General features: G+C 46.0%; 3 protein-coding genes across 7 annotated transcripts; 1 reads left to right on the top strand and 2 right to left on the bottom strand.

Annotated features, from left to right (window-relative positions):
- Positions 1-13438: 13438 nt before the first annotated feature.
- On the bottom strand, positions 13439-22624 carry Thoc3 (THO complex 3). The gene is made up of 6 exons (XM_032884909.1): positions 22318-22624; positions 21612-21768; positions 20050-20254; positions 17739-17900; positions 17547-17647; positions 13439-14619 (listed from the first exon to the last, which is right to left on the bottom strand). Exons 1-6 carry the CDS (start codon positions 22582-22584, stop codon positions 14456-14458), a joined length of 1056 nt encoding a protein of 351 aa, XP_032740800.1. The 5' UTR covers positions 22585-22624; the 3' UTR covers positions 13439-14455.
- A 30498-nt stretch (positions 22625-53122) lies between these two features.
- On the top strand, positions 53123-99438 carry Simc1 (SUMO interacting motifs containing 1). Its single transcript, XM_032919577.1, has 11 exons — positions 53123-53357; positions 72909-74092; positions 74139-75465; positions 77918-78150; positions 78849-78918; positions 86969-87123; positions 88587-88739; positions 90334-90462; positions 94403-94559; positions 94682-94766; positions 98530-99438. Exons 1-11 carry the CDS (start codon positions 53229-53231, stop codon positions 98778-98780), a joined length of 3873 nt encoding a protein of 1290 aa, XP_032775468.1. The 5' UTR covers positions 53123-53228; the 3' UTR covers positions 98781-99438.
- Kiaa1191 (KIAA1191 ortholog) lies at positions 99371-111706 on the bottom strand. Of its 5 annotated transcripts, XM_032919571.1 has the most exons (9): positions 111528-111706; positions 110849-110955; positions 110536-110631; positions 107511-107689; positions 106603-106729; positions 104061-104185; positions 101094-101200; positions 100801-100940; positions 99371-100718 (listed from the first exon to the last, which is right to left on the bottom strand). In XM_032919571.1, the coding sequence occupies exons 3-9, from the start codon at positions 110564-110566 to the stop codon at positions 100513-100515; spliced, it is 915 nt and encodes a 304-aa protein (XP_032775462.1). In that variant the 5' UTR covers positions 110567-110631; positions 110849-110955; positions 111528-111706; the 3' UTR covers positions 99371-100512. The 5 variants fall into 5 exon arrangements, with proteins under 5 accessions (XP_032775462.1, XP_032775464.1, XP_032775463.1 ...); XM_032919573.1 differs by lacking the exon at positions 110536-110631 and having other exon boundaries at positions 111528-111639; XM_032919572.1 differs by lacking the exons at positions 110849-110955; positions 111528-111706 and adding an exon at positions 110800-110817 and having other exon boundaries at positions 110536-110633.
- Between the last annotated feature and the right edge of the window lie 7201 nt (positions 111707-118907).

The following is a 118907-nucleotide window of genomic DNA, read 5'->3' on the forward strand; positions in this document are numbered from 1 at the left end:
TTCTGTTCCTCAGCAGCCGTGGTAGACAGCTACAGAAAACCAAGACATCCACTGCTTCCACCTCTAGTAACAGATCTGAACTTTCTCTGGGTGAACTACATTGCTCTTGCCCTACTCTGTGCTCCTTCAAGCTCAGGTGTGAGGGGCTTGCCCTGACCATGGCGAATGAATGCATGAGCAGCGACTTCTGTCTTAGGGGTTTTGTTGTTGTAACAAAACCCCATGGCCAAAAAAGCAAGTTGGGGAGGAAAGGGTTTATTTAGCTTACATCTCCACAGCACTGTTCATCAACAAAGGAGGTCAGGACAGGAACTCAAACAAGGCAGGAACCTGGAGGCAGGAGCTGATGTAGAGGCCATGGCGGGGGGTGCTGCTTACTGACTTGCTCCCCATGGCTTGCTCAGCTTGCTTTATTACAGAACCCAGGACCACAGCCCAGGGATGGGACCAGCCACAATGGGCTCGCCCACCATCAATCACTGATGAAGAAAATGCCCACAGCCAGATCTTACAGAGGCATTTCCTCAAGTGAGGTTCCCTCAATAAGTCTAGTTTATGTGCTAGTCCGGTTGACACAAGACCAGCCAGCACAACACCCAGTGAGTCTCAACGTCACGATAGCAGAGGAAATTCATGTGGAGGATTACAACTTTCCTGTTGGGATGACTGAAATGTTACTATGGAATCCAGGAGCTGCATGATACCTGTGCCTCCACCAAGGGGTGGCTTGACAAAGAGTAAAACCAACAGAAAGAAATCAGAAAATCAGAGACAAAGAGCTGACTCTCCTAAGGATGCATGCTGAGAGCCTGGGTCCAGCCTCAGTCCAGTATGTCCGACATACGTGAGCCATTGACTTTCTTTTCTACTCAAGTCTGACTTGATTCCTTCGAATCACAGGTTATTGTCACTTGTTTCCCTGGGTGCTGTGTCATGAAACCCAGGGCACTTGAGGGCAAGGACTAAGTCAAAACCCACCTTTATGTCTCAGTGACCGGCTTCATGGATAAAGACCCAACTTGTTTCAACAGTGAAGTTGGAGGCACATTAAGTCAAGGAACACTTAATTCCAGCCATCCTGGCCATCCTTCTTCTTTCTTCTTCTTCTTCTTCTTCTTCTTCTTCTTTCTTCTTCTTCTTCTTCTTCTTCTTCTTCTTCTTCTTCTTTCTTTTTCTTCTTCTTCCTCCTCCTCCTCTTCCTCTTCCTCTTCTTCTTCTTCTCTTCTTCTTCTTCTTCTTCTTCCTTCTTCTTCTCCTCCTCCTCCTCCTCCTCTTCCTCTCCTTCCTTCTTCTTCTTCTTTCTTCTTCTTCTTCTTCTCCATTTATCCAAATTCCACCAGGCCTGAAACCACCCAGAGCTCTCACCCCAATCTTAACCACATGCCTTAGTTAACTTTCCATTGTGGTGATAGAACACCATGACCGAAAGCAACTTGGAGAGAAAAGAGTTGATTTCAGCATACACGGCTTATAGTCTATCATGAAGGGAGGTCAGAACAGAAGCTCCAATAGGAGCCTGAAAAAATGAACTGAAGCAGATGCCATGGAGGGGTGCTGCTTACTGGCTTGCTCCCTGTGGCTTCCTCAACCTGCTTTCTTATACAACTCAGAATCCTCTGCCCAGGAATAGCCACTGATCACTGTAGACTGGACCCAACCAAAATGCCATTGGTCAAGAAGATGCCCCACAGACTTGCCTATAGGCCAACCCGATGGAGAAGGCTTTTCCTCAGCTGAGATTTCCTCTTCTCAGAAGGAGATCACTGGGCATGCTTTTGGAAGCTATACCAGGTCACGGGGCCATTCCAGGTCACCTGGAGGTGAATGACTCAGCCTGTCCCCTTCTGCTGTGGTGGTCTGTCTCACCTCAGGCCCAGAAATGGAATCACCATGACTGTGGACAGAAACCACAGAAGCCACCGGCCAAAGTAATCTTCCCTCCTTGAAACTGGTTCTCATATTTGACCCAGATGTGAAAACTGACCACTGTTTAGTCCCGAGGACAGGGACTGAAGGAAGGTCGTGGAAGGTCCTCCATGTGTCAAGCACCCTCCAGCAGGAGCTAAGGCTCGAATCAAAATGTCTGCCATGTCCTCACAGAGACGGCTGTGTGGGCACCATGGCTGGAGCATGAGGTAACTGGTCACAGTTGGTCACAGACAAGAGCAGAGGGGATGAGTGCTGGCACTCGAGGGTTTTCTCTTCCACCCGTGGAGTCAGTGGTGGGACCTCAACCCACTGTATTGTGCTACCTGCATTAAAAGTGGTTCTTCCCAGGCTGGAGAGATGGCTCCCTGTCTCTGCCTCCAGAGCACTAAACGACAATCACACTGGGCTTCTTTACATGTGTTCTGAAGATCAAACTGGAGTCTGTGTTTGCATGGCAAAAAAAAAAAAAAAGCACTTTATCCACTGAGCTATCCCCCCAGTCTACTTCTTATGGATGCTTATGGGATAAATCAATGCAAAGGGCTTGGCGTGAGGTACAGCCCCAAAGACTATGAAGGTCATTCTAGTTGTCTTTCTAGTTAGGAGCACTGACTGCTCTTCCAGAGGTCCTGAGTTCAATCCCCAGCAACCACACGATGCCCTCTTCTGGTGTGTCTGAAGACAGCTACAGTGTACTCATTTACAAGAAAGAAAGAAAGAAAGAAAGAAAGAAAGAAAGGAAGGAAGGAAGAAAAGGAAAGAAAAGAAAGATCAGTCTGAGTCTTATAAAAGAACCTTATCTTGTTGGTGGTATGACCTCAAAAAGGATTTGGGGTCCTGGCCCTTTCTTTAAGAGGGGGGTCTTCCCTTCTCTGTTAAACCTCTTTATACACAGAGAGAGAGAGAGAGAGAGAGAGAGAGAGAGAGAGAGAGAGAGAGAGAGAGGAGTGAAGAGTGTCTCTGGTGGGTGACCCAGGAGTCAATCCCAGGCAGTCCAACTCTGAATCTGTGCTTTTACCTGACAAGCAAGCTGGAGCATCCAGAATTCCTGGGGTGATTTGTTATAGCTCTGGCTTTCTCCTTCCTAATGGTTAACATCTGTACACTCACACTGGAAAGAGACCGGGTAAAAGTGAAATGGACCGTTCCCGAAACTTTAAAAAGGAAAAGGCTTGGGCTGTGGCGTCAGGCACACCCGGTTGGAATAGCTGATAGGACCGTCTTTGAGCCTTATAGCCTACGGTCAGCCTTGACTGTGAACCTGACTACATCTAGAATCACCAAGAAGCCAGTCTCTGGCTTGTGTTTTCCAGACAGGTTTAACTGAGATGGTGACATGCATCTCGAATGTGGATGCACCATCCCATGGGTTGGGGGGTCACACACTGACATCTCCCCCTGCTGTGGATGTGCCCAGCGGCCACATACTGCAACCACCATAGACCATACCTGCACAGCCATAGACCATACCTGCACAGCCATAGACCATACCTGCGCAGCCATAGACCATACCCAAGCCATGAGCCAAAACAAACCTGCGGGGCTGGGAAAAAAAGGAAAAAGAGAAAAAAAAAACCTGCAAAAAAGTCTCTAAATTCTCTCTCTCTCTCTCTCTCTCTCTCTCTCTCTCTCTCTCTCTCTCTCTCCTGGGCATTCGGTTTCAGCAACGAGAAAATTAACTAACATACTTCCCTTGAGCAGCCCTTCTTTGGGATTAAAGTGGGCAGCTGGAGAAAGATAATGTGTAAAGCTCACAGGGCATGGTGTTTTCAGGGTACGTTGAGCTCACATCTCTGTGGTGGGGTGTATAATTAAGTGTTCGTGGTATGAGGTATAGAAGCCAACCCCCTGTATGGTTCCTTGGGAGCTGTCTACTTTGTTTTTCTAGAATTTGCAAACTTAGCTAAGGCTAACTGGGCAGTAAACCCAGGGATCCACCTGTCTCTGCCTCCAGGGCGCTAAACTACAACCACACTGGGCTTCTTTACCTGTGTTCTGGGGATCGAACTGGAGTCTGTGTTTGCATAGCAAAACAAGCACTAACACTGAGCTATCCCCACAGCCTACTTCTTATGGATGCTTATGGGATAAATCAATGCACGGGGCTGGCATGAGGTACAGCCCCAAAGGCTATGAAGAAGTGATTCCATGACCTTGGAAGGAAAACCTCCCTCCCGTCTCTAAAGCGATCCAGCCAGTGCTGTTTAGTGGGCCCGTGGAAACTATGCTCCCGGCCAGCCTTCAAAATGGATTAAGGATTTGAGGCTCAGTTTAATACTCTACACACAAGATCAAAGAATGCAGGAAAGAGCTGACAAGCAGAGAGGGTGCGAGATGGAGCGGACCCCAAGCAACTGGCAGAGCTGCAGGGAGCGGCCCCACGGTCTGCTACAGTCTGTGTCTTCAGAAATTAAAACGCACACTTCTCCTGACCCCAGACACAAGGCAAGCAGGAACACGAAGAAACCTCGGGTGTTTTTTTTTTCAAAAACATCAGCATGTGCCCAGCGGAAGAAAAGAGGGATTGTTCAAGGCAGAGACGCAGTCCAGCTCCACAAGAGGGATTTAAAGACTGAAGGCAGATAGCCGCACTGCATCCTGGAGCAGGTTTCCGCCCGCGGCTTTGCCTCTGCTGCCCTCTAGTGGCCACACAGGGAGTGGTCCACGAGTCTTTACTGAGCTTCGAACCTGAAAACCACCTCCGCCACTCTCCCTCTGTCAGTCGCTAGCCTGGGGCCCTTGCCCTCTGGACTCTGCTACAGCCTCCCTAATGGTACCAATAAGATAACAAACAGCCGCCTCCTCCTGCGGGATGCTGTCCGCAAGAACCATGCCGAGCAGTCACCCAGAATTCTTACAACTCCCTTTGGAATCAGGTAGAATCTTGTCTGCAGGAGAGGAAACTGAGGCTCACAAAGGTAGCAAAGGCCATATACGTGTGTGTGTGTGTGTGTGTGTGTGTGGATGACCTGCAGTTTAATCCGTCTACATGTTGGAGCCGTGTCCTTGTACCTAAGGATTTCAAACGCAGCTGTGTCTCCTGGAGAGTATTGGGCATTAAACTTGGAGGCTTGACTACTAGATGATGGAGCGATTAGACAGTGCATCCCTTAAAGAGGATATTTCTATCTCCTGTTCTCTATTTCTCTCTGTCTATCTCTGTCTCTCTGCCTATCTCTGTCTGTCTCTGTCTCCCTCCCTCCTTCCCTGCCTTCCTCCCTCTCTCTCTCCGCTGAAATAAACATTTCCTTTTAAGTTCCAGTATTCTGTTATAGCGATGCCCAGCCAACACAAGAGCTAAAACTCGGGGGCCAGACCTAACAGCGGGAGTTTACGCTGATTCTGCGGCTTTTCTGAGCTGGTGCTATGCAGCCGCCTCCAGCATTGCTCCCTTCTGATCTGCAAGGCTCCACACTGCCCCAGGTGGCCTTTCTAAAACAGAACTTCCAACTGCTTAAAGACCGGCAAGGCACTTAAGCTGACCCCCTTGGCTCACCTGCTGGCCCCTTCACAGCCAGCCCCAAAGTGCTTCCCCACCACCCCTCCTCCCTTCCGCGAGAAAGAAGCCGGGCTCTCTGAAACTCTCTCCGAGCGAGCGAGCGCGCGCGCTGCACCTAACTGATCGGTGCTGCGTGAGAGCCCCCTCAGAGAGGAGCGAGCACACAGGAAGACACTGGTTCCTCACCTGTGGAAATGCCCCTACTTGGGGAGACTGGAGTTTGGAAAGATCCGCTTGCATGCAGCCAAAGGCCTGAGGCTAGATGACGTTGCTGTCCAGGACTTCCAACCGCCCCCCCTCAAAAAAAAGCCATATTGATTAGAAGCGAAGTCAGGGATGCTGAGATGCCAATGAGCACAGGCTTCCCAATATAGATAGGCTCTGGTATCCCACTGATCTATTTCATCAAAGGGTCTCAATGCAGACATCTCATTCTGGACCTCCTGATCCCACATAAGGAGATTTGGGGCTGCGAGAGCCCAAAGTCCGAGGAGGAGCAGGAGGTCAGGAGAAGGATGAGACCGGGGCTTCTTATATGTTTTATGATCTCTTTGGGCCAGAAAATTCTTACAGAACCATGGGCATGTAAGTACATGAAACAGGAATATGAATCAAGCACTTACTATAAACAAAACATAAATTTTGTTATTTCGAGATTTCATTTACATTTTATCATGTAGCTCTAACTGGCCTTGAACTCTGGGGGATCTGCCAGCCTCTACATCCCAAACACTGGGGTTAAAGGTGTGACTCATGACACCCAGCTAGAAAGTTTTTTTTTTTAAACATTTATTTATTTATTATGTATACGTCATACAGCTTTCTGCCTGCATGTATGCCTGCAGGCCAGAAGAGGGCACCAGACCTGATTATAGATGGTTGTGAGCCACCATGTGGTTGCTGGGAATTGAACTCAGGACCTCTGGAAGAGCAGACAGTGCTCTTAACCTCTGAGCCATCTCTCCAGACCAAAAGTTTTTGTTTTTGTTTTTGTTTTTAATTCTTTGTTGTATATATTACTATTTATTAAAAACTAAAGCAAGTTTTCATACCATAGCACTGTGTCTGTTTTGGTGTAAAGAATAAAATATGAACAGAATATTTGCAAGTGTGGGATAGGTTCCGTGTCTTTCAGAATTGGTAAGTATTTTGATTTAAAATGGTCAATAATGAGAACGCCATTTCACATGCACAGTTAGAAATGACAGAAGTGGATTTAGGCCCCTCCAGAAGGACTGTTCTAAGTCAAAGTTAAAATTCACTCAATGGGGGTTGGGGATTTAGCTCAGTGGTAGAGCGCTTGCCTAGCAAGCGCAAGGCCCTGGGTTCGGTCCCCAGCTCCGGGGGAAAAAAAAAAAATTCACTCAATGATTTTTTTAAAATGAAACTCACAATCCAACAGCAACCTCTAAAATCAAACATCCTAGCCAAATATAACCCAAAGATAGATTAATTTGGTACTTACGTGCTGAGACATGTTGAGAAACACTTAAGTCTTTGTTTTCTATAACCACACCGTTTTGTGTAAGAGCATAAAGCTTAGCATGTACCCTAAAAACACTGCGATCCAAAATGGACGGAAGTCTCGAGCCAGAACTGAGGTGTTTGTGGACCATTCATCATCGCTGCCTGTCATGACAGCACACAGCGCAAAGTGCACAGTCACGTGTCAGGAACCAGGGCTGCAGTAAACACAGTCAGTACCCCTCAGACTGTGGACTTGATTTCTGACTTCATTTCCAGTCACAGTGCACTCTGAAACCTTGTATTATTACCAGGTTTTCTTGGGAGTTGTGACTATAATCACAGGGGGCCCATGATTAAACATGAAAGTAGTAGATCAATGATTGTGTCAAACAAGGTCCCCAGTACATGTGGCAGGTTAGAGAGACAGTCACAAAACAAGCCAACAAATGAGCAGCTCCGAATGGTGACAAGTACTGTACTCAGGACTGGAACTCAAGCATGGCAAGAAGCAGGAGCTGATGGCAGAGGCCATGGAGGGTTTCCTCCTGGCTTGCTTGAGTTCCTGACTTCCTTTGGTGATGAACAGCAATGTGGAAGTTTAAGCTGAATAAACCATTTCCTCCCCAATTTGCTTCTTGGTCATAATGTTTGTGCAGGAGTAGATACCCTAAAACAAACTGGTACCAGAAGTGGGGTATTCCTGCAATAGCATGACCATGTTTGGGGAGGACTGTGGAAGGACTTTGAAACTTTGAGCTAAAAGGGTCATTGGGATGTTAAGAGCTCTGTGGGATGTTCTGTAGGAGCTTGGAAATTTCAGAGGAAAGATTAAAGGCTCTTATCGGGGCTGTTGGTATTTTGAGTGTGACAATTCTGTGGTTTTTTGGTTAGCTGGGGCTGAAGAATCAGCTGTGGTTGACAAGATACCAGAACTGCTAAAGCGAAACCTTTGCATTACTGGGACTATTGATGCTGGTCAGCTGAAGCTAAGAAATTAGTGGTGATTAAAAACAGATGAGCATCATTGTGGTGAAATCTTCTGGGAAGTGTTTTTTGAGAGCTGTGTTCCAGAGATAGCTAAGGTTGTACCTCATGCTGTGGCTGGACTTGGTAATGGGTAAGAGTCTCCCAGGTGGTACTGGTTTTGAAGGCATGAAGGGCTCATGAAGAGCCGCCGAGGCTGGGCACTGTGAGAGGCCATGGAGCACCATTGGTGAATGTGCAGCCTCAGTTGCAACTGATGGTTCAGGACTGAAGTGGTCATGCAAAGGAGTTGAGGTTTGGCACCATGAAGAGAGCCTAGGAGAGGCTGTTGGTGAAGCCTAGTTGCAATGGAAAACCCCAGTGTATTAGCGATACCAGTACCATGGGATGACCACCAAGAACAGCAGTAGCAGTGGAGTACAGGCATCTGGAGCCTAGAAGACAAGGTGTGTCTATGAAGGGCAGAGTTGGAGAGGTGACCCAAGCCCTTGAAGACCGTGGATGGATCCCAGACATTGTATGATTAGAGTTTGACTTTGATTTTGATTGTGACTGTGCTCTGATATTTTTTCCCTCTTGGAGGAAGAAAGTATTTTAGTGGAGCCCCCAGTTAAGAGATTTTTGAATAGTAAAAAGACTTGGAATTTTAAAAGAGATTGGATATTTTTAAAGGGATTGAAATTTTAATATGTAAGAATCTGTAAAGACTGTGTTATTTAGATCTTGGGGATGAATTAGAAACTAAGGGTTGAGGCTTAATAGTGATGTGTTTGTGTGTCAAGTTGACAAGGGGTCAATTTTACTAGCTAGTTTTATGTGTCAACTTGATACAAGCTGAAGTTATCACAGAGAAAGGAGCCTCAGTTAAGGAAATGCCTCCATGAGACCCAGCTGTAAGGCATTTTCTCAATTAGTGATCAAGGGGGAGGACCCAGCCCATTGTGGGTGGAGCCATCCCTGGGCTGGTGGTTCTGGGTTCTACAAGACAGCAAGCTGAGCAAGCCAGGGGAAGCAAGCCAGGAAGTAACATCCCTCCATGGCCTCTGCATCAGCTCCTGCTTCCTGACCTGCTTGAGTTCCTGTCCTGACTTCCTTTGGTGATGAACAGCAATGTGGAAGTGTGAGCTGAATAAACCCTTTCCTCCCCAACTTGCTTCTTGGTCATGATGTTTTATGCAGGAATAGAAACCCTGACTAAGACACAGGGTGTGGTCCAAGTAGTCCAACAATGGCTGTATCCTGATGCAAAAGCCAAGAACAGGAAAGTTAGTCGCTCAGTCCAGGAGACCAAGTGTTTCCGCAGTGCTAATGTGGTGCTGGAGGAATTCCTAAAGAGATGCTGTCTTCACTCTAGTCTGGAGATCACAAAGAAGTAGGCTCTAAAACCACCGAAGGGATGCTTCAGCAACAGGATGGATGAACTTGACAATGAGAGTAAGAGCAAGCAGGCAAGAAGTAAAGGTTGTTTCTCCCAAGTCCTTTTATGTGAGGCTGCAAACAGAATGTGTGGGTATTCCTAGCTCGAATGATCCAATAGGCAAAATCCCTCAGAGGTGTGCCCAGCTGCTTGGGTTTTAATGGATTCCAGACATAGTCAAGCTGACAAGGGTCAGCCATCATGACGGCTCCCACACTGAAGTGTAACCATGTCTGCATCAGCCCGGGTGCTCCTGGGGCAGAGACGATGGACCTGTGTATCTGAGTCCTCAGCGCTGCTCTCAGGGGCTCCACAGACGGTATCAAAGCTGAATGGACTCTCCTGACTTCATCTGTCAGCTGCCTCCTGCTCACTTTTCTCTGAATACACCATGAGCACATTGGCACCTGTCCCACACAGAACCACAGGAATCCCAACATGGACGGTAAAGCCCCTACCGTCCTGGGCTTTTATATATGTGCCACCGTGAAGTCTCCTCTACTTGAAGCTAGCTTTGTGACCCAACCAGAGTCATAACACAGTGGAAGGGACATGGGCTTCAAACCAATGCACTGGCCCCGGATCCTGGCGAATAAATACAGCAGAAGATCCATCCATTCTTTCCCCGTACAAGCCCAGCAGAGGGACCTCAGGAACTTTCCAGTTAACCCAGTGAAGACAGTGAGGATGTTCAGGTGCCAATCTGGAGCCACAGTCCATCATAAACGTTCAGGAAAGAACTGCTCCAAACAGAGTCACAGTCCTCATCACCTTCAACACAAAACTTCACAGGGACATCTCAGTCCAGGAGGAAAACTTCCAGGTTGGCTTCAATCCCCATTCTGGTTCAACTGAGACCGTGTTCTGGTATCACTGGGTGTTCTGACTCTTGGCTCTGCCTGCCCGGACTCCTTGACCAGAGTCATTAACAGCAGAGTTGGGGAAAGTAGGGACTGACCATTCCACTCATGACGGCCTCTGAGTGAGTGGTGACCGAGTATACACAGGTTACTATGGCATTGTTATTTGAGTGACATGTCGCACCCAGTCCTCTTTCCCTAACATATAAAAGGATGTTAGATGTCTTTAAACTCACAAACTTGGGGATGGGGGCGTAGCCCAGTTGCAGAGCACTTCCCTATCATGTGTGAGGTCCTGGATTGAAGACCCAACATCCCCAAAATACAAAAGTCAAGCATTATAGCTCCATTTGGCAATAATTTCAAACATAAACAGCCAAAGGTAAATCGTAATCACCAACTAAACAATTTCCAGTATACTGTGGATTCGGTGAAAATGTCCCCCAGAGGCTCCTGTATTTGAAAACTCGGTCCCCACTGGGTGGCGCTGTTTGCTGGAGGAAGCACATCACCAGGGATGAGTTTTGAGTAGGCAGGTTTTTAGCCTGGCCAGTATCCAGCCTGCCCTCCCTCTGCTTTGCACTGTCCTTGAATATAGGATGAGTCAGCGGTGTGCTCTGCCCGCCATTCCTCCCCCAGTCGTTATGGATTCTCCCGGTGTAACCATCAACAAAAATAAAACACTCCCCAAAGTTGCTTTTGGTGATGGTATTTTTTCTTTCTTTCTTTTTTTTTTTTTCCGGAGCTGAGAACCGAACCCAGGGCCTTGCACTTACTAGGCAAGCGCTCTACCACTGAGCTAAATCCCCAACCCCTGGTGATGGTATTTTATCAGAGCTTTGAAAGGTAACGAATACAGACCTAAGGCTGTGTGAGGAGATACTGAGAAGCATTAAACGTCCATTTGCAAATCCCGACCATCCCACCTTTATGAAAGCCTACCTAGACCACTTTGCACCTCCCCTTTGGTCAGAAGGTGACAGGCCCAGAGCACGGCGAAAGCCCTTCCTACAGCAGAGTGCACACAGCGGTCAGCACACCACCCGCACGGCAAAGAGAGCTTTTAAAACAGGAGTCATGTGCCAGGCACCTGCCAGCAAGCTCGACCCTAAGCCACTCTGTTGTTACGCACATTTTAAAGAGAACCACTCGGCTGAGTGGAAGAGCAGTTGCCCAGTGTGTGAGAGGCTCTGGGTTTGATCCCCAGCCAGAAAACAAAATTCAAGAAAATGTTTAAAAGAAAGAAAAATCATAAGGGTGCAGAAGCTTACCCAGATTCTTCCAGAGAGGGAATTCAATCCTAAGTCCTCCATCTCCTCCGACCCACCTGTCGGTCTACCTTGTGTGCTCACCCCCACATAGGTATTGAGTCTCCTGTCCTCAGTCCTCACGCTCCACTGACCATCTTCTCCACCCAAGGACCTTGCTGTGCTGCCAGCTGCTGCTTTCTCCCTCGCGTGGCCTCTGCTGCACACGGAACACACAGTACTCAAGACCTGCACAGAAACATCCTCATCCTCCTCTTCCCCCTCATCCCTCTCCCCTTTCCCCTCCTTTACTCCTCTTCCCCCTCCTTGCCCTCCTCCCCTCCCTCCTCTTTCTCCTCCCACTCCTCCCCCTCCCCTCCTTTTCTAAAACACTGTGCAAAGACTGCCACTAGGGGGAGCCCTTCCCCAGGGGACTCATGTACAGCTGTAGACCTCCACCAGGTGACAGCAGATTTCTAGATCAGAAGTGTGCACCTCTTTTCCGAAGCTGAGGGAACCGAAGGGGAGAAATTCCACACAGATGAGAACGGAATCCAACTGAGTTTGAAACCAATCCTCCCACACTAAGGGGAACAGATAGATTAAAAAAACAGAAACAGTGTATCCAAGAACAGGGCTGTGACATGAACACCATTGGACTACAAGGAAAGTCTACAATGATGACGGGTGTTAGAGAGCCAGGAGAAAGACTCCTGAGCCCAAGACTGAGATCAACAGATCACCTCACTCACCAGGGGCCCATGGACTTCTTCCTTGGAAAGGCAACCCGGAGAGACACACAAGGTTAAGGCTCATCTCCGCCCTCCCAGCAAACCTGGATCTGAACATGATCACACAACTAACAGTGTTACCCATAATCCCCAAAATCGTAAAACCAAAAATACCCTCCACACTGCAAGACCCTGACTCGAAGCAGCAAAAATTTTTTTCAAACTTTTAAAGACCCACTACGCGCTCCTAATACATCCAACAAGGTGGTGTTTGGCAACGTCTGATTTCTTCATGGGAATGGCATGGGAAGGCCAGAGGACAGCACTGTAGAGCTGGTGCACTCCTTCCACCACATGGACCCTGGGAACTGAACACAGTTGTCAGGGTTGGATTCAGATGTCTCTACCCACTGAGCCGTCTCACCAGCCCCTGCCGAGCGGCTCCCTTAGGCAGCAAGGCTTGGTAGAACAGGCCACTTATTCGATGCTCGTTTATTGGCTTGCTTAGTGATGTGCTTGAAGCACTGCTGGTCCTATTTGCCAAGCATGACTTCATTGATGCCTGGAACAGAATGACCTGCAGAAAGAGCTCAATCCTCGCCGTTGCCCTTAACAACCTGCGGGTATGCTTCTGTGAAATCTTGATTGCTTCTTCAAGCCACCATGTGGTTTCAAAATTATAGAGAATGCAGACAGGACAGGCGTGGGCCTGAGGCCTTTCAGCCGCCCTGGTCTGTCCACCGTGACCCCTCTCTGGTGTCAGAGTGCTTATTCCAGAAAGATTCCAACAACAATGGTGGCCTATAATGGAAGCATTCAGAGAGGAGGCAGGAAGACAGTGAGCACAGGTCAACTTGGGCTACATTAACAAGTCCCAGGCTGTGTAACACGCTGAGAGCTGTGTCAGACAGTTGGCAAACTGACTTCCCTCCATCTTCAGTTTGCTGTGGAAGCTCGCTCGTGTTAGTCAGATCATCCATGATGGCCTCACTCCTCACACACTCCTCCTCCACTTCCTCAGCCCTGACTTCCTATTCATTTATCTGTCTGATTTTGTATTTATTTCTGTTTTACAGTGTTTCTGTTTTCCCTTAGTTTGCTCTATATAAAACCAGGTAGGAGGAGGCCAGATGTACACCCGCTTGTGTACACAGATGACTTTGCAATACCACAGCAGCCCAGCACTGCAGTTCAGGGTCTTGGTTAGTGTTAGATGGGATCATAAACTCTCAGATTTAAAACCAAAACAGAATTTAAACCTGCAGTATCTTCCAGGAATAAAAACAGTAACTTTAGACACCTCATAACGAAAGCCGGCTTTAATGAATGCTCAGTTCTCAAAGCTGTTTTTAAAAATCCCATCCCTGTGCTGCCCTCCCTCTAAGTAGGTACTGCCTAAGCAACAAACTGCCATATTAAAACCCAGAACACAGGGCACTCCCAAAGGGCATGCCACGCTGGGCATGTGGTGGGCAATCTTGGCTGTCAACTTGACTGCAGCGTCTGGAAATCACTGAAACCCAACCAGCAGGGCACACCTGAGAGAAATCTTGATCATCTGAGGTAGGAAGAGCCACCGGAAACCTGGGACACATGCTGGTGGCAGTGTATAAAAAGTCACAGAAAAGGCTTTGGCTTTCCGCCTGTTTGCCCTCACTCTCACTGCCTGGTCCATCCACCCTGCTGCTCAGGGAGTCCTTCCCTGGTAACCACAGAGCCCGCTTCTTCAGGATTCCAACACTGACCGACGATCAGCAGCTCTCTAGGATTCCCCAGGACTCCGCATCAGATGAGTCTCAACGGCTACTGATCCTTGGCCTTTCCGTCAGGAGACCGCAGCATCATTGGAATGACAACCCAGACCACGGCCTGTCAGCCACTCTGAGAAAATCCCATGTATGGACACACAGAGACAAGAGAGAGACAGACAGACATTCTACCAGTTCTCTTCCTTTAGAGAAACCTCAACAACAGATTATGACCCATACTTGCAGAGTCCTTATTAGCTAACTGCCTAACACAAAATACACCAAAAAAAACAAAAAACAAAAAAAAAAACCCAGGCAGTGGGGCGGGGCTGGGGCTGAGTGGGCCACTTGCTCACCACGTGCAAGGCTGGTTCAATCCTGCGGTACCACAGCCTGACCAAAGGGTCTTTGTAATGTGTGCCATTTACAAACATTTAGGATGCCCAAAGCCCAAAGACCACACGGAACTATACAAAAGGAAGGTTTGCGCCCAGCCCCCTCTCCCCGTCAGGTCCAGTCATTAGGAAGCCCGAACAGTCCGCCCGGCATCCTCTTCCTCGTGGCTGTGTCCTCTCAGGAGTCATTGGGAAGCCCAAAGAGCTTCACGGTCCCGGCCTCCCGGCTGCTGTCGTACTTGCCATCTTTGTCGTCGCAGGCAAAAGCCAGCAGAGGCCTCTTGGGGTGCCAAGCCACGGTGAAAGTCGGGGACTCACACTGCACCTCCCACAGCTTGTCTCCTACAGAAGCGACAGACAGAACATTAGTAAGTACTTGGCATTTAGAGATGTCACACACGAGCAGGTGACAGGAAGGTTAACTTGAGTCTAGGCCTCTAATCTATACTCCCAGGAAAACAATTACCAGCTATGGTTCGCTGAGCACCCTACAGATGGCCTGTCCTTACCGCATGCCAGTGGCAGGCCTGGGAGAGGCTGTGGCGCCTTAACAAAGTGACACCTAAGGAGAATGAAGGCAGTTTGTCTCAGAGCCACACACCTCATACACCACAAAGCCTTGCAAATAACTTCTCCCCAGACGTTTCCTTCTAAGTTGTTGAAATCAGACATGGTTTCTTTCAGGTCTGCTCCACGTTTTCTCCCTTTGAGTTAAGGCTTACAATGTGGGAGCGGAGAGTTGGATCAGCAGCTAAGAGCCCTGGCTGTTCTTCTAAAGGACCCAGATTCAAATCCCAGCACCTACATGGCAGCTCACAGCCATCTGTTTAGCTCCAACCCAATGGGACCCAGCACCTAGGGACCCAGCTCCCTCTTCTGGCCTCTATGAGCAAGAGGCACTGTACGGCACAGACACACATGCAGGCAAAACAGCCACAAACCGCTCTTTACAATTTTTACAGAAGACTTACAGTGTGGCACCACTATAAAGATGCTGGGTGTGAGAACGGTTGGTAGACATCTCAGAGGTCAACTATACGGTCTACAAATTATACCCTGCACTACTAGAACACATCCATGTACACACATAAGTACACATTTCTGTTATATATGTGAAGTGTTTACAGTAATCCTGTCGGGGACAGCCATCTCCAGCTTGTCTGAATTACTGCTAGGCCACGGACACACCCGTGCTTTCTGGTGTCACTACCACAGGACTCTCACTTTTCTTTAGGTGTTTAATTTGTATCTTTTGCTATGGATTTGGTTAAGATAAAAATTTACACAACTAAAGAAAACCAAAGCAACCACGAAAACCCCTGAGATGTTCCCCAGGTAAGCACACGGCTTTACAGGCTGAGTGCTGTGGCCAGCAGGCTGTGTCAGCGTAACAGCTAGTCACTGGCATGGAGGGAGCGTCACCTGAGAAAATGCCTCCACAGAGTGCACTGTGGGCAAGCCTGTAGGGCATTTTCATAATTGGTGATTGATGGGGAGGGCACAACCCACTATGTGTGGTGCCATCCCTGGGCTGGTGGTCCCGGGTGTAAGAAAGCAGGCTGAGCAAGCCATGGGGAGCAAGCCAGTAAGCAGCACCCTCCACGGCCTCTGCATCAGCCCCTGACTCCAGGCTCCCGCCCTGTCTGAGTTCCTGTCCTGACTTCCTCTGACGATGAAGCGTAGTAAGTGTGAGCCTCTCTTCCCCAGGTCGCTTCGGTCGTGTTGTTCTCACAGCACTAGCAACACTAACTAGGATAAGAACCCTGATAACTGACTGCAAAGCTAATCCCTAAATGACGTACAGCGCTGACTGTGTGAGGCAGATACCACCGTCCCAGGCAACCAGTTCAGACCGACCACTGCAGACTGTGTGGTGTGTCTGAAAACTGAAATAACTGTTAAAATGGAGTTCTAGTCTATCAGAATCAGAAATAAAATCAAAATTCACTCTTACCTTCTTTCAGACTTAACTACCAAAAATATTCAGGAATTATACCTAATGTTATTTACTCCAATAAAAAAATGCATAGACAGAAAGATTGAAAAGAAACATACGAAAAGTTCTACCTCTAAAGAATGGACAGAAAGAGGCAAGGCTGGCAAAGGAGTTCACTCGCCAAGCAAACCTGACCTGACCCAGCCCCCACACTGGCTGTCAAGGTACGGTGGTCACACCAGCTCCGTGACACAGCCACGGCCGGATGAAACTCCTCAGACAGCTGTGCCTGAGCCCCGTGGGTCGGAAGTGGAGGGAGTTAAGAAGCCTCCGCTCCCTAAGGGCCCCACACTGCTGAATGGCTGGCAATGCTCGCCCAAGATCAATAACCAGCCCTCGAGACGTATTCTGCATGCTGCAGGTGTTCAACCAAGCCTGCGTTGGTCACAGTCTGCTAAGGGCATTCCGGTGAGCCTCTGTCTAGATCGGCCATGCTGTCTAGATCGGCTCCTTGAGGTGGGAAGACCCTCGGAGCATGGGTCTCAGGGGTCCCTGGACTGAAAGGAGAAGGGCAGCTGAGCACAAACACTTATTCATGGCTCTCTGCTCATGCTCTGTCCAGCACGACATGAGCTGTAACCTAAGTGTGAGCCGAAGAAGCCCCTCCCCCGTGAAGCTGCTGTCATAGGGCATTTACCACAGCTACGGAGACACAAGACAAAGGCTATCAGAACTCGGAGATAATCACACAAAATTCACCAGAAAGACAAATATTCCATGTGTGCTCTCATGTGGGGGTCCTAATTTTACAGATACATAAAATCATGTATTTATAAACAACTTCAAAAAAGCAGCAAAACCCAGGACACAGAAACCCGACAGGTGTCAGGAAGGAGGCAGTGGCTTTGGGAGGAGAACCCATAAATGACGTCCTGCTCTAACCCCCGCTCAGAAAGCAGGAGCAGATGCTCTGTAAATTCAAAGACAGTCTCATCTACATCAGGAGTTCCAGGCCAGTCAGGGCTACAAAGTGAGACCCTTCTCAAAAAAACAAAACAAACAAAAATCCCCACCTTTTTTTTAAAATGTATTTTTAGATAACAGAAGAAATAATGCAAACGCAGTGTTTTCCTACAGTGCTTCTCTTCAGACCTGGCACTCTGTTCCTGCCCTTCTGCCCCACCATTACACGAAGCTGACAGTCCTATCAACAAATATCTCAACAAAACAAACCCATCTGACACCACTGGTGACGTAGCAGTGCACACAGCTAAAACGTGCCCAGAGAAGGCCTGAGGCCAAGCATCAGCACGAAGGAGTCCAATTAAGATACCTGTCTCTACTTCAGCTATGTCAATGAAATGGTCCTCCGAAGCCGACGCCAGCATTTTCCCATCATGGCTAAAGCTGAGGGTCCTCACAGGCCAATCTAGTCTATGACAGGATGGAGAGAAACATCAGTTAGTTACCCCCAAAGGGGGAGGAAAGGTTGATTTCCCACAAGAAAAGCCTGTTAGCTACATACCTGGAAAAGCACCGCACGCACACTAGCTCGTCAACGTCCCAGAGGCTGACCAAGGCATCCGCACTTCCTGTGGCAAAGTATTTCCCCATGGGGTCAAACTTGATACAGATGCAGTTAGAAGGGTGGGCATTGATGGACTGCACAGGCTTCAGTTCTGGGTAGCTGAGAGACAAGACAGCCATCAGTGTGCAGAAGAGGGCCGGGGCACTAAGGCACCAAGGGGAAAACACTAACAAAAACATCCCTAAAGGAAGAAACAAAAGGTTTGCCCAAGTACAAGAGCACAGGACCGAGACCACCAACACCTAGATGAACCAGTGAGGCTACTGGACCTCACAGAAAATTAGACCATCTCTAGGCTTCCTGAGAGCATCACTCTGGAGGAAAAGAAAGTAAGAGTGTCACGCCTAAGGCATAGAAGAAGCAAACACAGGACTGTGATACCTAGCTATACTATCCAATACACAAACAGTAAAGCCCAGTACAGTACCCAGGTCTATGAATATATAACTCCTTCAATAGCCCTGCCAATGTGATTTTTGTCTTGTTTCGTTTAACTTGGGGTTCTGAAGTGGAAACTTAAGGGTTCTTTGGAAAGTCAGTTGTGTCAGATGGTGTTTTGCTGGGGCAAACACATGACGGAGTTTTTTCCTGAAGCAGACACAGATGAATCCATCTGTGCTGAGGCGGACTCATGAAGGAACATTTTGCTGAAGCAGACATGAGAAAGGACGCGCTGTATTGGTTGAGGTCCATAGAGAAGCACACCAAAAAACTTCTGGTGGTATGCTGCCGCTTCCAAGGCCTCCGGCCCTTTGGCAGAGGATGTCAGTTGATAGAGACTCACACAGAGGTTTGCTAAGACAGACTCATGTGCTGAGGCAACACGGGATGAGAAAAGACCCATGGAGCACACTTGATATTTGAAAAGAGCAGGAATAGGGAAGAGAGGGGCTTGCAGAGCTAGCTGTACAATTCTCATGTCTTTGCCAACCTCCGTTTCGTTGAAAAAGAACTCCTGGCATCCCTACTTGTCCTGGTTCCTCCTGCTGACTCATGCCAATTCAGGTGGCCTGGCTGTGTCTGCTATGCCGTGCCACCGCTGCTGATTCATGCTCCTGTCCTGACTGTACCGAACTGGACCACTGATGTATTCATGAAGTATTTCCTAGTGGATCGAGCTGCCGCTGTTGACCCGTGAACTGAACTGCTGACCTCCTGACAACTCGGATGGGATTTGCTCCAAAGAATAACTTCTAAAAAGGTCCGCTTCCCCCATATCTTTTCCACTACCTCTGGTGGGTAGTGAGCTAAAAGGGAGGGTTAAAAGCATTTAAGAACCATCATTAAAAGTAGGCTTTGAAAAGTTAAAAGCTACAGGACTCACAGCAAACTTCATCCTCTCAACCAAAGAAACTACGGCCATCTGTCTCGCATTCCTCCCTGGCACTGCAATAGCACGGCCTCAGGGCCCTGAATCTTTATTTCACATTTTCTTTTACTTATACAATAAATACTTACTGAGATCCTACTATTAAGACCTACCTAGGTCTTAATAATTGCGTTAGCAATTCAATGGAAAACATAAACACAGTCCTCTCCACTATGAAACTGCTAGTGCAATGAGAAATAGAGATAAAGTATACATTATCATACAGAATTAAGAAATGCTTCCTGGGGCTGGAGAGATGGCTCAGCGGTTAAGAGCACTTGGCTGCTTTTCCAGAGGACCCAGGTTCAATTCCCAGCAACCACATGGCAGCTCCCAACTGTCTATAATTCTAGTTCCAGAGGATTCAACACCCTCAAACAGACATACATGCAGGCAAAACACCAAAGAACATACACAAACAAGAAAGAGAGAAAGAGAGAAAGAGAGAAAGAGAGAAAGAGAGAGAGAGAGAGAGAGACAGAGAGAAAGAGAGAAAGAGAGAAAGAAGAAGGGCATAAGACACACTAAAATGCTCTAATCTTAGCGAGGATAGGATGAAGTGACTTTGCTAGAGGGAAAATGGTATTTAAGCTGAAACTTTACAAGAGTGACTTAGCCACAGTTTCAGGTGCATCAAGCCCCTGGGCGGTCTGTCTGATAACTGAACCTTCACATGCTTTAGTTCCCTCTCGATCAACAGGAAAATGTAATCAGTATCAGTATGAACTCACAAAATCCAGAATGCCTAAAAGAAGGTAAATTTTTTTTTAATATTCTATCCTCTCAAGTCTTTTGGGCTAGGTTCACAGCTAACTCATCTCTGCCATTGACAGGGCAGCCAGGGCAGCGGTCTGACAATCCCCCAGACCAGAGCCTCACCTGAGGATGTTGATACAGCCGTTGCCGTTGGTCAGGAAGAACATGTTGTTGTCGTTGTTCCACGAGATCTCATTGACCTCAAACTTGAACTGCTCCTCCGCTTTGGAACGGTGCGTCTTGGCGTCAATAAAGGTCACGACATCGTCCTTGTTGCCCACTGCAATGGTCTGCCCGTCGGGACTCCAGCAGATGTTAATGTTCTCCCCTAGGAACCCAGATATAATCCGTCAGCAAGCTCACCTTTGCCCGTCCGCCTCCACAGCTTATTCTGCCTGGAAAGAAGACCAGAGCGACCGTCAGCACTAAGTCATCACCAAGTCAATGGAAGGAAGCTCCCGCTGACAGAGGAGGCCACTGTGAGTCTGAACGTTTGTCAAAAACACCACCCCATTCTACACCCTGGCACTGGTCCCACCATCAAAGTCAGGAATGTCCACGCTGAACACAGAAGTTAAACTTTTCAACATCATTAAATCGAAATGTTAATTTTTTTTTAAACATTTCACTCTCTCTAGTGCAGTTTAGAATCTATCAGAGAGTGTATCAAGAATTCTGTTGTGGGAGCTTGATGGTGATACACGCCTTCAAACCCAGCACTTGGGAGGCAGAGGCAGGTGGATCTCGGAGTTCACGAGTCTAGCCTGGTCTACAGAGTAAGTTCTAGGATAGCCAGGGCTACGCAAAGAAACCTTGTATCCCCCTCAAAACCTTTTTTTTTCTTTTTTTTCTTTTTTTTTTTGCTGTGGGGCTAAAGAGCACTTGGATTTTTCCCCAAGAGACCCAAGTTCAATTCCTAGCACCCACAATTCAGAATCATCTATAAGTTCATCTATAGAGTATAAGACACCTTCTTCTGGCGCCTATACACACATAATACATGTACACGTACATGCACACACATACACGCACACCAACGCACACGAAAATTAAAAAAAAAAAATCTAAAAATCAACAAAACTGCCTGTCTTAGTAGGTTTTACTGCTGTGAGCAGACACCACAACCAAGGCAACTCTTATAAAGGACAGCATTTAACTGGGGCTGGCTTACAGGTTCAGAGGTTTAGTCCATTAACATCAAGGCAGGAGCATCCAGGCAGATGTGGGGCTGGACAAGTTGAGAGTTCTATATCTTAATCCAAAGGCGAACAGGAGAATACTGGCTTCCAGGCAGCTAGGATGAGGGTCTCAAAGCCCCCTACAGACACACTTCCTCTAACAAGGTCACATTTTCTAATGATGCCACTCCCTGGGCCAAGCATACTTAAATTACTACACCGCTTTGAACACTGCCTTTAAATATAATGCACAATTTTCCGGATCACCCATTGTACCCTGCTATTTCTCAGCCATTGTAACCTGCCAGGATCTCCCAATTCTCCATGCCTCTGCACACACTACTCCTGGGATGGCTTCCACTGCTCATCTATGTATCTATGGCCTGTCAGGAAAGCGCTCAAATTCTGTTCTGGTCTTCTCCAGGCAGATATATACATCCTGATAAACTGCACTAGCTACAAAGAACACAGTACATGGCTGCTGAAGACCCCTCTCTCTGAAGTTACCTTTCGTGTTCACAGTGGCGATGCATTTTGTAGTCCTCACATCCCAGATGCGAATGGTTTTATCTCCAGATGCGGTGACAAAAAGGTCAGGGTTGCTTGGATGCCAGCAGAGCTGGTCCACGCTATCCCCATGTCCACGGTAGTTGTTTTCCTTGACCTTAAAAGAACAGAATTCAGATGCCACTTTTATCCGAGCAGTGGTTCCTTGAAACCAGCAAAGATCTGGATATGCAAAAAAGAAATCCAGCTCTTTTCCCAAAACTTCAACTCACACGAACCTCTCTGAGCTTCGACATCTGCCCTTCCTGGGCTCCTTTCTTCTTTTACCACATAACCACCCCAACCCATCTGCCCACTCCCAAAGGATGCACTATCATTTTCAAATAAAACCCTCGTCTCCTCCCTAGGGACTCTACCACCTCATCAGTCCCTAGCCATTCCTCACCGAGTATTCCTATCCTGGGCTCTTGTAGACCCTCATTACTCTCGGCCACAAAACTTCAACGTTCCCTGGCCCGCAGCCACGTCGCCACACCTCTTTACTTGCCACTAAGTTCGTTCTCTGCTCTCCGCCAGGCAGCCTCAGCCCATTCGTCACTCCAACTCTTCCAGCCCCTCAAACCCTTTCCTCCTTACCGCCAACGATAGGCCCTCTCCCTCCACACACAGCCCCCTTCCCGGCCATGCCCGTGCCCTACAAGCTCACCAGCCGGTCCTTCTCCAGCAAGAACACGCTGGCAGTCTTGTCGAAAGATCCCGAGGCCAAGCGACGACCGTCGCAGCTCCAGGCCACCGAGTGCACCTTGGCACTGTGCGCCGGGAACTCACGAGTCTTGCTGTGGCCTCGGAACAACTCCTGCATCCCGAGCACATAACGAGACGGGCCACTGCTCACGGAGCACCAGGGCGCCATCGACCCGGGGCCGCTCTGGCTGAGGGCAGAGGGCCCCAGGACAGCGGCGGGAACCGCCATGGCCCTCTCCGCAAGGACCGCGCGCCGGAAGCTGGAGACTCTGAGCCTGGCGCCGTCGCCGCGCGCATGCGCCGATAAAAGCGCCTTGTCGCTCCGCGCAGGCGCCTCTCGCCCGCCCCGGACTACAAATCCCGGCATGCAGCGCGCGTCCACCTTTACCTTTTGGAATAGGGATGATTTCTCCTTAAATTCGCGTCTTTTTCGAAGACTTCAATTTTTTTAATGGTCTTCTCACCTGTTTCTTGGTAGTCTGGTTTATTCGAAAAAGAGGACCAAGGTAAAGCCTCCAATTTACCTACAAGTAAAATATCTTTTTGTTCTAGAGTTGCTTTTCACTGCAAGGTCCTCATCCTGCCCTTAAAGCAAAAGGCCATAGCAAAATTCTCGCTCCAGGAGAAAGATTAGATGTTTGTGGAATGAAGGAATTGATAAGTGTGGGTTTGTCGGTTGAAGTTGGGAAAAGTTGGTTGATTTGAAATTTGGTTTGTTTGGGGTTTTGGTTTTGGTTTTTGTTTTTGTTTTTTAGTTTTTGAAGACACGGTTACTCTGTGCAGTCCTGTCTGTCCTGGACCACCACCATCCGATTGCTCCTTGATTGGTTGTTTTTTCTTGGATTTTGGTTTTTCGAGACAGAGTCTCTCGGTGTATCCCTAGCTGTCCTGGAACACAGAGAGATCCGCCTCCCAAGACGTTTTGTCTTTTGATCGTGGTTGTTAAAAGATATTGCATATGCACAACAGTAAACTAGAAGAAAATAGTGGAAAGTAAAGTGACCATTTGGTTGTGCCACGCACACATCTCAGATCCTCCCACTTATGTCTCTCTTAAACCAAAAGATACCCGGATGGATTTAAAAAAAAAAAAAAGGTGCACTGCCAGGATGGCACTAAGCACTGGAGAAGAGCTGTGTAGAGATGGGGGCATCGGAGGAACCAGCTGTGGTGTCGCAGGCTTATGGGACAGGCAGATCTCTAGGACTCACTGGCCAGCTGTCTTAACTTCCTTGGCAAGTCCCAGGTAAATGAGCGACCCTGTCTCAAAACAAAACAACGAATGATGCTTACAGAAAAGGGGTCTTGCAAGGTAGCTCAGTTAGAGAGGTATAATAGTTTATTCAGTTGTTTCCTACTATTGTCCTCTGGTCCCACACATGCGTACAGGTAAACTCATTTAAATGACTCTATCCCTGAATACTATGTTCTCTACTCGGCCTGACTGGAATTCCCTTGTACTTTTCCTGAGTATTCTTGTCTGTTACTTTCATTAATAGCTATCTCCCTACCTGAATATAATTTCGTGAGATCAGTTTTTATGGTCCAGCAGTCTTGGCCCCCTTCACTGTTATTTTGCACATGGTAGGCACCTGGTATTTACTAAATAAAATGGGAAAAGTGAAAGAAAGAAATCCTTATATAACAGTACCATACACGATGAATAGTCACAAGAAAAATTTAATTTTTAAAAAAATTTATTTATTTTATTTATATGAGTACATTGTGGCTGTTTTCAGACACACCAGAAGAGGGCATCAGATCCCATTACAGATGGTTGTGAGCCACCATGTGGTTGCTGGGAATTGAACTCAGGACCTCTGGAAGAGCAGTTGGTGCTCTTAACAGCTGAGCCATCTCTCCAGCCCCAAAATTTAATTTTTTGATGGGGGAGGGGAGCTTATGACAGGAATTTTCTGTGTATCCCTGTGGACCAGGTTGGCCTCGACCTTGAAGAGTGCTCCACTATGCCTGGCTAGCTAATAGCATTTTTAATTAATTTTTTAAGGAACATAGAATCGATAGAGAGATGGCTCTCCGTTTAAGAACACTTGCTGCCCTAGCAAAGGACGACTGTTCCCTCCCCAGGCACCTACAAAGTGGCCCACAACTCTTGGTAACTCTGGTTCCAGGAGGTCTGGCACCTTCCTCTGACCTTCCAGGCCCCCATGCAAAAACCCTCATTCACATAAAATAAAATAGAAAATAGAAAAATAATTTAAAAAGTGTGGCCTTGCAAAGGCACTGTGAGCGTCTGAGCAGGGTTTATGGCATGATGGAGTCTTCCTTACATAATTTTCTCTCTCTCTCTCTCTCTTTTTTTTTTTGAATATCCCTATTTAAATTCACTGTGCACTGTGCACCTTATTTGGGTAATATTAGCCTGTCAGTCTTTTTGTTTTTTGTTTTTGTTTTGTTTTTTTTATTTAATAAGGCAGTAGCCAAGGAGGGATAGTGTAAACCTTTAGCTGTGTTACAGGCCCTCCAGGTAAACTGAGCATCGGTGCACACAGCCATTGCAGAGAACGTGATGGCCACAGCCTCAGGTTTTGAGGAGAGGGCTATGGGAATGTAATTGTAAGTGTATTGTTTAAAAGTGAAGAAACATCCTTCAGGCAAAGGAATGTGGCCTCTCCCGTTGAGAATGCCCTTGCTGTGAGAACAGTTTACTTGTCCCTTGGTGTGCGAGCCTTTCTGGGTGCAGCTTTGTATCTTAGCATATCATTAAGATGTGCTATAACATAGGGGGTGTGGGGTTATCTAGTGCTTGGTCATCAGAAGTCCATCACCAGTTGTAAGACTCTTACAACTCTGATAGACTTAGGGATACGTGTCTAACTTAGGGTTTCTAAGACTGCAGTGATACACCATGACCAAAAATCAAGTTGTGGAGGAAAGGTTTACACTTACATATCACTATTTATCACCAAAGGAAGTCAGGACAGAAGCTCAGAGCAAAAACATGGAGGCAGGAGCTGATGCTGAGGCCATGAAGGGGAGCTGCTTACTGGCTTGTTCAACTGGCTTTCGCACAGAACCCAAGACCACAAGCCCAGGGAAGGCATCAGATACAATCAACTAATTAGGAAAATGCCCTACAGGGCCTTGTCTACAGCTTGATCTTATGGGGGCATTTTAAGGCGTTCCCTCCTCTCAGATGACTTTATGTTGTGTCAAATTGACACAAAACGAGCCAAGACAGTAGTCAATGCAGAAAGGAAAAGAGGAACCAAGTTTGATAGTACCTGGGAATGTTTTATCTGAAAGTTGTGGGCCTGGGTGCACCTCTGCAGTCCTGCCAGGTGAATTTAACCTTCAAGGGGTCCTCTGAATGAGAGATGGTCAGGAGTGTCTCTTCCCTGCTAGAACTGGGTATGATGAATACAGGGAGTGATCCCAGCAACCTTATTAGCAATTGATGTGATAAGAACCACAGGATATGGTCCAGCAAGGCTCAGGTGTCTTTAGATGATATCTTTTTTTTAAAGATTTATTTATTGATTTAATGTATATAAATACACTGTCAACCTCTTCAGACACACCAGAAGAGGGCACCAGATCCCATTACAGATGGTTGTGAGCCACCATGTTGTTGTTGGGAATTGAACTCAGGACCTCTGGAAGAGCAGTCAGTGCTCTTAATCACTGTCTCTCCAGACCCTAGGTGACGTCTCTCAACCCAGACATCAGAAGCATCATTGGCTTGGTAAGGATGGGGAGTCAGGTCAGAGTCTCTTGGCTGGGTCTCACAGTTTGGGGGACATGTTGAAGAACCTTTTGGGGGACTGGACAAGTGAATGGTTAGGAATTTCAGCTGAGTGTACATTTTATACTCTAGGTAGAAGAAGAGGAGGTCAGCCAAAACCAATTTCAAATGGAGAAGATCCTCCTCTATAAGAAGTACACGGCAGAAAAAAAATTAAGACGAGCCAGGTTGTGGTGGCACATGCCTTTAATCCCAACACTCAGGAGGCAGAGGTGGGCAGAGCTCTGTGAGTTCGATACCAGCCTGGCCTATAGAGCTGGTTCCAGGACAGCCTGAGCAACACAGAGAGAAAAAGTGCACTGGGCCCATAAGAAGACAAAGGGGAAAAGACCCACCAAACCTTCGCTGGTCTCTATTGCTAATTTTGTTAGCATTTCCTTCAGGGTGCGAGTCATCCTTTCTACCTGTGCCAAGCCCAGAGCTCTGTAGGCAAGTTACTCCTAAGGTGTTAGCCAGTAATTGAGAGATTTGAGCTATGAAAGCCTGGACACTGTTAGACCTCGTTGCCAATAGGATGACAAACCAGGGAACTACTTCCTGTACTGGCCTCTTTACAGTAACCTGCACCCTTTGCAAGCTGCTACGAAAAGCCTCTACCCACCTGATAAGGGATCTACAAATATCAGGAGGTACCTTAACCCATTTTGGCCTGGTTTTACCTCAGTGAAGTCTACCTCCCGAGGTTCTCCAGGAATCTCACCTTGCTTCCTGACTCCTATGGGCGCCTCGGATGGTGGCTCGGTGGGTGTTTGGCTACAAGTTGTACACCGCCTGATGATGTCCCACATCCTCTTCTCTAACATGGCATGAAAAACTTAATGGCTTTCTACTTCCCAAGTGGGTTCTAGTGGTGGAGTTGGTGACAGGTTAATGCCCAAAGTTTTGAGAAAGAAAAAAGGATCCATCTGGTAGGTGCTTTTGCCTGGTCTCATCTTCAGTGGCCTGGTGCAAGGGAGCTAGCTCTTGTTCCTCCTCCGTGTACGTAGGCCAAGGCGGTAAACCAGGCTGAGGCATGGGCACAAGTATTTGCAGAGGCCCTGCTTCTAGGGGAAGCCTCCTTGGCTGCCTAATCAGCAAAACTGCTCCCTATAACCTTAGAAGAAGCATCCTTTTAATGTCCTTTATAGTGTATTATGGCCACTTTGTGTGTGTGTGTCTCTAATAGTAGTTCTGGGATTTCTAGGATGTTTTTATTTTCCCCCTGATTCACTGTGTAAAAGTTGTCTTTGTGTTATTCAAATGCTGATTTCTGTACCAGAAGAAATTTGAGTACAAGCCTGTACTGGCTGGTTGTGTGTCAACTCGACACAAGCTGGAATTATCACAGAGAAAGGAGCCTCCTTTGAGGAAATGCCTCCATGAGATCCAGCTGTAAGTCATTTTCTCAACGAGTGATCAAGGTGGGAGGGCCCAGCCCATTGTAGGTGGTGCAGTCACTGGGCTGGTGGACCTGGGTTCTATAAGAGAGCAAGCTGAGCAAGCCAGGGGAAGCAAGCCAGTAAGTAACATCCCTCCATGGCCTCTGCATCAGCTCCTGCTTCCTGACCTGCTTGAGTACCAGTCCTGACTTCCTTTGGTGATGAACAGCAACGTGAAAGTGTAAGCTGAATAAACCCTTTCCTCCCCAACTTGCTTCTTGGTCATGATGTTTGTTCAGGAATAGAAACTCTGACTAAGACAAAGCCAGCCTTTGGAATTATTTTTCTGAAGCATCACCAGTCTCAGTGTTTTGTAAACATCTTCTCCCTCCACCTTCTGATTGCTGAATGGCCTGTGGGAAGGCAAGAGAGGATAGGCAGAGCCTCTGGGCAGAGAGAGATAGGAACTCAGGGAAAGAGCTAGAGGTGGGAGATTTGCCAGCCAGACAATGAGAAAGAGGCAGGTGCAGAGGCTGAAGGAAAGGTAACCGGGCCTCATGGCAGGACGTAGATTAGAATAAGTAGTTAATTAGGTTATACAAGCTTAGTTGGGAAATAGCCAAAGCTAGGGCCTGAGCAATAATAAATAATAATTATCTGTGTCGTTGTTCAGGAGCTGTTGGTCAGAGACAGTCTGGTAATACTGGTGGGAGGGGTTGGTCTCTCTTTATAGATATTTCCACGAACATGGCCTGTGACGAAGGCATAACAGCTGTCCATATAGGTATTTGCACTGGTCCAGCCAGTAGGAAGTTCGAATAGTCCTGTGAGGGCCAGCGAGGGTGATTATAGAACAAAGATGCAATGGCCAAGCCACAGGGTCTTGAGGGAGGGAGGATTAAAGAAGGACAATTAGACATTATAGTATGCCCCCAGCTAATGCTGACACAGGTTTGTTTCCAGTCTGTAATTCAGCCAGGTATGAGGTGGATCCCAGCTACACCAGGGATGGCTCAGACAGTAACTGGTATTCTCTCACAATTAGACAATTCACTAGTGAGGAATTTATAGTTGAATTCTGCCTTGTCTTCCTTAAAGGTGGCCTGTAGTTTGTATTCTAGGTCTCAGCTCAGTAGGGGATAGAGGCAGGCTGGCATAATCAGGAACATGTGGGTGACTGTGCCCCTTCCTCAGGAACATGTGGGTGACCGTACCCCTTCCTAAGTCCAGAACCCAATCAGTTGTCCAGGAGCAGTCACCGGCTTTCCCCATTGCATCTTGGACTTTAATCTTTTTGCCAGGGGTCTATCAGGGCAACTGAAGAAGTTGCCCCAGTGTCTACCAGGAAACTGACTGGCCTGCCTACCACTTTCAGGGTTGACTTGGGCCTAATGGAATCCAGCCCTGGTCCTGTCAGGCAGTTTGAGTTTCTAATTGGAGGACTTTTACCTTAGGGATTGCAACCTGCTAATTGGGACATCATTTTTCCAGTGTCTTTTTTTTATAATGTGCACATCCATCTTGGGCTAGAGGGGGTCTGAGTGGTCTCGGTACATACCTTGGTCACCTCTGGAGGCTTCGTCCATTACCTTCTGGTGGATCTTCCGTTTCTGCTCCTCCGGGTGTTAGCACAGTTGCCATTCCAAGCTTTCTCTATTTCTCTATTATTATTTTGTGTTTGTATGTTTTCTCAAGACAGGGTGTCTCTATGTATAGCCTTGGCTATCATGAAACTCTTGGTAGACCAGGCTGGCCTTGGACTCAGAGATCCAGCTGCCTCTGCCTCCTGAGCGCTTAACGGCGTGCACTACCACCTGGATAAACCTCTGTTATTACAGACTCTGAGCTACTTCTGAGGACTCTGACACCTTTCCCTCAAAGCCTTCTAGCTTCTAGAAATTCTAATATCCAGGGCTGACTGGTGACAGAGGCTATGCTAACCACCTGTCTGTTCTCTGGGGCTTCCAGCTCAGTGGGTTATAGGTCTGGTAGGTGTCTACCAGCCTTTCCGGAAATGTAGCAGGAGTTCCAACTGATCCCTGCACTGGTTCTCCAGCCTTAGACAAATCTGCAGCCTGCCACACAGCACTGCAGAACAGAGACTGTTCCTCAGCCAGGAGAGAGGTATCAAGAGCTCCCTCTTCTGGTTCAGTGTGGGGGTCTCACAGAAGTCTGATAAAAGGAAAGATAGTTCCAGGACGTTAGGGGGTTCCTTAGAGACTGTAGTCTTCCTTGATTCCCACCCTTTCCCTCTCCCTTCTGAGGTGAGGGGAGTTTGTGGGAGCTGTTGGCAGGCCTCACAGGTAGGCTGGTGAGTGAGTAAAAAAAATCACTCTGGAGAAGAGACGTTAAACCTTGATGTTTGTCTTGAGAAGGAAGGTTTGACTTTTCTGCTGGTGGAAACAGGAACAGGTAGACCGTAAATGGAGCTGTAGGAAGAATGTCATCATTCATCATTGCCTGGGGCTTTCTTTGGGGAAGGTGACCAAGGACCTGAAAGGGTAACTGGTCTGGAGGTCAGGCTATACAAGGGTCCTGTTAGGACAGGTCAGCAAGGAGGAAGCCTTGTATACAACTGAGAGCAGGAGGTGGGGCAGAGAAGGCTCCACTGGGGTGTGGGGAAGACTAAGGATAGAGTCAGGAGCAGCAGGCTCAGGAGTCAGGGTGGCAGCAGGAACTAGGGTCACGGTTTTTCTGGGGGTGTGGGAGGTTCGTTCTCCCACAGTGCTAAGACCTTCTGGAGTCTTAGCAACGGTCGTGATGCCCCAGCAGCCAGGAAGAATGTGTTCTCAGGATTGGAAAACCGATCCAGGCATCAAGAACAATGGACTGAATCCTGGCAGCAACGTTGACGTTAAGTAAACAAGTATGAGGCCAACACACACTGAAAGCTGGCCTATGGCGTTCCCTTGGAGACATGGACTACAAATTAGAGTGCCCGTGCTTCGAAGGCTGATTTAAAATTTTGTAACATGCTGTGTGTGTGTGTCTGTCTGTCTTTGTGCGTGTGTGTGTGTGCACGTGTGCGTGTGTGTGTGTGTGTGTGTGTGTGTGTGTGTGTGTGTGTGAAAGCATTGATGAGGTTCAGTTCCCCATGTCTGCCATAACTGGAAAAGATTAATGGGGGTCACAGAAACACAGGTAAGGGCCTAGAGAAAAGTGAAACCAATAGACACAACACAAATCAGTGTCCGAAAGACAAATCACATCCTCAGGGTGTGTCCAGCATAAAAAAAAACTCGTGTTTTTTCATGAGTTTCCCCCGATTGGCAGCCCAGACTGGCCAGAAACCAGAAGCACAGGTTTTTCTTACCTCCAGAGGTCTCAGATACAGGTACACAGGTAGATCCTTCAAAAAGTTTTAGGGACAGGTTGGTGAGGGATAGTCGATTCCTGGGGTGAGGAATGTCCTCACAGTGGCCTCCCCTAGGGCCAACAACCCTTACCCTGGCCTAGGAGGAGCTCCACCTCTGGGGTCTCAGAGGGACCTCCAGATGTTATGGGATACCTGGAGAGGGCACAGGAGACAAGCCTTAGTCAGGTAACGCAGAGCCTTCATTCTCCACCACCAGCAGGGCTGTCTCAGTCAGGGCAACGGGGAGCAGCCCCGACCTCCAAATTATGTGACCGCAGTTGTGTCACATATTCATGGCTGTGGACATCCGCAGGAAGCAAGCAAGCGCTGTTTACAGAAGCAGAAAGAGAGCAGCGGAGGGTCGGGCTGTTCTTAATCTTGAGGTCAGGGACGCATTGTATGGAAATTTATGGCCAATGACAGTTTACCCAAGATAATGTTGGCATTTGCAGTTTTCTTAAGAATGCTTTCGTGAGATGGTCTGTATAGTTCAGCAGCCCACCACAGTTGTGAGGGCGAAGCCTGGTTCTCTTGGAGATGGGAAGATGTTAGAGATGGGAAGATGTTAGAGATGCCAGAGCTGCGGGCTATGTGCCAAGAAAAGCTTCAGACAGGTGGGGTCAGCCCAAGGGAGAGAAGTGCATTGCAGTCAGCTGAGCCCCCGGACGTCAGTGCTATAGAAGCTGGAGTTTGCCCTGCTGAGTTTTGGCCTAACTATGCTCCCTTCCCGACATTTTGAAAAGCAATGTATAGTCTGTTCTGTTGTATAGCAAAGTATCTAACTTAATATTTGCCTTTACAGGGGTCACAGTTGCCAGGTCCAGCCTGCATGGCCTTGGTGGAGATAGGCTGACATGGTTTTTACCCCAGGGATAGGACCAGCAGAAGTGGACCTCCAGGAGTGTGGCTGGCTGCCGTGGGCATGAGGCTTGTTTGTATAGTAAGGTACATTTTCACATTCCTCCGAGCAATGTCCTCCCTGTTAACATTAATGACTCCATGATAATCTGAGACAGCATGAGACCTGGAGAAGGTGTGGCTAATGACTCCAAGAAATGGTAAAAGCTGGGACCGAGCTGGAGAGGTGGCTCAGCGGTTAAGAGCACTGACTGCTCTTCCAGAGGTCCTGAGTTCAATTCCCAGCAACCACAAGGCAGCTCGCAACTGTAGGTAACTCCAAGATTGATACCCTCACACTCAGACATACATGCAGGCAAAACACCAGTGCACATGAAATAAAAATGAATATAATTTTAAAAAAGAATTCTAAAAACATGGGTTCAAAAATATATAATTTCTCAACTATGCAAGATATAAGGATGCACTATGAATTATGAGAGGCTTCTCGAATCTAGAGGAACAGAGGAAGCTAAAACTGTGAGCCAGCCAGTCAGAAAAATACAAAAGCAGACTGATACAAATGCAGGCAGATTCCTGGGTTCAAGGTCAGCCTTGGACTGCAGGTGGTCCAGGCCCACTTGTGGCAGAAATGATAATTTCAGGACAGGGCCCCACCCTTAACGGGGAAGCAGGCAGATCTCTGAATTCTGTTGCAGTGTTTAAAAAGAAATGTGAATGCTGGTTCGTAGGATAATCAGAGAGAGCCCGGAACGAATAACTGAATCGATGTGTAAGTAGGAAGCTGGGCTTGTGCTCTGCCTGAGCTGAACTAGCAGAAAGCCATAGCAGTTCTTCAGAATTTTCTCTAGCGAGAGCTGAGATCTCTGGAGAACAAACACAGCTCTTCAAGAATTTCCTCCCAACAGGATTCCTAATCTTAGTCAGAAAATTCGGGGAGAAATAGCACAGCTCTTAAAATGTTTCATACCTCTTTTAAAAATTTTTTCTAACAGGATTTCTGATCTTACAATTCCTAAGAGTTACTTAGAGAGCTGGCATAGTTCTTTTAGGATTGGCTTTCTGATTTAGATCAGGGAAACCGGAAAATCACTAAATGACTTTTAGGATTTTCCTAACGAGATTTCTGACTTAGCTGGAAGATCCAATAATTGTTTTTTTTATAGCAGCTTTTCTGACTTTGGTCAGAAAAAAAACTTTAAGCTACCCAGACAGCTTTTAAACTTTTTACTAGCAGAGAGAGCTGTCTCAACCAGAGAGTTTTTTAAATAGAAAAAGAAAAATGCTGTCTAGAGCAGAGAGAGAGAGAGAGAGAGAGAGAGAGAGAGAGAGAGAGAGAGAGAGAGAGGAGAATATGAATGAGAACAGGAACGCAGTCTGGAAAGCCATCTGCGCAGAACCTAGGCCGCCAGCTTGGACCCACAATTTGACTTGGAGTCATTTCTTTTCTCCATTCCCAACATCCCTCCTCACAGGAACTGCTCTCCAAGCCAAGGCTGGTCAGCACACAATTAAAGAGACTGCCTTGAGGCTCAGAAGGGACTTGGGGCATTTCAGCAGTGCTGAGGCTATGATAGACTACGTGGACTTTTGAAGTTGGACTGAGTGTATTTTTTACATTGTGATGTAGCTATAAGCCCATAGGGGCCAAGGAATGTTGTGGGTTTTAATGAGAATGGCCTCACAGGTTTATATATTTGAGTTTTTGGTTCCCTGTTAGTGGACTGTTTAGAAAGGATTAGGTGGTGTCCTGGCTGGTTCAGTGTGTCAACTTGACACAAGTTAGACTCGTCAGAAATGAAAGAGCCTCAGTAGAGAAAACGTCCCCATGAGATCTGGCTGTAAGCATCCACTCGATTAGTGATTGGAGGCGAGCCCGGCTCACGGTGGGGGAGGGGGTGCCGTCCCTGGGCTGGCGGTCCTGGGTTCTATAAGAGAACAAGCTGAGCAAGCCATGAGGAGCAAGCCAGTAAGCAGCACCCCTCCACGGCCTCTGCATCAGCTCCTGCCTCCAGGTTTCAGCCTTGCTTGCGTTCCGGCAGTGATGGAAGTGTAGGGCAGATAAACCCTTTCCGCCAAGTTGCCTTTGATCATGGTATCTGACAGGGACAAAAGAAACCCTGACTAAGACAAATGGTGTGGCCTTATTGGAGGAAGTGTCACTGAGAGTGGACCCATGTCTCACTGGTCTCTGTCTCTGTCTCTGTCTCTGTCTCTGTCTCTCTCTCTCTCTCTCTCTCTCTCTCTCTCTCTCTCTCCCCTCAAACCAGGGTGTTAGCTCTTAGCTATTGCCCCAGCTCATACCTCCCTATCTGCTGTCATGTTTTCAACCATGATGAAGACTTGCATGGATACAACCTCTTCCTCCTCCTCCTCATCCTCCTCCCCCCCCTCCTCCCTCCCCCCCAACTCCTCCCTCTCCCCCCCTCCCCCCTCCCTTTTCTCCTCCCCCTCCTCCCCCCTCTTTTCTCCCCTCCCCCCTCCCCCCTCTTGGTGCCTCAGCTACCTGGAGCCCTCCTTCCCTCCCTCCATGCAGTTCTAAGTTACACTCTCCTTGTTCATCACACACAAACCCATCACAGATCCAAACAGGATGTGAGCAAAAGGTCCCTCAAACGGTTCTCCGTGCCACCTGCTGTGTGTGCCTTCTCCATGGCACCTCCCCCGCAGTGATGAGTGTGGCTCCTTCCTCCACGGGGTGGGGAGTGGGAGGACCGCCAGCAAGGGAGAGGGACAAGGGACGGGCCTCTGCAGCCAGCCCCTGTGCTCTCCCTGCAGTTGTCCCACCTCTCCCCAGGGAAGGGATTTACTAAGCATCACTCCTGTGCCAGGCACAGGCACAGGCACAGTAAGACCCTTTCCTTTCCTCATGACCCATGGGAGCTTACTGACCAGAGAGCGGGTCCGGCGTGTCACTATGGTGGTTCAGAGTTAGAGCTGGGCTGGAGAGATGGCTCAGAGGTTAAGGGCACTCGCTGCTCTTCCAGGAGTCCTGAGTTCAAATCCCAGAAACCACATGGTGGCTCACCACCATCTGTAATGGGATCCGATGCCCTCTTATGGTGTGTCTGAAGACAGCTACAGTGTACTCACATAATAAATAAATAAATCTTTAAAAAAAAAAAAAAAAGAGTTAGAGCTGTCACCTGGACTGTGACAGTGTCGGGGGGAGAAAAGGCGACAGCTCCCCCTGCAGGTAGGTACCGAGTCTGCAGTGCGCTCCAGTGGGTGGCGTCTCTGCTCCCTACTCTTAGGGATGACCTTTCAACTCTGTGTGGGCCATTTCCTCCACTGGCCGCTCTTCCGGAGGTCCTGGGTTCAGTTCTTAGCAACCACAGTGGCTCACAACCATCTAATCTATGAAGGGATCTGATACCCTCTTTCTGGCATGCAGGCAGCACAGCACTCATACATAAAATTAATTAAATTAACTAATTAATCTGCTGATGGCAATAGACTTTCCAGACGGTAAAGCAGCAAGGTTAAAGGACAATGCTACCACTTTTTAAATTGATGTTATTAGGGTTTTTTGGTTTTTGAGTGTTTTTGAAACAGGGTTTCTCTATAGAGTCCTGGCTGTCCCGGAACTCACTTTATAGACCAGTCTGGCTCAGAGAGCCACCTGCCTCTGCCTCCCAGTGCTGGGACTAAAGGCGTGGCCACCACTGCCTGACTCCAACCACTGTTTGAACTGTGTCCATTCCCACATCACGCTTCTCCCATCTCTTAAGCGCTCTACATGAGCTAAATCCCAGCCCCTCCCATCTCTTAATAGACTCCCACGTACCTACCTTCTGGAGTTGGCCTTCCTCTTCCTGTGCCACCCCTCAGCCTGTAAAGAGAGCTGCACCTCCACAGAGCCCGAATCCACCTACCCGTTTTCAGGACATCCTCCTGCACACTCCTGTTCCCCAACGCAGCATCCCTAGCTGAGGGTCACAGCTTTATTAGCACAAAGGCTGGGGACCGTAAGGCCACCATAAGGCACACATCCACCTCACACAAGCTTACCTCCCACTGTGTTTCACAGACGACAGAGGCACTTAGGTCCCCGCCACAGATCAAAACAACAGCGACAGGGACCGGCTCACACCAGAGGCATGTTGTTCTTTGGACCGCACCGAGGTCTTAACTGTTTTTCAGAATGGTTTGTGCTTGGTTTGGGTATTATTTCCCAGTTTGTGTGTTGAAAAGTTGGTGCCCAAACCAAAAAGAAGAGGAGGGGGAGAAGAGAGGAGGAGAGAAGAAAGCTTGGTGCCCACGTGGCAGTGTTAAGATGGGGTTGACACAGCTCAAGCCTATAGCCCCAGCCTTGGTGAGATAGAAGCAGGAGAGTCAGAAATTCTGGGTCATCCTGTGCTACACAGAATGTTTGAGGCCAACCTGGGATATACGTCTCGATGTCTTTCCCAAAAAAGTAAATAGTGGGGCCGTTAAGCTAGGCAGTAGCCAGAATAAACCCTGCTCTCAGGAGGCCACAAAAAGGAAGGGTGTGAGTTAGAGGCTACCCTAGGCTGCAGAGGCGGGGAAGCAAAAAATAAACGGAATGTGGGGCGCGGTCGAAGGGCACTGGGGGCAGCCCTCTCAGAGGAAGCTGATGTAGCACCATCAGACCCTGGTTGGTTCTTCCAAGACTCAAAAAGCCTCACCATATGGTCCTGCGTGCAGTCGCTCCCATCCTGTTGCCTCTGCAATGGTGCGATGCATCCTTGCCGCGGGAGCCAGTGCCCCAATGCTGTCGCGGGAGCCAGTGCCCTGCAGCTTGGGCTCTCCGCCTCCCAGGGTGCGAGCTGAAGGCTCTCTTCTTTATGAGTTAGTCCGTGAGTCAGATATTTCATCGTAGTCACGGAACGATGTGCTCATAGAGATCTTACTCTGATGCACCTTGGTGCAACTTGGCACCGTCTGGGCTTCGGCCATTCCAGCTCGGTTACTGGCCCGTAACTGACCTCACCACGCTGCCTTGCTTATCACAAGTTAGGAAGAACAACGTGCTGATGCGTCAGCCCTGACAAATTAATAATTGACCGAGCTGTCTCAATCACTTCCCTGGGATAGCTTTGGAGCTCATTTTCCTGGCCGTTTCCCAGCACTTCCCAATGGTCCTTGCTTCTTAGTTCTTGCTCCCCAGCTCAGGTCCCAGGCCTGGCCATGCTCAGCTTCCATGTGGGTCGTAGGGATCCAAACGGTCCTTAGGCCTAGGCAGCAAGCACTCTTGCCGGCTGAGCTAATCCCCCAGCCTGTGTTTATCTTTTCAAGAATTAGCTGACCTGTGCCCATCTATACTCTACCACTGAGAGGGGCTTCAGTTTAAGCATTGAATTGAGCCTTACATCCTGCAAATGTCTCTTCACTCCCTTTTCTGGTTCCAGTTTTGTGTCTCCATTCAAGTTCCTATCTGTCTGACCTTGATCTTGTCTTGCTTATGTATATCTATTTTTCCGCAGTATTTGATCCCCGCATTTCACAGAGCTCTTGATTACTACGTGGGTGGTAGAATTATAGTCTTTAAACTACACTGCTGAGATTTTTTCCCCTGTGTGAAACTACAATATCTCCTTGTAATTAGATAGATAGATAGATAGATAGATAGATAGATGATAGATAGATGATAGATAGATGATTGATTGATAGATAGATGATAGATTGATAGATAGATAGATAGATAGATAGATAGATAGATAGATAGATAGATAGATAAAATTATGTAGCTTTGGGTGAGATGTGCACATTTAATATCAGCTTTCTTTCTGGGATGGCACCAATAGCACCAAAAATAACTTATTCCAGGTCCTCTTGATGAGTAAAGTGAACTTATTAGGTATACTTATGGATGCTGGACAACTATAGCCACTTGCATTTTCCCAAAGTCACCAACCTTCAGCCTACCTACCAAGCTGTTTTTGTTTTTTTTTTTGGAGCTGGGGACTGAACCCAGGGCCTTGCGGTTGCTAGGCAAGCGCTCTACCACTGAGCTAAATGCCCAACCCCTACCAAGCTGTTTTTTTAACATTGTATTAGTCAGGGCTCTCTAGAGGAATAAAACTTACTGTGTGTGTGTGTGTGTGTGTGTGTGTGTGTGTGTGTGTGTGGTGTGTGTGTGCCTGTGTTTACATATGTAGGCCGACAATGGCTGTCTACTAACAGAAAGTTCCAGACTCCAGTAGCTTTGTTCAATTCACAAGGCTGGATGTCTCGGCTGGTCTTCAGTATACTCTACAATCCTGAAGAAGTAGGCTCTAATGCCAGTGAAGGGATGGATTTTCTAGTAAAACAAGAGCCTGCAGGCAAAGACAAAACAAGCTTCCCTCTTCTATGTCCTTTATATAGGTCGTCAGCAGAAGGTGTAGTCCAGATTAAAGATGGATCCTCCTACCTCAAAAGTTTGGGATTAAAGGTCTAACTTCCCACCCCAAAGGTCCAGATTAGAAGTGGGTCTTCCCACTTCAAATTATTTAATTAAAACAAACAAACAAATAAACCCCTCACAGGTGTGTTCAATCATTTGGGTTTTAGTTAATTCCAGATGTAGTCAAGTTGACAACCAAAAGTAGCCATCACAGTTTACTCGGAGGCATTGAGTGGGAAGGTAAATGACTCAAGAGAACTGCAGGAAGTCCCTGAAACTGACCAGATTCACTAGGACCCTCCCTGCCAGAGTAAGCGGAGAAGCTGAATGCCTCTCAGGAGAGCAGAGCTGAGCTGCAAAGAAGACTCAGAGACTAGACCAACACAGGCTGGAAGAAATGGAAGCCAGCCATTCGGCCTGGAAAGGGTTTAGACCAGAATCACTTAGAAAACATACTCCCCAGTGTGCTGAGCTCTTGCAGGCTGTTCAGTGTGCTCTAGCTTTTCCAGCTTTGTGAGTTGTCACCCATGCTAGAGTGGGTCTTGGTTATACAACTGCCTTTGAGTCATTTCTGCTCCTGTGAATAACTCCTCACCCATACTCCAGTAACACTCATTGCTTCACCAAGTGGGACTTTGGTGGTATCTGTGCTTTGGTCTGTTGAGGGATCCCTGTCTGAGGTGAGTAGGCGTGTGTGTTGGGTCTCCCCAGAAAAAGCTTTGTCACATAGCACAAGCTCCTACCTGTCCTCGCCAGGGTCTCAAGTTGCCCCTGTCACTGGGTGGGTGGGTGGGGGGGAATAGTCTGACTGTATCAGCCCTGTCCTTTTCCCCTGGCCAGCTGCATCTTGGGTAGCACCTAGCCCTACCTACCCAGCCCTCTCTGCTGTTACCTGCCATGCCTCGCCCCTCTCTTTCCTGGCTACTTAAGGTCAGGAAGAAAAAAAGGGGACCTCTGTTTCTTCGGCTGTGGAACCTTGAGGTGACCAGAAAGTAGGACATGTGCAGTCCCACCTGCATCCAGTGTGGCTCTCTCCATGGAGACTTGCTGTTCTTCTGCCCTGGACATTTGGGGAGCTCTCTCTTCCATCCCCACTTGTCCATCCTGACCCTTCCTTACCCCAATTTCAGAGTCGAATCAGCTCTGGGCCTAGGACAGTGCTGGCTCTCTGAGAGCAATTAGGCCTTTTGTCCTGGTATCTGCAGCAGTGCCCTTGGACGGGGCATTAAGGCTGACCCTGAAGGAGTGGTGCTGCCAGGCCTGTCCTGGCTTTCTGGGGTGTACTGGGAGGATCACCAAGACCCCCTTTTCTCGTGCCCTCTTGAATCCAAGTGTCTATGTAGCTTTGGAGACTGAGGGTCTGTGAATAAAGGTGGGTGGCACTGAAGGAAAAAAAAAGACTTTTAGGGACATCTCCGGTGACAAAAGTGATAAGCCCCAAAGCCCCCAGAAGGATAACAGTAGCATCTAAGGGTAAGGAGCCATTAGGGCACACAATATGGTTGAGCCCCTTCTGTAGCCTGACCCAGGGAGAAGCCTCAGCCCCCAAAGCCAAGACTGCCTCCTTTGTGTTCTGAGTCTGCTACAGTAATCTCGAGGCAAAGAATGATTCAGAGCTTTGTTCTGGCCTTGCTGGCAAGTTAACAAGTCCTCTCCCTAATGCCACAGAGCTGGTATGACGCAGTGAATGGGAGCTCCTGCTCCTGTATCCCTGACCCAGAAGCAGACAGAGAAACCATCTCAAAAAAAGAAAAGAAAAGAAAAGAAAAGAAAGGAAAGAAGGAAGAAAGAAAGAAAGAAAGAAAGAAAGAAAGAAAGAAAGAAAGAAAGAAAGAGTTGTCAACTCAAGCAGTTAAATGTTGGGATATTTCTGCGGTTTTAACCTAGCAAGAGGATTTCAGCAAGCCTAAAATTGTCATTGGTAAAAGATCAGTGTCACCCAAACAGCCGTCCCAAGTGGAGATGGTTTTATTTGGTGGCTCCTTCTTCCTGGTCGGGACTGCACAGTGTTGACATCCAAACATCTGTAAGCTTCCCGTCTGCTCTGTATGAAGCACCTCTGCCTGGCTGTCACACAGGAAGCCCTAGCGTTCTCGACAGTGGACTTCAAATGACAACGAGAATGCTTCTTTTAAACATCGGGTTGGTGAAAATTAAGAGCCAGAGTGATGGCGTGCCCCTTAATGCCTGCACTCAGCAGGCAGAGGCAGGCAGATCTCTGTGAGTCTGAGGCTGCCTGGGGCCTACGGAACGAGTCCCAGGATAACTACGGCAAACGGTGAGACCCTGCCTCAAAAAGGGAGGAGGAGCAGAAAGAGCCCCGGCTAAGGGAGATGTAATGGAACAACAGGTCCTCAAGTACACCAAGGACGCGGGGCAACTTGCAGTAGCTTCTTAAATAGATCGTCACGAGCGTTAGTATAGCAACACTCACCTACACCCTCAGCTATCTGCAAGGCCGAGACAGGACACGGCCACTTCAAAGAAGAAAGGGGATTTCGAGAATAAAGACAGTTGAATAACAGATCCCATCATAGCAACTCCGGCCACTGTCAGCTCTTAACCACAGGACTCGTCCATGCTTCTAGCCACGTCTCTCCCTCCAGTACTTGTCTCTATCAAAAGATGTATTTATTATTTTTATTTTATGTGTATGTACCACACACGTCCTGGTGCCTGGGGAGCCCGGAAGAGGGGGCCTGATCTCCGTAAATAGTTACAAAGGGCTGCGAGCCATCCCCTGGGTACTAGGAACTGAGCTCTGGGTCCTCTGCAAGACTAGCAAATATTGTAACCATTGAGCCATCTTGCCAGGTCCCCAAACCAAAAGGTTTGCCTGTTAAATATAAGTTCGTCAGTACTGAGAAGTCAAGTCACGTCTGTAGAAAATGTAGACAGAGCTGTTGGCTGCCCTGACCGATTAAATTAAATGAGAAAGGGCATTGCTGGAGGACAAAGGAATGTGTGTGTGTGTGTGTGTGTGTGTGTGTGTGTGCATGCATATACGTGCATAAAATGTATATATGATGTGTGTATATGTATGTGTATATATATATATATTCCCTTCTGTAAAAGCAAATGACAAATTCATAATATATCGTGTATCTGTTTATTCCCATGTGCGAGAACATGCATATCTTTCTTAATGTTTACTTGATTATGGGGAAGGTTGTGTGAGTTTCTAGCATTGAGCAAATGACCTGGCTTACGTGGTGGTGGTGGTGGTCCAGGAAGAATGTATAAGTGAGAGCATAGTGGGGAATAAAAATAAAAACAGATAAGCTAAATAGGAAATACCACTATCTGTAAAGTGTGATGAATGTGAAGGGATCGAACATCTAGCTGTTCCGTTACTGCGAATCTGCCAAGCTGATACGCACACATCGGGGGCAGAGAACCCCATCATCCGGATGGTAGAGCCTTTTTTTTCTTTTTTAATGTTCCAAAGGTTGGTTTTATTGGCATTTGAACCAAAGTCCTGCCCATGGACAAAGGCAAAACCCTGAAGAGAGGTGGGACATCAGCATCTTACTCTCCGGATACAGCCTCTGAGAATCCGCCCAGACACTCCCACTTCGCCAGTGGTCAGAGAAAGGGAGGTGACTTAAGGCCGGATGTGCTGCTTTCACGGGAGTCTGCTGATCCTGAGACGGAGGGCAGGGAGTCTTTGGGGTCCCACCTGTTTAGTTCCGCAAGAAAACAAGGACAGAAGTAGAGAACAAGGCGCTATGGCCTGCACTTAACTCGGTCTTTATTGCTGTGTCTCTGGATTTGTAGGTCACTCGTCGACTTTTCAGGTCCCACACAATTCCTTGGGGCAGACGACCAGTGACTGACACGGCATATACAACTTGGAGGCCCAGCTGTCCTCTGGACGCACCACCGCCGTGATCCCATCAAATGAAGAGCTGGTGCAGTCATATACCATCTCTCTGTTGCCCTTCATGTATGCATGGCAGCTGTCACACCCGTCACATTCCAACTGGTCTGTGGTCCTGACTAACGAGTACGCAAACAAGCTCACAGATGCTGCGGGTCCTTCCACGCAGTCTCCGGGCCATTCCCGATACGATGATACAGGCTCCACAGCCGCAGGGAATAAACAGATCATTACCCAGAATGCCATCGTCCATATGGTAGATTCTTGTTCCAACAAATCAATTGACACTTTAGGTGTATTTACAGCAAACCAGTTGCTGATTGTTTCTCTACTTCATTTTGCCTGTCAGTGATGCAGATGCAGGAACCGCCTATTTGGGGGGTTATGTTTGCGAGATGATGCCAATAACTTCAATTCTCGGTTAACTCAAGGCACAACTCATGCCTGGTGCAAACTGGCCCACGCGAGTCTTTGGAATGCAGTGACATTCTCAATGAATCATGTCAGGTAAAGAGGCTGGCTTCACGGCCATTAATGCAACCAACCCTGGACTGTCATGGCAATTCAGTTACCACTGAGATGAGAAATGCAGAACTATTTCACTGTGTATTTCCTCCTGGACTTACTGGTACGGACAGGTTGTAAGATACAGAGAAGTGTGTGCAGTTCAGCCTGCTCCAAATGGGGTCCTCTGCGCTTTTCGTTTAATTTACTGTTTTTATGTACTGGTTCTTCAGAGCTGGGCTCTCGACTTGAGTCCAGTAGTGCATTTGCCAAAAGGAATCCTTCTCATTTCTAGCAAAGGGACGTATGGCTTTCTCATCCACACGTGCCTGTGGTGGGGCCTATCTGCATATCAAGGTCCATGCCAGACGACAGGCTCCCTCAATCCCTACTCACAGATCCGTGTTATGCACTTCAAAGCCCCCAGGGCACCTCCCAGGAACCCTTTCCCTAACAACACAGCGATTTACCCCCTGTTGCTTTCCTAAGAGAGGGCCTTGGCTGTGTGGGATAAATGGTTCCCTTTCCATTCACAGAGTGTTTGGTACTTTACTGCCTCCCTCACATTCAGTCTCAAAACAAACAAATGAACAGACAAACAGCCTGTTCTTGAAACGTTATTGGTAATAGGAAAAGGTATACAAGTAAACCAACAAAAACATAGAAATATGCTAAGTACTTACCACAGGGAGCTGCTTAAATAAACGGAGATATATCCTTTATCAGTAACCTTTGAATGTTGTCATTAAAAAAAGGACAGATAACCCAATTTAAACATTACACAATAAATAATATGAATATGTACACTGTTTAGAGAGAGAGAGAGAGAGAGAGAGAGAGAAGAGAGAGAGAAAGAGAGAGAGAGAGAGAACCCTGAAGACAATGTATGGAAGCTGATTCCCTCTCTCGTTGTGTATGTTCAAGGGGGATGGGGAGGTGGAATTGACCTCAGGTCACCAGGCAGCAAATGTCTTTACCCATTTGACCCCTCCTTGCCAACCAAATATTTACAACTTTTAACTATCAGTCTTCCAATTTTGTAACTGTGTGAAGCAATCTTTTCTGGTCTTATAAACATGTTCTTTTTTAGTTCAAATGCCATCACGTGACCATTCCTGAAAGCCATGAATACACGCCACTTCATACCAGGAACGGAACCAATAGAAAAAAACAGTTCCACCAAGTCCAGCTTTGGGTGAACAGTGAGGACCACTGGGGCCACTTACGAGACTGTGGGCAACTGAAGAGTGGCTACATCCCTGAAAAGTCTCCCCTAGCGATTGTTAAGGGCTTAACTACTCTGAGGAGAGGTGTACTGGCTGGTTCTGTGTGTCTACTTGACACAAGCTGGAGTCATGGAGAAAGGAGCCTCCCTTGAGGAAATGCCTCCATAAGATTCAGCTCATGAGTGAGGCATTTTCTCAATTAGTGATCGAGGGAGAGGGTCCAGCCCATTGTGGGTGGTGCCGTTCCTGGGCTGATGGTCCTGGGTTCTATAAGAAAGCAGGCTGAGCAAGCCAAGAGAAGCAAGCCAGTTAGCAGCACCCCTCCATGGCCTCTGCATCAGCTCCTACCTCCAAGTTCCTGGCCTGCGTGAGTTCCTGTCCTGACTTCCTCTGGTGATGAACAGCAACGTGGAAGTGTAAGCTGAATAAACCCTTTCCTCCCCAACTTGCTTCTTGGTCATGATATTTTATTCAGGAATACAAACCCTGACGAAGACAAATCAACATAGTGGGGTATTCCTGTGACAACCAGACCATGTTTGAAGGAAGACTTTGGAACTTTGAGCTAGAAGAGCCATTGGGTGTTCAGAGCTCTGTGGATGTTCTGTAGGAGCTTGGAAGATAATGTTGAGTACTGTGTAAATGATGGAGGCCTGGTTTGTGAAATTTCACAGGGAAGATTAAAGACTCTTATCAGGGCCATTGCTGTTTTGATTGTGAAGATTCTGTGGTTTTGGTTAGCTGGGGCTGAGGAATCGGCTGTGATTAACAAGATACCAGAACTGCTAAGGCGAAATCTTTGCATTATTGGGACTACTGATGCTGGTCAGCTGGAGCTAAGAAATTAGTGGTGATTAAGAAGAGACCAGCATCATTGTGGTGAAATCTTCTGGGAAGTGTTTCCTGAGAGCACAGAGAAGCTGTGTTCCAGAGGCAGCCATGGTTGTACCTTGTGTTGGTAGCCAGACTTGGTAATGTGTAAGAGTCACCCAGGTGGGACTGGTTTTGAAGGCAGGAAGGGGTCATGAAGAGCAGCTGAGGATTGGCACTGTGAGAGGCCAGGAGAGGCCCCTGGTGAAGGTGCAGCCTCAGAGGCAGTTCAGGCCCAGGACTGAAGGGGTCGTGCAGAGACGCTGAGGCTTAGCACCATGAAAAGATCGTGAGAGGCTGTTTGTGAAAGTGCAGCCCAGTTGCAGCAGAAGACAGCAGTGTTTTGGAGATGCCAGTGCCATGAGATGACCACCAAGAACAGCAGCAGCAGTGGAGCACAGGCAGCTGGAGCCTAGAAGACAAGGTGTGTGCTACAAAGGGCAGAGCTGGAAAAGTGACCCAAGCCTTTGGAGGAACCCAGAAGATTGTGAGTGGATCCCAAACATTGAATGGTTAGACTTTGCTTTTGCTTTTGACTGTGACTGTGCCCTGATATTTTTCCCTCTTGAAAGAAGAAAGTATTTTAGTGGAGCCCACAGTTAAGAGACTTTGAATAGTAAAAAGATTTTGAAAAAGAGATTGGATATTTTAAAGAGGTTGAAATTTTAATATGGAAGAATTTATAAGGATCACTGGATTTTTAAAGTTATTTAGATCTTGAGGATGAATAAGAAAGTCAGGGTTGAGGCTTAATAGTGATGTTTGTGTGTCAAGTTGACAAGGGGTCAGTTGTGCTGGCTGCTTTTATGTGCCAACTTGACACAAGCTGGAGTTGTCGCAGAGAAAGATGCCTTCCTTGAGGAAATGCCTCCATGAGGCCCAGCTGTAAGGCATTTTCTCAATTAGTGATCAAGGAGGGAGGACCCAGCCCATTGTGGGTGGTGCCATCCCTGGGCTGGTGGTCTTGGGTTCTATAAGAAAGCAAACTGAGCAAGCCAGGGGAAGCAAGCCAGTAAGTAACATCCCTCCATGGCCTCTGCATCAGCTCCTGCTTCCTGACCTGCTTGAGTTCCAGTCCTGACTTCCTTTGGTGATGAACAGCAATGCGGAAGTGTGAGCTGAATAAACCCTTTCCTCCCCAACTTGTTTCTTGGTCATGATGTTTTGTGCAGGAACACAAACCCTGACTAAGACAAGGGGCAAGGCGTCTGCGTGGCTTTGGTAGCACACCCATCCCCATGTTCCGCGAGGGAATGTTAGTGGGCCAGTCTTGTGAGGAGTCTAATGTCAACAATCAGCAGCCATGTCAGTCATGTCAAGGCCAGACAACAGAGTTCCACAACACTGTTCCCCTTCAGATACAGAGGATGACAGGATATACTCTTTTTATGTGGCTTATTTTGCTTAGCACAATGACCTCAGTGTCCATTCATGCTGTCGCATACATCAGAATATTTTTGTGGCTGGATTATCAAACCAAATAAAAATCTTAAAGGGTATGAAGTAGTACTTAATTGTGGCTTCGCTTTGGATTTTATAGTTTTTTTGTTCCTCCAAGTTTAATTTTTTACTTAAGATAGATGTAGGATGATGTCATTATGCAGCAAGGCGGGTCCAGGATAAGGCGTAGCCTATCATTGGATGAGAAGGAAGGGTAGGCGGGGAAAAAGTCTAGGAAGGAGGGAGGAGGAGGAGCGAGGGAAATCAAGATGGAGACCACAGAGCAGGATGATGCAGATCGAGGTGGACTGGGTTGATTTTGTCTTGTCTAGGTGGGCGGTTTAAATCTTTATTAATTGGCAGTGAATTTATTGTGTGGATGTATTGTGGATTGGGAATTTAACATGTAAATCTGATTGTTGGGTTACAGTTTGTTGAGTCTTGATTTTACCGGGTGGGTGGCTGGAACCAGCGCGTTCCCGGCTGGCAAGGGCTGGCCAGGGCGATTAGCATTGGGAGCAGAGATACCCTGGGGCTAGACAATAGCTAGGCTAACATGGCGTGGTGCCACACTGAAGCCAGCCGCCACTGAGATAAACTAAGGTTAGTTCTGCATGGCCCTAAGGTGCCAGAACTAACATCAGGGAGCAAACGCCTGGATCTGAGAGTACCAGGGAGGGGCCCAGCGTGGAGCGGTGACCTCAGGAACCAGTTGTGCCCTTTTTTAATCTTACCACAACAGATCTATCCATCTATCTATCTATCTATCTATCTATCTATCTATCTATCTATCTAGTTTTTTCCAAGATAGTTTCTCTGTGTAGCCCTGGCTGTCCTGGGACTTGCTCTGTAGACCAGGCTAGCCTCAAACCCACAGAAACTCCCCTGCCTCTGCATCCCAAGTGCTGGGATTAAAAGTGTGCACCACCACACCTGGCTTATTATATAAAGCACAGGAGTGGAACTGTTTTCTTCACAAACCAGGGACAGCTCCTCAGCTGCAATGCTGCTTTTTGTTTTGTTTTAAGATTTATTTTTATTTTATGTATGTGAGTACACTGTCGCTGTCGCTGTCTGCAGACACACCAGAAGAGGGCACCAAACCCTACTACAGATGGTTGTGAGCCACCGTGTGGTTGCTGGGAATCAAACTGAGGACCTCTGAAAGAACAGTTGGTGCTCTTAATCGCTGAGCAGTCTCTCCAGCCCAGCCTCGGTGCTTTGATGTTTCCATTTGTTTGTTTGTTTGTTTGTTTGTTTGTTTGTTTGAGGAGATGTCACTTTGTAGCACTGACTGGCTTGGTACTTGCTAAAGAATAAATTTTCTTACTAAGTACAAAAGACTCCACTGGTATATGATTTAACCATTTAAGGGGAGTAAATCTATTTAGAAGTGACACTTCGCAGACTATTTACAAGTGCACACAGAAAAACATAAAAGATGCATCATTTTTGAAGTCTTAGGTTATACAAGTTGTTTCGGGACAAACCCAGGATGCCTAGCAAACTGTGATGTGACGTCCAGTCAAGGAAAATAACTTCAGGTTCCATAGTCCTCCTACCTTGTTGGAAAGGTGCTCTTCAGAAATTCCTGTAGGATGCAGTTAGGGACTCTGTGCTTCCCAAGGTTTAGGCAGGGTCACTGAGAAGAACAATATACACACTCAGAACGCCACGGGGTCTCTATGGTTCTCTCACTGTCTTCATGCTGGAAAATCATTTATTAATATTAGTCATCTCATTGTAAACTCTTTAGCAAAACAGCGGGCCTTTGAAATCTTCCATTAGTTGATATATCTGTGGGTGACAAGCCATTACTCTCACCCAGCTCAAGGAAATGGGGACTGCCCTGCCCTTTCCATTCACTTCCCACAGAGCAAAGGTTAAAGTTTTTTTTTTTTTTTCGGAGCTGGGGACTGAACCCAGGGCCTTGTGCTTGCTAGGCAAGCGCTCTACCACTGAGCTAAATCCCCAACCCGCAGAGGTTAAAGTATTCCTCACTCTTTTCCCCCAGCGAAGAGTTTGACTGAATTTATCGACCCATTGACTCGGGTGAGTCTCTGACACCCACGGGAGTTAAGGACTGGCAATAAAGAGAGGCACTGAGACGGGAGCTTCCTGGTGTCGCTGCTGTGCCTTCCTCCTTGAATTACGTTTGGTTCACCACGTTTGGGAGTCCCCTGTACAGCTCAGGAGGTGGCTGGCATTTCTCGAGAAGTTCCTCTGGATTCCTCAACAATGGAAGATTGTTAGATGTCCCTGGAAGACACTGGTGGGAGTATCCAGGAGAAAGAGGCCGAGCCTGTAATCTCTCAACTCAGGAGCCCCGGAAAGCAACAATGTGTACACATCGAAGGTGAAAGAGTCACATAAACACACGAGCTCTGTTGCTGGGGAAAGCAGGGTGACCACAGCTGTGTCTTCAAGGACAGCCTGGCAGAGAACACTCTTTCTCCTTTGTTTTCTGAGCTTGATTAAAGTGGGGAGGAGGGGAAGAGACATCGCCCACCTTTCCCCTGAGAGCAGTCGTCCACGCAAACTCACCTGTACTAAGAGAACAGGGAGAGCTATGGAGTAAACAGGCGATGTGGTATTTTAGTGGGTCATGCTGAAGCATTAATACCTGGAACCACATGAGATAAAACCACACGTTTTAGTACCTGAAACCACATGAATGACTCTTTGAATGTGGCTAGAGTGGGCTGTCCTCGGGGAAATCCTTACCCAGAAAGCAAGAGGATTTCTAGAGAGAGTGGTAGTGGCTATTGGATGAGAAAAATAAAACTGTTCTATATTTATGCCTCACAGGTTGATACCTCTCACCCTGACTGCAGATGACCAGGGCTTTCTAGTCTACTCCCCTTAAAGTATAAGCGTATAGAGTCCAGGACGGAGGCAATTACCTCCGTGGGCATTGCCCTTCAGTGAGTAAAGACATTTATTCTCTATCTAGATATAGACGTATCTAAATATGTATAAGATCCAAAAGCACATAGTAAGATATGTCTGTCTTGGGTGCTGGAGAGATGGCTCAGTGGTTAAGAGCATTGACTGCTCTTCCAGAGGTCCTGAGTTCAATCCCAGCAACCACATGGTGGCTCACAACCATCTGTAATGAGATCTGATGCCCTCTTCCGGTGTGTCTGAAGACAGCTACAGTGTACTTATATATAATAAATAATTTTTTTAAAAAAGATACGTCTGTCTTTATATTTAATTCACAGCGTGATTGGGGACCAAAAGTTTGCATTCCCCTCAAACGTATACCCAGAACCCTTAACCTTCAATGTGCCAGTCTTTGGAGATGGAGCCCCTGGGAGGTAGCCTAGCTTGCTTTCTGCTGCTTTGGTAAATACCATGACCCGAAGCAACCCAGTGGAGGAAAGGGTTTATTTTACCTTATAACCCCCAGCTAACAGTGCATCACTGAGGGAGTTCAAGGAAGCAACCTGGAGGCAGGGACTGAAGGATGGCCATGAGGAGTGCTTCTCTGATAGGCTTGCTTGCTCTCCCTGGGCTCTCCCAGCTTGCTCTCCCTGGCTTGCTCAACCTACTTTTCTATATAGCCCAGGACCAGCACTATCCACAGTGAGCTGGGCCTTCCCACAGCAATCAAGCAATAAGAAATGTCCCCGTAGGTGTGCCTGCAGTAGAGACTACTCCTCTGCTGAGGTTCCCTCTTCCTTGGTGACTCTAGTTTGTATCGTGTCAAAAGGAAGCAGCCGGGAGGTCCAAGTTAACTGAATGAATGGGATTGGTGGCTTTGTAAGAGGAAGAAGTGGAGCTCTTTCCTGTCTCAGGTGGCCCAAATAGGCCATGTGAGGACATAGCCCTAAGGTGGCCATGTGTAGCACAAGAGAGAAAATCCTCACCAGGAACCAAGTGGACCAGCACCCAACCTTCCCACCAAGAACCAAACAGACAAGCATCCACCCTTCCTCTAAGACTTGGAGAAGAAATGAATGTCTGTTGTTTGAACCCCACAGTCGGCAGTGTTTTATTCCGGCAGATGCAGCTGACGATGACAAAGTTAAGAGGCCTAAGGAAAAAGGATGAAGACATACTGTTTGTTTGAGACAGGGTCTGGCTGCAGGGCCTAAACTGTCCTTAAAATCTGGATTCTCCTGTCTCCACTTCCCTAGTGCTGGAACGTCAAGAATGTGTTACCAGCTGCGACCACAATACTTTCTTGAAGACCAGCTTTGGCTAGTGAACAAAGGAGTAGAGGACAAGTTTCAGAAGATCAGGCCAGAGGTGACAGTAGCTTAGCTAGAATCATGACGCCAGAAGCCAAAAGAAGTGAATGATAGTTGGGAGGTAAAAGAAGACTTGAAACAGAAAGCAATTAGGTTGCTCATTTGAATAATTGCTGGCCGATGACATCTACGTTCACAAACACTAGGAGATACTAAAAGAGAGCAGCCTGGTTTCCGCTTCTGTTTTTTTAAAGAGAAGGTAGTTTTTGGTGGGGAGAACAGAGGTGACTTCAGTTGTAGATAGACGCCTAGAAACATCAGTATCATTGGGAGATGTGTAAATGGAGATTTAAGGCCAAGGCTGGGCTCGGCTAGGCTGGAGATAAACATATTGGGTGAAGAGAGCATGAAAGATGGTCTCGGGGCTGGAGAGACGGCTCAGTGGTTAAGAGCACCGACTGCTCTTCCAGAGGTCCTGAGTTCAAATGCTAGCAACCACATGGCGGCTCACAACCATCTGTAATGGGATCTGATGCCCTCTTCTGGTTAGTCTGAAGACAGTGACAGTGAACTTGTATATAATAAATAAATAAATCTTTTAAAAAAAGATGGTCTTTTTTTTTTTTTTTTTTTTTTTGGTTCTTTTTTTCGGAGCTGGGGACCGAACCCAGGGCCTTGCGCTTCCTAGGTAAGTGCTCTACCACTGAGCTAAATCCCCAGCCCCAAAAGATGGTCTTTTTAAAGATGGTCTCTACAGCCTCAGAATAGTTGAGATTATATGAAGGGAGAGTAAAGTGTGGAATCAGCCCATGCTGAAACACTGAGGACTGGGAGCTGGAGAAATGGCTCAGTGGTTAGGAAAACTCGTTGTTCTTCCAAGGCCCTAGATTCAGTTCCCAGCACCCATGTGGCTCACACCCATCTATAACTTCAATTTTAGGGGATTCAATGCCCTCTTTCTGAACTCTGAAGGTACCAGGCATCCGTGTAGTACACATCCATCTACGCAAGTAAAACACTCAATCATATGTTATTTATAAATCCAATAAAAGCTTTTAAAAAACAAAGGACTAAAAATAAATAAAAATAAAGATTTAAGGACTGAGTAGAGGAACAGGAGTCAGCTAGAGGCTAGAAAGAACTGATTAGAGAAATGCCTAGGAGGTACACGGTTTCAAAAAGAAAGCTCTGGAGTTTGGGCCAGAGAGCCAGGGATATAGCTTAGCCAGCATGGAGTCCTAGATTCAACCCCCCCACCCGTGTGTGTGTGTGTGTGTGTGTGTGTGTGTGTGTGTGTGTGTGTGTGTTTATGTGTGTGAGCATAGGTGTGTGTGAGCATGCATGTGTGTTCATGTGTGAGGATGCATGTGTGTGAGCATGCATGTGTGTGTTTGTGTGTGTGTGTATGTGTGCATGTGTGCGTGCATGTGTGTGTGTTGTGTGTGAGCATAGGTGTGTGTGAGCATGCATGTGTGTGTGAGCATGCATGTGTGTGTTCATGTGTGTGTGTTGTATGTGTGTGAGCCCAGGTGTGTGTGAGCATGCATGTGTGAGTGTGAGCATGCATGTGTGTGTTCATGTGTGTGTGTGTTGTATGTGTGTGAGCATAGGTATATGTGCGAGCATGCATGTGTGTGTTCATGTGTGTGTGAGCATGCATGTGTGTGTGTGTGTGTGTGGTGTGTGTCTGTGTGTATCTGTGTTGAAATGAATGCTTGATAGTATTATAGGAAATTCACCTTTCTGTGTCCCTTTATAACAATTCACCCATTGAACCAAAACATTTGAAACCTGTAGCCATAAGCTTCTTGCCCAACAGGCCAGTGATCTCTCTCCTTCCCTCCCTTCCCCTTCCCCTCCCCCACCTTCCTCTCCTTTTCTCTCACCCTAGCTGACCTTAGCCTTTCCAGAGCTAGGATTCAAGGCAGGCACCACAGATGCCTAGCTCAGACCAGTGAGCCTTAACATATGTTTACCAGACTTTAAGCAATGTCAATATCACCCAGGAACCTGAGAGAAATACCAATTTCAGGGCTCACTGCCAAAGCTCAGCTTCTCAGTCAGAAACACTGGTGTGTGGTTCTGCAATCTCTATTATTCACCCTCTGTTGGAGATATAATTTTATCCTTATAACTTCTGCTTCTTCACAGCACTGGAGTATACAGGTACTCTGGGATCTCGTAGCTGTGTGCCGTTTCCGGCGGTTTCTGTCAACTAGGAACTCAACAAACTCTTGCATTTGACAGTTTAAATTCCTGCGACACATATTGTTGGTGAAACTGCAAATTGGTACAACTTAGGATAATTTGGTACCATTTGCCAAAATAACAATAAAAACATAGATTTGATCCAATAATTCTGCCGCTGGGAATTTATCCTACAGATCTGCCTGCACACATAAGAGTGAGTATCTCTCCCTTATCTCAGCCAGAAGCCCCAGTCACTCAAACACTAGTTTCAGGTTACCCTTCTCAACCCCTCAGGGCTTCTTAAACCTAAAGGAATCATGCTTCTTCTGCCAGTTGCAGGCCTCACTACCGGGTCAATTAAATGCTCTATCAGAGGCTCCATCAGCCCATTCCAGTGACCCCTCTCCCTGTGAAGCAAGCTGGCTGGCTAATCACACCTCCTCACACCTGCAGCCAGGGGCTAGCCACCCGCACAGCCCTCTGTGGTCAGTTGAGAGCAGCGGTAGAGAACCTCTCAAACTCAGCGTTGTTCAAGCCGGCCGGCGGGCCGACCACGAGGCCCAGCCTCTCAGTTCTATCCCTCCCTTCCCTCTCTTCCCTCTCTCTCCTTCTCTGAGCGGAAGGGAGCTGGGCTCCTCCAGGGTTCGGTGACACCGGCCTGCCCCGGGCGCGCGGTTTCCCCGCGGTGGGCGGGGCTCGGGGCGGGACGGGTCCTCTGGAGGCGGGGAGGTGGGGGCGGAGCAATGGAGGGGGCGGGGCGGGCGGGATACTAACCCCGGTGTCGGCGACGCGGTCGCTGCAGTCGCTTCAGCAGCTGGACCCCGAGTCGCAGTCGCTGGGGCCGCTCGCCGCTCGCGCGGGGCTCAGCCGGGCCCGTAGCCATGGAGGACTTTATCGTGATCTCCGACGACAGTGGCTCCGAGAGCTCGGCCGGGACCCGCTCGGGCAGGGCGCGGAGGCTGCGCCGGGCCCTGTCCCGGACCCCCGGCGCGCTGCCCCGCCGAACCGTGGTGAGTGAATCCACTGCCGCTCGCCCACGCCCGACGAGAGCGGAGCGTCGCCCCCTCGGGGCCTCGGCGTTGCGACCGTGGTTCCCCGCCGCCGTGTCTTCCCGCCTTTGGCGGCCTCGGGCCTCGAGGAGCGCGGCGGCGCTGCTGGAAAGGCAGGCCTCGGGCTGGCCAGTGCTGAGCCCTACAGGGCTGTGCGGAGGAGCCGGCCGAGCACATGGGCGACACATTGAGCACCAATGAGAGCTGCCAGGCGGTGGCCAGCTGTGGCCTCCGGCCCGAGCTGGCACCCAGCTTTGGCAGCCGGAGAAGTGGGGGGTCCTGGCCAGGCCGCAGCCGCTACCCGGACCTCGAGGCGGGCGCGCGGGAGCGCGTAATTGTTTGGCTTGTGATGGGCACAGATATGTGCAAGGAGGTAACAGGAGCCCGGCTGCGAGCGAGGGAAGCGCCGCCCTTGGCACGGTGGCGGCTGCGCTGCAGGGCCTAGTTCCCGAGCCAAGGGCCCGATTTTTGAGTTGTGGAGAAGGACGGTTTATTTTGCTTTGCAGATGCGAATCACATACAAAGCTCGGGGGCGGGGCACTCGCACCTTTGTTTTTCCTCCAGGTTCTCTTTATCCTTGCTCCTGAAGTGGTGGAATAAAAATATCTGTGGTCTCCGCCTTTCTAGAACTCTCCACAGAAATTTAGTGAGCCCCTACCATGATCCAGATGCTGTGGCTTCGATTAGTCCAGGGATCGGTCTCTGATCTTCCTAATATATGACCTAAATCAAGGTCAGCTACTCCATAAGCATGCAAATCACTTTTTGAGTGCTCATTCCTTTTAGGTTGCCTTTGGGAAGTTGCAGGGTCCTCCTACACCAAAGGTAGGTGTTTTAGGATTACTATTGCTGTGATGAAACGCCATGACCCAAAGCAACTTGGAGAAGAAATGGTTTATTTAGCTTACAGTTCGATGTTCATACTATAGAAGTCAGAACAAGAACTCAAGCAGGGCAGGAACTTGGAGGCAGAGGCTGTGCAGAGGCCGTGGATAAGTGATGCTTACTGTCTTGCTACCTCTGGCTTGCTCATCCTGCTTTCTCACAGAAACCAGGACCACTAGCCTGGGGTGGCCCCACCCACAGTAGGCTGGGCCTTCCCACAGCAGTCGCTAGTTAAGGAAATGCCCTACAGGCGTGTTTACAGCTGGATCTTAGGACATAGATTCTCAATTAAGGTTCATTTCTCTCAGATCGCTGTAGCTTGTTACAATTTGATGTAAAACTAGCAGGCGCTAGTTCCTCTTTTAAGTTTCCTCTTAGGAGAGGAACCTAATTTTGCCTTTTTGTACTATCTAGCTTGTAAATATACCTTTATGCTAGTTTGTCTTTTAACAGTACCTTTACTGTGGTATAATTCATCCATCCTACAACCACCATAGCTAATCAATCGTTTACTTCACTCCGAAAGGAAACCATGTTCTTCTTCAGGTCCACAAACATCTTTGGAAAAGTGACCTTTCACCACCTTGGATTATGAATGTAATTTTAAATAGAGATAAAGAAAATTTAGGGTAATAAGCAATAACTTTCCCATTTCCACTGTCTGGAGAGCTACAGTGTGTGTGTATGTGTGTATTACTATAGAAAAATATCTATATATATTTTCTAATGGGGTTGTACTAGCTTTTTTTTTTTTTTTTTTTTTTTGGGCCGGGTCTTCTGTAGTTCAGGCTAGCCTCAGATTTGCTATGTAGCTAAGGATGACCTTGATTCTGATTCCGCTTTCACCTTCCGGGTATTGAGACAACTGTACGGGGTGCTGGGGATCAAATGTAGGGTCTCAAGTCTTAGACAGGCATTATATACAAACTGAGACGTATCCCCAACTATGAGATTAGAATCTTATAAAAATCTCTTAATAATTTAGGTGTTTAAATTAAACACCTCTAGCATATTTAGATTATAGACTACCTTATTGATATTGGTGTTCCATTTATATATTAAGTATCCTGGCACGTGGTAACTTATCAATTTCATGTTCTGACATTAAAAAAAATTATTCAGCTGTGCCAGTTTGTTCTTGCTATTGAAGACTGATGGGACTGTCTGCAAAGTAAGGTCATTACAATGGAGTATGTGCTACCCCAGATTTTAATTGGGTTGTTTCTTTCTTTCTTTTAAAAATATTTTTTAAAAAATGTAATTATTTTATGTATGCATACACTGTAGCTGTCTTCAGATACACCAGAAGAGGGCATCAATTCCATTACAGATGGTTGTGAGCCATGTGGATGCTGGGACTTGAACTCAGGACCTTTGGAAGATCCATCAGTGCTCTTAACCACTGAGATATCTCTCCAGCCCCTGGGTTGTTTTCTTGATAGTTTTTTGGTTGGTTGGTTGGTTTTTGGTTTTTCAGGGTTTTTTTTGTTTTGTTTTGTTTTTTAGTATTTTTGTTTAATATATTGTGGATAGTAGACTTCTATCAGATATGTAGTTGTTAAAAAATCTTCTCCTGCCAGGAGGTGGTGGCGCACACCTTTTATTCCAGTGATTGGAAGCAGAGGCAGTCGGCTCTCTAAGTTCAAGGCCAGCCTGTTGTACAGAAAGAGTTCCAGGACAGCCAGGAATACACAGAGAAACCCTGTCTCAAAAAAAAAAAAAAAACAACAACTTTTTTTTCCTGAATGACTGAGTCCTTTGCCATGAAGAAGCCTCTTGGTTCTAATTTATTAATTATTGATCATAGTGCCTGCACTAACAGTGTTCTGTTCAAAAAGTCTTGTCCTGTGCCAAGAAATTCAAGGCTGTTCCCCCACTTTCTCTTCTATCAAATTCAGTACATCTGGTTTTTATGTTGAGATCTTTGATCCATTTGGAGTTGACTTTTGTGCAAGCTGATAAATGGGAATAGATCTATTTGCATTCTTCTATATGTTAGTCTCTACATGTAGTCGTCCCTGCATTCTTTTACATGTAGTTGTCCAGTTTGACAGCACCATGTGTTGAAGATGTCTTTTTTCTAGTATGTACTTCTAGATTCTTTATCAAAATTCAGGTGTCCTTAGGAGCATGGACTTACGTCTGGGTCTTCAGTTCCATTCCATTGACCACCCTGTGTCTATTTTTGTGCCTGTGCACTGTGGTTCTTAGTACTATAGCTCTATAGCACAAGTTGAAATTGGGAGGAGTGAGACCTCCAGCAGTCCTTTAATTGTTTGGGATTATTTTAGCTATCCTGGGTTGTTTTGGGGTTTTTTTCCATACAAAGTTGAGGATCGGCCTTTCAAGAATTGTGTTAGGTTTTGGTGGGAACTGTGCTGAATCTGTAGATTATGTTTGGTGTTAATCCTACTGACCCATGAGCATGGGAGATGGTTCCACCCTCTAATATCTTCTAATATCTGCCAGAGTTGGGGACTGCTTCCCTGGGTGGAGATGGCTACAGGTTTCCAGGGAATGCCTGCTAGAGGTGGGGGCTTGGGTAAAGCACAGAATGGTGGGAGGGAAATCTGTGATCCACAGGGGATGGGGAATGGGGCAGAGCACGCACATCAGGTACAATTATCTCATCTGGGCATGAGGCTGGAGGACTGGATTCGGAGGAGAGGTGAAGATATGCCAGTAACTAAATTGTGTGGTGTTTGTTTGTTTTTGAGTCAGGGTTTCTCTGTATAACAGTCCTGGCTGTTCTGGAACTCCCTTGTAGACCAGGCTAGCCTGAAACTCACAGAAATCCTCCTGCCTCTGCCTCCTGAGTGCCTGAATTAAAGGTGTGCACCCCTACCACCTGACTCCACAATTTATTTTTCCTGGTCTTTTCGTTTTTTTTTCAATATACCAAATGAGCTCATCAGAAAATTGGAAAACAGTGACAGAGCAAACAAAACAGATCAATATAAGTCACCAAGTCACAATCAGTGGGCAGGGAGATTAAGTAAAACTCAGTAACTACATAATTATATAGGGTACTATGAAGCAATCCAAAGTATTTAAAATGGAGTCTTAAAAGAACAGGAATAGGGGCTGCACTGACTGCTCTTCCAGAAATCCTGAGTTCAATTCCCAGCACCCACACGGTGGCTCACAACCATCTCTAATGGGATCCGGTACCCTCTTCTGGTGTGTCTGAAGACAGCTACAGTGTACTTATATATAATAAATAAATGAATCTTTAAAAAACTAAATAAAAATAAACTGAACTTTCCCTAGTACTCCTGCACTACAAGATACAAGGCTGGAAAGAAACAACATCAAGGAGAAATATATATTTCCACAAAGAAATGAAGGGCACCAGAAATTCTAAATATATGCTTAAATGCTAACACTTTAAGAAATAGGGGCTGGAGAAAAGGCTCTGTAATTAAGAGCACTGTTTTTCCAGTGGACCTGAGTTCAATTTCTATCACACACATGGCAGCTCACTACCATCTGTAACCCCAATTCTAGGGAATCTGAGGGCACCAGGACACACATGCTGACAAAACACCCATACACATGAAAAAAATACACACACACACACATACACACACACGTGTGTGTGTGTATGTGTGTGTGTATATGTGTGTGTGTATATATATATATATAAATATATATATATATATAGGTGACAGTGCCCCTTTAAAATATATACATATATATGTATATCTATATATACACATATATTTTTTTTAAGAAGAAGAAGAAAAGGACTAGAGAAAAGGCTCAACAGTTAAGAGCACTGACTGCTTTTCCAGAAGACCCAGGTTCAATTCCCAGCATCCACATGGCAGCTCACAACTGTCTGTAATTTTAGTTCCAGGGGATTTGACACCCTCACATGGACATGAATGCAGGCAAAACATCAATACACATTAGAAAGAAAGAAGAGAAAAGAAATAGTTTCTTTAACAATAACTTGCTTGAAAAATGTAGTAATAAATATCTATTTATTGCAGAGGAGTGAAACAGGATTGCCACAAACTTGAGGCTAGCTTTGGCTATAAAACCTGCCTCAAAAAAACAAACAAACAAAAAAAAATGAACAGAAGTAGGGTAATGGGGGCCTCAGTGACCTTCATGGGTAGCAGAGTGACAAGCTGTGGGGGGCAAGAAGTCAGTTCACTGTAACATGACTCAGTAGCCAGTGTTGACTCAAACTTCAGAGTCTGACCCCACGTGGTTTATTTAAGCACAGCACAGTCTGGTGAAAACCATTCTTGTGATGACTATCTGAATCCTGAGTGCACAACCAAGCATTTCTGATTCTCTTTGAGGAACAAAGTAAACTAAATAGAGATCAGACAGACACATGTGGTACCTCCCATAGAGATAGACTCTGTAGATTGACTGAGAAATGGCTTGTGTTCATGAGAAGGATCTGGAGGAAGGTCCAGTAGTGGAAAGTCCTTGGCCACATAGATCGTGTAAAGGTGACCAGGCTAGAAAGCTCATCCACTCCAGCCTTCCCGGCGGAAAGCAGGTTTGCCTTCCTTCCTGTGAAGGAACTGTCTTCTGTGCTTAACAGTCCAGATTCCCTGCTGCATCCATGAGCACAAGGACCTCCACGCCAACTACAGAGTGAAAAACCGAGGAGCTCACGCTTATACGGGTTTAAATTAGTTTATCAGTGTTTATAACTCACAAAAAATGGGTGAGGAACAAGGTAAACAGTATTTTTTTAAGGTTCCTATATTTTTATACTAAGTAATCCTTTTTTTTTCCTAAGCATAGTAGCACATACTGAATTTCTAGACTATAATCCCAAGATCAGCCACTGAAAATGTAATTAAAATATCTGTGCCTAGAAAAGCAAGAGGAATTCAAAAGAGAAAGTTAGAAAATCAAAAGGCGATTATAATCAACTGCAGGTAAAAGAGCAGAAGCAGGGGTTGGGGATCTAGCTCGGTGGTAGAGCCATCTTGCCTAGATCTGCGCAAAGGCCCTGGGTTCAGTCCCAGCTCCGAAAAAAAAAACCAAAAAAAAAAAAAAAAAAAAAAGAGCAGAAGCAGACATAAAAAGGTCTCAAGAACCTTGGCACCGTGTAGGGATAGACAGGCCAGTGAGTAGTACCAGGCTCCTGATGAAGAACTCCATGATTCCTGGTACGGCATTTGACCTTAATCCTGGCACTTGTGTCAAGCTGATGATGGTTGAAATTGGAGGTTGGAATGGTAATGTGTATGTGCGTTTATGTGTATCAGGGGGTGGGGGGGATTGAACCCACGGCCTTTTGCAAGCTAGGCAATTACTCTTACCACTTAGCTATGCCCTCAACCTGGTAACGTTGTGTTTTAGCAGTTGGCTGTGTGAGAGGAGTTAAATCAAGTGCGGAAGTAGACTTTGAGCTCTGCATGTTCACCTGGCTGTTGAGTATCCTCAAAGGCACTGATATTGTCTGTCTCCTCCCTAGAAACTGAGGCTTCCAACTTTGCCAAACAGTTCCTACCCTAGAACTAAGTGTACATACCAGATTTTCACTTGACCCATTCAGAACTCCACATATTTGAATCTGTTGACAGTGGTGACCTTGACATCTATTAAGAGAAACAGCACAAAAGCAGAAGGGACTATTTAGAAGGAAGAAGGGTTACCAATGAGGAACAGGGAGGATGAAGAAAGCAGTTCATGACCACCAAGGCAAACCAGAACAAAGTAGAAGGCTATGTACAAAAGTCTAGCAAAACACTTATCATGCTAAATAAAGACCAGTCATACAGTTTAAAAGAGAGAGAACTAGCATGCTGGTTATGGTGCGACACCACTTCCAGACCGCAATGTGCCAGTAGTGCTGGTACCCAGGCAGGTGAGAAGACACACTGAGACCACCACAGTGTTATTCCAGGCTCACGGCACAAAGGTTGGTGACAGTGCCCCTGGATGACATCATCAAGCTTTCCTGTTTGACCAACCTGCTGAGGAATGAGAACAAGAATTAGTGGTTTCCATTAGTTCAAACTCAGACTGTTGTTTCTCTACCCCTTATTGTCTTAAGGCCTACATGGAATGTTAAGCCATAGGTGAAATATTAAGGCCTGTGTAACTGTTACCTGTGTAGCCTGCCATTTTGTGCGGTTACTACTAATATAATAAGGAACATTTCTCATATACTGTTACTGCTATTAGGTTGTTCTGTGCTTTGGTGTTCTTGGAAGGCAATCACAACAGAAGTCAGAGCAGCTTTCTATAGAGAGCCACAATAAGCTTGGACCTGAGCCAACCCATCCAGCAAATGGTATTTGCCTTTATAAGTTGCCCCTGGGATGGACTGCGACATAAGTGACACCTGCACCTATTTAAAATAGTGGTCAAGTAACGTTTAAGTTCCCAAGACCTCCCTGGGAACTATTATGAGAAAGAGACATATAATTGACATCCTTGTAGACAATTAAGACATAAATGTGTCAAGTCTCCTACCACAGTTGAATACCCCAACCGGTGGGAGCAGGAAAAGTGTACAACAAGGACATGTTCCTAAGGAGGTCCTCTATCCCTAAATCCTGATTGGTGAAATAACTTGGCACCAAACTCATTATCACAGTTTGATTGGTGAAATAACTTGGCACCAAACTCATTATCACAGTTCAGCTCCCAAGTCTGGTTGATCAGTCCTGGGGCAAATGCTCAATAAATTATCCCTGTCTACCGAGATCAGTGTTCATATAGTTTGTGAGGTGACTCCTGGACTCCAACATTGTTATAGCATCAATCTTTTTTTAAGGCTGATTATATCCAGGTGTAGTGGTGCATGCCTATAATCTCTGAATTCAGGAGACAGAGTCAAAACTTGGATCACAGTGTGATCCCTGAGAGTGTATTATTTACTAGGGAAAAAAAACCTGTTTCTGGTTATGATATGGCTCAACTCTAGCTCGCACCTTTAATCCAAGAGCTTTTGGTTTATTGTAAACAAGATTAAATAAAGTCAACTCTGGCCAAGCAGCCAGCTGTCAGAGAGTGAACATAGGAAAAAAATAGGAAAAATAAAAGGAAGTCAGGAGGACAGATAAAAAGAATAAAAAGATTCACAAGAAGTAGAAGGGAGGGATATTCAATTTGAGGATTTTTGAGAGGGCATGAAGAAGGAGAGCTTTGTTTTGGGACATCGGTTATGGAGGAAGGTCATCTGGATGCTCTCTCTACCTCTCTGAGCTAGCAGGCCTCCACCTCAGCATCTGACTCCCGAGTCTTCATTGGGAAAATCAAATGATTGAGATTTTGTTAAAAACATTTGGCACTCCAATGCATGGCACGACCATAAGGACAAAGAAATCACACCAGCTGCAGACAAGCTGAGAAGCCATCAGATTTGGTAAGTCACCTGGGAAGTCCTCAAGGAGAGAATTAAGGCTGGGAAATAATACAAGGTGCTAGGACCCTGTATAGTAGACTTTAGATGCTTAAAAATAGAGCAGAAAATGGAATATAAATGACTGAACTGAGATTGACAAATGCTGAGTATAATTACTATTGTGTGGTCAGCAGTCTACCCTGAATAGCCATAGTTTTTATGTTAAATATGAAAAGTGGACTGATAAAATTCAAGCCTGAGAAAGTCTTATAAATGACAATAAGAAAAACACTCATGCACAGACAGAGGAATCTAGACAAGGACCTACCATGTCGCCACATTAAAACTAAAGAGGGGTAACCCAAGGTTGTTAAAAACCCAACCTTAGGGGCTGGGGATTTAAGCTCAGTGGTAGAGCGCTTACCAGGGAAAGCACAAGGCCCGGGTTCGGCCCCCCAGCTCAGAAAAAAAAAACAAAAAAAAAAAAAAAACCTTAGTTTATCCAGTAACTATACAAGACCTACCAGGAGACAATAGGCACCCCCAAAGTTATGAAGAAGTTAAATGGATTCCTATAGACAATCTATTCAAACAAGATTTAAGGAAGCAGTAGTTTCATATGGTATGCATTTACCCCATGTGAGGCAGATGTTCTATTCATGGCCCACTCAGAACAGAATTGGTCCTCAGTTAAAATGGCAAACCTGGTAAAAAGAGAAAGCTAGGACCACAGAACAACAAGATAGGGCTCGAGGTACTAATTTTTCCCAAGACCAGTTGCTCGGTGAAGGTTAGCATGCTGAGTTACAAAGGCAGCTTGAATTTGATAACCGCACCCTGGCACTATGTCCTGTGGCAGTTCTAAATGCTTGGGGCAAGGTCGAAAAGTCAGAAAGAGATCTGAGTTATTTATTAATATATAAGACTCCAAAGAAGCCTGTACTGAGTTTTTAGGAAGACTGACTGCAACTGTAAATAGAATGGTATCAGATTCAGAGGCCAGGCAAATATTAATTAAATGTTTTGCTTTTGAAAATGCTAATTCGGAATGCAAAAGGGTGATTAGACCTTTAAAGGCAAGGTCAGCACCAATAGATTAACAGACTAGAAATATGGCTGATATTGGATCTCACATTTATGATGCTACTCTGATAGGAGAAGTAATTTCTAAAAGTGTTAAGAAACATCAAAATGTCAGATGTCTTAATTGTGTCTCAAAGGTCATTTGAAGAGGGATTGTAGCCAAAGCATTTCTAGAAACAATGTTTTTTTCTAGAGCTAATACAAAAAGAAGGCCCCAGCCTTCTGGAGTATGCGAAAGGTATGGCCAAGGCTGGCATTGGACTAATGAATGCAGATCAACAAGGAAAAGGCAAGGTAATCCGTTGTCACTGTATGGAGTCTGCAAACCCAATATCGAATTGGATTCAATCATTCCCCGTCAGCATTGGAGAAACTCATCCATAGAGCAATTAAAACATTTAATGCTTGTTGCTAAAAACTACACTTCTCTGGTCTAGTCAAGGACAGAACAGCTTCAGGCAATAAAACAAAAAATTCTGGAGAGAGCAGAAAACTAATTAACTAATTAACTAATTTACAAACTACTATAAATGATCAGAGACCAAAGCTAAAAATACAAACAAATGACATTGAAATAGAAGGTTTAGTAGACACAAAAGCAGATGTAACAATAATTTGACCAAAATTTTGGCATCTAGATTGGCCTTTTCAGGAGGTAAATATTCAGCTTCTAGAGATTAGAACTTTATCTTAGGTAAAACAAAGTACAAGATGAGTCAAATTTATAGGGCCAGAACGACAAATAGGAAATTTAAAGCTAATATAGTCATGAATCTATGGGGACCTGATTTGTTGCAGCAATGCAAAGCACAGATTAGCATTCCCCCAATCTCAGAAACAAGCCATAAAGTAAAGAACGCTTCTGAGAAAAATATTAAGAGGTATTATCAAGAACAGTCATAGACTCTCCAGGTGTTCATAAACAGGACATGACAAGTATTGGTCTTTCAAAGGTACCAACTGCCCTACCTATAAAAAGGCTAAACGTGTGTGGGTGGGATATTGGCATTTGACGTGAAAAAAATTACAGGTACTAGAACAACTGGTACAGGAGCAGCTGAGTGCTCAACATACGAAGAATCTACCAGCCATGGAATCCCCCTGCATTTATTATAAAAAAAGAAATCAGGAAAATGGAGGATATTAAGATAATTATGATGATTCAGCCAATGGGCTCTTTACAACCTGGAATTCCATTGCCTTCTGTGTCTATGGCCTTTGATAATAATTGATTTAAAAGATTACTTTTTCATAATCCCTTTGCATGAGCATGATAGGGAAAGGCTGCTTTCTCAGTACCAACTTATAATAGTTGTCTATTAAAGAGAAGTGCAAAGTCTTACCACAAGGAATCTTAAACAGTCCTACCTTGTGCCAATATTTTGTACAGCAGCCATTAGAAATAAGTAGTAAACAGTCTCCTCAATCTAAAATTTACTATTATATGGATGATATCTTACTGGCTGATTCAGCTGCAGATACTTAGGAAAAAAAATTGATGAAGTAACGAGTATTTTGTGGGCTGGAGAGATGGCTCAGTGGTTAAGAGCACTGACTGCTCTTCCAGAGGTCCTAAGTTCAGTTCCCAGCAACCACATGATGACTCACAACCATCTGTAATGGGATCTGATGTCTTCTTCTGGTGTGTCTGAAGATAGTAACAGTGTTCTCACATACATAAAATAAATAAATCTTTTTTTTTTTTAAAGAATCTGAGGTCATTTTTTAAAGAGTATTTTGCTTTGCTGGGGATTACAAATTGCTTCTCAAAAAAGGAGATTCTGTTAATTATCTAGGATGTGAGATAGGTTTCAGAAAATTCAACTGCAGGAAGTAAAAATCAGGAGTGATCAATTTCAAACTCTTAATGATTTTCAAAAATTGCTGGGAGATATTAACTGTTATGACCCATGATTGGATTAACTACTCAAGAGCTAAGTAAATTTATTTCAAACCTTAGAACATGATAAGGACTTTTAGGGAGAAATCACCTTACAAACCACATGAACACCAATCTCAGTCAGATAGAGATAGTTTATTGATCATATGCCCCTGGTCAAATCAGTCCAGGGACATGGTCTAGATTCAAGACTCAAATTAGGATCCTACAGGATTTTTAAACCCAAAATTCACAAACATCTGTGCCAAGTTGTTCCCACCAATCAGGATTTAGGGATAGGGGATTTCCTTAGGAACATGTCTTTGTTGAACACTTATCCTGTTTCCATTGGTTGGGGTATTCAACTATGGCAGGACTTGCCTTGCCTTAACTTGTCTACCAGGAGGGACTTGTTTTGCCTAACATTCATGTCTTAACTTTTCAACCAGGATATTTGTTCTAGGGAGGTCTTGGGAACTTAAACTTTATTTGACCACAACTCAAAATGGAAGTCTTATTTCAAATTGTCTCTTATATTGGTGCAGGTGTTTCTCTTATGTTGATGTCCATCCCAGGGGCAGCTTATACCGTAAAAGCTTATACACAGGTGAAAAAAGTGTGGTGGGTGGTTGGTTCATGTCCAAGCTTATTGTGAGTAACTATACAAAAGAGTTCTACTGACTTCTATCATGATTGGTTTCCAAGGGCATACATAACAGAATATGTAATCGATCTTGGCATTAGAAAATTTCTTAGTAATAGCAGAAACACATGAGAAAGTTTCCTTATCATGGCAGGCTAGCCAGGTAACTGTTACCTAGGCCTTAACATTCTACCTAAACCTTAATAGTTTACCTAGGTACTAACAGACTTAAATAGTCCAAGAAAATTATCAGCTGAGGCTAAGTGAGAATTGGCTTTGGAGGAAAAGAAATTATAGAATGCACATGTGTACTGTTTTAATCCAAAGCTGGATTGTATTTTGGTTATTTCGCCCTCTACTCATCCTTTTACAGGAAGTTTTATCTTATGTAGAAAGAAGATAGTATTTTAGAATGGGTATTTTTAGCACACAAACAGTGAAAAATTAAAGAAAAGGTTTTTGTGTAGAAAAGGTTTCTGAATTGATTCTGAAAGGAAAAATGAGACTTTCTCAATTATGAGCTATAGACCCAGCAGAAATTATAGTACCTTTTACTGATGCTGAAATGACTTCACTATGGGCAGAAAATGAGCATTGGTAAAGAGCTTGCAGTGACTTTTAGAAGAGATTAACAACAAATATCCCCCAAACAGGAGACTTCAGTTTATAAAAAGAATGTATTGGGTTCTCCCTCATATAGTAAAAGGGACACAAATTTCTGGAGCCCCTACCATCTATACTGATGCGAATAAATCAGGAATGGTAGGTTATAAGTCAGGAAAAATACATAAATTGTCTCAGGGCCCTTATGATTCAGTTAAAAAAAATCAGAGCTATGCCATTCTTGTGATATTATTAGGTTTTCCTGACTCTTAATATAATTACTGACTCTGAGTATGCAGAAAGAGTTTGTTTTACATATTGAAACCACTAAACATGTTCCAGATAATTCAGAATTAACTTCGATATTTATTCAACTATAAGTAATCAGAAATAGAACCATCCATTGTATATATCACATATCAGATCCCATTCAAATCTAAGTCTTCTAGCACAAGGTAATGAAGAAATTGATCCACTATTAATAGGAAATGTGCTAAAAGCCTCAGACTTTCATAAGAAACACTATTTTAACAGCAAAGGTTTAAATAAAGATTTTTCTGTCACTTTGGCAACAAGTCAAGGAAATTATACTTGTTCTTTGTATAACCAAACTCCATTACCTGCAGGAAGTAACCCAAAAGATCACAAAGAAATGAAATTTGGCAAATGGATGTGTTTTATTTGGCAGACTTTGGAAAATTAAAGTATGTGCACCATGCCATGCAGACATGTTCAGGATTTCAGTGGACAACTGCTTTACATTCTGAAAAGGCTGGTTCTGTAATTACACATTTATTAGAAGTTATGAGCATTATGGGAATACCTTACAAGTTAGGATGGGGAATGCTCCAGCATATGTCTCTAGTAAAATGAAATGGCTTTTGGTTTTGTATATTACAACATAAAGCATATTACAAGCATTCCATATGATCCTACAGGACAAGCAATTATAGAAAGATTAATTGCACTTTAAAAGATATACTTAAGGGGCTGGGGATTTAGCTCAGTGGTAGAGCGCTTGCCTAGGAAGCGCAAGGCCCTGGGTTCGGTCCCCAGCTCCGGAAAAAAAAAAAAGAATCAAAAAAAAAAAAAAAGATATACTTAATAAACAGAAAGGGGCAATAAAGACCTCCAGAGACAGATTACATAGTGCTTTATTAACTCTAAAATTTGTAAATGCTAATGAGAAAGGAACAACAGCTTTGGCGAGACATTGGACAGTAGATGAAACTGCTCAATCAAATCAGTCTGTAGGTTTCAAAGATGTGTTGACTTCAGAATGGAAACTGGGTTATGTCTTATGTTGAGGAAGAGGTTTTGTCTTTGTTTCTACAGGAGAAGAAAAGTTGTGGATACCATCAAGATTTACTAAAGATTAGATTTGAACAGGAGACGTCTCCTCAATAAGGAGAGGTGATAATTCATCAGATAGCTTGGTCATTCAGTCCAGCCTAACTTACAAGGATTAAAAATGCCTTTTATTTGATCTGGCATGAAAAATAAATAATAATTTACAAGAGGCATTCTTGCCTTACTGGCATGAAATGAAAAATGGCCTTTCTTAAACCACATGTCTTAATTTCATGTTAGTAGGTTAGATTGTAGATTGCCACATGGTCCACACCATTTTGGACATCTGCTTTTAAATTTTCTTCTTAAATAAAAAGGGCATTTTTGTTGTTTGATATTAAAACCACAGTTAAGAGATTTAAAACATTTTAAGTAAATTCAAAGGGTTACTGCAATTGTTTTCTAAATTTCTAAGAGTTTGAGTGATTTGGAGATGAAATATTTGTGCAGGGCAGTGGTTGCCCATACCTTTAATCCCTATAAAGACAGTTAGATCTCTAGAAACAAATTATTTTCTAAATTCTAGAGCTACAGAGAACAAGGCAGTGGTGATGCATACCTTTATTTAATCCCACCACTGAGGGACAAAGCTCAGATCCAACTCCTAAGTGGTATGTTTGCTATGTTCACACATTGGAGAAAACAGACACCATGTCTACAGATTCTTACTGAAGTCCTCTACAGGGTTGCTAGAAAAGCAGCTAATTTCCAGTGAGGACAGGAGCAACGAGCAGCTTTTGCAACTGCAAGTAAGCTCATCTCTGTGCATGTAGCCCAACCAATATAGAACCAGATGAAACCCTAATTATGGATATCATATTTATTGGTGAATTGTCGATTGGGTACTCTTCATAAGGCAAAAAGGAGTTCACCAACACTTGCCTGTCTGCTTCTATTGCAGATGTTTTCTCTATATGGTGAACATATATTTCTTTTTTTTTTTTTTTTTGTTTTTCCTTTTCTTTTTTTCGGAGCTGGGGACCGAACCCAGGGCCTTGCGCTTGCTAGGCAAGCGCTCTACCGCTGAGCTAAATCCCCAACCCCCATATGTTTCTTTAAGAAACAACCTGGATGGGGCTAGAGAGATGGCTCAGCGGTTAAGAGCACCAACTGCTCTTCCAGAGGTCCTGAGTTCAATTCCCAGCAACCACATGGTGGCTCACAACCATCTGTAATGGGATCCGATGCCCTCTTCTGGTGTGTCTGAAAATGGATATAGTGTACTCATATACATAAAATAAATACATAAATCTTAAAAAAAAAAAAAGAAAGAAAGAACCTGGACATTTAATGAGTCAAGGAGATACTCAGTCACTGTCAATGACTTTGTCATAAGAGCACCCCTTCCAATGATGGGTTGGATCCATTCGAAGGCAGAGTCCTTCAGACTTAGTCATGGAAGTAAGATATTACAGTGGAACTGGTACCTATCTGAATTCCTTCGTGACCAGGATATAGTAGCAAAGGGGTCTGTGCCTTTTTACATGGAGGAAATAGCTCAGCTGCCTGTACTCCCCATCCCTAAGCCTCTTACTCCTACCCTGAAAGAGACACCTATGAACTGTGGGGGCCACCAGAATGGTCACAACATTTGGCTAATGCATGGTTTACTGATGGCTCATTAACCACCCATGGAACCAAAATTAATAGAAAGCGACAGTCTATATAGACCAGGAGATGGAGTTGCCAATACTGAAGAGAAACCATAAAATTGACACAGCAGTATTGACTATAAGACAAACAACTAGGAAAGGAAAAGAAAAATCTCTGTCTTCTCCAATTCATGGTGCATCTGCATGGTCTACCTATATGGTCATCCAAATGGAAAACCACAGCAAAGATACCTGGCCATAGGAGGCATGGATGAAAATGGAAAAGCATAGCAACACTTGGCAAAGACCTCAAATATTATAGCTCATGCAGGCAATATAAACAAAATGTCAGAAAATAATGAAATCGTGAACAAATTGGCATCATGTTTAATTAAGACTAGAATATTAAAATTTTCCAGGGAACAAATTCAGAATAAATTAGCAAGAATGATAGATTACACATTTGAAAACCTTGAAAGTTTACCCCTAACACTAAAAAATAAGGGGAAATGGGGAACCAAATGAAACCAGGACAACCCCATGAGAATAACTAGTATAAGCAACCCACAGCCAGGTAGTGGCTGATTTAATCCTTAAATCCCAACACTTGGGAGGCAGAAACAGGCACATAAGAATTACAGTGATTTAAATTAAAAAGATTTTTTTTTATTTCAATTGTAAGGTAGTATTTTTACTCTTGCCAAAAATACATTTTGCCCTAGGAAAAGTATAACCTGTAAAAAAAGAACCCCCTAGAGTTAGCCTGAGACAGGGTTTGCTTTTATCTTTCCAGGAGAATAGAAACATTCAACTAGGAATCTAGAGACCACTGGACAAGTGAAACACCTAAAGAAAGAGGACAGATCATCAAGAAAAAACGTCTCAAGAAAAAGAGTAAATTAAATTGGCCAAGTAGTATCACCCACCCCCAGCTCATCTCTGCTGCCCTCTACAGACTACAGAGTGGCAAATGCTCTTTACGTGGTCCCAATTCAATTAAAAATTAAAGCCGGCTTTGGGGTTGGAGTGTGGCTCTCTCCTTCTCTACGCCCACACACACTTGCTAACGGGAAACCCAAAATCTCTGTCTCGTGTCAGAAGAGCCACCTGGTGTGGGCGGAGGGAAACAGAATCAGAGCCTGCTCTGTTGCTGCGAATCTCACAACCTTCTGGTTCTCATGTGGATCTCTAACTTCTCCTAAGGTATAAAGATTATCTGGAAATCTGTAAGATTTGCATGGATATATAAACTTCCTGTCAGGATACTAGCAGTCACACAGAATACTAATTCTAAATAAGCTTCACCTCTAGCTTCCTGTACTGCTCACAGGTTTGAGTCTAAAGCAGGGAACTAGGAATGAAGTTCGAGTACGTCAGATATACTTATAGACCACAGTCCTCAATGGTTCAGAGATCTGTTGAATATGGTGTTTAACATGTTTTTCTACCATCCAGTAACAGTAACCTCTGTGGTCTCTGAGAAGATGATAGGGTCCTGCAACAGCAAATCTACCTGGACTGTGAACACCACCCCCTGCGCAAACTGCCCCTACCACCTCTGCTGCCAGGTTCAGTGCAAACAGCGGGCACCTCTGGGTTGACTGTTACATTCGGCCTAGCCAGGATTGCCACTAAGGTGGGGGCAAACACCACCCAAAGATCAAGTTTGGACGACAACCTGCTCCGGACATTGAAATTGCTGAGTTCATAGGAGACTGATGGGAGCATTTTATAGAACTTTTAACTCAAATTACTTAATCCTAGGCCTGACAAATACAGTATCAAGCTGGACATCGGAAAGCTTGGCAGAATGTCTTCATTATTGTAAAGTTTTACTTTGTTAGAGTTAAAATCTTTCCCTAGACAAAAAGGGAGAGAAATGTTGCAGGATTTTTTAAAAAGAGGTTAAAGGTTTTTTGGTTTTTTGTTTGTTTTTTGTAGACCTATGATTAAAGCAAAGATTTTTTTTTTAAAGATTTGTTTATTTCATGTCTGTGGATACACTGTTGCTATCTTCAGACACACCAGAAGAGGGCATCGGATGCCCATTACAGGTGGTTGTAAGCCACCATGTGGTTGCTGGGATTTGAACTCAGGACCTCAGAAAGAGCAGTCAGTGCTCTTAACCACTGAGCCATCTCTCCAGCTCCTGTTGTAGGATATTTGATCACACACACTGTGAAACACCCCTCCCCTATTGTGTTATTAACTTAAAAAAAGTGTTTCTAGCTGTGGTCTGTCTCAACCCTAGCACACACCTTTAATCCAAGAGCTTTTGTTTATTGTAAACAGGATTAAACAGGTTGAAAGGTGGAGCAAACAACCAGTTGACAGGGAGTGAACATAAAGGAAAAAAGTAAGATGAAGAGGAAGTCAGGAGAAAATTTAGAGATGCACAGGAAGTAGAAGGGAGGGCTTTTGACAGGGCATGGGGGAGAGCTCTGTTTTGGGATGTCAGCTGTGAAGGAAGGTCATCTGGATGCTCTCTCTGCCTCTCTGAGCTAGCAGGCCTTCACCTCAGCATCTGGCTCCCGAGTCTTCATTGGGAAAATCAAATGATTGCGATCGTTAAACAACCCAGCCTGCATGCATAGAGTCCCACACCAGCCAGAGCGCCAAAGTGAGGTCCTGTTCCAGAGACACAAGGATGATAACGCTGATTACACATTGGAAAAAGTTACACATCCCAAGGCCCTTAACTGAGAAGGGAGACAGTGGAGTTGAATGTCTGCCACTACTACTTAGCTGTATAGTCCTTAGGTAAATAACGTGGTCCCTCAAAACTAATTTCACAAGTATATAATGGGGATGGTAATGCCAGCCTGCAGTATCATTGTGAAATTCAAGAAGTCAGAAAAGTGAGGTGTGTCCTCAGGGAGACAAGATGATGGGATATAAATTTATTTTATTTTATATGTATGGGTGTTTTGCCTGTACTGTGTCTGTGTACCAGGTATGTGTCTTATGCCTATGGAGACCAGAAAATGTCATCAAGTCCCTTGGTGTTGGGATCACAGAAGCTTGTGAGCCACCTTGTGGATGCTAGGAGTCTAACCCAGTCCTCTAGAAGAGTAGTCAATTCTCTTAACTACTGAGCCATCTCTCCAGCCCATTGGATGTAAACTTAACCTAATGGTTATGGCTTCATCCAGATCCAGACTGTACAACATCCTATTATTACACTTGGTTGTGCTCTGTAATGGAAGTTAGCTATGTTCTACAGGAGATTCCAAGACCCAGGAAGCCCCATCAGCTTCTTTATCATTGTAGCAGCCTATCAGATCAATAGTTTGATTGTAGACATTCTATATTTAGCCAACTATATTTAGGAAACTCTGAGTCCCAAAAATGCCCTCCCAATTTCCAGAAAAATTTACACATAAATATAAATAAGACTAATGGAAGATTTCTCTCCAGCCTTAAAATCTCAACCATCCAGGTAAGTTGCCTATTTTTCTTTCCCTTTTAGAAGTGTACTTTCAATTATTTTCTTAGTAAACCTGTTCCTATTCATATGTCTGTCCTTGAGTGCCTTCTCTAATGAAACTAAGAATCTTTGGGACTCCCAAGTCCCGAGTCCTCATATTAACTTACCGTCTCACTTAGCTTCTGTTGCAATTATCCTGGGAGTTTGCTTTTCCAAGCAAAGGTTGTTTTCTGTTTGAAAAGGGTGGAATTTTTTTCTACTCACCTGTCTTTCTTGAATCAGAGGGGAAAAAATCCCATTGCATTTCCACATCTAGCATTTGGATGATTTATGATCTATAGAAGTTGACAGCTTTGACACTAGCAAAATAACTAAAGAAAATAAACTAGGGGTTGGGGGATTTGGCTCAGTGGTAGAGCGCTTGCCTAGGAAGCGCAAGGTCCTGAGTTAGTCCCCAGCCCCGGAAAAAAAAAAAAAAAAAAAAGGAAGAAAATAAACTAATACTTACAGATGATACATAGAAGGGGGGAGATATAGTTCAGATGTAGAGCATTTATCCAGCATATACAAGTCCCTGGATTTAATCACTAGCACTGCAAACATATGTATAAATATCCGTGAAATGAAAAAGTAATGTTCATTATTAAAAGCTATAGTGTTAGATTTCGCAAACAAAGTTGCCAGGCTCTCTTCTTACTCTTCTCTTCTCACAATCTTTAACAGGACTTTATTGACTTAACTAGAGAAACTCGAACAAGGGCAAAAGATCGGAATGGACTCTGTGTGATTGATCTGACAAGAAGTGAGGAAGAAAATAGGCCTATTGCCACTCTCGATTTGACTTTAGAACCTGTAGCTTCCTCTCAGAAGGAGCCACCCAGTCTTCAGACATGTACCAATCTCTCAGGCAAAGAGATGATTGAAGCTCAAGGAGACAGAGGCACTCAGCCTGCAGCACAGAGAATCATTAACAATGATCCTGTAGATTTGGATTTGTTGGAGGAAAACATGTTTGAAGGTTCTCGACCCCCTACATCCATCAGCCAGGACTCTGTTTATCCACCAGAACCAAACTGTAGCTCAATCACATATAAAGGTGACCTCAGCTTCTTGACAAGCCTACAGCTCTCTTCAGATGTTAGCCCCTTCTCCTCCACAAGCAATAACAGTAGTAGCAGCAGCAATCAGAGGACCTCTTTGCCATGCCCACAGCAAGATGTGCCTTGCCAATCACAAGGCTTGCTATGCTCACTTCAGGCCTTATCATGCCCATTAAGAGGTTCACCATGTCCACCACGAGCTTCCTCATGTCCACCACAAGCCCTGTCATGCCCACCACAAGCTTTGTCATGTCCATCACAGACTTTGTCATGCCCAACTCAAGCCTTGTCATGCCCATCACAGACTGTGCAGTGCCAGCTCCAAGCATTGCCTCAACCACCTCAAGAAGTGCCATGCTCTACCCAAAATGTACCATGCCCTCAGCAGAATATCCCAAGCACACCTCAAGACTTACCATGGCATCCTCGACACCCCCTATACCCATCCCAAGACACTCTGGGCCTACCTCAAGATGTTCCAGGCCGACCTCAAAACGTATCATATCCACAAGACATGACACAACTACAAGACATGCCATGGTCACTGCAAGACATGCCGCTGTCACTACAAGATGTGCTACAGTCACTGCAAGATGTGCCACCATTGCTGGGGGATGTGCCACAGTCGCCAGAAGTGATGCAGTTACCAGGATATATGACACAGTCATCAAGAAATGTGATTCAGTCATCAGCAGGTGTGATCCGATCGTCAGGAGGTGTGATGCAGCCATCAGGATGTATGATGCAGTCATCAGGAGGTGTGACCCAGTCACTAAGAAGTGTGATGCAGTCATCAGGAGGTGTGACGCAGTCATCAGGTGTGACGCAGTCACTAAGAAGTACAGTGATGCAGTCAGTCACTAAGAAGTGTGATGCAGTCATCAGGAGGTGTGATGCAGTCATCAGGTGTGACGCAGTCACTAAGAAGTGTGATGCAGTCATCAGGAGGTGTGATGCAGTCATCAGGTGTGACGCAGTCATCAGGAGGTGTGACATGGTCACTAAGAAGTGTGATGCAGTCATCAGGATGTATGATGCAGTCCCCAGGAGGTGTGATGCTGTCAGCAGGAGATATGATGCAATCATCTGGAGGTGCGACACGGTCACTAAGAAGTGTGATGCAGTCATCAGGATGTATGATGCAGTCCCCAGGAGGTGTGACCCAGTCATCAGGAAGTGTGATGCAGTCACTAAGAAATGTTATTCAGTCATCAGGAGGTGTGACACAGTCATCAGGTGGGGTGATACAGTCCTCATTGGGTGTGCCACAATCATTAAGAGATCGGATGCAGTCACCAGGAAGTGTGTCACAGTCATCAGGAGATGTGATACAATCACCAAGAGGTGCGTCACCAGCATCAGGAGATGTGATAAAGTCACAAGGAGGGGTGCCACGGTCATTAAGAGATAGGATGCAGTCACCAGGAGGTGTGCCACAGTCATCAGGAGATGTGATACAATCAGAAGGAGGTGTGTCACCTGCATCAGGCAATGCAATGCAGTCACCAGATGTGTCGCCTGCATCAGGAGATGCAATGCAGTCACCAGGACGTGTGACACCATCATTAGGAGATGTGCCACAGTCATCAGGAGGTGTGTCACCTGCATCAGGAGACGCAATGCAGTCACCAGGAGGTGTGACCCCATCATTAGGAGACGCAATGCAGTCACCAGGAAGTGTGTCACCAGCATCAGGAGATGGGATGCAGTCACCAGGAGGTGTGTCACCATCATTAGGAGATGTGCCACAGTCACCTGGCAATATGTTAGAGTCACTTGGAAATACACCAAACTTATCAGGAGATGTGTCACACGTACCACAAGAGTTATTGGATTTGGCAAAAGGCAGGCCCAAATCGTCCCTGAATGCTGTGCAGAATCGCCATTCTCCTATGACTATCTCGGCTCCATCCTCTCCAAGCTGCTCTGCTAACCCACTGTCTCAACAGTCTGAATTTTCCTCAGAAAAACGTCCTTGGCTCATGGTCTCAAACAGCTCAGCCAGAGAAGAGAGATCACTGCCACAGTCTGCCACCCCTGGCTCTGCCCAGATACAGGGACAAATAGCACAAGCTGGGGTGTACAATAGGCCTTGCCTGCATAGACTGAAGTACTTCCTACGGCCTCCAGTACATCATCTCTTCTTCCAGACGTTAATACCGGATAAAGACACACGAGAGGTAAGCTAGCACACTCGCCCCCTTGGGGACTGAGTCTTCAATGACGTTACAGTGACTAGAGTAACGGGCCGAAGATAAACAATTTTTTTTTTAATCTTTTCCCAACTTGATGGGGGGAACTAGAACTGTATTCAGATCTCGGCCCACACTTAAAACCCCGTACAACTCTGGGCACTAAATGAGGTGATGTGTATGAGGTGCGTGTTTGTATCTAATTTGTCACTGGCCTTCATCAAAATCTTGTCTTCCGCTCCTTCATCCTCCTCTTCCTGAAGTCCATACATTTCCCATATCACAGGGAGAAGACTCTTGTCACTTCAATGCCTCAAATCATTCCTTAGAATTTAGAAGTAGAAATTCAGTTTTAAACTTTAATGAGGATACCATTTCCCATTTGAGGACTTAATTAGCTATATATGGACAAAAATGTTACTGTCTCGTAGCATGAAGCCTTTCTGTTATCCAGAACTCCCCCTCAGCCTTTATATCTGTTTAAAGTGGTTCCGGGCCAGCAGAGTGGCTCAGAAGGTAAAGGCATTTGCTGCCAAGCCTCACAACTTGTATTCTATGGCCTGGACCCACATGATGGAAGCAGAGAACTGACTCCTATAAACTGTCCCCTGACCCTGCCTTTGTGGTATTCAGTTGTCCTCATAAACACACACACAAGGAAATATGTCAAACTGAAAAGCCAAAGAGGAAGGGCTGGAAAGAGAGCTCTCCATGTATTTCCTTCCCGTTGCCTCTCTATACATGACTGTTTCCATCTGTACATGACCATTTCCATCCACGCATGACCATTTCCATCCATACATGACCATTTCCATCCATACATGACCATTTCCAACCATACATGACTGTTTCCAACCATACATGACTGTTTTCATCCATACATGACCATTTCCATCTATATATGACTGTTTATATTCATACATGACTGTTTATATTCATACATGACTGTTTCCATCCATACATGACCATTTCCATCTACACATGACTATTTCCATCCATACATGACCGTTTCCATCCATACATGACCATTTCCATCTATACATGACCGTTTCTATCCATACATGACCATTTACATTCATACATGATCGTTTACATTCATACATGACTGTTTACATCCATACATGACCATTTCCATCTATACATAACCATATCCATCTATACATGACTGTTTCAATCTATACATAACCATTTCCATCCACGCATGACCGTTTCCATCCATGCATGACTGTTTCCATCCATGCATGACTGTTTCCATCTATATGTGACCGTTTTCATCCATACGTGACCGTTTTCATCCATATGTGACTGTTTCCATCCATACGTGACCGTTTCCATCCATACGTGACCATTCCCATCCATACATGACCATTTCCAACCATACATGACCGTTTCCATCCATACATGACCATTTCCATCCATACATGACCGTTTCCATCCATACATGACCGTTTCCATCCATACATGACCGTTTCCATCTATATATGACCATTTCCATCCATATATGATCATTTATATGTATACATGAACATTTCCATCCATACATGACCGTTTCCATCCATATATGATCGTTTACATTCATACATGACCATTTACATTCATACATGACTGTTTACATTCATACATGACCATTTCCATCTATACATGACCGTTTCCATCATACAAGACCGTTTCCATTCATACATGACTGTTTCCATCTATACTTGACCATTTCCATCTATATGACTTTCCATCTATACATGACTGTTTACAGTCTTACATGACCATTTACATTGTTTTTAGTAATTAGGATTTTTTAAAAAAACATATGTATTTGTTATTGGGTTTGTTGTTTATAGAAGGTAATGGTTAAAAACCATGCATGGTGGTACATGCCTGTAATTTTAGTGCTTAGGAACTAGAGGCAAGAAGATCAAAAGTTCAAAACCAGCCTCTACTACAAATTCCATGTCAATCTGGGCCATACGATACCCTCTCAAATAGGAAAAAGAACGGGAGGGAGGAAGGGAAGAAAGTAGTAGTCCTTCTTCTAGCAGCACAACGCTCGGACTTTCTTACCAATACAGCGTCCCTACCCCTAAGTCTCCTGACCTACAATCCTAGCACGTAGCAGGTGGAGGCAGGAAAGCCAGGGACTCAGAGCCCCTCTCACACTGCTCTTGGCTCTCTGGTTTATTCCTTTCTGTTACATTTGGACATGGATAAAGTCATGTCATATGTAAAATTTAGAATTTCTCTCTTTTAACTTCCCCACATCATTAAGAAGTTTTGGGGTTTTTTGTTTGTTTGTTTGTTTTGTTTTGTTTAAGTAGAGCTTTGTTTCTCTTTAATAAAATATTTCAAATGCATAGAGAACATTGCAGTTTCAACCTATTGCAGAATGTCTTGCTTTTAGGAAGGGTAGAACCCATCCTGATGCCTATCTATCTCTTTGTCTCTACAGAGCAAGGGTCAGAAATTAGAACCCATCCCTCATCGAAGACTAAGAATGGTGACAAACACTATTGAGGAAAACTTCCCTTTGGGAACTGTGCAGTTTTTAATGGACTTTGTTTCACCCCAACATTACCCACCCAGAGAAATTGTGGCTCACATCATCCAGAAAATCCTGCTGAGCGGCTCTGAGACTGTGGATGTCCTCAAGGAGGCCTACATGCTTCTCATGAAAATCCAACAGTATGAATCGTTACAGCTGCTTGGCCAAGTCTTCTAGGGAACCTAGACTCAGCTTTTATTCAGCTGACCCGGGAGCTTCCTTAATAACATTAATTCCAGTGGCTGGAAACCTAATCAAAACTGGCTTCAATTGCCAGTAAAAGAATTTACTGGGGCTGGGGATTTAGCTCAGTGGTAGAGCGCTTACTTAGGAAGCGCAAGGCCCTGGGTTCGGTCCCCAGCTCCGAAAAAAAGAACCAAAAAAAAAAAAAAAAAAAGAATTTACTGACTTACTTTCCCTAGAAACCTGGGAATGTTATTTGATACTGTTTTCCTAAATGGCTGCTGGGGCCCAGTTTTCTATAGTCTTTACCTTCAGATTTTTATAGTATTTTGGGTTAGAAAATCAACTTTGGTAATTCCACCGACTGAGTTGTATTATAATTGGGTTAGCATGACATATGAGTCTATTTTTTAGGCAATTGTAGTGAACTGAAGAATACAGTGTTGTGATTAGCTCAACAATGCACATGTTTCATGCAGTCCTGACAGATCAAGCTCACTGACTATAGGCTGCCCTCCACTGGCATGCTGTGGTCCCGGAAAGTAGGCCAGATGGCTTATGATAAGAAGGGGCTTTTTCTCCTGTCACCTTCCAGATGCTACTCTTTCTGTCACTGAAGTCTCCAGAGTTGTAATTGATGTCACTTGACTTTCAGGCTGCATCCAGCCAATGCCAAGACAGTGGAGTGGGACTGGAAACTGCTCACCTATGTCATGGAGGAAGAGGTAACATAAATATGAGGACATATCTTTACAGAGGAATTTTCAAATTGCATTTGTGTGTGGGTTTGAGTATGGGGTGTGTTTGAGAGCACCGTGGTGTGTGTGTGTGTGTGTGTGTGTGTGTGGAAGTCAGAAGACCACTCCTTCCATCCTGTGGGTCCCGGGGATTGAACTCATGTTTTCAGCCTTGGCAGCAACTGCCTTTACGACTGACCCATCTCAGTGATCCACAGAAGACAATTTAACTACAAAGAGAAGTAGCAAAAAACGAAAACAAAACTGTTAGTAATGTCTCTGCCATTATTTCCTGCAGATGGTCCTACCCTACCAAAAAACTAGTTTTAAACCATGCTGATTCCCAACTCAATACTAATGTATTCATGTCTTCTCTACTTGAAACTAAATTAAAAATATTATTAAAGGGGTTAGTGATACAGCTCAGTGGTGGAGCACTTGCCTACTGTGCATGAAGTCTGAGAGTTTAATCCCAAATACATAATATTAAAATGCTAGTGAATAAGTGGAGAAAGTTATAAGCTGTAACTATGGAAAGGAGAAGGAGGATACACATAATAGCAATTGAAGAGATCTGAGGAAAATATCAGAGTGACTGGTGAGAAGACAGCCGCGAGCTGGCACACGAGTGAGAGAGAGAGAGAGAGACAGACAGACAGACAGACAGACAGACAGACAGACTGCCACAGCCGGGCAGGGCAAAGCTTCACATCAGAGCACCAGAGAACTTTCCCACTCAGAAAGCCAATCTCTCCGCTGAGTGGCGTGAACAAGTTCTATGGATGATGAGTAGGTTTCTGCTAGAAATCATGTGGCACTGTCAACTACTACACTCTGGAACACAGTAGGCAAAATGTCTAAAAAACCAAAAGATAGAAAGTCAGTAATCCAGAAGGAAAGTTTCCACATTCTGTCTTTAGTGACCTCCAAATTTAGCTGCCAGCATTCTGTCTGTACACCCTAAGGTAATTCAACAAAGGAGTTTCTACTTATACTCAATCAAACTGTATGTTTTGAGTATGAGGATGAAATAAAGATGTGGGCTGCAAAGATGGCTTAGTGGTTGAGAGCACTGGCCGGTCTTGTAGAGGACCAAGGTTCAATTCCCAGCACCTATATGGTGGCTCCATTCATGGTTTGAATACACATGGACCCCATGTGTGTGAATGCTTGGCCCATAGGGAGTGACACTCTTAGGAGGTGTGGCCTTAGTGGAGTGGGTGTGGCCTTGTTGGAGAAAGTGTGTTGCCATGGAGGCAGGCTTTGAGGTCTCCTGTGCTCAAGCACAGTCTCCTGCTGCTGCCTGTGGATCAAGATGTAGAGCTCTCAGCTCCTCTAGCACCGTGTTTGTCTGCACGCTGCTGTGTTTACAGTAACGGACTGAACCTCTGAACCTGTAAGCCAGCCCCAATTAAGTGCTGTCCTTATAAGAATTGCCTTAGTCATGTTGTCTCTTTACAGCAGTAAAACCCTAGACAGTTTGTAACGCCAATTCCAAGTGATCTGACTCCTCTGACCTCTGTGAACAACAGAAATACATGTGTCACACATATACACATGCAGGCAAAGGTGTCATACACGCTAAATAAGTACATAAATACACAAATGCGTTTCCAGACATGCAGCTGTGCAGGAAAGTGAAACTATATTCTCAGACTCTGTTTCTCAGGAGGCTGAGTGCCAAAATGGGGACATATGGGATCCCAGGCAAGGCATCAAGGATCAGTTAGAGAGACATCAGTGTGACGGCAAACTAGGAAGCTCCAGACCCTTGCTGTCCACAGAGGCACTGTTAACAACACATCTTACTTACTTTTCTGTTGTTGTGAATGAAATGCCATGGCCAAGGGCGACTTAGAAGGAATGGTTATTTGCAGCATATAATCTCAGGGTTAGAGCCATAGCTGTCATAGCGGAGCACAGGGCAGGCACATCATTAGAACAGCAGCCAAGAACTCTCATCTTGGAAACAAGAATTGAGAGCACACCCTGGGAGTAGAAGGGGGCACCCTCCAATGACACACCTCTTTCAACAAAGCCACACCTTCTAATCCTTCCCAAATGGTTCCACTAAATAGGGACCAAGTATTCAAGTGTATGAACTAATGGGCCAATCTCATTCGAACCTTTCTCTCACTGGCCACCATAGTCTCATGGCCATATCATAATACAAAATACATTCGGTCCAACTTCAAAACTCCATAGTCTTTCAGTCTCAACACCATTTAAAAGTCTAAAGTCTCTCCTGAGACTCAAGGTGGTCTCTTAAGTGTAAGCCTCTATAAACTCAAAACACACATTATACGCTTCTTTCTACAATGGCACAGCATATACCATTCCTCCAAAGGGGGGAAAGAGGGCCTAGTGAGGAAATGCTGCAGCCCGGGGAAACAGCAGATCAGACTCCCAATCCTGTATGTCCGTGTTTGGTGTCAAAGGACTTGGATGACCCCACCTTCCAGTTTTGCAGCCTGCTGCATGCTTCTCTCACTTGAGCTGGCCCCGCTGCCTGCATGTGCAGTTTCCGGCAGATGTCCAGTGGCTCTGGCATCTTCAGTACAGTGCAGACTTCACTCTCACAGCTCTGTGTAGTGACCTCTCATGGCTTCCATGCAGGCAGGGAGCCCTTAGCACACACTTGCTCTCAGAGCAAGATTGTGGAGAAAGCAACTGTGGAGAAAGATTCACAGCCCCTTTACTCGGGACCCTTTGTGTCTCTAAAGTCAGAAGTGCATGGACAGAAACGGCAAGTTCGTATACTTGCTTGGGATGAGCCGGTCCTCTGACTCACGTCTGCGGCCGCTTCCGTTGCTGCTGTGTAGGAGCAGAGAGTCCTCGTGCCTTTTCCTCTCGAAGCTGGGAGCTTTATTTACTCTACTGTGGCTCAGGCTTTCTTAATCCCCTTATCCCTTCAGCACAGGTAACTCCAACACGAAATTTCCTGTGCGCCCCTCTTGTTGAGCTGTGCATTGTACGGCTTCCTGCCTTACTCACCTCTCACCGCTGTGGACCTGAGTAGGAGGAATTGCTAATAACCACGACAGTCAGTATTGGGTTGTCTGGAAATATCTTCCCGAGAAATCAATTTAATACTTCTCAGTTTAGCCTCAGGCAAATTCTCAGGACAAGGTCAGAAAGCTAAAATATGACAAGAACAGTCTCTAGCCTCGTTACAAATATCATTCCTCTCTGAAAATTCCTGAGTCCAATGTCCCAAAGTCCTCCACATTCATCCAAAAGAACCCTCACAGTCACAGTCTGTCACAGTAGGGGAGGGTGTCTCTGCCTGCACCAAGGCCAGCAGAGTGTCAATCCAGGGGACACAAGAAGGAAATTAGGTGCAGCACAACTCGGTAGCAAGTCTTGGTTCAAACTTTGAGTCTGGCACTTTATTCCGTGCTTTATTTTAGGCATATTTAAGTACACCACAGTCTGGGAAACAGTTGATGATTGATCAATAACAAATGCACAACAAACCTTGACATCACATCAAAACTCTTATACGGGGCTGGAGAGGTGGCTCAGTGGTTAAGAGCACCAGCTGCTCTCCCAGAGGTCCTGAGTTCAATTCCCAGCAACCACATGGTGGCTCACAACCATCTGTAATGGGATCTGATGCCCTCTTCTGGTGTGTCTGGAGACAGCGACAGTGTACTCATAAATAAACATGTAAGTAAACATATTTAAAAAAAAAAAAACAAAAAACTCTTATACGGTATAAGTGACTTGGTTCCAGGGGTTAGAGCCCGTGATAGTGGGGCATGGACTTATATCGTGATCCATAGGCAGGAGACAGGGAATGGGAGTGGTGGGAGTTTTGAAACCTTCAGTGACATGCCTCCTCCAAGAAGGACATGCCTACTCCTACTCCAGCACAACCAGGGACCGAGTACTCGAATGCCTGAAACTTAGGAGGAACATGTCATCCAAACTTCCAGACAACAAATAGAAATCAAGACTCGTGAGAGCTCCAGGGGCCAGAGCAGCTACATAGTGGTCTAAGTCATGGAGAAATTCTGTAGTGTGTGCCATGCTCAGGTACTTCCCCTCACTCAATGGAACAAGCTACGTTCAGAGAGAAACCACTCCTTCCTCAGCTCCTTCCTAGAGGCAGGCAGGTTTCCATGCTCCATGAGTGCCCGTTTGTCTGGGGGTTTCTCAGGAGATTAGTTTTTGCCGTGCCTGTGTTAGAGCACAGGTGTGGTCTCACTGTGTTCCAACTGCTGAAAGGGCTCCCAATTCCATAGGCAAGCAGCAGGGAAAGCAAGAGATTATGAGCTTTGAGAAAACACAGGAACAAGTCGTTTGGGGAAACTAAAGAAAGTACAGTACATAGAGGCTAGCAAGAGAGTTCACTGGGTAAAAGCGTGACATCCTGAGTTTGGTTCCCAGAACCTATGTCACACAGCTCCTGGTGTTGTGGTGACTCAGCACTCCTGTAGTGAGCACAGTGAGTTGAGAATGGAGACAAGGAATCCTCCAGGAGCTTGAAGGTTAGGGATCCTGGAATAAACACGAAGGCACATGAACAAAGTGTGGGAGAGAAAGGACTCTCAGAAGTTATACTCTAGCATTAAGTATCATATAGAAGACACAGCATGCGATATATAATTTAAAAGTATGCTATATGAGGACCAGCATGGTGTCCCACCAAGTAAAGAAACTTGGTGACAAGCCTGACAGCTGAGTATAAACCCTTGGACTCATGTGGCAGGAGAGAATTGACTTCCATGAGTTGTCCACACGTGTGTGTATTCATGTGCATATTCACAAACATATGGACACACACCCATATCAACATGATAAATATTTAAACAAAAAGTTTTGGTTTGGTTTTTTGTTTGTTTGCTTTGAGACAAGATTTCTCTGGGTACCCTGGCTGTCCTGGAATTCACTCTGTAGACCAGGCTCACCTCAAACTCATGAATCCTCCTGCCTTTGCTTCATGAGTGCTTGGACTAAAGGTGTACATCACCATCATTCAGCACAAAAAATTGGTTTTGGGTTTTTTTGTTGTTGTTGTTTTTTAAATATAGTGCATAATGCTGGGAAGATGACTCAACAGATAGAGTACTTACTGTGCAAGCACAGAGACCTGAGTTCAAATCCCCAGCATCCATGTAAAAAGATGGGTGCAGGACAGGACGCCTGCTGTTCTCTGTCCTACACACAAACCCACCATGCATATATAAAACAACAGAATAAGGGCAGTACGTGCACATGCCTAAAGTGGGTTTTACTAGAAAAGGGGCAACAGTTCTATGTAAATGTAACTTTTATTCTCCTGTTGAAATTGTCTCCGAGGCCTACTGCTCCCAGTTACTTACTAACCTAGGCCTTGTCCTGGAAGCTTCTAGCCTCTGTACAATCTTACCAAGACCTAGGATGTTTTCAGGATGAGACTTACTGCTGAATAAGCTCACCCTTTCTAGTTCTGTCTGAGCTCTGGCTGGCTGGTTGAGCTCAGCTCTTCTGGCTCCAACTCTCCAAGCTGACTGATTCAGTCTGGTTCCTCTGTGCTGCCCCTGCATTGCTCTGCTTGGCCTCATACTAACTTTTTCAATCTGTTCTAATCTCCTGGCTCCTTCCCATTCTCTGAATCATTCTGTCTTCACAGTTGTCTAGCTTGTTCTTTCTGTCTCTGTGACTCTCCTGCTAAAACTGCCTTCTCTTTCTCCCTCCTCCCCTCCCCTCCTCCTCCTCTCCCCTCTCCTCCCCCTCCCCCTCCTCTCCCTCCCCCCCCCCCTCCCCTCCCCCCTCCTCCCTCCCCTCCCTCTCCTCTCCTCTCCTTTTTTCTCTGTGGTGCTCTCCTGAGTAGCCTCTTCATCCTGTCTGTCCTTGTGAGAGCTGGGCATAGCCTATTCCACCAAGTCTCTGATTAGTCACTTTGCTTCCGAGCATGGGTGCTTCCTTCTACAAATTGAAGTTACATTCACTGTTCTGGATTAAGGGCGTGTCTACATTGTGGCCAGAGGGAATAAAGGTGAGTGCTACAGGCTGAGCCACACCATGACTAGAAACTGTTCAGTAAATAAAATCTCAGGGTTCATAGTGTTAAAGCTTTGTAGTAGAAAAACACAGAACTGTTCTAAGAAAGTGTTTTTGTTTTAGTCCCAGTCATGGGTATCTGGGGCTGCTTCAGACTGTCCACAGCGGCTGACTGTGATTTGCCTCCTGCTCGAGCAGAGGTGTTCTTTTGCAAGCTGCAGATAGTTTTTGTGACTGTGTGACGTTTGGAATTCTGGGAACTTTTCAGAGGGTCTATAAATGCTAGGCCCTGAGGCATGGTGGGTGGTTGTCGGTCTCTCATGGGGTTGTTTGCAGTTTGTTAGAAGGCAAAGGAGTTTGTTACTGCTCAAAGAAGAAACTAAGGGAAGGAGATTAGTGGGGATATCCCCACTGCCATCCTCCCTACCCTTCTTTCTCTCTCTCTAGTGATGGGGTAGAGCCGGCAGGGGTGGGTTGGGAGGGTGGGGAGACACAGTGGTGGCCCAGGCCTTTAATCCCCGCACTCTGGAGCCAGAGGCAGGTGCTTTTGAGGCCACCCTGGTCTACAGAAAGTTCAGGACAGCGAGGGTTGTCTTGGAAAACCAAAAACACGCAGACAACCAAGGGACTGGTGAGGACTTTAGTCCATCGGCAGGTTTGCAGTTGATGGCATTAGAGGAGCTTACTACTGCTGGAGGGAGTTGGACACTAGAAGCATTCTGAGACATCCTGGGAAGAATGTGTTGTCTCCCACTGTGAGGTGGTCCATGATGTCTCTTCCTTGCCAAGAAAAACAAGAGACAAGCAGGTAGCTATTACTAGGGGGTGAGGGGGGTGCAGAGTGAGCAGCCACTGTTTAATCAGTTTCGCAGAATGAAAGCCTTTGTAGCCTTGGGCGGCTATGAGTAAGCTGACTACCAAACCTTTCCACACAGTGGCAAATACTTGAAAATTTTTAAAAATACAAATTTATCTAGGCTCTTGGTTTCAGAGATTTCAGTCCATGGTTTGCTGTTCTGTTCTAAAGTGTAGTGAGGCAAACATCCTGGCAGAAGAGTGTGGAAGGGAGGAAAAGCTGCTCACTTAATATTCAGAAGGGGAGGGAAAGGGGGCTGGGACAAGTAAGAGCCCTCCGGAGACATGTTCCCTCTGCAGGCATGTTCCTCTGCAGCATGTTCCCTCTGCAGCATGTTCCTCTGCAGCATGTTCCCTCTGCAGCATGTTCCTCTGCAGCATGTTCCCTCTGCAGGCATGTTCCTCTGCAGACATGTTCCCTCTGCAGGCATGTTCCCTCTGCAGACAGACATGTTCCCTCTGCAGGCATGTTCCCTCTGCCCTCTGCAGGCATGTTCCCTCTGCAGCAAGTTCCCTCTGCAGGCATGCTCCCTCTGCAGGCATGTTCCCTCTGCAGACATGTTCCCTCTGCAGGCATGTTCCCTCTGCAGCAAGTTCCCTCTGCAGGCATGTTCCCTCTGCAGGCATGTTCCTCTGCAGACATGTTCCCTCTGCAGGCATGTTCCCTCTGCAGCATGTTCCCTCTGCAGCATGTTCCCTCTGCAGCATGTTCCCTCTGCAGCAAGTTCCCTCTGCAGACATGTTCCCTCTGCAGGCATGTTCCCTCTGCAGGCATGTTCCTCTGCAGCATGTTCCCTCTGCAGGCATGTTCCCAGGGACCTGGTTCATCTGCCTAGGCCCCATCTCCAAAGGTTTCAAAGCTTCTACAATAACAGCAGCTGAGAACCACTCCTTCAGTCATGAACCTGTGGAGGATATACATTCAAACTAGAACACTATTTAAAATGGCTAGGATAGAAATTTAACATAGTATGTATAAGACATAAGTCTGATCACTGCTGGTGAGATTGTAAATGGTACCACCCACTCCAGGAAACAGTTGATAGTTTTTATTGCCATGACTCAGAAGACCTGCTGTCTCCCAGAAATCTCTCTCTGATACGGATAAACATGCTGACTCATGGCAGCCCACACTTTCCTGTCATCTAAGAGACTGAAAAGCAACCCTGACTTCCTCCTCTTCTTCTTTCCACAGGGGCAAACTCTACCTGGACGAGTTCTCTTTCTACGGTACGTGGTGCAGACCCTGGAGGATGACTTCCAGCAGATCCTGAGGAGACAGCGGCAGCACCTACAGCAATCCATTGCAAACACTGTTCTGTCATGTGACAAACAGCCCCACAACGTCAGGTAATCCCATAGTACAAGTGGGGTAACTCAGCCCAGGCTGTACTTTGAAACCTTGAAGAAAAGAAGAGGAGGAGGAAAAAGAGGAAGAGGAGGGACAAAGGACTGTTTGCTGTAGGTTTTCAGTCCTGCGCTGTGCTCAGCATCTTGTAGGCCATTTTAAAGTGAAAATGATCCTTAAGTTTTGGAAAATATGTTTGGCAAGGGATCACCCTACATGTTTCTATTTAAAATAAGCAAATAACATTCTAGTTTTTAAAAGCCTGCACCCACACATCTCTTATCTTTTCTAATTGTCCTCCAGTTTTGTCTATAACACCTGTTTTCCACGTCAGTTACCTTCGACAGGGGTGGGGTTTGGTTGTTTGGGTCTCTGATTTCTTTCTATGTGTTTGGGTTTTGAGACATGGTCTCTCTATATACCCCTGGCTATCCTGGAACTCCCTGGGTAGACCAGGCTGCCTCAAACTCACAAGATCCACCCGCCTCTGCCTCCTGAGTGCTGGGATCAAAGGTGTATGCCGCCACCTCCAGGTCAGTTCTTGACAATTGTATTTTCTCTAGGGCGAACTGGCTTTCGGAAGGGAGAGTCTGTATGTGTTCAATGCCACCTTTTAAAATCTTGGTTACTTAGCAGTTAGTAATCATCAGAATAAATATTAGCCTAATGAGCTGTTTTGCCTTCCCAAGGCCTACATAGAGGACAACTGCAGTGCATGTCCACTGAGCCCAGCTCTTACCTTTAATGGATGAGGCTTGGGGACAGTGCGTGAAGACCGACCTGGCCAGCTAGTCCCGCTGCCCACTAGTTAGGGAGTGCCGCTGGTCAGATTCAGTCCTCTGCCTCCCCGGGGTGCTTCCTAGAGGCAGGTGGACCTGGGGTTCTGCCCTAATGAATGTGTTAATCCCTCGATGGATTCACCACACACATTATGTGGAGGTGTTGGCTAGTGGACAGGGCAGGTAAACCTGGCGCTGCAGTGCACACCAGCCACTTTACATCCCCGCTTCTGTGTGGTTTTCAATCCACCAAGGAGTGAAAAAACAGCGTCTGCCTATGCTGCCGGGTGCTGTGCCTGACTGCACAGGTCCCGGCAGCCTCCGACCGACCCCACTCAAACTTAGAGCTGAGATAAATCTTTCCTCCTCGAGGTATTTTGTCCGGTGTTTGCCACAGCAAGGATAAAATATTATTAAGGTATGACTTACAGGACGGTGTTGAGGGTCAGCCTCCTGGAAGAATGGCTGACAGACTGGCATGCCCAAGGTCCTAGGCTCAGTCCCCAGCAGCACAGCGGAGAAAGAGGAAAAACATTCACATTCCAGTTGGCTTTTACAGCCATGCCGCCGCACTGTGTGGAGGAAGGAATCCCCCGTCTGCAAGCGCAGGGAACCAGAGTGCAGCTCTGCGCGTTGTTGCACAGCAGCGGTGCACACCTTTCCTTCTGGTCTCTTCTGTATTCCAGAGACGTTATCAAGTGGCTGGTCAAAGCAGTGACTGAAAATGCATTAACTCCACCCCAGGACGAGACGCAGACCTCTCCAGGACCAGGAGTCTTGAAAACGAGCAGTGACCATCTGTCACCCCAGCCTAACCTGGCCAGGAACACCAATCAACTGTAAGGAGCAGGCAAAGGGTTGTCTCCAGGGCTTTGAGGGTTTGGTGTCTAACAAATAGGACTGGTCCTAAGAACGGCTTGCTCCAAATTACCAACTCTTGTAACATAGACTTTTTCTCGGGGGGCGGTAGGGGACTTATCTAGGCTAGGAATATAATTATGTAGAATTCTTGGTGGCGTTCACTAGGACCTAAATGCCATCTGCAGAAGAGAAGGGCAGGTGCTTACAGGTTCTCGCTGCTAAACTTACTCCTTTGTGGATACTAACCAAATTCCTAGCCTGCTTTGCCACACACTGCTTCCTCTGATGACACCCACCCCACATAGCCATTCTGACCTCCACTGATGAGCCGTCCTGCTCCTGGAGACTTGGAACTCTCTCTCATCCATCTCCTACCTCATAGCTGCCAAGACCTCTAGCTCACCTGCCTGTTGTTTTCCTTTAAATACTAATGAAACTGCCCTATTTAAAACAACAAAGGACTTGGTCAGTCTGGACAGAGCCAGTGTAGCAGCTTAGAGCCGTCTGTCTCCTTGCAGAATGAGACGCTGGCCTGTTCTCTTCTGTTGACTTTCACCGTCTGCACTTTCTCTGACAACCATGCTCTCCCACCATATTATATGACTTTAAGTGAGTTCTGTCAGGCCGAGTTCACCTTCTGAGGTGCTGCTTAGCCTCCCCGTGCTGTGTCTGCCTCTCCCATATTTGTGTCCAATGGGAGAGAAGGTGAGGGTCCATCCCTGGAAAGTCTGAGGCTGGTCTTAGTGAGAACTGCTGTGTCAGAAAGAAAGCACTAATAGAAAATGTACACGATGAGGATGGAGAGATGGTTCAGCAGTTAGAGCACCAACTGCTCTTCCAGAGGGACCTGGTTCAGTTCCCAGCACTCGCACAGCCGCTCACAACCATCTGTAACTCCCGTTGCAGGAGATCCAGGGCCTTCTGTTGATCTGTCAGCACCAGTCATGCACATGGTTCATAGAAGTAATTAATACATAAAAATAATTAAGTAATTAGAATTATTAAAAATTAAATAACAAATGTGTGTCTTCTATAACAAAGAAAATGAAATAATGTTAGTCATAGAGAGGTGCGGCGTAGATGTCTTTACAGGATTTTCTAGGCCCTTAGGACTGTATGGCTCTGCTTTACTGTAAAGCATCTTGCTTATGTAGCTCACCCTCAAATTCTCCAAGTTTCACGTGTGAGCTGGCAGAAGGCTTCAGAAGGATGGACTGCTGAGTGTAAGCCAGCAAAGGGCTGGCTTGCTCTCCGTGGCCTGTGTGTTGGGAGGACCTTCTAATAGGCTCTGTTCTACTGCTGGTGGTAGTGGTGGTGTTTTTTTGTTTTGTTTTGGTTTGGTTTGGTTTGGTTTGGTTTTTTGTTTTGAGGCAAAATCTCAACAGTAACTCTAGCTGACCTGAAACTCACTACGTAGATCAGGCTGGCCTGCCTGCCTCTGCCTTCTGAATTGAAGGTGTGCGCCTCCACACGCAGTGCTCTCTGTTGGTGTGCTCTGCTGAGGCCTTCTCCAGCTTTAGCAAGCCTCTCTCCATGTCTTCCCTCTCACTTGTCTCTGTTTTCTGCACCCAGGATTGTGTGTCAGCTTCAGAGGATGCTGTCCATCGCCGTAGAGGTAGACAGGACTCCAACCTGCAGCTCCAATAAAATAGCGGAGATGATGTTTGGGTTTGTGCTGGACATCCCCGAGAGGAGCCAGAGGTGAGCAGAGTTGACTCGCTTGTTTTGGCTTTGGCTTCTCCATTAAAAGAGAACTAAGCCGGGGCTGATGCAGGCTCTTCATTGCCGCCCTCAGGAGGCAGAGGCAGGCAGAGCTCTGTGAGTTTAAAACCAGCCTGCTCTACAGAGTGAGTTCCAGGACCACAAGGACAACACAAAGAAACCCCGTCTCAGGCTGGAGAGATGGCTCAGTGATGAAGAGCACTGTATGCCCTTCCAGAGGTCCTGAGTTCAAATCCCAGCACCCACACGGTGGCTCACAACCATCTGTAATGGGATCCGATGCCATCTTCAAGTGTGTGAGTGACAGGATGCTCATATACATTAAATAATAAAACTTGAAAAAGAAAAGAAAGGAACCCTGTCTCAAAGAATTAAGAGAATTAAAAAAAGTCATTTATTTTTAAATTACTTTTTATCTGTGCCTGCTAGAAACAGAATGTCAAGAGAAAAATGCCAATGCTAGACCAGCATCCAGTGCCCTGAGGAAAGGAAGCAAAGGGGGTGTGGAGTTGGAGATGGGAGGCAAAAGAAGCTTATTTTTGGCAATTTAGCTTTCTTTAACTCTGCTATTCTGGGGCCAAAGCTGCTGGCTTCGGCAATTTAACTCCTCTGATAGCAGCAGGGGATGATAAAAAAAAAAAAAGCTTAGTTACTTGGACTCGTTTCTCCCTCAAGTGCCCCTTGATAGCCAGGCAAGGGGATCAGAGTTCCTTACCACTTCGTGAGTCAGAGAGGAAAGCAACGAAGTCATGTGTACACACACACACCATACACACACACACACACACACACACACACACACACACTCTCACACACACACACACAGTGGCCCTGCCTAACCACCAGTTTCATCAATTTCACAAGTGCACATGCATATTTACATATGTACACATATAACTACATATGTATGCATGTAAATACATATAGACAGACAGACATGTAGACATTTGGTGGATGGAGCACAGCCCCAAAAGCCACACTTTATTTCTTCTCTCAGCCTTTTTATACCTCCCTAGACAAAAGTTCTTTATGAAATCACCTCATGGATAAGATGTTACACAAAGGGGAAGTTACAGAAGGATGGCCACAGTAAGTTTATAGCATGGTTCATTCTGTCAGCTCATTATAGGTTCACAGCAACACTTTCACCTGGCCTTGCTTTACCACAGTGCATATCCGTGGCATCATCCTTGGACCTGACCTAGAATGAATGTTTTCCTTGATCACAAATTTGTCCTGAGCTTGTTTCTCTTCTTAGTTTAATTTATGAAAGAAAGCTCATTGTATTTTTATAACACAGGCTTTATTTACTCTTCTATGAGGAGTGAGCACATTCTATTCTTGTTTCTAACTTTATATCTTTCTGGCAAACCAACTACAACTATCTCCTAAAGCTTTCCTCTTAAAATTATTTGAATCAAATTAGGAATTCTACAAAATCATTAATTCATCCAAACAGCATTAATTCATAAAAGTTCATCTTTATGTTGATTTGTAGGAAACTTGCCCAATAGAGTGGGCTGATGCAGGAATCATTAGGCAACTTAAGAGTGGCGGAAAAGCAGCGAGAATCAATCCTGAGATGAAGTCTCTGGGCTGTGCCTCTCCAGAGTGCACCCACTGCAGCCATGGAAGCAGTGGGCCATCTTCAGGAAATTTATTTGCTTGCCATAGCCTTTCCTAGATGACTTCTGTCAGAAAAAAAACACAAACTGTAATTAAAAAGGGAAAAAGAGGATAGGGGAACTACTTAGGTCTTTGTTGAGTTGAAAGGAGGAGGTTCCCAGGCAATTGATGTGTCTTCAGGCATAATTGCTTGGGAAGAAGCAGGACACCATCAGATCCAAACTCCCTACCATGTCAACTTGATTAACAAGTCATCCTTCAAGTTTAGACTTAGAGTAGACCAAAACAATGTAAATAAAAACTAAGATTCTCTCAGAAGTGGTAAATTGGCCACCCACCCAAATTATACTAGAAGATATATAAAGTGACCTTTACTTTTGCTCATTATTAACTCAGGTATAATTTGCAATTTTACATTTTCACAGTTACTTTACACAGGCCTCATGTAGTACTCATGAGAAGGTCTCATCATCCCCCAGGCGTGCGCTGGTGGAGTATAAACCCTTACAGGCTTGGCGTGACGGCTCTGGGTAACGCTGCTGCTGCTAAGCCTGACACTCTGAGCTCACTTACGGGGACCCACATGGTGGGGGGAAAGAACTGATGCCCACACTGCCCTGTGACTTCTACCCACATGCCTGGACATGAGCGGCCATACACACAGGCATTATTAATAATAAATATGTAAAAAAACGTCAAGATGGAAGACAGTTTCCTCATTGGTTAAAAATGAAATCTTGGGTTGGGGGTTTAGCTCAGTGGTAGGCGCTTGCCTATGGCGCAAGGCCCTGAGTTGGTCCCCAGCTCCGGAAAAAAAAAAAATGAAATCTTGCAAACTTACTAAGTTCAGCTATTCTTTTTTTTTTTTTTTTTTCTTCGAGCTGGGGACCCAACCCAGGGCCTTGCACTGCCTTGTGCTTGCTAGGCAAGCGCTCTACCACTGAGCTAAATCCCCAACCCCAAGTTCAGCTATTCTAACAAGACTTTTTGTCTTTTATTTTTTTTTTTTTGTAGTTTTCTTAGCCCTTTCTACATATGTAATCAAATTGTCTGCAAATGGAGTTTGACATCCTCCTTTTTTTTTTTTTTTTTTTTTTTTTTTTTTTTTTTTGAGCTGGGGACCCGAACCCAGGGCCTTGCAGTTGCTAGGCAAGCTCTACCACTGAGCTAAATCCCCAACCCCCGACATCCTCTTTTCTAACCTATATGATTCTTGTCTGTTTCTCTTGCCTTGCTACACCAGAACTTTCGAGTGGAATGTTAGAGAGACGGTGTGAGCAGATCTCCTCACCTGTTCATCCTAGGGGAACCATTCAGTTCTGAGCAGTGCATGTGAGGGGACCTGTAGATGTTAGTGGGGAGCGTGTCAGACGGGAAGAGGTCTACTTCTACATGACTGGTATTTTTCTAAAGGATAAATAAATACTGAGGACTTTAACAACTGTTGACACAGTTATAATTTTTTCTCCTTATTCTCTGGATATGGGGAATTATGTTAATTTCTTTTTCTCTATTGTTTGCTTTTTCCAAGACGGAGTCTATGTTACCTTGACTGTCCTGAAACTTACTCTGTAGACCAGGCTGGCCCCAAACTCAGAAATCTGCCAGCCTCTGCCTCCTGAGCAGGGATTAGGAAGTGCACACTACCATACCTGGCTCGCTACATTGTTTTATTTATCATGATTGCTTTTTAATTTCACCTTCACTTGTCAAAGGTTTTTGCTGAATATACTTCCTAGTTGCTAAGTACTAAATGTATTTTAAAGACGTTCCATTCTCCCCCAGTGTAGTATCTGTGACAAGAAGCATTAGAAATTTCAGGTTGGGCTGGAGAGATGGCTCAGTGGTTAGGAGCACCAACTGCTCTTCCAGAGGTCCTGAGTTCAAATCCCAGCAACCACATGGTGGCTCACAACCATCTGTAATGGGATCTGATTCTTTCTTCTGGGTGTCTGAAGACAGCTGCAATGTACTTCTATATAATAAATAAATAAATCTTTAAAAAAAAAAGAAAGAAATTTCAGGTCAAGGGTGCATCCCAGGGCCCTTGATCAGGGCTCATGATCCTCCTGCCTAGCACGAAAATTATGGGTAGGCACCAGGATACCTGGCTTTGTCTTTTTCAAATGTCAAAGATCGCTCCGTTATTCTGTAAGTTACTGATTTATTAACAAATCCATTTCCATCCACAAGCATTGTGGTTTTGTAGACTTCCATTACGTTAGAACACTCACGAAAGCTGTGCTATAGCTCTTTAAATGTGCTTCTGCTTAACTCCCTCTTCTCCACACAGGGAGATGTTCTTTACTACCATGGAAAGCCACCTTCTGCGATGCAAAGTCTTAGAAATCATATTCCTCCACAGCTGTGAGACACCCACCCGTCTCCCCTTGTCTCTGGCCCAGGCCCTCTATTTTCTGAACAACTCCACATCCCTGCTCAAGTGTCAGGTACTTCCTTCCTGCTTCCGGTCCTTTCTCCTGATCCTGCTGTCTGGGCCTCGTGTGAGAGGTTTGGAAACTGTACTCTAATGGGAACCATTGATTATCCGCTGCTTTTACTGTCTCTGCAGTCAGATAAAAGCCAGTGGCAGACGTGGGATGAGCTGGTTGAACATCTGCAGTTCCTGTTGTCCAGTTATCAACATGTGCTCAGAGGTAAGGAGCTCTCAGGCAGTGGCCATTATCGGAAAGGAGCGCTTCTCAGATAATTCTCAGTTGTTCATGTAGATAAAGCACCATTCTAGGCAGGTGTGGTGACACTTGCCTATAATCCCAGCACCCAGGAAGCCGAGGCAGGAGGATGAAGAGTTGAAGCTTATTTAATAATAGTGTGTCTTAAAAAATAATAATAATATGAGCTGGAAAGATGGCTGGCTGTCTTTTACTGCTGTGAGCAGACACCATGACCAAGGCAACTCTTCTAAGGACATTTAACTGGGGCTGGCTTACAGGTCAGAGGTTCAGTTCATTATCATCAAGGCAGGAATATAGCAGCATCCAGGCAGGCCTGGTGCAGGAGTAGCTGAGAGTTCTACATCTTCATCTGAAGGCTGCTAGCAGAATACTGGCTTCCAGGAATCTAGGGTGAGGGTCTTAAAGCCCAAACCCCCAGTGACATACCTACTCCAACAAGGTCCACACCTTCTTTTTTTTTTTTTTTTTTTTTTTTTTCTTTTTTTTTTTTTTGTTGGAGCTGGGGACCGAAACCAGGGCCTTGCGCTTCCTAGGTAAGTGCTCTACCACTGAGCTAAATCCCCAGCCTCAAGGCCACACCTTCTAAAAGTGCCACTCCCTGGGCTTAGCATATACAAACCAGCTCCGAAAAAAAGAAAAAAAAAAAAAAAAAAAAACACCTCCTGCTTGAATAGAGAACCCAGGTTCAAGGCCCAGCACCCACATGGTAACTCCAGTTCCAGGGGACCCAGTGCCCTCTTATGTCCTCAATGGGCACAGGATATAATGTGATTACGCAGAAATCAAGCTAAAGCACCCACACATAAAATAAGTACTTTTAAAATAATATCAAAATAAAACTTTTAAAGTGTTGTTCCTTGATTACGACTACAGGGAACATAGCTGGAGTCACTATGATATGAACTTTCCTACCTTGTCACAGCTACACTTGACCACTACAGTGGTCCTCCTGGGTATTAGATTGTATAGATAAGCTTAGCTCCTATCATGAGAGCCCTGGGGGCTGGAGAGATGGCTTAGTGACACTGACTTTGTTCCAGAGGTCCTGAGTTCAGTTCCCAGCAACCACATGGTGGCTCATAACCATCTGAAATGAATCTGTTGCCCTTTCTGGTGTGTCTGAAGACAGCTATAGTGTCAGTTGCTCATGGTTACATTATAATAGCTCTCAGTAGAGAACAGAACATATCTACAGCAAGTTGGACCCACATCCTGCAAAAGATGTGAGGGACCTGAAGTGCCTGGGGTTGCAGCTCAGGGGTAAAGCATTTGCTTTGAATCCTTCAGTCCCTGGGTTCAGTTCCAGTATTCCTGATGAGGGGGACCTTAAAGCTTATGAAAGTGCTCTTCAAAGTTGCTGGGAGAGTTAGACAGGCAGCCTGTAGGAGGCATGAGGTGCAGTGGACATGATTTGGACCAGGCCAAATCACTCACTGACTTGCTGCAGTGAGAACTGTCTTTTAGGTAGGAATCACTGAGGCAAAGCTGAAGAGCTGAATAATCCTCAGGGGACTGGGACTGCAGCTCTCCAAACCCCAGTAACACCCTGGGCTCAGCTGCTGCACAGCAGAGCCAACACTCAGGTGGTGACAGGAGAACTAGAGACTCAAGGTCACCCTGGGCTGCCTAGCAAGTTAAGACCAGCCTGGTATATTCGAGACCTGGTCACTAAAAATGTTCAAATGAAAATTACTAAGCACATAGGTTTTTACTGTTGTTTTGTTTTCCTTTTTTCAGATTGGACTTTGTTTTCTATTTCAAGATAGTCTGGAACTTACTAAGTAGCCCAGACTGACCGGAACTCAGACTCCCCTGCCTCGAGTTCCCGGGGCTGGGTTTACAGCATACATTACCCAGACTGACAAAAAATAGGAACCTTACTTGAGAAATGGGGCGTTTCCCCTGAACATGGTGGACTGAGGATACATAGCCTCACATGGTGTGAAGCCTCACAAGCCAGAGCTTATGGCCTTGCTCCAATCTCAAGGAAGTATCCCAAAGTCCAGACTGACAGCTGGGTTTCTATTGTTGATAAACTCCATGACCAATAGCAGCTTGGGGAGGAAAGGGTCTGCTGCTTATACTTCCTGAGCTAGCTTGCTCACTTGTCCCCCCTCTCTCTATCTCCCCCCCCCCACACACACACACACATCCCCCGGACATCCCCACCCCCTCCCCCGGACAGCTTCAGCTTGCTTTCTCACACCAGGCTACTCAGGGATGACATCACCCATCACCTCAGACTTACCTATAAACCAGTTAGAGAAGCATTTTCTCAACTGAGAGTCCCTCCTCCCAAATGACTCTAGCTTATGTCAAGTTGACATTAAACTTGCCAGCCCATTTGTAAATGAGTGAGCTGTACTTTTTAAAAAATACTGTTCCTGATTAAAGAGAAGCTAAAGCCAAATGTGACTCTTCTAAGTCAGAAAAGGCTGGTGTAGGGGAGTTGATGATAATTGATAAAACATTTGCCTAACACACGCAAAGCCATGGGTCCCAGTTCCAAGAGGACAAAACTGAAGGGCAGTTGAATCTGAAGAGTGTGTGATACCGTGTTGATATTCTTTATTTATTCAGTAATCATACCAGGTTACAATAGTAGATGTCCTCGGTCTTAGGAAACCCATATTGCAATATTAGACATGGTATCTATAGGTTATCCTCACGTGGTAACAAGGAAGTTTTACTCACCCATGAGGTCATTTGGAGGCTGACTTTAGCTCAGTGATGATACATAGCAGGTAAGAGACCTCAGAGACCTGTGCAGGCCTGGAACCAGGACCACTGGGCAGGACTTACATTAGCGCTGAATTAAAGTCTCTCCTCCTACTCGTGTGTGTGTGTGTGTGTGTAGGTGTGTGTAGCTCAGGCTGCCTCTACACTCATGGCTATGCTCCTGCTTTGGCCTTTTAAATCCTAGGTTACAGGGTGAGCTTCAAGGTTCACTTCTCTACAATGCTGGTGATATGTAACTTAGAAGAATGAAGGAAGGAGTAAAATTCCATCACTTCAGTTTCCTTCTGCCTGGCTGGGGCAAACTGTGGGGTCTTCTCAGTTTGAAACTTTTACAACTAAAACCCCAGAGGTTGGAGTTGCAGTGTTAGAAAGTGAAGCCACACCCCCAAGTGCTCAACAAGCACTTTCCCACTAACTGCCCAGTCCTTATAACTCAGTGTCAAAGGAGCCTTTGTCAGGCCACAGTACACAGTTGTATAGCATTTGTGATTGCTCAGCAGGTAAGACTGCTTACTCCTCTTCCGGAGAACTGCGGGTCAGTTCCGAGAACCTACGTTAAGTTCACAACTGCCTATTCCAGTTGAATGATGTCCCTTCAGCCTTTGTGGGCACTGCACATATGGCACACACAGAGACACGCATACATTTTAAAAATAAATCTATCTTTAAGTTTTTTTGTTTTGTTTTCCTCTTATTGAGGCAGGGTCTATTTAGTTCTGGCTGTCCTAGAACTCTTGACGTACACAAGGCTGGGCTTAAATTCAGAGATATGTCTGCCTGTCTCGCAAGTGCTGAAATTAAAGGCCCAGCAAAGTCAGTGAGGCAAGAACAGAGACCTTCTGGAATTGGGGCTCCCACAGTAATGCACATGACCTTTTTGTCTTGTCTCCTAGTAGCCAGCACCAGGCCTTACCATTAAATTGGACTTTAGCTTTTAAATTCCAAGGAATAAAAACCCAGATGTTTGATTCCTTCCCCCTTGCAGAGCACTTACGGAGTTCAGTAATTGATCGGAAAGACTTAATCATCAAACGAATTAAGCCCAAGCCCCAGCAAGGAGATGACATCACAGTGGTGGATGTGGAGAAGCAGATTGAGGCCTTCCGTAGCCGCCTGGTCCACATATTGGGAGAACCTTTAGTCCCCCAGCTCCAAGACAAAGTGCATTTGTTGAAGCTGCTGCTCTTCTACGCCGCGGACTTGAACCCCGACACAGAGCCTGCCTCAGAGCGCTGAGGCAGCCAGACTTCTAAGCACTGAGCACCAAGAATACCTCCTGACTGTCGCCAGCTACTTAGAAGCCCTGAAGTATGAACGGTAGTTAGGAATATCACAGGACCAAACCTATCTTATTTATCTGTAGGTTGTAATAACTTTATAACTCTTCAGTATATATCTTTTTTATAATCTTTATCCTAGCCTATTCAAATTTGGCTTAAATATACAAGGTGTATATATTTTTTATTAAATTATTTATCTATGCTTTTAAAACAGGCAGTGATATGCACTATATGTCCAACATTTCCACGCAAGATGGGAAAGAACCCTTCTGCTGAGCGATCTATCAGTGTTACAATGTCAAGGTACTGACGGCCTGTTTCTGGAAAGACATTAGCTTTTCCAGAACAGACCACATTCTATACTAGACTTTTTACATTGCCCATGAATGTGACTCTGTGGCCAGTTTATTAAATCTAATATAACAAAGCAGGCAAAGATACAAAAGGATAAAGTCTCTTAAACATCTGATGTCAATATGACAATAAAAAGTTTACAATGCTCGGGCTCCACTACGGGGCAGGCAGATGGACAAGAAAGACCTGGGCTTGAGAAAGTAGTAAAGATTTTTATTTGTCAATACAAGATAACACAAATAAATTAATTTTTACAACAATCTTAGACTCCAGGGTTTCTCTATGAGGTTAGCTCATTATGTAAACAGACTACTATCTAAAATGATCGAGCAATTATGTGAGTGTTCAAAACCAACGGACCATATCCTTCCCCTATCCTCGGTAATGTGTGTTACTGAACAGATGAGGTTAACTTGGTGGAAAATGGTCTCAGTGTTATCAGACTACAGTGGCACCAAGTTGATGTGAACCTGTACCTGTCATCTTCTTCTCTAACAGAGCTGAAGTGGTTGTCACACCTGCAATCCCAGCACTGGGAGGCAGAGACAGGTACATCTTCTGACTGAGTTTCAGGCTAGCCACGGCTACAAAGTGAGACATCTCAAACAAAACACACACAATTAAAACAGCATAATATCCAGGAACTAGGGGTGACACGCAGTGGTAGAGCACTTGCCTAGCATGAGCCCTGTCTGGGTTAATCTTCAGTGATGGAATTGGAGTGGGAACCATTGCCAGTATGAAACCAGCATACTGAATTAGAGGTTAAAGTGCGAAAGAGAAGAGGCTGCACTCAAAGCAGGCAGACCTGTGGATCTCTGTAAGTTCAAGGCCAGCCTGGTCTTAAGAGCTATTTCCAGGACAGCCAGGGCTACACATAGAAACCCTGGGGGTGAAAAAAGGAGGGGAGGACCTGTGGTTCAGCTTAGAGAGCCAGGGCCCTGCCAAGTGTAGCCGTGAGCTGTGCCCAGCTCTCAGAGAAGTCCAGGCTAACGCATGTCAGGAGGCCTCCAGTGTGCAAACTGGTTGGTGGGCACCTCTACCAAGATTTGTCAGTGCTCAAAGTGATCATGGGAAAAGAATCAAGCGGCCTTAGTATTGGAAGCACTACAGCACAATTTACCTAGAAAAGCAAGGATCAGAGTCCCTTCTCCAGGATAAATGATTTAAAAGATAGTGAGGTCCTTGACTCTACACCACTGACATTTTCCATCAACCTGAAGGCAGTGCAAAACGATTTCTCTCACACAAGGACAACTGCACACTCACTCAGGCCAGCCACATCACTCCTATGTCAGACCCAGGGAGGTTACAGACCCTGGACAGAAAGCATTCTAGAAGCCAGTGGGTGTGAGCACATTCAGGTCACGGGGTTTGAGATTATGGGTGCGAGGTGGTTGTTTCTTTCCTTCTACCACTGGGACATCCATCTTTGGCGGCTTGAAGACTGCTGGATCTTCACCTACTCGTGTGGCCTGGGCACGCATCACTTCCATAGGAGAGGGTTTGGGGGCACCTTTGTAAGCCTGAATGGCAAAACCTGCCAAGGAAAACCACAGATTATATGGCTCCAGTCCACACAGTAGCTGGGTGCCTCAATACTCTTTCTGAAGCTACCTTACCAGAATCAGATTTCTGCAGGGGTCGTGGTCCAAAGAGGCTCCATTTGTCTGCTGAGTTCCTGTCATTTCCACCCCCAGGATCCATGCTGTGAGGATTTGGGGCAGGTAAGGCTGTGGAGGAGCCAGATGGGAACCAGCCCCTGGAAGAGAGAAGTCAATACTGCTGTATGCCACCTTCCATGTTACTACGAGTGTCTCACACCAAAGCAACAAGAACCCACAGGCAAGAGTCCAGCCACCATTCTAGCACTGGCCTCCCCAGACACCAGCTCACCGGGTCCCAGGAGACTCACCTGGACTTCTGCTTAGGGGACGAGTGAGGGGTGCTGCTTGGGGTGGACTGGGCTGATGCAGGGTGCTTCTCCTCTCTTGTGGTCTCTCCACTCTGCAGCTTTAGTTTCTGTCCCAATGGGTGAGAAGAGACTTTTTAAAGGGAGGTCAGACACACAGTAGACCATCTGGGCATCAGCCCCAATGCACATCCTAACTTGAAGCGGCAGCGACTTCTGTTCCTTCCACTCCACACGGATTCTAAGGAACTGTACTCTACAGCATCTCAGACTTTCCTGTGCTACAAGCCAAACACCAGAACTTAGGTTTCCAACAAAGCCAAATAAATCGTCTATGGAAAGAGCCATCAAAGCTGCAGACCCCTCAAGCCTGGCCTTCAATTCTGCTCCTTTTAGTACAAACTCTGCTCTTCTCAGACTTTCAAAGCCAAGACTCAGGCTTATTGTCCTCGTTAGTGAAATGCTTCTTCTGAGAAACCTACTTCATTCTCTCTCCTTTCTCCCATCACCAACAACCTCCACAGCGTTATCAAAACACTGCTGACAGACTGGCGGCCTGGCAGCCAGCTCCCCAGGTCTAAGCTGAAGCTCCCCACTGTGAGGGACACGCCTCTGCTGGACTTAAGCTGACTTTCAACACATCTATTTGTGTAGGTTGACAATCTGTTAACAAAATGAATGGCAAAAACAGAGTACCCGCCTTCAGAAGCATCTGTATCATCGCAGCAAGATTTCTCAAAGGAGTGGTTTTTAAACTTAACCTGTAGATTCATCTGGAATACTCACTGCATGATGCAGACCATCCCTGGTGTCCTGTATCTTCCCCCACCCTCACATACACACACTGTACACCACACTGTCCATCATCACCGGTGTTTTTGATGTTCTTCTATGCCCAAAGGAACTTGCAATGGCTACTTGGATTTTATTTTCTTTCTTGTGTTAAAGATTTATTTTTATTTTTTATGTGCATGAGTGATTGCTTGTATTGTGTGTGTGTGTGTGTGTGTGTGTGTGTGTGTGTTTGCATGTATATACGTATATACATATATGTACAGTGAGGGGAAGGTGTGCATATGAAGATCAACCTGCTGTCACTACTCAAAAGCCACCCACCTTACTGTTAGCTTTCTGTTTTGTTTTGTTTTGTTTGAGATAGGGTCTCACTGTGCAAGGTCTGGCTGTCCTGAAACTTACTATATAAACTAGGCTGGCCTCAAACACACAGAGACCTGCCTGCCTCTGCCTCCAAGTACTGGAAGTAAAGGTGTACATCCCCATGGCTGAGGCCACCACGGTTTTTTATTTTAGGGGTTGTTTTGTATTATTTTTGGTTTGCTGAGATCATCTCTCCCCAGGGTCTGGGGCTGATCAGACCAGGCTGGTTGGCCAGCAAGCTCAGGAATCTACCTGTCTTTGCCTCCCTTGCACTGAGGTGGCCAACACCACCATATCTGGCTTCATACATGGTTTCTAGGAAGTGGTCCTGATGCTTCTGTACCTTACTGACTGACTTATCTTTATTTACACAGCAGAATGTACTATCTACCCCAAAGATCCATGTCAGGATTATATGGCTGTGTAAGTCACAGAGCACCATTTAGTGTAAAGTGGCCTCTCTAAAAGAATTATGTAAGCCCAATGGGGTGGGTCAGTGGGGAAAGGCACTTGGTGCTAGGCCGGCAATCTACAGGGAGGGAAGAGAGAATTAACTTCTACACACACGAACACACACACAAACACACACACTAAGTAATTGTAAAAAAAAATTTAAAGAAAAGTCATTAAAACTTTATCACAGACAGGAGTGGTGACTTTATCAGTAACGCTAGCACCTGAGGCTAAGGAAGAACCACGACTTTGAGGCCAGCTTTAACTACACTGAAAGATACATCTCAAAAACTTGAGGTTGGGTTACGGCTCAGCAGTTGAGAGCACTAGCTGTTCTTCCAGAGGACCTCAGTTCAGTTCCCAGTGCCCACACAGCAGCTCACAATCATCTACATCTGCTTCCAGGGGTCAGATGCCCTCTTCTAGCCTCTGCAGGTACCAGGTATAAAGTAGTGCATAGAGATACATGGAGACAAAACACCATGCATAGAAAATAAATCCATACGACAAAAAACAATGGGTGAGAGGCTGGAGATGTAGCTCAGCTGTAGAACACTGCTCTAGTTCAATTATGTTAGCATAAAGGAAAAATTTTAACCGTCATTAAATAAACTCTCACCAAAATAATGTGACCCTACCCCAAGACAGGTTCCCTCAATGTAGTCCTGGCTGGCCTGGAACTCACTAAGCTGACCAGGCTGACCTTGAACCCACAGAGATCCACACCTGCCTCTGCCTCCCAAAAGCTGGGATTAAAGATGAGCGCTATCACACCCAGCTCCTGAATTAGGATTTTTAAAAAATTAAGTATTCACTGGGCATGGTGGTGCACACCTGTAATCCCTGCACTTGAGAGGCAGAGGCAGGAGGATTCTAGTTCAAGGGTAGCCTGGATTTTGGTTTGGTTGTTTTTTTGAAACAGGTTCTCAATATGTAGCCCTGGCTAGCCTGGAACCCCTCATGCTCACACGCACACTGTGACTAAAGGAGTATGCCACCATGCCAGCCTGAGCTCATATACAAGACCCTCTCTCTAAATAAACAAGCAGACAATCATGGTATTCAGCTGAGCTATGAACTCTTGGAGCCCTGGGGTTCCCTCTCCCTCCCTCACAGCCAACCTCTCTGGCATGCATAGAAGACAGTCCACAGTTCACAGGGCTCTCTCATACACATCATATTTATGACATGCCCTCACTTTGCAGACCAGCGAGCTAAGGCGTCCAAGCCTTCAGTCAGGAGAGCCACCTTAGCAGGGCAGTCCTGGTCTGTCTGCCCCTTCTCTTCTCGTCAGACAGGTAAGCTGAAAACTTGTAAACCACAATCGCAGACCGAGCCATGATGACCCTGCTTGCTTACATGGAGTGCTTCTGCCACGCGAAGGTACTTGGTCTCCTCAGTGGTGAGGCCCTTATGGGGTGTGTAGCCAGCATCTCTCAGTCCTGCCTGTTGTTCAAAACGCTGGATGCTCTCCTGGGTCTGTTCTGAAAAGAAAGGACAGTCATGCTCAACCAGTAGCAAACCAGCCAGGACAGTACAAGTGTCTTGTTCTCCCCAGAAGCAAGAGGCCATACTGAGCACTAGAGAGTCAGGGGTAGCCCTGACACAAAGGCTCCCTCAGAAGCTTCCCTCACAGCACACCAAAAAAAGCAAACTGTCCTGAAGGGATGCTGGATGCCTTCCTCCTCTCACTCGGATTCTGACGCTTCACTTTCAGCAACAGCAAGCACAAGGCACCTGAGTATGGATATAGTAAGGATTCCCAAAGCATTCCACCCCTGAGAGAATTGCCATCCACACAGAAACGTTGCCAAGGGGAAGCATTCTTGCCAGGTGCACCAAGGAACCAGCCAGAGCCGCAGCGTGATAGCCTGCCTTGAGCTAGCCCAGGCTACAGACTCCATTTCTGGAGTGTGATCTGCCTGTTCCTGTTCCTGGCCCAGCTAACCATGGCCTTTCAGCTTGGCTTATTACGTCACAAGTCACCCCCACTGTGGAAGGAACAAGAGACAATTTTTCTTAAGCTGCAACACTACACACCACACACGAGCATGGCAGCTGTGGACTGTCCCCACACCAGGCAGGCTTGGGGTTTAGGCATTCCACTTCCCTTTTCATGTGTAACACATGCATGCCCAGTGCCCTTGGAAGCCAGAACAGTCAGTTACAGAAAACCAAAGTGGGTCTGGACTTTGACTGAGGAAACTTTCCAGAACTGACCAAGACAAACTGATGCCCTCCTGGAGAAAAGTAAAGAGCTCTGACAGAAGCACCAACCAAGGAGAAGCTCTGTGCACCTCAGTGCTGGTGTGGGTACACTGCCGACATGCAGAGCCATGGACTGAATAATTAACTCCCCACACCCACCAGAGTGGAGAAGGAAGCAGCTTAGGTAACTTGTGACAGACAGAGTCTAAAATGAAGAGCTGGAGAGAGCGCCCAGTGGTTAAAAGCACTTGCTCCTCTTCCAGGGCCCCAGCTCAGACCCTGTTGCCGACACCGGATGGCTCACAACTGTAACTCTAGCTCAAGGAGATCTGGCTGATGACTTCTGGCCTGCTCAGGCCCACACACACACACACACACACGCTTCCCCACCCAAACACTCTCAAGCAGATACACAGAAATGCAAGTTTTTTAAATAATAAACTTAAAAAGAAAAAAAAAATGGGGCTGGAGAGATAGCTCAGGGGTTAAGAGCACTGCTGCTCTTCCAGAGGTCCTGAGTGTGATTCCCAGCAACCACATGGTGACTCACAGTGATCTGTAATAAGATCTGATGCCCTCTTCTGGTGTGTCTGAAGACAGCTACAGTGTACTTATATAAATAAAATAAATCTTGAAAAAAAAATGGCTGTCTCATATCAAGCCTCATTCGAACTATCAATGACACATTCTAAAGAAATGGGGAACACAATGCCTGGCCTTCCTGGTGAACCAACATGTGCAAGGCCTTGGTCAGCACTATCAAAAATCCATTTGTAAAAATATGTATAAGTTATTTATAAACGCTACCTAAAAAAAATTTTAAAGTAGCTGGGTCAGTGGTGCAAGACTATAATTCCACCACTTAAGAACACTAAGGTAGAGCTGGAGAGATGGCTCAGTGGTTAAGAGCACTAGCTGCTCTTCCAGAGGTCCTGAGTTCAATTCTCAGCAACCACATGGTGGCTTATGACCCATCTATAAAGGGATCTGATGCTGTCTTCTGGCATGTAGATGTATACATGAAGACAGAGCATTCCTACATTAATAATAATAATAATAATAATAATAATAATAATAATAATAATAATACAACCCACTAAGACAGGAAGACTATTTTGAGTTTGAAGTCAAAGGGGTCCACAGCGGGGTTGGGGATTTAGCTCAGTGGTAGAGCGCTTGCCTAGGAAGCGCAAGGCCCTGGGTTCGGGTCCCCAGCTCCAAAAAAAAAAAAAGAACCAAAAAAAAAAAAAAAAAAAGGGGTCCACAGCAAGACCGTCTCAAAATAAAACCAAACAAATAAACATATAATAGTGGAAGGCCAGAGGGTCAACCTCCGATGTGCCACTCTCTGCAACACAGCTAGAGCAGTCGAGCCAAGCCCCTGCTAATGAACTATTCAACCTTACCACCAACCTACCAGCTAGATCCCTACTTTAGAAAAGTGGGGTACAATGTCTACTACTAAGTAACTTGTCCAAGACTACACTGGTCAACACAGGAAAATGTCAAAGAGTGTACCTAAGCCAACGAGATACTTAATAGTCAACACATCTCCCCTCTTGATGAGCTGGAGCTGAGGGGCTCAGCAGCCCCTCATATGTGAGGCCCCACGGAGGCAGACCTGCCTGAGAATCAGCAGCAGCTGACGCCCAACTTCTTCCTCACTGGCTTTACTCTGCTGAAGGGCGCTTACTTGTGATCAGGGAATTCATGATGATGTGGGTAGCTTTAGCCTTCACCACAGGGGCCTTGTCTGAGCTGTCAGTGGCTGTTGACGGAGTCACAGCAAGGGAAGAGACACTGGCCGCTCCTTCCTCTGTCTGTTCAAGAGAGGTAAGGAAGCATGTGAGCAGGGCAGGGGAGCCACACAGCTAAACTCGCTTCTTTGGAGAGAGTCACAAGAATACGTCAAGAAATATTTGAGGGGGACAGTGGTCACAAAACACCTCTTAGAGGTTTTTGTTTTGTTTTGTTTTTGTTTTTTCGGAGCTGGGGACTGAACCCAGGGCCTTGTGCTTGCTAGGCAAGCGCTCTACCACTGAGCTAAATCCCCAACCCCCTCTTAGAGGTTTTTGAACTCCACGCCTTACCTTCACCTTAATACTGCCATACAATACAGGCTGAGAATCACTAAACTCCCAAATGCCCTGAAGTCTGAGACTTTTGCATACTGCCATGACACAAGAGACAGTAAAACATCCCAGTGTAAAACTTCATTTAGTGCATAAAAATCTGACTACAGAAAAGTAATCAGGCTGTGAGGAGAGGGTATGCACACAACATAATTTCATTTCATATTTAGACTTGGGTCCTTTCCCCCACTACCTCACCGTGTCTATGCAAATATTCTATGACTATAAAGAGGCAAGCAGGAGTCACCAGAGCTCTGGAGTTTGGCTTTTTAGTAAGGGAAGTGAACTCCAGAAGCATCTCCTGTAGACAACACTACTGTTCAAGTTTTGGATTTGAAAAAGGTACAGAAGATGAACAAAGGGAACGACTGCTGCCTGACTTTGTAGGGACTGAGAACCACTGAAGCTCTGGAGGAGGAGGAGAAAAAAGGAGATGAGTTTCCCAGAAGCCATCGGCAGGGTAAGGTACCTTGTCAAGATGCTGATACTTGCGCTCTGGAATCACTGGCTTCCAGGGGATGCTGCCCATGTCTGATGGAGGAGGAGTCATGGGTGCAGGGTCCTCTAGGGCATCATCATAGCTGAATGCCCGGCGGCACATCCCGATGGGCAGGGACATCTTGCTTAGAGGCCCACTGGGAGCAAGAGCTAGGAACAGAGACACCTGTCAATATGGGCTATCAACTGGCCATACTAGTGGCTTTAAGTTAATCCATAAATAAGAAAGCTGTGGGGGCTAGAGAGATGGCTCAGAGGCTAAGAGCACTGACTGACTGAGGTCCTGAGTTCAATTCCCAGCAACCACATGGTGGCTCACAACCATCTGTAAAGGGATCCGATGCCCTCTTTTGGTGTGTCTGAAGACAGCTACAGTGTACTCACATACATAAATAAGAAAGGAAGGAAGGAAGGAAGGCAGGCAGGCAGGCAAGCAAGCTGTGACGCTTAGGGGACAAGTGATCCACTCAAGGGAGTAGTAAGAGCACTGGTGACATGCTCATTGCCTTCTTCATCCACAACAATCAACTGTATTGGCTCAGCAACACGATCGATCCTGTTAGACAGGGTCCTGCTATGTAGTCCTGGCTAGCACTCACTACACAGCTTGCACAGCTGGCCTCAAGTTCTGCCAGTCTTCCTGCCTCAGCTCTACCCAGGCTAGGACTACAGGCACAAACCACCACACCTGGTCTCAATCGATTCTTAGAGAATAAAGAACCTTAACCTTAAGTTAAATTTATGCGAAGTCCCAATTTCCAGTCAAAAATCAAACCTATCTCATTTCATAACTTGCATGCTAAACTCTCAGTCATACAACACTGAGGACAGAAAGTGGCTGAAGGTGGCTGAAGGTATCGTTCTGTGTTTTCTTCCCTCACTCTGTAGCTTGACACTGTCTCATTTGAGGAGAAAACTAAAGCCTAGTGGTGAAAGGATTTGCCTCAGCTCATAGAGAAAATGGCTAGCTGAGGTTTGATCAGGTTAATGACGAGCCCTGTGCCTTCTGTGTTCTCTGTCCAAAGCGACCTATAAGAACCAGTTCAGTCTGGGTCTGGCACCACCTCTAGTTTCCAGCGTTCTGATGATCACAGACATTACTCACAGCCACTCTCACCAACACTGCCAGCTTCAGCCTGCCATCCTTCTGCAAGAACTGCCTGCTGGAATGTCCAGCTGTGACAAAGGCGCCATGTTCCACGCACACTCTCAGCTGTGCCAGAGCAGAGAGCAGGGTTCATTTGCCTGGTTACTGATCCAGATCCTGCCCTCAAGGTGACACTGTCCTGTTACATAATCGTACTCCTCAAGGTATCAACCTGCCTGGAAGGCAAGTCCCCACCCTCCAAAGCTTCACTAACAGCGAGGGGCCCAGAGGGGCCATGTGACCATCACCAATATTAACAACTAACGAGCCCAACAAGTTACTGGTTGCCACAGGCCAGGGAGAGGGCAATGAGATGTGTCTCCTAATGGGTACAAAGTATTTCTGGGGGCATGAAAATGCTTTATAAGTAGATTAATTTGATGGACCCATAACCTGATGAACACACCCACCATGAAATCATCCACTTTCGGTGAATTTACACTATGTGCATTGTTATCTCAAGAAAAAACAAATAAATGCGGGGTTGGGAATTTAGCTCAGTGGTACAGCATTTGCCTAGCAAGTGCAAGGCCCTGGGTTCGGTCCCCAGCTCCGAAAAAAAGAAAAGAAAAAAAAAAAAAAGAAAAGAAAAAACAAATGCAAACAAAATTACCAGGCACCAGAGCCCTCCTCGTATCTAATCCTCACTAAGTAAACTCTTTTCCCATTTCCCAGCTCAGACACCTGTGGTACAGAACATGCAATACCACACGGCTAGCAAATGTGCAGTGGACACCAAAGCCTGGGCTCACACCTTGTGCCTCCTGTTCCATGCTTCCATGCTGCAAAGCCTTAACCTCATAAGCACAACACCGCGGCTCTGCATGGCAACAATGACTTTGTGAGAACCCAGTGTGAATGGGAGACACACATGATGGGAGACAAATGGTATTGGGGCACATGAAGGAAGGAAGCTTCCATTAACCCACCTAACTGGGGAGCAATTTCAAACCATGTTTAAGACCTTGTCCAATGGCTTCATAAAAACAATAGTAATAAAGTCAGCTAATATACTAGGAAATGTGTTTCTACAAAGAGATCAGAAACATTTTTGAGCCAGGTGTGGTGTACATGCATTTAATCCCAGCACTCAGGAGGCAGAGGCAGAGGCAGAGGCAGAGGCAGGAGGATCTGAGTTCCAGGACAGTGAAGTCTACAAAGTAAGACTCTGTCTCAAACAAAAAAAACACGCACACTTTTTTGAGCAGGAAATGCAGATTTAGCAGTAACTTTTAACTTTATTTGCAATTTTTTAAAGCCGGGTGTGGTGGCTCACGTCCTTAAAGGCAGCATTTGGGAGGTAGAGGCAGGAAGATCTCTGTGAATTAAAAACCAGCCTGATCTACATACAGAGTTTCAGGACAGCCAGAAGCACACAGAGAAACTCTGTCTCAGGAAAAACAAACGAAAAGTGCTGACTCTTCACAATAGACCTGCCATGCATTCTTCTGAGAGTCCAGGAGTCAGACTGACCTTTCTGGTAACAAAGAGGAATCAAGGATCTCAGCAACTTAGAGGTTACTGCACAGTACAGGCCAAAAACACACTAAATGTCAGTGCAAACATGTCTACAACTGAGATTTAACTGTGATTTGTACGCTCTGTTCAGACCTCCATCCTATCCTTACAACCCTCAAAATGGGGAAATGTAACCCCACTGACAGACCCTACAAACACAGTTAATTCTTCTCCTTGCTCAGACACTCAGGGGAAGAGGTCCTAAGTTAAGGTCTGGGTTTATGCCACAGCTGAGAGGGTGATGACAATACTAGAAGACAATCGCCAAGAGACCAGTACTACATGATTCAGAGACTTAACAACAGACTTAACAATAAGAACTGAAGTTTACCGGGCGGCACTTCCGGTTGTCTTGAAGCCATTGAAAGACTGGGATCCAGGTGGGTTTTTTTTTTCTATACAGAATTCGGAGCTGAGTACCTGCCACCTGATAAAAATAACAAAGGGCATTTTCTTACGCGGAACAGCAGAGGGTCACTCCAGTGCTGTTGTTTTGACATGGCATTGAAACAGACACACATTAGAAAAACGACAAACACACCCCCAAAAGGATAAAGTCCACTGGTTCGCCAGTATCCACTGTCTGGCTCACCTTTAACAAGTGACAAGACAAAGACAAACCTCGGTGAAGGCAGACACCTTACCACAGTGAAAGGACGCAGGACTATGCTGACAGACAGATGTTAATGAGGTGCATTGCCCAGCTTCTGCAAATTAGCAAAGCTTCTGAGGAAGGGTCCATCCAGAGTTTCTAGTAACAATAAACAGCCAAGGTTGGTACAGCGCGCCCCCTAAGTCCACCAAACGATGCCCTGAACCCACTAGAGCTTCACGAGCCGTATTACATAGCAGCATTGCCCCTTGACAGCCGTGAGCTATGCCTACATAGAAGACCACCTCAGTATTACTGACGCCGACTAAAAGTCATCGCATCTTAACACGACCCCTGCCTTTAAAGCCCTTGCGCTGTGCTGCACAGCAGGCACTAATAAGTCCGAATGTTTGCTCGAGTTCACAGGGGTTACTTACTGCGGCCCAGAGGACACCTGCAAGCCAGACACACGCCCTCCCCGTCTTCCTCAGGGACCCCAAGCCCACGACAAAGCCTCTGATATAAAACCCGTCCGGACCTTCCCATGATCCCACCCCCCAAGGTTAAGCCGGCAGGTTCGCGGCGAGTGGGTGCTCCGAGGCTCACTGGGGGATCTTTCTGGGGTCCCTGGAGCCCCGCTACGGTGAAACGAGGCCCCCACTCGGCCCCCAGGCCGCAGCGCCCTGGAACTCAGGCTGCCCTCCCAGCACCTCCAGGCCGCGGTCGGTTACCTGCTCACCCGCCGCCTGCGGCCCGAACTTCCGCACTAAAGAGGCTCCGAGGCCCCAGATGGCTCGAGAGGTTGTTGGACTGAGCAGAGCCGAGCCATCGTGAGAGCTCGACCGACGTTCCCCGACGGAGGACTGTCGCCGGCAGGCAGCCGGACTGCAAACCAGCCCGAGACCGCCGCAAGTCGCGCGAGATTTGACTAAGAGGTCCGCGGGGCGTGCTGGGAGTTGTAGTCCGAGATCTGAGCGCGTCACTCTACCCACTACCACTGAACACCTTCAAGCAGCCCTGTAGGTTGAACTCTAAAGTGGAATCCCACGGGGTTCCCAGGAAGGGAGTCACCCGTTACCAGTGCTTCCTCTGCGTCTGTAATCGTGGTACTTGGAGGCTGAGATCGGAGCGTTGTGTGACTCAAGGAGAACGGTGGGGGCTGGGGGCGAGAGGAGAGGGGAAAAGAATGAAGATTGATGGTTGGAGATGGTTCAGCAGTTAAAACAGCAACTACTGCACTTGTTTGACCTGGGTTTGGTCCCAGCACCCACGTTTGGTGTCTCACAACCTCTTGTAACTACCGCTCCCTCTCCTGGCTTCCAAGGACAATGCACTCGCTCGCACATTCCCACATACTTAAAACAGACAAAATCAAACTTTTAGAAAATGAAGATGGAAAGCCGGGCAAGGTGGTGCCATCTTTAATCCCAACAACTCCGGAGGCAGAGGAAGGCGAATCTCTATGAGTTCAAGGCCAGCCTGCTCTACAAAGAAAGTCCCAAAACAGCCCGGGCTACACAATCAATCCGTAGCTGGGAAAGGCATAGTAAATACCCTCTTGAAATCAAAGCCAACAAACCTCACAAGGGCTTTTCCCAGGGCTTGTGGCCGGTTCACCATTTCCTGTCCACTCCTTCTCTCTCCTAGAGGTCTGTCCATAAACAATACACCAACAGTTCTCAACCTTCCTAATGCGGTGACTCTATAATATAGTTCTTCATGTTGTAGTGACACCACACCCCCACCAGCCATAAAACTATTTTTATTTCTACTTCATAACTGAAATCTTGCTGCAGTTCTGAGTTCTGATGTAAATATCTGTGTTTTCCAATGGTCATAGGAGACTCCTGGGTCATTGAGTCACCAAAGGGTAGCGACCTGCAGGTTGAGAACCTCTGCCACGCCCCTTTATACATAAATGTTATGATAATTTTTCTTTGTTTAATGAGCAGTGAAGCCAGGCAAGTTCCATTATGGGGTCTCAACCCACAAGTTGAGAACCACTACACACACACACACACACACACACACACACACACACACACACACACAGAGGATCTGATAGTTAATCTTTGTCCCATTAATGAGCCGTGAAATCCGGCAGGCTCCTCACTAGTACCGGACCAAATACAGGAGCATACCACGACCTGCCTCCCCCAAACAGATGAATAACTGTGAGAAAAGTGGACCTGGAGAGGTAGCCACTCAGAGATCTCAAAACAACAAAACAAAAGGAAGCAAAATATCTCTGCTCCCTGAGAGAAAGCTGAAAATACGCAAACTCAACTCTCTGCTCCAAGTCCAAGGTTCGCTGTCCGCTCAGGAAGAAGCGGAGGCTGTTAAAGGGAGGGGAAACACAGTTTAGCATTTGGCTTTGTTGCGTTCTGGTAGGACCAAGACTGCTCAGGAATTAATGTCATCTGTAAATCCTATACTAGGTTTGTGAATGACACACTTGATTTGCAGTGTGACTTCTGAAAAAATAGTCCCAATTTTTTTACTTCGCTGCCCCGTGGGGTCTGGGGGTATCACTACTCACATAACAGGTTTACAATGGGGACTGAAGAGAAGGTTCCACAATTAAGAGCATTTACTGGGTCCTGCTGTTCCAGGAGACCCAGGCTCAATTCTCAGCACCAACATGACAGCTCACAACTGCTTGTAACTCTACTTCAAAGGGATCTGATGCCCTCTGATGACTGCAGTCTACAAAGAGCCTACAGGCACACATCTATGCAGGCAAAACACCACACACATTTGAAAAATAAATGTTTTTTTATGTCAAAATGTCTTGAAATCTACCTTATTTCTCTCTTTTTTTGAAAGAGTACACTCTTCAGACACACCAGAAGAGGGCATCAGATCCCATTATAGATGGTTGTGAGCCACCATGTGGTTGCAGGGAATTGAACTCAGGACCTCTGGAAGAAGCGGTCAGTGCTCTTAACTGCTGAGCCATCTCTCCAGCCCAGGTGTTTCCTTATTTCTAATAGTCATATCTTTGGATGCCGTCCAGGCTCTGCTTCCCTGCTAGGAGTGGTGTGATTGGCTACTATTGAGTCTGGTAAGTCCTGAGAGAGAAACCGAGGCAGAGCACCCAGGAGCAAAAGAGACCTCAGCGGCAGTGAGCACACTAAGAATAGACTCGTGGGAGACAGCTTCAGCGAGACAGCTCATTTAATGGAGGAACAGAAGCTACTCGAACCTTTGAGGGATGGGTAGAGGCTTTCGGGGTGAGTGTACATCATTGGCCAGGACCAGGGTGCTGGGGATGCCTCGTTAGCAGGAGGAGGAGTTCCAGGTGCTGCTGTGCTGTTGGACATCACCTTATAAGGGGTGTCTTAGTCAGGGTTTCTTCAGGAGATTTAGGGGCAGCTCTTTATGATGACGGCCTCCCTCCACCCCCCACCCCCACCCCACCCCACCCCTACGTGCCAATCCTCGAGGAAAACAAGGTCCTTGCTTGTCCAATCTGCTTTATTTGACCGCGGGCGTGGATGCATACACTTTACTCAAGGTGAGCCAGGGATTAAACAAACACCTTTTGCAGGAAGGGATGCCCAGGGAACAGGGGCTCATTGGCGAAACACTTCCGGCCTGTCTAGATAAACACTTCCGGCCTGTCTAGATACCCCATCAGCGTGGAGAACTCCAAGTCTTTAGGCTATGTGACTGATGGTCAGTGCTCCTCTCAGCCGGATGTCGTGGTTATGTGTTCCAGAGCAGGTAGTAGCCCCACTCCTACCGATCTCAGTTCTGAGATTTACAGGATCTGAGCTCACTTGACCTTACCGGTTCTGGCGGTACGGTCCACTAGATCCACAACTCCTCCTTTTTGTTTTATTAAGGAAAGGTGTCATTGGAGTAACTGTCTCCTACGTTATCTGTAGTTAAAATTTTGGCCAGGGCAGGGTGTAAGCATCAAAAGAAAACACAGCACAGCACAGTGCAGAGGTGTAGTGAGGGGTGGGGGCCAGGAAGACAAAGGATGGTTGGACCAACTTAATTGTTCGGTGGGCTGTTATCTCGAGAGCAAGTCTGTACAGAGTTTTTTTGAGGGCATAAACATCAATATTATGCAAGTTACCCCACTTTTAGCAGTCATTAGACCCTAGAAAGTTTATCTGTCATTGAAGGGACCTAAGGCTGTCATCTGATGCTTGACTCAAAAAGTCTCCAGTCAGCTGGTGTGTCTGAGCAAGTGGCTGTGGTTCCAGCAGGTCCAAAGGAAAAATGGCAGTTAGTGTCTGTCTGGTCGGCAAGAGCAGTGCTGCCTCACTTTCCTCATAGTGATAAGCCTGTCGGATGACCATAAAAGGGGTGCAGAACCCTGGCAGAGGGGTTTCTGCACAGGGGGGTATGTATATATTTCACACCAGAAAGGGGTGTGTGTGTACTTGTTCAGCCTGTAACAGTTTGATTGGCAACACATCGGTGGTGGTCCGTGGCTACAGCCCTAGGAAAGAGGCAAGGCTGTTAAGGGAATGTTAGTCCTGGAAGGGACCCAGTAAGTGGGGAGTCGCCTGTGTTGTATTAAAGAAAGCAGGGGGAAGTGTTGGGAATTCATCTGCTTCAGGTAGTTGAGGAAGAAGATTCTGTGGTAATTATGTACTTAGGATAGGAAATAACAGCTTGTCCGCAGAAAAGAAACTGGCTTAAGTAGGTAGTGTTGTTTTATTAATTAAGGATTAAACAATGGTTATTAAAGTAGTCGGTTTGACCTGTAGGAAGGTAGATCGAATATGATTTTTTTGAAGCTCAAAAGAACTTTTAGACACACTGAAAATTTTTAGAACAATTTTAGGTTAAAAAGCACGAAGATTGTTTTAGGTGGGTCCTGTTAGGGAGAAGAACAAGCATTCAAACAAAGAAACATGACATTTAGAAGTTTTGTACTGTTCGGAGCTGTCAGAGTCCACCCATCAGTTTTTGTTTGGGGGAGGAGGAGGAGCTTGCTCTGAGGGGAGGAGCCTGCTCTGAGGAGGAGGAGCCTGCTTTGAGCGGGAGGAGCCTGCTCAACCTCACTGCCACCGCCAGCCATTAGCCCCAGCAGGCAAGTCCTTTTTTCCCACGTGTGTTTCCTTGGCTTTGTGTCTCCATAAACCGGATGGGTACTGCTTCTGTAAACCCTGGAAAGTAGAGTAGGAAGAGAAGAGTCATCGGGACCTGGTGGTACGCTGCCAGCAGGGTGGGAATGGGGATCGGGTTGTTCATGCCGGAGCAGACTGTCTTGTTTTAGACAAGAGTCAGTGCAGTACCCCCCACCCCCCGACCAAAAACAAATGTAGGGAAAAGACAGAGTGCCTGCCCTCAGAGTGAGGAGGCTTAGGTCTTTGGGGCTAATGCCAAAAGTCGGTGGGCCCTGGCCCGGGGCTACTCATGTTTTTTGTTCAAACCAGAGTTCTTGTGGTCCACATAGGCCGCCAGCTGTAGTATGCATCAGTTGGTTATGCCTCACGTTGGGTACCAGATTAGGCCTTTGCTCTAGTTTTAGCAAGTGGTGTTGTCTACATGCTGACTGAAACTTCTGTCATGGAGTCAGTTGTGCTAAGGTCTGGAACCCTCTTACAGTATGTGTGCAGCACATGAATGCCTGGTATTCTAAGAGGGCATAGAGGGCATTGGGTCCCCCGGAACCGGAGTACAAACAGTTGTGAGGTGCCTTGTGCGTACTGGGAATTGGACCTGGGTCCTCTGGAAGAGGAGATAGTCCCCTTAATAACTGAGACGTCTCTCTGCCTCCTCTCCCAATAAATATTTTTTTAATTTTTATTTGTTTTATTCTATATGTGTTAGTATTTGACCTGCATGTATGTCTTTGCATCATATGTGTGCCTAGTACCCATGAAGGCCAGAAGAGGACATTTGAGTCCCCGAAATTGGAGTTACAGACAGCAGTATGCCACCTTCTGTGCAGGGAACCAAACTGGGACCCCTGGAAGAGCATCGAGTGTTCTTAAATGGTGAGCCATCTCTCCAGTCCTGCAAAATATTTTTTAAATAATTAAAATAGAGGACAAGAAGCATTCATAACTGGGTAATCTTGGTCGGAATGTTAGCTAGTTGGTCATTATTTTAGGTCTGGCTCCACAAGACCAAAAGAGCCCATGTTGCCAGGGAGAGAGACTGTATCCCAGGACAGAGCTGCTGAAGCCCCATAGTGAAACCTGGCCCACAAGCATACTGCTCTGAGAAGGAGGAGCCTGCTCCGAGGGGGAGGAGCCTGATCCGAGGGGAGGAGCCTGCTCTGCCTCACTGCCTCTGTCTGCCATTTGCTCCACCAGGCTGGTCCTTCTTTCCCGCGTGTATTTCCTTGGCTTTCTGCTGCCATAAGCCATAGGGATGCTGTTTCTGTAAACTCTGGAAAGGAGAGTGGGAAGAGGGAGTGGTGACTGTTAGTTGTTCCTGGAATCTAGGTTGAAAGCATATGTAAGAAAATGACTTCTGGGGGCTGGAGAGATGGCTTAATGGTTAAGAGCACTGACTGCTCTTCCAGAGGTCCTGAGTTCAATTCCCAACAACCACATGGTGGCTCACAACCATCTGTAATGGGATCCGATGCCCTCTTCTGGTGTGCATGGAGGCAGCTAGAGTGGACTCATAAAACAAATAGACAAATCTTTAAAAAAACAAAACACTGAGAGAGAGAGAGAGTTAGTTTAGTTGGAGGAGATTGGAAAGATAGCTCAGGAGAACCCAGGTTTAGTTCCCAGCACCCACATGGTAACTTACAAGCCTCCATAACTCCAGTTACCAGAGGCTCCCATGCCCTTTTCTGGCCTCTTTAGGCATTGATCCCAACTTTTCTTTCTTTCTTTTTCTTTTAAATTTCATCTTTTTCCTTGAACTAATCTAAATTTCTTTTTTTTTAAAGATTTATTCATTTATTATATATAAGTACACTGTAGCTGTCTTCAGATGCACCAGAAGAGGTCATCAGATCTCTTTACAGATGGTTGTGAGCCACCATGTGGTTGCTGGGAATTGAACTCAGGACCTCTGGAAGAGCAGTCGGGGCTCTTAACCACTGAGCCATCTCTCCAGTCCCTAATCTAAATTTCTAATAATTTATTTTTATTTTATGTACATGGGTGTTTTTACAGCATGAGTGTCTGTGTCACAGTTTTGGAACCGCAGAAACTGGAGTTACAGACAGTTGTGAGCTTGCCATGTGGTTGCTGGGAATTGAACCCAGGGTCCCTGGAAGAGAATCAGTGCTCTTAACCTCTGAGCCATCTCTCCAGCCCTGACCTTCTCTTTGGAGGCCTATGCCTGTCTTGCCAGTGAGATAAGGTCAAAGAAAATGAAAGAGTTGATATCACTGGTGAACTGAAGCCAAGACAGCTCTGTGAGCCTTCGGTCTCTGGTCCAGTTTACATTCTCACTTTATACGCTAACCACAGCCTGCAAACAGAAGCACACGGTGGCTGTTAGCTTTGGGAACTTTTGGGTCCCAAAGGCATGTATTACGTTGACATACATGGGCGTTTGTTATCAGGTTACCCGTGAGCAACAACCTTTTGTGGTTTAGCTACTTCTCTAGGCTGTTCTGGTCCTGGTAGCAAAGCGAAGTCGTTAGGCAAAACGCAATTCAAGTAGTGCTTTAAGTAAACCTAATAATTGATCTTCTCTACCTTGTTCTGCTTCATAATGGCCCCCTGGAATACATCTTCAGGGTCCTGGAATGATGTTTATGTTTGAAGACAAGCTGGTAGGCCTGGTGGTGCAGGCCTTTTTTTGTTTTTTTGTTTGTTTTTTTTGTTTGTTTTTTTTGTTTGCCCCCACCCCCACCCCGGTGCAGGCCTTTAATTTCAGTATGTGGAGGGTTTCTGTGAGTTCGAAGATAGCCTGGTCTATAAGCAAGCTCCAGGCCAACCAAGGCTAAAAGAGTAAAAAGATTCGGTCTCTAAAGAACAAAGCTAAAAGGCAAGGCAGTCTGATGAACTAGAAGTCATCAGATTGTCCTTTTAGCAATAGTACCTATTGTGTTAGAAAGAAGCTGGGATCAGGACAGATCACCCCAGACCAACGGAGCCAGCCCCACGAGAAGCAGATTTATTAGGGAGGAGGGAGGAAGAGAAGAAAGAGGGGAAAAAGGTGTGAATGGGTCA

The sequence above is a fragment of the Rattus rattus genome, chromosome 14 (assembly GCF_011064425.1).
Source record: "Rattus rattus isolate New Zealand chromosome 14, Rrattus_CSIRO_v1, whole genome shotgun sequence".
Lineage (NCBI taxonomy): Eukaryota > Metazoa > Chordata > Mammalia > Rodentia > Muridae > Rattus > Rattus rattus.

Excerpts from the sequence above, each read along its gene's own strand:
- Thoc3 (XM_032884909.1), bottom strand. The coding sequence starts at position 22,584 with ATGGCGGTTCCCGCCGCTGTCCTGGGGCCCTCTGCCCTCAGCCAGAGC. Across the intron at positions 21,769-22,317 it reads TGCTGGAGAAGGACCGGCTG|GTCAAGGAAAACAACTACCG; the intron begins GTGAGCTTGTAG and ends TGTTCTTTTAAG. Across the intron at positions 17,901-20,049 it reads GGCTGTATCAACATCCTCAG|CTACCCAGAACTGAAGCCTG; the intron begins GTGAGGCTCTGG and ends CTTGTCTCTCAG.
- Simc1 (XM_032919577.1), top strand. The coding sequence starts at position 53,229 with ATGGAGGACTTTATCGTGATCTCCGACGACAGTGGCTCCGAGAGCTCG. Across the intron at positions 53,358-72,908 it reads CGCTGCCCCGCCGAACCGTG|GACTTTATTGACTTAACTAG; the intron begins GTGAGTGAATCC and ends AATCTTTAACAG. Across the intron at positions 94,767-98,529 it reads TTATCAACATGTGCTCAGAG|AGCACTTACGGAGTTCAGTA; the intron begins GTAAGGAGCTCT and ends TCCCCCTTGCAG.
- Kiaa1191 (XM_032919571.1), bottom strand. The coding sequence starts at position 110,566 with ATGGCTTCAAGACAACCGGAAGTGCCGCCCG. Across the intron at positions 104,186-106,602 it reads CATGAATTCCCTGATCACAA|AACAGACCCAGGAGAGCATC; the intron begins GTAAGCGCCCTT and ends CTTTCTTTTCAG. Across the intron at positions 101,201-104,060 it reads GCGTGGCAGAAGCACTCCAT|AAACTAAAGCTGCAGAGTGG; the intron begins GTAAGCAAGCAG and ends CCATTGGGACAG.